Consider the following 144,179-nt stretch of genomic DNA (forward strand, 5'->3'; position numbering starts at 1 on the left):
ATATCTTGTCGATCAACATGGGTATATACAAGATATATTCGCACATCGCTGAAAACTGATTGTAAAGAAATCAAGTAATTCCAATTCTGGCTTAGTTTCAACTTTTCAAAAATGGCAATATTTACGAATGTAAATGGTCTAAACTTTTTAAAAGTCGATAGAAATGTTGAGTTTAAGTTCAAGGTGGAATTCACTTCACAAATCGTCACTTTTTCACAAAAATACCAGAGGGGTTTAACTTCGAACAATTCTGCGTGAATTCTGTTGTTGTTTGATTTCTCGGCTAGCCGGCATATCTGTATGGGGTGGAATGCAACGTACCTAGGATTTAGCTCACAAATATTTTACAGTCATCCAAAAATATTAAATATTTCACCGGACCGTTTTTCATACAAAATACAGGCAAAATAAATATTTTATGATCATTTAAGAATTCATTGCGAGGTGATTTAGGATTTTTAGAAGTTTTGTTATGTATTTTTGAAAAATACATTTTAATGTCGCTCACAAATATATGATTTAGGAAAGGAAGAAAAGAAGCCAAACGAATTTATTCAATTATTAAATTTTTATATCATTACAAAAGTTATTTAGTTTAAAACAAAAGTTGTGATATTTTTCATTTCTTGACTAAAATTCACCTTATATTTGTATTCTTTTTTATCATTTATCTACATATCTTCGATCTTCTATCTTTTCATCTGTCTATCTATCTATCTATTTGTCTAAGATGAAAAGCAGAGAAAATATTCCGCGAAGCTCAAGAAAATACAGCTGACATAGATCTTACTGCAATATATTGTAAAAGTAAACTCTTCTCTCCTCTCTCAATTCTGTCAAAAACTATCCTTAATCATTCTTTTAAATTTGATAAAGTGAATTTTAAGTGTGTTTAATATAAATTAATCAAATTATAAATATCAAGGTTTTAATTAATTGGTAAAATATTATTCTGCCTAATTTATCCTTTTTGTCTTTTATTGTTATATTTTTCAGAATAAATTTCGGATTGTTTAAGATTATCATAGTGTTAAATCTGAACCTTGATAATAAGTTACCAATGGTGACCTGAACCCTGAACCTTAATCTTTTTCTAAGTATGGGATCTAGTACAGACGACCTCAAGGCGAGGATGAAACAGCTGAAATTTCCGTCGGCCGACGAATCTGGAGCATTCAGTCCTACTCCAAGTCCAGGGGGCTCCCTCTCTGCCCGTCCTGTTCGTCCCCGTCCTTCACTAGTCGGACTACCATCCAATATAGGACTAACATCTCCTCTTACTAGGAGACAAAATCCTACCTCAGTTAATCTAAACGAACCACTGTCGAGAGCAAGATTAAAATTTGACAGTTTCCCGCAACAATCCCGGGACGAATATGAACGAAAACTCGAGGATATCATGAAACTCACTGGAGTACTAACAATAGACGGGAAGAAATACAAAACTCCGATTACAGACTTAGAACCTAAAGGAGATCTTGGGAACGGAACGTGTGGAAATGTCGTCATGATGAAACATAAAGAGACGGGGAAGATAATTGCATGTAAGCAAATGCGCCGAACGGGAAACTCCGAGGAGACGAAGAGAATCGTCATGGACATGGACGTGGTACTTAAATCCCATGACTGTAAAGAGATTGTTGTCTGCCTAGGCTGTTTTATAACGATCAGTGATGTATGGATCTGTATGGAGTTGATGGCAACCTGCTTTGATAAGTTGCTAAAGCAGATAAAGACGGGGGTACCTGAACATATTTGCGGGAAGGTGGCTGTTTCAACGCTCAATGCATTAAATTATCTCAAGGAATGCGCAAATTAAAATTTATAAAATACTAAATTTAACAAGAAGTTTTGTCAACGACTGGAATTTAACCGGTCACGTTTAAGATGTTTTTAAATTTCTAATTATTTTGATTTTAAAATTCTTATTTTCAAATTTTTGATTTGCTTTTGCACCAGGATTCCCATGGTGTGATCCATAGAGACGTTAAACCTTCCAATATTCTTCTCGATTACGAGGGAAATGTGAAACTCTGTGATTTTGGAATTTCAGGTAAATTTTGATGAGTTTGCAATCTCTTAATTGTGTACAGGATTTCACGTTTTTAGTTTCCAGGTCCCTTACCCCCTTTTATTTTCTTCCCTAAACTCCACAACCTATGAGACATCATTTCTAGAGATTTATTTTTAATATATTCAAAGATCCCGAAAGATGTGTGCACAATAAAAGTAGCCGCAACTAATAATTTTGCTTACAATTTTGAGTGGCAAAAATGGATTCCTTTTTCAGTCCAGGGGTATATATTTGGTTACTATCTTTATGTAAATATAGATTTTTGTTGGGAGGTTATTATAGAGAAAGAGATTTAAAGCTTCCATTGCCTTGCTCTCCCAACCCAACTAATCAAACTATTCCCTCTTCCCTAATTTATTCTTTTTATGAACTATTTTTTTGTTGATTTGAACTATTTCAGCATAAAGGTTCAAATGACCCTTAAAAATAGTACAAATGAACACAAAAATAGTTCAAGTGAACAAAAAATAGTTCAAATCAACCCCAAAAAATAGTTCCAATGAACATAAAAAAGGTTATATGAACAAAAAAAATTGTGCAAAGGAACAAAAAAAATTGTTCAATCAAAGGAACAAAAAAAAGTTCAAGTGAACAGAAAATAGTTCTAATAAACGAAATAACGGTTTAAATGAACATAAAATAGTTCAAATGAACAAACAAATTTAATTCAAATGAAAATAATTTTTTTTAAAAATTCAAATAAACATGAGATATAGTTTTATACAGGAACTAAAACAAATTTATGTCATTTAACCTCATAGCCACGGCTCGGCCCAGAAATTGTCTTAACCTAACCTAACCCCACATATCGGCAATCACTTTATCAACTTGATAAATGTGGCCGCAGCGCTCGGACCCCTAGCCTCAGTGCTCGGCCCAGAAGATGTCTTAACCTAACCTTTCCCCACATTTGATCTATTTTAAAGTTTTTCCACAATTTCATCTGAACTATTTTTTGTTCATTTGAACTATTTTTTATGTTCATTTGATCTAATTTTTTATTTCCATTTTGAATATTTCTTTGTTTTTTAAAACTATCTTTAATTGTTTGACCTATAAACTTCATGAAATCCCTAAATAAAACCTACTGTATACTAAGAAAACAGTTCAAATGACCAAGTATCGTTTTGATTTGAACTACTGGATATGACGTCATATCAGTAGTTTAAATGAACAATAGTTCAAACGGACAATAGTTCAGACAGCGGTAGTTCAAACAGGTACCCACACACGATTGGGGGAGGGGGGGGGGGTTATGGGCAGGGTGGATGACGATCAAACAGCTGGTCGGTGTTTAGCACTTTTTGATTTAAGTATAGATATAAAATTGACTAGAAAAATGTACGTAATAACATGTGTCGCACATTTTAATATTTGTCATAGGTAAAAATAAATATTTTTCAACATTTTTCAATCATACTATGTGAATTTATTTAAAAACCTCCCTTCCATAATAATTTTTTATGACCTGGTCTTGAAAAGTTAGACTAGTCTTACATAGAACACAAACCTAGACATAGACAGGTTAATCCTAGTTTAACATAGAACACAAGATACATAGATAAGTTAATTCTAGTCTAACATAGAACACAAACATAGACATAGATAGGTTAATCCTAGTCCAACATAGAACACAAGACACATAGATAGGTTAATCCTAGTCTTACATAGAACACAAACCTAGACATAGACAGGTTAATCCTAGTTTAACATAGAACACAAGATACATAGATAAGTTAATTCTAGTCCAACATAAAACACAAGATACATAGATAGGTTAATCCTAGTTTAACATAGAACACAAGATACATAGATAAGTTAATCCTAGTCTAACATAGAACACAAACATAGACATAGATAGGTTAATCCTAGTCCAACATAGAACACAAGATACATAGATAGGTTAATCCTAGTCCAACATAAAACACAGATGGGTGGTTTTTTGGTAATGTCAATTTGGTAATGACAATTTGGTAATGACAATTTGGTAATGACAATTTGGTAAGGTGACAATTTGGTAACGACAATTTGGTAAGGACAATTTGGTAAGCCCACAAAAGTGACAATTTGGTAATGATAAATTGGTAACAACAAAAAAGTGACAATTTGGTAATAAAAGTTTGGTAACGTCATTAAAGTGACAATTTGGTAAACGAAATAAAAGTGACATTATGTAAAATTGTTTAATTTTTAGTTTTATATTCAATTGAAGATAATTCATTCTAGGAATCTTTTATTTCTGCATTAAAAGAAATGCGCCAAAAATAATTGTAAAATTCGCAACATTTTCTAAAAACCACGTTTCAACCTGCACTTGTGTCATATACTGCAAGAAGAGGAGACTTGGATCATGAATTACTTATTCATCACCCCTTCTAGGGGTGGCAAAATGTTACAAAATTCAGAAGGATTTAAATACTACATCAAGAACGGACTTTATGTATGTCAATGTTAGGAAGTTACTAATGTTACTTTTTATATGTAGTTACCAAACTATCCCTTTTATAATCAACATTTAACATTTAAGAGGATGCAGTGCTTGGCCCCTAGCCCATCCTAGCCGCAGCGCTCGGCCCAGAAATTGTCTTAACCTAACCTAACCCAAAATAATGTGAGAAACAGCACATCATTTAACATTTAATAGCCCGCAGCGCTCGGCCCCCAAACCCATCCTAGCCGCAGCGCTCGGCCCAGAAATTGTCTTAACCTAACCTAACCCTAAATAATGTGCGAAACAGCAAATTATTAAACATTAAATTGAATTAAATTTAACTTTTATCAACAAATTGTCACTTTTTTGTAGTTACCAAACTGTTATTACCAAATTGTCAATTTTTTGTAGTTACCATATTGTCATTACCAAATTGTCACTTTTATGGCGTTACCAATTTGTTATTACCAAATTGTCACTTTTGTGAGCTTACCAAATTGTCATTACCAAATTGTCGTTACCAATTTTTCCTTACCAAATTGTCACTTTTGTGAGCTTACCAAATTGTCATTACCAAATTGTCGTTACCAAATTGTCACCTTACCAAATTGTCATTACCAAATTGTCATTACCAAATTTTCATTACCAAATTGTCATTACCAAATTGACATTACCAAATTGTCATTACCAAATTGTCATTACCAAATTTTCATTACCAAATTGACATTACCAAAAATCCGCCCGTCAAAACACAAGATACATAGATAGGTTAATCCTAGTCCAACATAGCTAGGTTTATCATAGCCTAAATAGATAGGTCAGATTTAGTCTGAGAAAGGACATAGAAAATACTGGGGGCGGGGCAAGGGGCGGGGCACCCTCAGATTAACCAGGGTGAGATGCATTTGCTTGGTTGTCGTCTATGGTTCTAGGCTCTATGCACAGTTGAGAGAAAACTCAAAGATCGGTTTTGATCATTAATATTTATCAATTAATAAAACTTTCATCGGAAAAAATAAAAGATCTTTGAGTACAAACATAGTAAATACCTGTGACGCTATTACACTCCCCTATCTGAACTCTAAGGGGAAAATTATATTTGACAAAAAAAAACAATCTGGATTTGAAAATTTTTTGCCCAGGAGGGTTAATTCTATTTTATAAATTTCAACGCAATCATTCTTTAACTTTCGTTTGAGCTTCAATTTTAAAAAAAATATTTGTTTTGAAGAAAAGAACAGTCCCAAAAATTGAATCCTTGATGATGATGTTACACTATTTTAAAATTTCTGCATTACAACGCAAACATTTCGTTAAACCTTCTCTTGGGTTTCAATTGATCAAAAATATTTCTTTTTCAATAGAAAACAGCCCAAAAACGCTGAGTTCCTAATTATTAAATCTAACTTTTTTTTATAATTTCAGGTCGTTTGGTTGACTCCAAGGCTAAGACCCGTAGCGCCGGGTGTGCCGCTTATATGGCGCCAGAGAGAATTAATCCGCCAAATCCTAGTAAACCGGATTACGACATCCGGGCCGATGTGTGGAGCTTAGGGATTACCTTAGTAGAGCTAGCAACTGGACATTTCCCGTATAAAGACTGTAAAACAGAATTCGAGGTTCTAACAAAAGTGATTCAAGACGATCCTCCCAGTCTACCGCTAGACTATTCACCAGAATTCCGACAATTTGTTCATGATTGCTTGCTCAAGAACCACAAGGATCGACCGAAGTACAAGAAGCTGCTGGAACATCCCTTCATCCTCAAGTACAGGGATAAGGATGTTGATGTTGGAGCCTGGTATTACAAGGTTGCCAATCATTCAGGAGATCCTAACAAGGCTGCGGAGCATCTCGCAATGAAAGCTGCGCTAGGAATACGAAAATCCTCCCTCGAACAGAGGCATGAGACACAAACCTTCAAACCTCAACCTAGTCCTAGGATGGTCAAGTCCTGGAGAATGCAGCAGAATCAGTTCACCAGCTCGGAGGAGCATAAACCCACATCTAACACCACCAGTCATGATTTCTCCAGGTTGAAGTTTTACACAACCAACCAAGATCCCCTCCCTTCAGAGCTAAATTTACAGAAACCAACTCTATCGCCTAGGAAGGAAGACTATGCGTCTAGGTACAATGAACCAACATCACCACGGTATGATAATCCCCGTCTCCAGGAGTTATCTATGAAATCCTACGAATATAGCAGTCCTGGAGGAGGAGGAAGTAGATACGAAACACGTTCTACCAACCTGGAGGGTGGAAGGTTGAACCTGAACGGTTCCTTGAGCAGAAACAGCCATACGTCCTCCTATCATGGATCCGCAGCCTCATCCTACCTCTCCCGGCCAACCTACTTGAACTCTAGATCTCATGACGACTATCCCTCACAGTTAAAATCACCAACTTCAAAACGCTACGACTCACACTTAGAGACTAATTCTCCGCGCGATTACTCCCATAGTTCACCACGCAAGTATTCATATGAGAATTACGAGTCTTCTCGCGAGTATACTCCTAAAGGAAGCAGAAAATACGATTACTCCGATTCATCTTCAAGTGCTCGAAAATTAGAAAGTTCTCGAAAAACCGATCTATCTCCCGAAACCCAACAATGGTCGGAGAGAGGTGAAGCCACGCGCACTGTAGACCGGAGCCGGGACTTGCAAAGCGCTCGTAAATATCCTCCGGTTCCGGAGCAAACAAGGGGTCGGGATACGTCCAGGGAGTCCCGAAACTTTCTTCCGTCCCTGAAATTTTCCTCCTGGACTCTTTCATCTCCGCTGAGTTTCCGAAAGTTTCGGACCTCTAGTAGTACGGATCGAACCTCGAACTTTGATGCTAGCAGGAGACAGCATCCGACCTACCGGAGTCTGAACGAACGGGACAAAACGTTTTATTCAAGCAGCGGAAAGAGTGATAATTTGTAGACCTTGACATCGTTGTAGTTCGTGATATAAACCAGTGTTGTTGTCAGGTCTAACTTACGCCTAAAAACTGCAGGATGCTTTTTCCCACAACTAATTGTTAAAGAAAAAAATCAAAGGTTGGGCGGAGTATTGAATTCACCTTGTGCCATCATCAAAAATTTAAGATTATTTCTTTTAATTTTGCCACAAAAAAGGGGGGGTTTTCGTTAGGAATGTTTAAGAAAAACTAAACAATAACAATGAATCAAAGTCTGTGCCATAGGATCCGTTCGGTTTTGATGCTTATCCGTCCTATGAAAAATGAATCCGGACTGCAATTAAAACAAATATTTTTTTGTTCTGAGCTTTTGGTCATATATTTTTAATTCTGATGTGGATCTAAATACATCCAGAGATTATCAGGAGGACTTGTCAAATTCAATGTTAAGTTTTTCTGATTATTTGGGTTGATTTTATGCCTTGGATCCGGATTCATGAAGAAGTCTAGATTTTAAGCACTGCAAAAAAGGGAAAGAGGCTCATGATTAGATTATAATTGTTTATAAATGTTTAAAGTGTTGTATAATCGTCAATATGTCCAGAAACACAGTCGGTTCTTTTTTTGGGTTCAAAATCAAAATCGACGAAACTCTTCAGTACAGGTTGATTAAGTATTAACCTCAATATAGTCAGTAACTGAGAATATAGCGACCCTATACACAGATTGTATTTGTATACATTTAATAGTAGACGATGTTAATGTAATTCATATCAACATTCTACCTTGGTTCTTATCTTAGAAGCATATTTTTTAAAATCCCCATCCCTCTGGAATTAGGAAAAATTCACATCAACTTAAAAATTATTTATGTCTTTATACAAAAGTATTTATGAAAACCCTCGAAAATATGCAATAAATTAGGTGTAATTTCAAGTAAGCCAATTTATAGAGTGGTATATCAGATTTACAACAATACTCAACACTTTGTCTGATCATGATCGAGGAGGAATGAGATAAACTTACTTTTTATCTGAAAATGGACTTTCTCAAAAAAGCTACTCGCGAGCTGTTACTGCAGAGACTGAGAAGGAAACTTTTAATATTAGAGGGTATCGTTGTGAATAGAACATGCCACTTATGTAAAGGAGGGTCACATGAAATTACATCTGAAGTCCTTAGAACTGAAATTAAACATCTCAATCAACCTCTAGCCAAGGTTACAATGCAAGGAAATTTAATTGCAACAGCGTATACTCTGCGTACATATCGAAACCAGTTCTCTCTGGGCGGAATTTGTAAACAAGTATAGATGCATGCATTAGTGCTCGTTGGGTATCCGAGGAGAATAAAAGCATTCAACTTTGAAAATTTGGATAATTCTCATAATAGTTTCCTATGACCAGATTATTTCATTGGTTTTTTTTATGTGAAAGATAGACCCCATGTCAGGCTGAGACATCCGTCTTGTGTTTACATTACCGCCCAGAGACAGTACACCTCTGAAATAACTTTCCTTGCATTATAGCCTAGCCTCTAGCTAGGGTTCTGAAGATATATACTTACTAAATGTATGGTATGATTCCATCTAGTATTAACTGATTGACATTAATATTGTTTTTGTTATAATTGTTAAAGTTATGTATGCAGACATCTTAACAAAGCATTCAAAAATAAATAGATAAAATATTTTTCATACTAGATGTTATGTATGTAAATGTGGAAATAACGGAATTGAGAAAACTGATTTTTATTGTATTTTTCACTTTTTATACGGAAACCCCAGGGTGCGTAAACGTCATGTATGTGTCTGTACTAAAAGAGTGTGTAAGGCGTTAAAGGTATATACAGTACATAAGAATCTAGGAGAGTACAATGGTTCATTGTTAATTGTTTACTTAAAAATGAGTTTAATATACATGCAATATATTATTTATATATTTAAGTCAACACTTAAAGCCAACTTTTTATGCAAAAGAATATAATTTGATTAAAGTTTACAATAAACTACTTGTTATTCAAGCTTAATTATAATTGACAACATTGTTCTGCAATTTCCTTGACTGTAGTCATATTGTGTGTCGGTACCAAAAGAGTTCTCATATTCCATGGGAAACCCCCTGAATATTGGACGTACATGTATTGCACTGCACCCAGAATAGCATATATATTTCATATTAAAATTGCACTTGCTGCACCCAGTATAGGATATATATTTCATATTAAAATTGCATTTGCTGCACCCAGAATAGGATATACATTTGATATTAAAATTGCACTTGCTGCACCTAGAATAGGATACATATTTCATATTAAAATTGCACTTTCTTCACCCAGAATAAGATACATGTTTGATATTAAAATTGCACTTGCTTAACCCAGAATAGGATATACATTTGATATTAAAATTGCACTTGCTGCACCTAGAATAAGATACATATTTGATATTAAAATTGCACTTTCTTCACCCAGAATAAGATACATATTTGATATTAAAATTGCACTTGCTTCACCCAGAATAGGATATACATTTGATATTAAAATTGCACTTGCTGCACCTAGAATAGGATACATATTTCATATTAAAATTGCACTTGCTTCACCCAGAATAGGATACATATTTGATATTAAAATTGCACTTGCTTCACCCAGAATAGGATATACATTTGATATTAAAATTGCACTTGCTGCACCTAGAATAGGATACATATTTCATATTAAAATTGCACTTGCTTCACCCAGAATAGGATATACATTTGATATTAAAATTGCACTTGCTGCACCTAGAATAAAATACATATTTCATATTAAAATTGCACTCTGCACCTAGAATAAGATACATATTTCATATTAAAATTGCACTTGCTGCACCTAGAATAGGATACATATCATATTAAAATCGCACTTTCTGTGCCCAGAATAGGATATATATTTGATATTAAAATTGCACTTGCTTCACCCAGAATAGTATAATATTTCATATTAAAATTGCACTTCCTGCACCCAGAATAGCATACATATATTAAAATCGCACTTTCTGTGCCCAGAATAGGATATACATTTGATATTAAAATTGCACTTGCTTCACCCAGAATAGTATAATATTTCATATTAAAATTGCACTTCCTGCACCCAGAATAGCATACATATTTGATATTAAAATTGCGCTTGCTGCACCCAGAATAGTATACATATTTGATATTAAAACGTTTTTTCTCACAACTTTTTTTTACTAATATTTTTTTTAATATATTTTTCTTTAAAGTCAAATTCGTTAAAATTGATTTTACAGAATTTTTTCTTTCTTTTTCTTAAAAGTTTTAAGCCCCATAAACAAATCCGGTTGAAGCAATCAGGTTTTCGAAATATTTTTTGAAAATCGACCTCCCTTAGTATCTATATAAATTTATTAAAGTTAAGAACAGATACAATGGCACCTAAAATCTAGATAGTAAGGGTGATCGATTTTTTGACTTCTTAGAATTGGACTACCATTGATGTCATGTGCCAATAAAAACTAAGAGTTAATGCCGAATTTCAGGCTTATATGTCTAAAAACCGTGACCGCAATTGACATTTAGCATTTTTTCCTTCAAAACATCAAAATTGTTATCAAAAGATGCGTCTGGAACCGGTGAATACTGTCCCGTTGTTTTTGTTTCAATATTTCCAAAATTGATTGACATATGGCCAAAAAACTCAGCTATTTTATTTATCTAAAACATCAGTTTTTTTGCCAATAACTTTTTAAATTATCAACGGAATTTTTTTTCGCTTGCATTAGGGAATTTCAACCTTAAATTTCATGAACACCGATTTCCGATTGGCAATTTCAAATTGCGAAAAAATCGCCTTTTCTAATGCACATAGAGGGGAGTGCAATGGCAAAAATCGATCACCCTTACTATACACTATACAGCCATGCATCAAAGTTATTGATCGCGTCGATTTTGAAGTATCGCAACCAAGGGCGTTTATAGGAATTTTGCAATTACAAATATATGAAACAAGACTAAACTAAATTCTGCACTGTCGTCTCTGAAATCTCATCCCCTGTGGGTAACCATATATGCTTACAGCTTTACTTGATTCATATTATGAACTATTTAAGACAAATGGCCATCAAGGAGAAATTTAAATATTTTTTTTTACAAAGGGTATGATATTGAAGCAACTATTGTATTTGATCAATTATAGCCGAAATTGTTCAAACGACCAATATTCTTGTAATTTCTAGATAGAAGATAGATAAAAGAAATACAGAAAATCTCAAGTAGTGCATCGATTATTTTCCCAGTTGTCCTGTTAGGGCGAGATAGATAGTCTTATATTAGTATTCACTATGCATATTTCTGAGACGAGTGAATTAATTTAAGAGTTACTTTAGTATGAAAACAGCTGAACACTAGCGTTGGACCTATTCGTCCTATTCTAGTCTTACCACTGTGACTGATAAAGTGAAATAAAATAATTAAAATAAAGATGTTCCTCTTTTAATTGTAAATTTTAAATATTTACAAGAATTTTGTTCCTTAAAGGGACTGTTAGCTTAATTTCAAAAGACCCTCCAACCAAAGATAGTAATGCCCGATTCACAACGCTACCCTTGAAACCTTAATCTGATAAACAATGTGGAGGATTACGTCGCCTTTTCTAAGTAGAAATGTGTTTGATTCGGATATTTACCCCATTGTTTCTTATAAGCAAGAATTGCGCAATTGACTTATGAAAATAAAAATAAACAGTAAATATACAACATGTAAAAACTAATTCATACTTTATCAAAGTTTTTAAGGGTACCTTAGTAAATCGGGTATTGCCATCTTTGTATGGAGGGTCACTTATATCGGCAGCTCCAGGCTTTTCACGGCTCAAAGCGGACTGATCAAAAATCTGTTTTTTTCTCTAAGATTTTCAAGAGGTCTCTGCCGTTTGCTTCCCATAATTATTGAGACACCCTGAACAACATTAAAATATATAAATACTTTTCGATGGTTGATATCTTTACATTCTTTTATTCATACAACGTTAAAAAATATATAAACAGAACACATTCATATGGAAGTCATACAGTCTTTCCTTAAACAACAGAAAAAAATTGGATAAAGTGAAGAGAACATTTTTTAAAGTTTTAGACATGATAAGATTTGTTACAAAATAACAACTGTTAACTGCTTTGACTATCACAGAAAGACTTCAGTTTTTGCAAACCCTCCCTACAGAGTTAGGTATTTCCAATATTCTGAGTGCAGACCCCCCGCTTCAAGTGCTGCTTCAGGTAATTCCTTGCTTTAAAGGTCTTGTCGCAGTTTGAGCAAGATATGGTTGCCAACAGGTGTGTCGACTCGACGTGAGAAATCAGAGTTTGCTTGTTTCTTAATTTAACGTTCTTCGGACACACTTTGCATTTCAGGATTGGTCCGTAAGGGGTCTCTTCTCTCTCTATATACTCTTCAATCTGTGCATCATACTCCTTGTCTAAAAATGAACCAGGAATGAAACTAGACGTGTTATAATTTTGGTTATATTCGGATCAGAAAATCAGGTTTTATTAATTTGAACTTTACGAATGATTTTGATGAATCTCTTGTTACCTTGACTGTCTTCCATCATTACGACCTGACCAGATGAGCCTGGGACGGATTGTGCTACATGTGGTTGTCCGATCTGAGCATGTACTCCATGTACACCTCCCAGCTGAGGATTCCTTCCGGATAAGCCATGAGCCCCCGGAGATTGCTGTAGGTTGCCTGCCTGACTGATTTCCCGACCAGGGTTGGATCTTTGAAGCTCCTGGCGCTGTAGGGCGGCAGCATGTCCTGCTAGGATCGAGGTAATGTTCTGAGTTAGCAGGTTGGAACTTACATAAGGTTCAGCTGGTCGAGCAGCAGGATGAGGACCATGGATCTGAAAAGGAATGGAGGAACTGTGTGACATACTGTTAGGTGAACTACTTTGCACACTATTATGTACACTTCGTGATGTACTGTTATGTACACTGTACTGAATATTATTAATTCTGTTAAAGTAATCACCACTCTGTAACCTGTTTTGTGCATTATTTAAGTCAATACTTTGTACATTACTTGGTATGCTATTAAGCAGACCGCTGAGAACATTATTTGATACACTGCTTTGTACATAATTCAGTACATTGGAATGTGAACTTCCATGTACAGCACCCTGAACACTGCTCTGTACAGAACTGGGTAAACTCCTAGGTTGAGAAGCCTGTTCAACCAATGTCTCTGGAATATGAAGCACAGGCGGACTAGCCACATTCCGTAAAAGCGGAATCGTTCTAGAATCTGGAATTTCTGAGTTTGATGGAGAATCCGGAATTACGGAGGGTTGTTGAGGAAATTGCGGAGGCTGCGACAATTCAGTATTGTTATGGATCTGCAAAAAACCAGGAGGAAGTGAAGACAACAGAGTTTGAGGCCGGTTTGAAACTGGAGACTGAGGAGGTATACCTGGAGATGTTATATCCGTTGGAGCGGATCTTTTCACCCCACCCGGAGTACTCGGAGGCCGTAGCGGAGTACTGGGTGGTGTTCGAACTCGATCTTTGCGGGGAAAGTGAGGAGATGAACGAAGTAGTTGAGTATGCTCGCTAGAGGTTGACCCTGCCGGAGAGTGGAGTAAGGTCTCTTGTAGACTAGCAACTGTGGAGTTAGATTCTTTCCGAGGATGAGAATTTGGTTCCTTCTTTACACTGACTGAAACTCCTGGACCAAAAGTGCTAAGAATCGCTTTCCGATACTTTGACTTCTCTTCGTTCTTGCTCAGCTCTGGGTCCCGTTTGATCCTTTTCTGATCCGGCTGTTCCAGATCACTTAGAATGTCATGAACGTCCTGGTTAACTGTAGAACTGGAACTGGTTGCATTACCGACCTGGCACAATCCTTGAACCTAAAACAAAATGCACTGAAACGATCATTTAACATAAACTAGGAAATAGAATCAATAAAAGAATGAATTAACTACATATTTACCTAGTCAAGGGTTGAGGTAGGATATTTTGAGACTTGGGCGGGATTTTATTTATCACGTGATATCGAAATTGGCCTACCTCACCCATTGACCAGGTATTCTAGCGACCGCTATAAGCCACGTCACCAAATAACCATCATTTTTAAACAAAAACAAAAAATCTTTTTCTTATAGACGATTTTACATATGGCCGGGAGTATTAACGCTTAAAGAGCAAGAACAAAAGTGTGGTCAGCCAACATAAAAAATGCTTTAATTTTTAAACTAACTTTGTTGTCTCAACTGAAAAGCAACTGGGACAAAAATTGGGGGGTTGAAAAAGTAATTGAGTTTCCTTAATTTTAGTTGACGAAACCATGATTAAAATACCCTGTAAAACTGGGTACCTGGAGTTCCTCGGCTATCTTCAGGAAAACCTCTAGCTCCGACTCCTCCAGGAGAACCTCCCCGTTGTACATGAAGTCAAGGATCCACTCCAAATCCTCCTGCCGGACACCCCGGAGGTAAAGAACAGGGTGGGGATGAGAGGAAATTCTAAAATTAAGATTATAAAATTTAAGAAAACCTTTAATTTGAAAAACTGTTAGCCTTACAAAATACTTTTTTTTTTTTNCTAAATTTGAACATCCTTTGTTAGAAAAAACAGCATTCACCTCTGTTTAATATCAGAATGCTATAAAATTTTTCTAACCTGAGCATATCTCTGAATACTGGACTGCATGAGGAAATGATCACTCTGAAATCAGGATTATTTTTTCATTTGCATATTTTTTATCTAAAATTCTAAAAATCTAAAAATCAAAATAACGGATTGTTCGGGGTACCTGTGTGCATTTATCTTAATCCCGTTGCATACTAGTGTACAATCATAAAAGTGATGATCTCCGCGGATTTTCTGAAAAACTTCAACAATAGTTTTCTCATAATTATCCCAGCGCAGAGCAAACTTATCCTTCTGTTCCATCTTAATCTGTAATATAAAAATACTTAGTTTTTAAGCTCAAAAATATCACATGTAAATATTTTTCGGTTGAATAACTTTTTTAAAATGCTTTTTCATTCTAGGTTAATGCTAAATTCTTATTCTAGGTTTGGATAGCATCTTCTCCAACTACGTATCCACAGCTGGTTTCGTCCTGGTAGTAGGGTAGTTCCTCTCTTCTCAACTCTATCCAGGACACGGAGTTTAATCTAAACATAGAAAACATAAATAGAACATTTAAACTTGGCATAGTTGTTTTTCCATGTTTTTATTTTTACCCTAGCTTCCCCTTCATCTTAAAGGGACTGCAAAGGAAAAATTAAATGGGGTATAGACTTAACCCTAAGCATTTTAGCAGTTAATCGAGACCCATTTGAGTTCTATCTGATGTTCCTGTCTCGAGAAATTGAGATAAAACTAAGTCAAAATACGAAAATTTATAATTTATATCTGTATATAAATTTAGCTTGTCTGTCTGTTTGTATCTAATAAACTTCAAAACGGTTAAACTGATCGGGCCTAAATTTTGTGTGACCCCAGGGAAGGATTATGAATGATCAAAATTTTAAAAACTTGTGTTTTTTATTTTTGTAAAATTTTCAAAATGCACGAAAAAAATATTATGAAATCCGCAATTTTTTTGTTTTTGTTTCATACTGTACAAAGAGAAAATGCTCACAGATAAAGCCACATTTTAAAGTTGAAATAGAAGATGGGCGCTTCAAAAGCCTAGTATATAAAATTTTGTTTTAAAATTGCAGGTTTAAGAAGATCATATTCAGCAAATACGCAACCGATCTGAAAACAACGATATACCAGAGGAGCCTGAAAAACTTAGGTTTCCTTCTATTATTAATTGAATTAAATAGTTTTTCATTTTTAGTAGATATAATTGATAACATAATTTCTACGTCCGTATCACGTGATCAGAACTCCCACCTTATGGCAGTGCAGTATCATTGTCACGTGATACAGACGGAGACACGATCTAGATAGATGGCAATGTCAACAAAATTGGACATATTCATTTTTAGTCCAGATGTATCATTGTATTCCCATCACGTATCCAAATACCTTTCAGTAAGATGTAAACGAATTCTTACCTTTTCAGCGCTTATCTCAATGTGTACAATTTTTTAATTTTTTTTGCCTCACCTTGATTGTATATTTTTGGAGGGGAAGTCAGAACTGCTGAACACAATCCTTCCACGCTGAACAAGTTTTGGCTCCGACATAACCTGGAGTATTGTATCCGTCTCAACCTTGGCTGCAGTTAGGTTTAGGACCCTGAGATGGTTTAAGGCGACGAGAAGCTGGGATGAGGTGATATCGGAGCAATCGTTCCCAGACAGGTTGAGTTCTTCATTACTGGATTCATACAAACTTAATATAATATTGGCTTGCAAAGATCTTGATTTAAAGGGACGTATATTGTATACTGTTTTAAATTTGTAAATGAATGGGGATGGGAGAAAAACTTGCTTGTTGAAGACCAATTAAAAAAATTTCTTCGCCAAAAATCATGCCCATTGACCACCCCCCCCCCCCCACGGAACGTTTTTTTCAAAATATTGACACTTGGTTTTTATACAAATTAGATTAAATAATTAAATAAATTACAGAGAAAAGTATATATTTTACATTTTTCAATGTTTATCAAACAGAAAAATTATACATCTACAATTGCAATACATTTTTTTAAATATAGGAAGAAAAGGATATATCTCACGGATTGAATTAATTACTCAAAAAAAGAAAAAAAAATATAATTAAATTATACCTATCCAATATTTCCCATATCTGAAGCATGGTTAACCAGCAGTTGCGTAAATGTATTCTGCGTATTTTACGCAATCCTTCACTCAATAAAACCGGATCCAGGCAGGATAAACTCATGCAGGATAAGTCTAATACAAGTTTACAATGTTTATAAATATAAAAGTAAAAATAAATGATAAAAATACGTTTAAATTGCATCATTTTAGTGAAAGATTAAACCAAAAACTGACGTAAAACAATTATTTAATTGTATGATTAAAAAAAATTACAAGAAAAAGAAATTAAAAATAAAGATTGAACAGCATAAGGGAATAGGCGAAAAAGGAGAACGAAATCTACCTAAAGTTTCTGTGAGGTTGGACTCGGAAGAACAAAGAGCAAAAAACAGAGTTTCTTTTCCTTCATCACTCAGAAGCGCATTACTAGAATCAAAAAGATTTTAAATGAAACTATGAAAGGGACTCTCGTAAAGTTCCGTTATAATGAAAATTCCAAGTGTATATTTTGTATATTGTGCATCTGGCCGACAAATTAAACGGCAATCCCAAGTACCATGTTTTTAGATAAGATATTTCTTAATTTTCTCTTTAGTCCTTTTTTGAAAAGAGCTCTGTAATTTTACCTCAGGTTTACTGATTTCAGACAAGTGATTGACTCAGAGATAAGAGTAGGGTTTATTGTCTCCAGATTAAGGTCGCTCAGCTCTAATTCCTCCGTTTCTCCGGGGTTAGACTGAACAGCACTAAAAATTTCTAGAACAAACACTGTCAGCTCAAAGAATTTGTTACATAAAAAGCACTAAAACACTTAAAACACTATGAACTGTTAAGAGACAGATAAGACAAAAAAATATAAGATCTTTTTTAATTCTATTTTTTTTATACGTCTTAGAATATTTCTACCTGAGAAGAGCGATACACTGCTCCGTGGTTAAATCACATCCCTGTAAAGAGAGAGAAGAGACGGAAACCAGAGCTTGGGAGAACGGAAATCCAGGAACAGAACTTAAATCCAAGTTGGAAAACCTAAAATAAAACTGGCATCTAAACAGTCAGCTTTTTTTTGTATCCAATAAACGTCAAAACGGCTGAACCTATTGGGCACACATTTTTTGCGGTAACTTTTATGTATAACCAAATTTGAAAAAATCCTAAAAATTAAATTTATCAATTTTAAAAAACATTGTTTCAACAGAAAATTAGCAAAATCTTTTTTCACAGCAGAGAACGATGAAAAATGGCGAATTGAAAAGCAACAGTTCAATAAAAATGGCGCTAGAAAAGGATGTTAAGACGTATGGGTCTATTGCCTCTTAAAATAAATATTTTGTATTTAGAAACGTGTCTACAAGTAACTTTTCTACTCTCTTCTAGGATAAAATTAAAGCTACCTGATAAACTGGATATTGGTATTTGCGGATAAATAGGAGAATAGAGTTGAGATATCTTCAGGTTTGAGAACTCTTCTTCTTAAGGCACTTAATCAAAATGTTATTGATCACTTTTCTTATTTGAATAGATTTGCTTGCTTTTTTACAAATATCAGAAATAAATATGTTACAAACTGGCACATGGTTAAAGGCGTACAGGGGGTAGATTTAGTATGAAAACAGATAAATTAGTCCTATTCGAGTGTTACCAACAGTGAATACTATTGTGAAATCAAATGAATAAATAAACAAGATGTTCCTCTTATAAAATCTTGTGAGACCCTGTTGGGGGGAGTACTATGAGACCCTGTTGGGGGGAGTATTAAGTACTTCTAAAATTACTATCATCCATATATTTTAGACAAGGAGTTTTTCTCTGAGTACTTTTATAAACTGAAAATAAAAGTACTCAGAGAACACGTCTTTTGTAAAAATAATCACAATGAAATTAAAATTGTATGAACGAAAAGAATTTATCCCTATAACCTGATATGATATGATATGCTCTATATGTTCTAGAGCTATTTATTGAGTATAGAATAAGCTTACATACAATAAGGCCATTATTAAGTTTTTAATTTTAGATAATAATTTCCCATCCATGGTTCACGTACCTTATCTCAAGCCTTCGAAGCTTCTTGAACCTGCGTATACTTGTAAACTCTTGAATATTAGACAGAATTCTATCAGAACTAACGGGGAACCTAAATCCACAAAACTTCAGGATAATTCATTAAATAGATTCAATCCGTACACAACACAATGTAGCTAATTCTTTTTAATATTAACAATAATTCTCTCAAATGTTGGGTCCACTTTCTCTCGTCTTTTGTTTAATTTTATTTTTTTCTTAGATAAAATCCGGCCCATCCCGTCCTAGTTAAATTGATGTTTTTTCTATTATTGTTGGAATTATTCATACATAATCTAATTCTGTCAATAGCAAATGGTTCCATGGTACGTGTTTTAACGACTACGGGGGGTCAGTAACTCAATTACAACATACCTACTCACGATATAAAAAGTGTTTCAAAAGAACAACAATTTGAATTGGTCAAAAAGTGCGTAGGAGTAGTGATGTGCATTCTTTTTTTTAATAGTTTCTTTTCCATATAATTTATAATTTTTGTGATGGTCACCATTTGTAATAGTGCAAGAAAGGCAAGTGTTTTCAAATTTGTTTAATTTAAACATTTACTTTTCTTACACTGAGTCAAATTATTTCCAGCTACAGAGGATGTGCAGAAAACGATACAAAAACGTGTTGTCACGATCGCTCTTAGATTGTTTATCCTTTTTATAGGACAATTATGAATTCAGAAGAAAAGAATAAAAGGTTGAACCTAATAAAACTAACTGACCTGGCCCAAAGTAATGGATCCAAGGATATCCTAGATAATCTGGAGTTAATCACTGAAACGATCCTCAAATCTTCAAACCTCAATTTCCCACAAATTCTAAATAAATGACGATTAATTTGCTGTGATTCAGTCTAAGAAAAGGATTTTTGGACCAGAAAGCGTTCTATAAAGAAAATCACCAAATTTATTTTTGAATATAAAAATTAGGGTCTCTCCAAGTGAACGATTTTTGGACCCCCCCCCTCCTATCAATTTTGTACATGACCATTTATTTCTTAGCAAATTTATTATTATTTATTTTTTTGTTATTTAGGGTTAGGTTAGGTTAAGACACTTTCTGGGCCGAGCGCTGCGGCTAGGATTGGCTAGGGGGCCGAGCGCTGCGGCCACGGGTTAGGTAAGTTAAGACACTTCTTGTCAGACCCGTACAAAATTGAGAGGAGGGGGGAGGGGGGGGGGGTCCAAAAATCGTTCTCTAGGAAATTACCAAAAATTATTAGGACCAAGTAATTGCACATGAAAAGCAAAATTTAACCTATTGCTAAATTGAACTTACTTTAAAAGTAGATGGTCCGGTAGAACTTCCATTGTGAGAAAAATTGAAAAATATCATATCTGAACTTTCACAAATTTAAAGTGACTTGAAACGTAAGCATTTTTTTTTTTAAAAATCATGTTTTCACTTTTGACTGAAGAGTAAAAATGAATTGAAATTGTCACATAACTAATATAATTGTAAATATTAATATTGTCAGAATTGTTGCATTCTACCCCTGGTCCTATACGTAAGTAAGCAGAGCGGAATAGATGCCGTCAGAGCTCTACCAAAACAATCAATCCCTTGGGACCTCAGAGAGAGAGAGAGAGAGAGAGAGAGAGAGAGAGAGAGAGAGAGGATGGCCTCCAATTGAATCCCACAGCTCTTGTAATTAGTATTGTTCCAGCCGTATGTTAAAGGCTGGAATACTTTCTACAGACCAACATAAAATGGTATTTTTTTTAAGTGTTGGTAATATATTTAACATAATTTTTTGTTGTTGTCAAAAGTGAAGTTTTGTTTGCGGTTCAAAGGATGTTATTGTTTACAATTTGATTGAATCAAAGGCATTATTTTTATTATTTGCAGTTCAACATCTTTTTGGTGATAAATGCAAGGTACATCATGGAAACATAAAATTCCAAATTAACAAAGCTCTTCCCAAAATATTCCATCATTATTCTAGTTTAAATCCATAAAATGTGAAAGGATCAGCTGGTTAATGTTATATACACAACACGCGTCGGCACTCGGCAGGCAGGTCCGGCAGGTTGTAACTTTAAATCAATAATGCACAGTTTGTAACTTTTAACATCATTTGCAGATTAAAATACTCTTTCTATGCTGTTTCAAAATGTAGAATAATGTAAGAATTCCATTAAACTGTGGAATATGGAAACTCGACTTTTATGATTCAAGTTATGACTTTTTAAATTGTTCAATAAACATGCATTCGAGACAGAGCAGTTGTGCAGTGTAAACTGCAGACCCCATCTTAGAAAGTGATTTAATTAAGTTATTAGTATAACTGTTTGCTTTGTAACAACATCAAATACTCTTAATATTACTTTAATTTCTGGTTCTGCTGTATATGCATATCTAAAAAAATTTGGGATTGATATGTTTGCATGCAGCCAATTAACTTCACTGATTTATATGTTGGTAATTTCCTAGTATACGATTTTTGGACCCCCCCCCATCAATAGAAATCAATCTTTTTGGGAAAAAACTTTGTTTATTGGATAATAAACCATGCTCTTATCTTTAGTTGGTAAACGTTGTCTCTGGATAAAAAATGATGGGCTATGGAGTAAAAAACCTAGATTAGGGAGTAGAAACTCTGGTTTTCAGAGTAGAAAACCTGGTTTAGGGAGTAGAATCTCTGGTTTTGGGAGTAGAAAACCTGGTTTAGGAAGTAGAAAACCTGGTTTAGGGAGTACAAAACCTTGTTTAGTAAGTAGATAATCTGTAATAGGGAGTAGAAAGCCTGGTTTAGGGAGTAGAGAAAACTCGTTTAGGGAGTAGAAAATCTGGTTTAGGAAGTAAAAAACCTGGTATAGGGAGTAAAAAACCTGGATTCTGATGTAGAAAATCTGGTTTAGGGAGTAGACAACCTAGTGTAGGGAGTAGAAACTCTGGATTAGGAAGTAGAAATCCTGGATTGGGGAGTAGAAAACCTGCATTAGAAAATCCATTATTATTTTAGAAACAATGTTGATGATTTGAGAACCCTGTTCTGCTGGAATGAATTTGAATCTAATCTCGGATACATTGGAAGACAACAGGTTTGTACAACGTAAAATGTCCGATATTGTCTTTTCAAGCTCTGCAGTCCATCTATAAACTTGACATAAACTTTAACTAATCTCTACATAAACTTTATTTAAGCTTTACTTAAACGTTACCTAAGTTCTACATAAACTTTACTCAAACTCTACATAAACTTTACTTATGCTCTTCAGAAACTTCATCTAAGCTTAAAAACTTGATACTTAAACTATACAGAAACTCAACCTAAGCTTTATATATAACCTCTATACATAAACTGTAGATAAACTTTACTTAAATTCTACATAAATTTCACCTAAGCTTTGCATAAACTCCTCACAAACGTTACCTAAGCATTACATAAACGTTACCTAAGCTTTACATAAACTCTACTTAAACTTTACATAAGCTTTACATAAACTCCTACAGTCTACATAAACTTCACTTTAACTCTACCTACCACTGTAAATAAATGGTACATTTCACTGTTTATACATTGTACATTTCAATGTACATAAATTGTACTTTTCACTGTACATAAATTGTACGTTTCACTGTACATAAATTGAACATGTCACTGTACATAAATTGTACATGTCACTGTACAAAACTAAACATATTACAAAACACAAAATATATAGAAAATATACATATCTTCTTAAAATAAGTCTAGAACATTTTCTATTGTTTATTAAGATAGGTTATAGCTGGACATAAATATACATAAACTTTTGCACAAACGGAAAAGAAATAAGACTGAAACGGTAGGAGGTGGAGGTTGGGGGGGGGGGGCAAAGTTTTGAAAACTTGACTTTAAAGTGAACAATATCTGATTATGAACTTATTTAGAAGTTTTCTTCAAAATCACTCCTTTTCAATACTTAAAGAAAGTAAAAAAGGGCACAAAAAAGTGTTTTTGAAGGGGGTGCACCAAAAAGGGATAGGTTCCCCTCATAACTTAGTCATCTCTGGCACCTGAAATTAAGCATATCTATCTTTTAAAGGTGTTTTTAAGGAGGGGGGGGGGGGGGTCATAATATCTGCTGAAAGGGTGCACAAAATGTTTGTTCACCCTCTTGACTTATCCTTCGTTAACCTTGAAAGTAAACAACATACTTTTCTTTATTTTTCTCTTGTTATTTCCAGCTTATACACTAGTACACTCATCAACACTAATGCAACACTAATGTTAACCAATTTTGAGAAGAAACACTATTTTCCTTGATTTTTGTGAAAACATTGTGTGGCAAGTAATATAATGTACGTTGTTTAATGTACATTGTACATGTACATACAGGGTTTACCACAAAGGATAAGACTTTATAGACGACTGTACAGAAATCGTTTTGCCTTTATTCTTTCATTTATGGCTTCCTGCACTGCAATGCAATTGTAAACTTGTTATGTTCTTTGCCAAATAATTTTTTATATCATAATTTACTATTTTAAAGGCACAAAGTCAAGTTCAACCTTCAAGATCACCATAGTTAAAGTCGTCTTTTAAGGGTCATCCTTTGTGGGTAACCCTGTATGTATGAAGACCAACTAATAACATCTCATGAAAACCTAAAAAACTAGAAGTGTCCGAATAAATGGATTAGATTAAAATTTACCAACCCTGAAACTAAGTGAAAAGGACCTCCGATATTCTTTTATAAAAACGTTAGCGCAACTAAAAATGATAAAAGGAAAAATTCAAATATCCTGGAGGTGTAATTATGTAATATTTAATAATATTTTTTTGTTATTCTTCGAATCAACATTTACTAATTTTGCAGTCATCGTGACACATCAAACTTACGTCAATTAACAAATGATTTAGATTTTATTGCTTACAAACAGTGAGATAACATAATGTTTACTCTACTTCTTCTGCATGTACAGTGTATTGTACATTATACAGGGTACATGTATGGTAGCGCAATCCAAACTAAAGTAATGCGCGTATTATTAAAATCTTATATGTTTTCAATCAAATCTTCTCTTGTTGAAATGGTTTGAAATTCTTTTATGTAACCAAATATAATTGCTTGTCTCTTGTAAAATCAAAACTATAGGAGCTACGAGATGAGAAAGTCGTACAAGTAATATCGGAAAAGCATTACCTTCATCTTCTGTCTAGTTTTCAGTGCACAGCGGAAATAAATTTATTGTCCAATTACAAAAATAATCGCATTCTGCTTAAAGTTATTCAGATCAATATCCACACTCCTTTGCCGCTTTAGTAATTGTAAATTGGCGGTACATTCCAAAGTAGGACTGCAAAGGTTGGCCCAGCTCGGATATTCAAACGTACACTGGTGGGGCGAGGTACAGTCCAAAGTAGGACTGCAAAGGTTGGCCCAGCTCGGATATTCAATGTACTTTGGTGGGGCGTTTATCACATTTGCTTCTAGGAAAAGTTTTAAAAATGCACAATTCTAAAAAAAAATTTGATTGAGTGACATTTGATTGTTTCACACTTATAACAAAAAAAGATAAGAAATATTGTTCTTAACTGCTTAAGCGTTTTAATAAATTCATTCTAATTTTACGTTGTTGGAGAGGAGATAAATATCAAACACTAATAATGGAAAATTACAAATATGAGTTTTTTTTGACACGAATACAGATGTGTTCATATTTCTTCCTAGAAACTTTGCCATTGCTTCACAAAGGTTAATTGACCCATGGGTCAGCATGCTTAACAGATACTCAACATAAAAGGATTTAATATATCTTCTTTGAAAGGGACTGTATGCGTAATCTCAACTAAGAAATGCGAAAGTTACGTTAGTAATTGAAAATAATTAGTTTTCAAAATTATGAACATGGATATCTAATTAATACTTGATTAGATGCTAGTTTAAAGCTGGAAGGTCACTTAAAACTACGTCTGCAGTTCTTTTCACGAAAATAATATATAGTTTTACAAAAATATGCAAAATTATGCGAAAATAGGCGATAATTACTCATTACATAACATATCTATCATTTCTGTAATTTATTCATTTTCAAATTCTTCAACAAATTAATGGTTCATTATTCATTATTATTTTTTCATTTTGGTTTAAATACTAATCAATGGAAAATAATGATAATACACTGTTTTTTTAATTTTTCTTCATACGTCTTGATTTTTATTTGTTTGAACCCTTTTCTGTTTAACATTGAAAGATAAATAGAACTAGTTTTGGAACCAGCGTTGCCCAGGGTATTATAGTTACTCATGCCGTTTACCTGCACTTGGTCTTAAATTACGATATTCAACCCACTCAACTTAGAATCTCAAAACCAAGCGTGAGTTATGGTCGGACGTACAAACAAAAAACAGATATTAGATACTTCTTTTTATTGCTTTTATGTTCACAAAATTCTTAGCTTTAAATGACAATATACGAAGTGTAATGATGAAAAAAAAACAATTCATGAAATGAAATAAGTTCTATTGTAATAAATGCTGTTTGAACATACCTATCTAAAATGTGTTGTACATTGTCTGAGGATTTAACTGTATTAATCATTAACTATGTAAAACTTGTAATGCGACTAAAATAGCTTCGTATCGAGATTAGATTATATACCTGCGTAATATTGTGAATGCATATTGGAACTTAATATGTTACTAATATATTTTTAAATAGAATAGTTAGTATCAGAACTCCGCTTTGATTACTGTGTAGAGTAATTGTACCTCGTTGAGTATATTGGTTGAGATCATACCTCGTTTAGGGTAGAGATCGATTAAGGGCTTTATAGATAGCCAATACTTGTGTCCCTGTGTGACATTAGGGCCGAAGTAATAGCTTGTTGATAGCTACTCTTGTGTCCCTGTGTGGCATTTAGAGCCAAAGTAATAGCTTGTTTGATAGCTAACCTTGTGTCCCTGTGTGGCATTTAGAGCCAAAGTAATAGCTCGTTTGATAGCTAACCTTGTGTCCCTGTGTGGCATTTAGAGCCGAAGTAATAGCTTGTTTTATAGCTACACTTTTGTCCCTGTGTCCTGTGTGGCATTTAGTGCCGGAGTAATAGCTTGTTTTATAGCTACACTTGTGTCCCTGTGTGGCATTTAGTGCCGGAGTACAGCTAGATTGGTAAACTACGCTTGTGGCCCTTTGTGGTATATTTAGAGCCAGGTGGGCTGTGTCCTAGTTGACTGGGATGGCAAACTGGTTGTGCCCAGACTGATACAGTTTGTGAAATGAACATTTAAGAGTATGACATTTACTATTGGGAGATGAACATTTAAGAGTATGGCATTTACTACAATATTACACGGGTCTGGACCCTTCCAGGAAATATTCAGCTAGCTCCCTTTTAGGGGACTTTATTGCATATCATATTACACTTAAGGAGAGTTAATATTGTAGATTCTAGAATAATTTTAGTCCTAAGGTTTAGAATATCATTTATAGGAGAGTAGACAGGAAGTATATCTTTAGTTTTAGGGGGGGGGGGGGGAGTAAAAAAAAAATTTCGTCCCTGACCCTAAGATTATTTACATTTAATGAGAAGCTTACTAATTAGATTTCTTAAAAATTTTAAGACATTCCTTATATATATACTAAATATATGAGGTAATTTAGAGAATTCATTTTATTACAAAGAAGAGTGAAGGATAGAAAAAGAGAGAGAGAGATAACAAAATGGCAATAAATAATTAAACTTATCTTAAAATCGGTGTTGAACTATAATACAGTTAATGTTTTGCTACTGCAGTTGCAACTTCAGGGAGTACCTTTCGGAGCAGGTTACCTTCATCTTCTGTCTAGTTTTCAGTGCACAGCGGAAATAAATTTATTGTCCAATTACAAAAATAATCGCATTCTGCTTAAAGTTATTCAGAACTATGACTGTTTATTGTATAAAGAATACATTAATACTATGAAGTGAAGTGTGTGTGTGGGGTTGAATTGTATGAATTATATGCCTGTATACTAAAAAGTGAGAGTGGGGGGGGAGGGTTTGTATTGTTTGTGAATTATATGTCTGTTTAAACATACTTGAACAATATGAAAGGCTTCCTTGAACATTTATATATTACGTTTATTTCAGATCATTTTCTAGTACCAATTCTAATATATAATGAAAAAAATAGGGAAAGAACTCTAGGATAAAATGAAAAATTTAAATTAAAAAAAAAAATTTTCCAGGATTAAGACAACGGTTCAGAATTTTGAGAAGATGTCTACCCCGCCATCCTTTACTGTTTCTCCAGAACTTCAGGTATATATAGTATACAGTACACAGTATAAAGTACACAGTATACATTACACAGTATATAGTGCACACTGCACAGTATACAGAACACAGAATACAGTACACAGTATACAGTTCACAGTATACAGTACACTGTACACAGAGTACACTGTACACAGAGTGCACTGTACACAGAGTACACTGTACACAGAGTACACTGTACACAGAGTACACTGTACGCAGAGTACACTGCACACAGAGTACACTGTACACAGATTACACTGTACACTGCACAGAGTGCACTGTACACAGTATACTGTACACAGTACACTGTACAGATTGCACTGTACACAGGACACTGTACACTGTATAGAGTACACTGTACACTGTATACAGTACACAGTACACAGTAAACTGTACACAATACACAGTACACTGTACACAGTATACAGTACACAATACACAAACAGAGCTTGAGGACATGATTAAAAATCTGTTGGTGCGTTGTTTTTAATATGAAATTTGACAATTTGTTTAATCTCGTTTTTAATATTTTTTGTTGATTTCTAAGAATTTTAATAAACTTTTTTAATGAAAAACTGTTGAGGCTCGAACAACCTTATATATTTTTCAATTTTCATTTATAACTAAAATTTAAAGATGATAAACAAAAGTACTAAACTCCCACTAGGGAGGGAACCCCCGGACGCCATGAGCCTCTGCTATGCAGACATCGAGCCTCCCAGATTCGCTAGACAGACCGAGCCTCCACTATGCAGACAAAACCTATGCTATGCAGACCGTGCCTCCGCTATGCAGTAAACGAGCCTCCACCATACATCACAGCTTTTTTAAATCTTGGTTTTTATGAGGGATGAAAACTTTTAACAATTTTTTTTGACTTGGCATAAGAATTTTACTAAAGATTAGAGTTGTTCATTGATTGTCATGATTAGAAACATGTATGGACTCATGAAGTGGTTTATAAGATTTATATTAAACTTTAAACATTTCTTACGCAGAAAGGAAGATATTTGGAGAAATATTTCTGATTTAAACCATACCTTTTTTTGAAAAATGTTAAGATTTACATAATAAATACAAATTTTTTAGATTTAATTTGAACTTCAAAAAAAGGAATCGCTAAAATCAAAGATTATAAAAGATAAAATAAAATTCAATTGAAATTTTTATCTAAATATTTTCCTTTTCGTGTAAAAAAATGTTTAAAGTTTTAGATACCACTTTATTAGTCATAATTATTTATATATAACTATTTATGATAATTAATAAATACTTCTAATCTTTGAGAAGCCTCTCATGCCACTAAGTCTAAAAATTTCAAAAAAAATCTTTTTTTTAAACTTAAAACACAAGTTTAAAAAAAACCTCCTGTATTACACAGGCACATTTTGATGTGTTGCGCATGCTCATTTCTGCAAAGCGGAGGCTTGGTCTGCCTAACAACTCTGGGAGGCTCGTGTCTGCATAGCGGAGGCTCATGGCGTCCGGGGTTCCCTCCCTCCTCCCACCTTCTCGGAAATAAAAAATAAGAAAAAAGAACCTTGTAGGATACAAAGGTAACCAGAAATCAGTAAAATAATTTTCATCTTTGTTATTTCTCCAAATTACAAAATATAGAAAGAACCAAGACAACAATCGTTCCACCGTTTTTCACGGTTGCCACTATCCTAAATTAAGAATAACCGTACTCCTTTATGAAAAACTACACTACTTAAAATCATAACTACAAATGCAAACTGTCATACGCCTAAATGAAAACTACTTTAGTGCTGAATAAAACTACTCTACTCCTAAATGAAAACTACCTTATGCCTAAATGAAAACAACTCTACTAATTTAAAATAATAACTACCTTGGTCCTAAATGAAAACTATCCTACCCCCAAATGAAAGCTACTCTACTCCTAAATGAAAACTATCTTACGCCTAGATGAAAATTATCCTAATCCTAAATGTAAACTACTTTTCTTCTTAATAAAAAATACTCTACTCCCAAATGAAAACTGCTTTACTCCTAAATAAAAATTACTCTACTCCTAAATTGAAACTATCCTACGGCCAAATGAAAACTACCCCGCTCCTTAATGAAAAATTATCTTCTCCTTAAAGAAAACTATTTTACTCTTAAATAAAAACTACTCTATGCCTAAATCAAAACTATCCTACTCCCAAATGAAAACTAATCTACTCCGAAACAAAATGTACTCCTTGTACCCTATGTATGTATGAAAAATAACCTTGCTAAAAAATGAAAACTTCCCTATGCCCAAATGAAAACTATCCTACGCCCAAATGAAAACTACCCTACTCCTAAATGAAAACTACTCTAACCCAAAATGAAAACTAATCTACTCCGAAAAAAATGTACCCTTTGTACCCTATGTATGATGAAAAATAACCTTGCTAAAAAATGAAAACTTCCCTATGCCCAAATGAAAACTATCCTACGCCCAAATGAAAATTAACCTACCCCTAAATGAAATTTCCCTATGCTCAAATGAAAACTATCCTACCCCTAAATGAAAAATGCTCTACTCCTAAATTAAATGTACCCTTTGTACCCTATTATGTACGAAAAATAACCCTGCTCCTTTTTATTACTAGCCTACTCACGTCCTTAGTTTTTAATTAATTCCCTACCCTAACCCTCTATGAAAACTAACCTATTCCTAACTCAATACACTACACCTAATCTTTTAGCTGAAAAAGAATTAGTAAATCGGTGACATGCGTGAAATTTAATATGATATGGATCACCAGGTAATTCTGCTTATCCTTGACTTGTATACTGTATACTGTAAAGCATCAATCAGAAATCAACAGAGAAAAAAAAATATTAAATTGAGAAAAAAAATGAATAACTATTAAATATTGTAATTCTTGATTTTTGTGAAAGAAATAAAGAACTGATTGAATATTACAATAGTTTTCTGAAAATGAACGTTTTAATCATCAATTAAAAATTAAAGTTCTATTTTTAAAACAGTTTTTAAAAAAGGTTTTTTTTCTTGGGACCTCTGACCGAGATTTGTGTAATTCAATATTAGGACGTTAACAGTATTTCTCCAGGGCACTGCAGGCCAACGTTGCAATTATATACCTTTGTGAACACAGAATTCTTACTTTTCATACAGTTTACATATTTCTTCATTGTTGAAGATTTCAGAAAATTTCACGTTTCAGAGAATTCTAAAGTTTATAGTGAAAAAAAAGAATGTTTTTCAGGGAATATTGAGTTTAAGTATTTTTAAAGACTTTATAAACTTTCAATCCCAAATTTCGATAAAGGTTTGAAATTTCATTCAATAAGGTTTAACAGATATTTAGAATTTTTTCAGATTTTAAAAAATATATTGATAAGTTTGGAATTTTTACTTCTAGAAATCTGGATTCATCTAAAATATCATAGAATCTTCCTGCGTACAAAAAGCCAGTTTAAAATTGAATCCTGGGGGGGGGNGGCTTGTTCAAGATTCAAACCATTAAGGGTAATTCATTTTAGTTTTTTAAAGTTAAAATTAAACTATTGGGAAAAATAATGGTTAACATAATGTAATGGTTAACATAAAAAAAATTAAATTTCTTATTCTAAAGAATTTAAATACCTGTATATTCTAGTGTACGATAATGGAATTTTCCAATCAATTAATATTTTATGATTAATTAAGTTGGCATAATCTTGTATTTCTGTCTGCTAGGTCTAAAAACCACAATCCCTACTAATCTGCACCAATGTTTCAGTAGTTTTTATTTTTTACATTACAAACCAAATCTATACGTTAAAATAGTAAGGACTTATAATGTATTTATGTATGAAAACCCTTCCAAAAATTCTCTGTATTACTTTTAAGTCGATTTTTTGAAAATTAGAGGACATTTATTTTTAGGAGCTTCTGCTAGACTTTACAGTCCACTACCTCGTGTCTCAGCCACCGGACTTGTTGGACTTCGCCGTGGAGTACTTCAGGTACTAGACCTTTTAGCAGAGATTGGGTTCTTCATTAGAGTAACTTATACTTTCAGAGCTGACAATTTGTTAATTGAAATTGGTTTAAGTTATTGGTAAAACATTCAAACTATTGACCAACAGTTTTAAAAATCCTCTTCAATTTTTCTTCTGGAGCATTTCATACTTCTTTATATATATTTTGCTTGGGTGTCTGTTTGTCTGTCTGTATCCAATAAACGTAAAAACTGCTGAACTGATCGGGCCCAAATTTTGTGTTGGATCTCACATGACCCCAGGGAAGGTTCAAGGATGCTCAAAATTACAAAAATTTGTGTTAAAAGTTTTTGATTTTTGTTAAATTTTAAAAATGCGCGAAACAATATTAGTAAATCCACGAACTTTTTTGTTATTGATTTAAAATGTACAAAGATGCTTACAGATAGATCCACTATTAAAAGTTGAAATGTAAGAACCCTAGTTTTTTACAACTGATTACATTTGTTACAAATTGCAAATTTTTCCTTTACTAGATATTACACATTGATTTCAGAGACACACTTATTCTGAATACATAATTGCTCATTTTTCAATTTAACGAAAATTAGACCCCCNAATCATGAAATAGGTAAATGGTTTCCTAAAAATCAAAACATTTATAACATGAAATCATGAAATAGGTAAATGGTTTCCTAAAAATCAAAACATTTATAACATGAAATCATGAAATAGGTAAATGGTTTCCTAAAAATCAAAACATTTATAACATGAAATCATGAAATAGGTAAATGGTTTCCTAAAAATCAAAACATTTATAACATGAAATCATGAAATAGGTAAATGGTTTCCTAAAAATCAAAAGTTATTTCTTAATACTGTTTTATTTTATTAAGAAAAGCATACTTTTTTCTCCTTTGTTCATATATTTTTCTATTTCTTATATTATGCAGTTTTATTTGGGAAATAATATTATTTGAAAACAATGTTCGCGGAATCTTTCTTCCAACTTTTCTGTAAACCATTATTGGATCTTGCAAAACCAGGGATATTCAATTTCACTTTAAATATTATTACCTTCCTCCGTGCCTCCTGCCTTCCTCCGCCTCACCCCGCCTTTCTTTAAAGCATGTCTACTCCAGGGAATAAGAATAAAGGGAAGGGAAATGGCGCTGGTCAGGCATGAGAAAGCCAGTCGCACTGCTTTGCAGACGAGTTCGTTATCACACACGCACACTCTTTTGATACAGACACACAACATGACATGAAAATTTGGCTTAAATATAAATAAAATATTACATGTATATTAAACTTTATATTAAAGTTTTAAGCAAACAATTAACAATTATAAACAAATGTACTCTCCTAGACTGTACACCTAGATTCTTATGTACTGTATGTATATACCTACAGTACACGCCTTTGGTTCGTTATCACTTACACACACTCTTTTTATGGTACAGACACACATACATGACGTTTCCACCCCCTGCTCTACCCTCGATTTTAGATAAATTAAATTAAATCGAACAAGAATTAAAAAATGGGTTTTATGATAAATATAAAGATTCAGATAAAATCATTATTAATTAACTTTAAAATTATAGATTGGAATTTTTCGCATTTCTCATTTTTCTTTAAAGCCTTGAAAATTCTATTTAAGGAATTGAGTTTTAGCCACAAATTCAAATTTTCTAATCCCTATATTTATTCAACCTGATGGCATAACACTTTGATATTTCAAACTTTGAGTGTTTGATCTAACAGAATTTTAGTTTGAAATATCAAAGGTCTACGACATCTGGTTGTAAAGAAATAGGGATGAGAAAATCTGAGTTTGTGGCAAAAACTTTGACAAATATTTAACAATGACCTTTATTTGTTTGCCATTAAAATAGACCAATTTACAATTAGTTTAAATAACCTTTTGTTTTCTTGGAACCTCTGAAATTATTGTAAATACTAAAGTATTTTGATTATGTGATCAGGAGCGGTTATTCAGGATTTAAGTGAGGGGGGTGCTAGATTTATTTCGGAACAAAAACATCCAGGTTTAGGAACAAATTCTTTTTTAAGATAGATATTTTTCCTGTTTTGCACTAGGTTTTCATTCCTTTAATTGCTATTGAGGAGCTATTCTGAAATCTCGAAAAAGAAGGTCCTTCCGCCCCCCCCCCCCCGTATGTGATAATATGATCATTGTAAACATTTTGAATTTTTCATAAGTTGATGAGTTCTAGTCTTGTAAATGTAATCACAATTATTCAATGTAAAGGGTTATCCAATAATTACAGAACCTATAAACCACAATATACTTTAGTTTTGTCTTAATCAGAACTGTATCAGTGGATAATGACATTATCATAGTTTCTGAAGTTTTGTGTTTTGTTGATAACTCAGTACAAAGATGCCGCCGACCTAAAACCAACCTAAAACCCTGAACTGCAAATAAGAAAAACTTTTTTTTTCTGGTTTTGAAATTGACAAAATTACAAGATAAATGCATTAAGTCAACTAGGTTAAAATATTTCAGATGTCAAAATTTGACGAATATTTTTACAAATTTTTATTAGATTATTTGCAGTTAATCGATTTAGATTTCATGAAAGGATGAAATTCTGGATGAATTAAAGAAAGTATATGAAAGAATGAAAGAAAGGAAAGGATGAACGGTAGAAAGTAATGAAAGAATGAAAACTGAAATTAATGTATGACTGAAAAGAAGGAATGAATAAATGAAAAGAGGCATGAATTCATTGAATATTTAATCAACTGATAATTTGAAATATAAAAAATAATGAAACGTATAAAATTATTAAAATAAATAAATGAAAAAATCTCGTCATCGTTTTCATTAGGCACTAGTCACTAGTCATATTGAATAAGTAAATTAAAAGAGAAGAATGAAAAAGTATAAAAGAATAAAACCTCGTTAAAATATGAGTTTATGAATTTTATGTTTCTAAAGAATAATGAATTGATTGTGTTGCATAATATCGATAAAAACTGAAAACTGAAAAACAATGATCAAATTTTTTAAAATTTATATCAATATAAAAATGTTTTTGTCTTGTCTGGTTGGCCAAACCGAATGAGTCCATGTTTTGGGGGTTCTGCCATTTTTTTAAATAGGGAGGCCTGTTTTCTGACACAAAATTCTTAATCACTCACTCACTTAAAACTTTAATTTTCTTATCCCTATATCTTCGCAACCTTGTGTCGTAGACCTTTAATATTTAAAACTTTGAGGCCGGCTTTAAATTAAATACTTAAAGGTTGAAATATTAAAGGTTTACGTCATCAGATTGCTAGGGTTTGTGTGGGCATGAGAAATTAGAGTGTGAGGCAATTTATTAGTTCCCTAATAGTTAATAAGTGTGTTTCAGATGAAAATAGAAACCGGGCTGTGTTAGAATGTCAAAGGAACGGAGTTCTTGCCACAAACTCTGATATCTTTGCAAACAGATGTCATAGACCTTTTCTTTTTCAAACAAAGATTTTTGTTAGAACATAGAATTCCATAAAATCTTTATGGACTAGCATTGGAACCCAGCTTTGCCTGGAGTTTTCACTATATAAGCCCTCCCCCGCAACTTGGATGAGCTTTCCTATAGTTCTACCCGATTCCTCCAATTAATATTGGAGACAAATCGGTCCGGGGGTTCATGATTTATGATCTGACATCCAAACAATCAAAGATACAAAAAGAGATTACTACTTCATATATATTTATATAGATGAGTTTAACTCCAAAGATGTGAATTGTATTCTAGTGGTCTCCAGCAGAGGAGGGACGGAGCTAAGGGGAACTCAGAGGATGAGGATATGGATAGTGAAGAAGAGGAGGATATGGGTGAGTAAATAAACCTCCCCCCCCCCCTTCTTTTAGATTTGAGTTTGAAGCGAGTAATCTGTTCTAATATCTAGTGAAGTTTTGAACATATAATAATATTTTACTATTCAAATTGTGGATAATAACTAAAATTGATGAAATTAGTGAGAATACTAAAAAACAAGTATCTATTTAGACAAGCATGGGGATAAGGTTTAATACAAATATTTCAAAGGATTCTAAAATTTACTAAATTCTCCAAATCACAAAAAGAACAATTCGTCGCCAAAATTGTCTTGGGTTGATTTACAGGATTAATTTCAATCGAATGACTGAGTCTGAAATAATCGATTACAATGATTTCTACCTGAATGAAGGAAAATGTCTGTTTGCAAATTGGTTCTAAATAACTCCCATCTTTCCCACCTCCCTCTTTCCCATGTTGTGTGGTGGAATTGTATCTCTAATTTAATGTGTGCAAGATCTAAAGAAAATTGGATTTTCTATTTACCTTTGCAAATTAAATTCTTTTCAAATTTTTATAAACTCTTTCACATGAAAGACAATACTGGGTATTTGACTTTGGGAGAGACCGGCTAGAAATATATAAGTTCAACTGAGAGTGAAGTATTGTGGATGAAATTTTTCAGGAGAAATTTGAGACCTATTTACGGTGTAATTGTTCAACAAAAGCGTAATTTCAATCTTTAAAATCATCCTGGATTGTCCATTTTGGAGAGATGATTTTGAGAACAGGTTTTTCGCTTTTGCTGAACAATTATGCACCGTAACAATGTCTGAAATGAATCCTGAAAATTTGTTCTACAATACTGCACTCTCATCTCAATAACCATGTCTAGGAGTTTTCTCCTTTTAAGAGTAAGTCAAGTGATCTTTTTTTTCAACATTGAAAAAACCATTTCGATCGAAAGACAAGCCCAACTTTCGAATTTGGACTCTCCCATAGTTGTTAAGTTTTTTTATCTTGTTTTTTTAATCCGTTTCCTCCTAGTTACCAGTTGCACATACTTAAACTCTAATCTTTGGGTTGCATCAGCGCTGTTGATAATGAACTAAACTGCATGGTCATCCAGGGTTAATGGTTCTTATCATGGAATTAAGATTTCTTGTCTGTCGATCGAAAACAAATTCTGAAACGAATAAACCAAAATTTAATATAGTGGCAATATATTCATGAAATATATTCAATATAAAAATTCTAAGCTTTGATTAAGAAAATAAAAGTTAAACATATTACTGTTGTACTGATACTTTTTAAGAACAGTAATTTTTACTGAAAACTAATTTGAAGAAGAATATAAAACCATATCTATATATATAAAGTTTTAATCTCTTCTTGTCCGATCATAACTCAGGAACCCCTAAACCGATTTGCCTTAAATTCTGGTTGGGGAACTCGGGAGACCCACGTGAATGTTCTTAGCTTGGTTCTGAGGGTAAACGGCGGGAGTAACTTTTAGTAACTTTGGCAGTGCTGGGTTCCCAAGCTATTATAAATATAAAGTTGTTTTGTCTATTTGTTTGTCTGTATTAAATAAACGTCTGAACTAATCGGGTTCAAACTTTTTGTGGCAACTCAAATGATCCCAAGGAAAGTTTAGGAAGCTGGTCGAAATTTAAATTGTTGACTGGAAAAAAATTTCGACTTTTTTTCTTTATAGAGTATCAATGTTTACAGAAAAATCCCCGACATTTTTGGTTCTAAAATGTTGAAGAAAAAATGTCAGCTTGAAAAGCAACATTTAAATATTAAAATTGTTACTAGTTAATACTAGGGAAGGGAGGGGTCATTCTAGAAAACATATATATCAGATATCTGATAAAATCCATGCAAAGTTTTAAAACATTTATTAACATCCTCTCATGGATATTAGTCTTGTTCAGAGAATCCCGAATATTAATGTATTAGAAACTTGTGAAAGAAACTAAGAGAGGAGAAGATAATAAGAAGCATTAACTTCCTTTATTAGATATATATTTCTAGAAGGTTTTCTTAGTCTTGTAGAAAGTAGAACAAAAGATGTGATTTACTTGAAATATAAAAACATTTCAGATTTTGTAAAAAATAAAAATAAGATCTCTATAAGTATCTAAATAGATATAAATGACATTTTTTTGCAAACGTTTCTTATATGGTTATTCATGTAACTCCATTTTTTTTAATGATTTTGGATATTTTAAAACTGCATGACCTTGTTTTTGCATTAAAGAAGAGTTGTTCTGGATTTTGGCAAGGATAATTGGCAAAAGTATTTGCAAAGAAAGGTCATTGGAGATAAATTGTGAAAGGAAGATTTTTCTAAGATGTTGAGGGGGGGGGGGGAGAAGTTCATCATTTATTGAACGATACATAACACTTCTAGGAGATCATTTTTTATCTTTCTGCAAACCCTTTGTATCTAGCAGCGGCGATTTAAAATATTTTCTCGTTTTCATTGACATTGACATCAGACACAAACACGAAGATACTCACACGCCAAATATACAAAGATATAAACAAGTATCAATATCTCCTTATAACTTAAAGGGACTGTAAGGGGAAATTGAAAGGGGGTATAGGCTGAAAGCTAATCACTTTAGCTCTTGATCGCGACCCATGAAAGTTATATCTGATGTTCCTGTCTCGAGAAATTGATGTAAAACTGTGTCAAATGTATACGAAAATTCATATATATACAATTTAGTATAAAATGGTAGGTTTAAACAGATCATATTCAGCAAATATGCAACCAATCTGAAAACAAAGATCACTAAGGTTTTCTCCAGTTATTATTTATATATTTTTTTTTTATAGATATAATTGATAATATTATTTTTAGTACGTATGCCGTCATCAGAACTCCCACCATTGGTAGTGCAGTATACTGGTCACGTGATACAGACAGAGACACGTGACCAGTATACTGCACTCTCATTTGTGGGAGTTCTGCTGCATATATATGAATTTTTGTATGAATTTGACCCAGTTTTATATCAATTTCTCGAGACAGGAACATCAGATATAACTTTCATGGGTCGCGATCAAGAGCTAAAATTAATATCTTTCAGCCTATACCCCCTTTCATTTTTCCTTTACAGTCCCTTTAAACCTTATTATTTAACTATATGTAGGATGGGCAAATTAATATAAATCATAGTAATATTAGTATCCTCCATTTTGCTAACAATAAATAAAGCTAAACCAAAATAAAACCGTTAAAAAAATGTCAATTTTTCTCAAAAGATTAAAATAAAATCTTTTATTCAGATTTAACTTTACAAATTAATTTTAATTAACTGTTCTCTAGAAATTGTAAAGTTAACGAATGGAAAGTTTTAAGCTCAACAACTTCTAACCACTCAATCTAATAATTTTATTTTATTTTAAAAGTAGTTTTAGAGTGAAATTTTTTGTCGGTTTGTTTAAGAGTTTTGATAGCTTTTTTACTTTAATATTTTATTTTGATTAAATTTTTACAATATTCTTAAATATTGTTGGGATACCTTTTAAAAAATCCATTAAACTTTAAAATCCTCCCTCTCCTGCTCCCACTATTCGGGGCCAAGGGAAGAGGGTATGGATGACGGGGGGGGGGGGGGGTAAAACGTTGTATTTTTAATCTAGAGACATGACTGCATACTTGTTTAACCAGAATAGGACTGTACCATTGCTGGTTTCATTTTTTCAAAGAGGAATAAGAAGAACTTGAATTCATGTTCAGGATCAAACTCAGGGGGATTCATCGTATTTTGCATATTATATATATCAAATAACATTAATTTGATTATATCATCCTCCCCCTTCTCTCTTTTTAGTAGTCCTAAAACCCGGGGGACGAGGGGGGGGGGGTATAATTCTATGTTTGAGCCTTTAATTAGATTTTGTTTAACCATCCATTCCACTACGTGTACGTAAGTATCCTTTCAATCTTATTTTCTTGTACGTCCTGGGCCTCCGGTTGTAAAGTGTTGTCATGATTAGAAAATGTTAGAGATTCGCAATATCCTTTCTTAGTCTGAGTTTTCAGTCTCAACCAAGACATTGATTAAATACTTCTTATCAAGCTGGCTTGGTATTCTATTCACTGCTTAGTGTAGACACAGTTTCAACACTTTTGCTTCGTTTTAAAAAGATTTGTGAGAGGTTTTCTATACTGGTCTGAGTCTGGGTGGTCTTTTAAAACAAACCATAATAGAGTAGATTGATCTGGTGCTTGGCTTGGTTTGGTATGTTCGGTCTGATATTGTTAGCGTAGTGTAGTCTGGTATGGAGTAGATTGATCTAGTGCTTGGCTTGGTTTGGTATATTCGGTCTGATATTGTTAGCGTAGTGTAGTCTGGTATGGAGTAGATTGATCTGGTGCTTGACTTGGTTTGGTATGTTCGGTCTGGTATTGTTAGCGTAGTGTAGTCTGGTATAGAGTAGATTGATCTAGTGCTTGGCTTGTTTTGGTATGTTTGGTCTGATATTGTTAGCGTAGTGTAGTCTTGTATGGAGTAGATTGGTTCTTGGCTTGGTTTGGTATGTTCGGTTTGATATTGTTTGCACAGTGTAGTCTGGTATAGAGTAGATTGATCTGGTGTTTGGCTTGGTTTGGTATGTTTGGTCTGATATTGTTAACACAGTGTAGTCTGGTATAAAGTAGTTTGATCTGTTAGAATGTTTGTTATTTGGTTAGAATGTTTGTTATTGGGTTAGAATGTTTGTTATTGGGTTAGAATGTTTGTTATTGGATTAGAATGTTTGTTATTGGGTTAGAATGTTTGTTATTGGGTTAGAATGTTTTTATTGGGTTAGAATATTTGTTATTTGGTTAGGGATGGTTAGAATGTTTGTTATTTCGTTAGGTTTGGTTAGAATGTTTGTTATTTCGCTAGGTTTGGTTTGGATGTTTGTTATTTGGTTAGGGTTGGTTAGAATGTTTGTTATTTTGTTTTGGTTGGTTAGAATGTTTGTTATTTGGTTTGGGTTGGTTAGAATGTTTGTTATTTGGTTAGGGTTGGTTAGAATGTTTTTTATTTGGTTAGGGTTGGTTAGAATGTTTGTTATTTGGTTAGGGTTGGTTAGAATGTTTGTTATTTGGTTAGGGATGGTTAGAATGTTTGCTATTTGGTTAGGGTTGGTTAGTATGTTTGGGATGTTTTTTATTCCGTTTGGATTGTTATGATTATGTTTGTTTTTATTTGGTTGGGCATGGCTAAGCAAGACGGTTGTTTTAAAACAATTACGTCAGAGGAACTAACTTTCCTTTTTCTTCCCTAAACTGCTCTCTACTCTCCAGTCTCTCTCACGGTTTCAGCTTCCATTCATTTAAACTAGATTTTATCCAAGATATATTTTCATTAAATATACTTAAATATATTTTTCCATTTACTAGGAATTCTTTTTAATCATCTCAGGTCTTGTTACATAGGAAACAATTTCATTGTTATAAAATGTGTTTATTTAGTAAACAATGTTTCTCTCTCTCACAGATGTTAAATAATTAAAAACTAAAAGTCTTCTAAGATTAAGGTTTATCAAAACTAGGATTTATCTTAAAACTAAACAAGCCAGAGCTTTGATAATCATTTTATTATGTAGTAGGGAGTACAGAACACATTAATATGTATGTTTGTGTCCAATAAGCGTTAAAACGGCTGAACCAATCGGGTCCAATTTTTTATGGCAACTCACATGGCCCCAGGGAAAATTTATGAACCGTCAAAATAGATAATTTTGACGTAAAAAAAGTCGACATTTATTATTCTTAAAAATGCGCCAATTTAAACAGGGGGCGCGAGGCGCTCTAAAAGCCTTCTCGATTAAAAGTTTCTAAATCCTTTCATGCATATATCTAAGCAAGTTTACTTTCTTCTGAATGTAAAATAAAAATTCGAGGACTTAGGAGATCGTAATGTCGCAGGAGTAATTACGTCTAAAGGAACTGAGTTTTTGTCACAAACTCTACTTTTCTAATCTCTATTTCTTTGCTACCCAATGTCGTAGATCTTTCATATTTCAAACTATGAATTCTGTTAGACCAAATAATCTAAGTTTGAAATATCAAAGGTTTACATAATCAGATTGTAAAGATAAAGGGATTAAACAATTTGAGTTTGTGACAAAAACCCAGTTCCTTTTACCCAGTTCATTATGCCTCAATAAAAATAAGAGAGAATAATTTCCTCCCTTTGTACTTGAATATCTATAACCTGAGACCTGGATGTATGGTGTCCCCTGAGGGCCCTGCAACTACCCTATGAATATCTTCTATTGTATGTAAATCTTCAACCCTCCCTTTAACAAGTCATTGTGTTATATTGTGTTGAGCTTGCAGGCTTTTGTAATTGCCGTACAAACACTTTTCTATGTCTTGCAACTTACTCATCTTTTATTCAGTCTCTGTTAATATCTTTGCTGTGTGCGGCATTATCTTTATCAAGTTTACCCCTTCAGACATAGATTTTTCCACATTCATCATTTTTTCTCTGATTTGCTTTTCTCACGTTCCCTTCTCTGCATATTTGACCTTTTAAACGTATTTTCTTCCTTTTATCTCTTTCTAAACAACGTTATGTGTTTGTATTGAAGTTGAAGTTTGTTTATTTTTTCTCTTTTTGAAAGATACTTTGTTTATATCTCAGAATTTGCTTACACTTATTCTAGTGCTGGGATTTCAAGTTTTCAAAAGAATATCTTGAAGTTTTAACTCATACTTTATAATAATACAATAAAATTAAATTCTATTTTTTTCTTTTTTTATTTTTATCCTCTTTAGAAAGATTTATGTAAAGTATATAGCCTAACAAGGAAACTCTACTAAGTAGAAACCAATCGAAACTTTTTATCTAATTGGTATCAAATCTAAAGGAAAGTAGCAACATAAAAATAAATGTTTATTTACTATTTCTTATTGGGAAGGATTTACAATACAGATGAGAAAAAGAGAGATGTCAATTTTCAGGGAATTTACTTTTCCAGTTGTTTCTTGTGAAAACTATTATTTATGTTGATAATTTTGAAATTATGATTTGAAATATACGAATTCAAAATTATTTAATTTTTAAGTGTTTTGTTGTTGTACTTTTCACCATGTGTATAGTTTTTAACCTAACCAGAGGGCCTGGGGATCTTATTCTCCTTAGGCTTTCTCAAACTAAAGATTGGAATTTCTTAGTCTTGTTGAAAATAAATCTGGGGAGACACAAAAGCCCTTATCGCGACATTTTTTCAAGGTTTAAATGGTAGATTTTCATAAATCGTAAATGTCGACACTTTTTTGGCAAAATTTTTCAATTTCGACCAGCCATAAACCTTTTCTGGGGTCATGTGAGTGGCCTCAAAAAATTGGCCTCGATTGGCTCAGTAGACGGTCATTGGATACTAACAAACATCAAACAAGCAAAAATTACATGTATATTGTATATAGAGGGAGTTTAAAAATGGGTTGAATAGTGCAAAGGATTTAAGTCTTTGCCACAAACTTGAATATTCCATTCTCTTTATCTTTGCAACCTGGTGGTGTAAATCTTTGATATTTCAAACTTAGATTACATGATCTAACAGAGTTTTTAGTTTGAAATATCTTAGGTCTACGACATTGGGTTGCAAAGATAGAGGTATTAAAACATTAGAGTTTGTGGGGAAAACTCAATTCCTTTGCTACGATTAGATCTGAAACTGGGCCAGAATGCAGGCTGTTTACAATTAATGTCAGACATGCATATAATTGCAATGTAAAATATATCAGGGAGAACAAAGATCAGTTTGAATGGAATCTTGATTTTCAACTTGATGACTAAAATCTGAATTCTCTCTCTCTCCCCTCCGGCTAGTTCATTACAGGACTGCTTAATGCAGAGGAGCGAGTTTCAAGTTAGTTTACAGTTCAGGACGGTGAATACAAGAGTTCAGTGCTGTTTAGATAAAGGAGCACTTAGTTTAGATACAGGGGCACTTAGTTTAGTTTATTTACAGGAGCACTTAGTTTAGTTTAGATACAGGAGCACTAAGTTTAGATTATTTATAGGAGAACATAGTTTAGTTTAGATATAGGAGCACTTAGTTTAGTTCAGATACAGTAGCACTTAGTTTAGATTTAGGAGCACTTAGTTTAGTTTAGTTACAGGAGAACTTAGTTTAGTTAAGATACAGGAGCACTTAGTTTAGTTTAGATACAGGAAAACTTAGTTTAGTTTAGATACAGGAGAACTTAGTATAGTTTAGATACAGGAAAACTTAGTTTAGTTTAGATACAGGAGAACTTAGTATAGTTTAGATACAGAAGCACTTAGTTTAGTGTGGATACAGGAGCACTTAGTTTAGTTTAGATACAGGAGCACTTAGTTTAGTTTAGATACAGGAGCACTTAGTTTAGTGTGGATACAGGAGCAATTAGATTAGTGTAGATACAGGAGCACTTAGTTTAGTGTAGATACAGGAGCATTTAGTTTAATGTGGATACAGGAGCTTTAATTCACGCAGATGTATTAAAATACAGCTTTTATTTATTTACATACATACATACGGCTGCACTATAAACACATTACATATTTCTGCAATAATGAATGATCGTTAAAATATAATATTTCATTTATTTATATGTGTATATTTGGATTCACATAGAATGAAAAAATCGATGGAATTAAAATATTTGTGCTCTAAAGTTTTATCGATCTGAGTTGATTAATACAGATGAAAATAGACTTTATATGAATAATTGATTAATTCGTGGTATCTAGCCTGCACGAAGATTTTATAATTAACTCCTAGGATCATTTAAATTATGTAATTGGTTGAGATCATGTTTTAGCTCTTCATACTTACTTAGGGTTCAGATTACAGTCCTAGCAGAACTAGTGTTAAGACATTGTTCCGGTGTGGCGTTTCTTTTAGGTCATCGTTAAAAATTGTCATAGTCTCTACGCGTACGCAACAGAATTTCCGAGGCAACCACGCTAATTTTTCGAAATTTACATCTTTCAAGAGCTTTTTGACATTTAAAAATCTTCATTTTTTATTCTGAAATGGTTACAATTGGATTTGAAGAGTATTTTTTCTCCTCTAGCTAATATAAAGCTAGTATTGTATTTACTAAACCATGAAAGTGGAGTATTTGATAATTGAAGTCATGATTAAAAATTGTTATTGAAGCTCTGTAGAATACTGTATTATTTCGAAGGTATTGCAGAACTATCCAGGAATATTTGGAACAGAGAAATTGTTTAGATTTTTCAAGGTTTTCCGGTGAACAGATTCTCTGGGTAGGACAGAAATTAGAAATTCTATTGCTCCGGGTATAAGAGGAATCGTAATAGTATAGTAATTCTCCAGGTAGAACATGAACAGGAAAATTAATCTACTCCTCTGGGTAGAACAGAATTAGTATAAGATTGTTTATTTCTCCAGGTAGAACATGAACAGGAGGATCAATCTAGTTATCCGGGTAGAACAGAATTAGTATAAGATTGTTTATTTCTCCAGGTAGAACATGAACAGGAGAATTAATCTAGTTCTCCGGGTAGAACAGAATTAGTATAAGATTGTTTATTTCTCCAGGTAGAACATGAAAAGGAGGATCAATCTAGTTATCCGGGTAGAACAGAATTAGTATAAGATTGTTTATTTCTCCAGGTAGAACATGAACAGGAGGATCAATCTAGTTCTCCAGGTAGAACATGAACAGGAGGATCAATCTAGTTCTCCGGGTAGAATAGAATTAGTATAAGATTGTTTATTTCTTCAGGTAGAACATGAACAGGAGGATAAATCTAGTTCTCCGGGTAGAACAGAATTAGTATAAGATTGTTTATTTCTCCAGGTAGAACATGAACAGGAGGATCAATCTAGTTCTCCGGGTAGAACAGGAACTAGAGGATTGTTTGATACCTCCAAGAAGATCGAACAAGAATGAGAGAAGTGATTTATTACTGTGGGTTCACACTTACAGAAGATTTGTTTTAATGTTTTTCTATGTAGAACAATAACAGGAGGATTGTTTTAAATCTTCAGGTAGAATATGAGCAGGAGAAGTGTTCTATATTTCCGAGTAGAAGAGAACAGGAGGATTGTTCTATTTCTCCAGGAAAAGCGTACAGGAATAGGAAGATTGATAGATTTCTCTGGGTTTACACTAATAGAAGAATAATTCTGTTTCTCTGGGTAAAATAGAAACAGAAGTAGGAGGTTTAAAGTTATTTCTCCAGGTAGAACAGGAATAGGAAGATTGATAGATTTCTCTGGGTTTACACTAATAGAAGAATAATTCTGTTTCTCTGGGCAAAATAGAAATAGAAGTAGGAGGTTTAAAGTTATTTCTCCAGGTAGAACATAGGAAGATTGATAGATTTCTCATGGTTTACACTAATAGAAGAATAATTCTGTTTCTCCGGGTAAAACAGAAACAGAAGTAGGAGGTTTAGTTATTTCTCCCGGTAGAACAGGAATAGGAAGATTGATAGATTTCTCATGGTTTACACTAATAGAAGAATAATTCTGTTTCTCCGGGTAAAACAGAAACAGAAGTAGGAGGTTTAGTTATTTCTCCCGGTAGAACAGGAATAGGAGGATTGATAGATTTCTCTGGGTTTACACTAGTAGAAGAATAATTCTGTTTCTCTGGGTAAAATAGAAACAGAAGTAGGAGGTTTAAAGTTATTTCTCCAGGTAGAACAGGAATAGGAGGATTGATAGATTTCTCTGGATTTACACCAATAGGAGAATTATTCTATTTATCCGGGTAAAATAGAAACAGAAGTAGGAGGTTTAAAGTTATTTCTCCAGGAAAAGCGTACAGGAATAGGAAGATTGATAGATTTCTCTGGATTTACACCAAAAGGAGAGTTATTCTGTTTCTCTGGGTTTACACTAATAGAAGAATTATTCTGTTTATCCGGGTAAAACAGAAGTAAGAGGCGTATTTATTTCTCCAGGTAGAACAGGAGAATTTCTTTGGGTAGAACAGGAACAGTAGGATTGAAACCTTACTCCGGGTATGAAACGAATTGGAGGAGTATATCAACAGGGAGAACAGAAACTGAATATTATTTTATTCAAAGTAGAACAGATATTGGAGAATTTTTTCTCTGGGTAGAACAGAAATATTTTTGGATTGATTTGAGACATAATTTCTCCAGGTATAGTGCTTGATAGGAGAGTATTGGATTACATCAATACTTGACGTTTAACAGTAAACAAAATCCAAGTTTGCGTCATTTCCCTTCAGATGAGATTAGATCCAGAGAAACTATTTCGTTAGAACATCAAAGAAAGATTAGTAAAGAGTCATATCACAGTTTGGAAAAGAGGGATCAGTTAAATAGAAAAAAGGTTGAAACATGCTTTTTTACTTATAGACAATGTTAAAATCAGAAGAGATATTAAAACTTTTGTAAATATGCTAAAATAAAATCTCAACTTTTTTTAAAGATCTAACTGAATGGATGTCAAATTTATTATTTTGTATAGCACAGATACAACAACAAAATCTCTTGCAAGAAAGTTTAATTTTCTAAACCCTGTATCTTTGAAACTGATCGTGTAAACCTTTGATATTTCAAACTTTTACTTTTTGATTAAAAAGATTAGAGTTTTGGTTTTCTAAGATATTTAAATTAGAACATAAGATTTCGTGACGAGTGTTTCCTTTATTCTTGAGAATTATACAATTTCAGATTTTTTCATTGGAGCCCTTTGCAGACATACCGTAGATAACTATAGTGCAAAGCGAGGAGGTTTTTTTAATTTTCAAAAATTCTAATTATGTATGACAGCAACTTAAAGATATGCAACGTAGGTAGAAAATTAACATTCTTTTTAAAATTCAGGAAAATGCAATAAAATATCACCGACCCCCCCCCCCCCCCCGCCTGTCCTAAATAGGGGCCTAGGATGACTTTAATGTTTTAGTTTTATTTGAAAACAAAAGTAAATTATCATAATTCTTACTTTAAAAATTATCTAAGCAAAAGACAATGTTATTTAAAAACTTGCAAAAGAAAACAATTTTATCGTCTACTCCCAAACCTCTAATAATCCTTTTATATTTCTAAGTTTGGCAAGTGAATCTAGCAGATTTCAGGTTGCAAAAATATATGAATCAGAAATCAGTTTCTCAAAAAAGTCTAAGTTTGAATTATCAAAGGTTTACACCACCAGGTAGAAAAGTTAGAGGGACTAGAAGATTTGAGTTTGTGGCAAAAACTCAGTTCCTTTTTAAGAAACAATGAAACAATGGTAAAAAAGTAACAAATACTCCATCCCTTGACCAAAACTTTCAAAACTTTAGTTGTGAAATGTAAACTGTACAATCTGAAGGTTTAAAATATATATTTATATCTAATGATTTGTGTTTATTTCTATTTTTAATACGTAGAAGTAGGGGTGAGGGGGGGGACTTTGTTTGGTAGCAAATTCTTATTATTCAAAGTCATGCGCCCTGCTCAGGCGGCGGCGGCGAGTTTGTTTTTGAGGCGGCGGGAACTCCTGGTAAATGTGGTTATTCAGTTCTAACTAGTCACACTAATTCAGGTTTCATGGTATTATTAAATTCTACATGGTTGAGATTAGAACTAGGCAGAAGTAATTTATTCATAGATTCATCAAGTTATTAATATACCGATTCATGGTTTCATTGATTCATTGATTTACTGATTTTTCGATTCATATACTCGATTCATTTAGTTATTGATTCATTGGTAACCGATTATCGAGTTATCCATTAACCGAGTTATCGGTTTATCGAGTAATCGATTTATTTAGTAATTCATTTATCGAATAATCGATTTATCGATTTATCGAGTAATCGATTTATCGAGTAATCGATTTATCGAGTAATCGATTTATCGAGTAATCGATTTATCGAGAAATCGATTTATCCAGTAATCGATTTATCGAATAATCGATTTATCCAGTAATCGATTTATCCAGTAATCGATTCAGAAAGTAACTGATTTATCAAGTAATCAATGGATAGAGTAATTGATTTATTGATTTATCAAACCATTGATTCATCAAATCATTGAAATACTGAATTATTGAAATATTAAATGGTGATGCTGATTTTTAAATGTCTGAAGGTTTTAACAAGAACCTGAGTCCTTAGTTTTCTAGTTTAGCCAAGCTTAATAAAACTTGAATTCTTCCTTATCATCTGATAGTTGATAAATATTACAGGGTTGTTAAATGTTCTACCACCACCCTCCACTTAGCTAAATCTGAATCTGATTACTAGAAAACTGAACTCCTTATACACCCCTGGTGACTATTTTAAAAACTCGTTTCTAGAAAGAATTTTTCCATTCGTGTGTCTCTCTCTCTCTCTCTCTCTCTCTCTCTCTCTCTCTCTCTCTCTCTACTTTTCAAAGAGTTAGACATTTAGAGCAAAGAATTAAAGTGTTAGTTATTTCGAATTTTATAATGGAGGTTCGGTAGCTAGGTTTCCTAAAAGATGGTTGGATAGTAAGATTTCTAAAATGGAGATCAGATAGTGATGTTTTCTAAAGGGAGTTTGATAAGTTTAAGGTTTTAAAAAGGAGGTGTTTTTTTGTTGGTTTAAAAAAGAAATTTGGTTAGCTAGGTTCGTTAAAAGTAGTTTGGTTTTTAAAAAGTAGGTTTGTTTAAAGCAGGTTTGTAAAAAGTAGGTTTCCAAAAAGGAGATGACTTTTTAAGTTTTTTTTTAGAGGAAGTTGGTTAGTAAGTTTGTTAAAGTAGAGTTAGCTATATAATTGTGACGTTAGATTGCTCCATGTTCTCTATTTTACGATATTAAAATTAACTTTTCTACTATTTTCCAAATATTTACGAAAATGAATTATTTTCTATTTTTTCTGTATTAAAGTATTATTTTAACAAAATTAAAGATTATTTTTAATTCTTTTGTGTACAAAAGTGTATGCCTAAAATGTTCATGATCAAACTTTCGTATAACAAATCATTTTAAAAAAATTAAACAATTCTCTTTTAAAAAAATTAGATGTTTGAAAAAAAAACAATTCTCCTGTATTCTGAACCGGGAACTTTTGAATTAACGAAATGAGTATTGTTGTTACTCTTTCATCCTGTATTGTACATAATTTTCAATACCATGAATCAACTAATATATAAATATAAATATCAAAGTATTATGAATTATGTTGTCCGTTTACTCCAGATGCTTTATGTACTATTAATATCAATTATGTACTAAATTTAGAATTTTTTTTACAGATAAAATAAAGTGAACAGAAAGTGTGAAAAAGCATATTTAACGCTTTTAATAAAATGAATTTATTTTTCGAGCTCTATGCAGTTAGAACCTTTGTTATCTCTCATGTGAACATTTTAAAAAAGATAAGCTAGGGTTCAGTTGAAAGAGAGCAGTCTAGTTCTTGTGAAATCAGTTTACTCAGCTCAGGGTTATAATCCAATCCATCCCTAAATCTTTGCAAACCGATGCCGTAGACTTGATATGTTGATTTATGAATTCTGAGATAAAAAAGTTTGAACTATCATTGGTTACAAACTTAAAGTGATTACAGAATATTAGTTTGTTGCAAGAACTCAATTCCTTTAAACAAGAAGAAATAGCTTCTTATTATATTAATTTATTTTTGTACGTATTCTTCAATTGTTTTTGTGATTTTTTTATTAATCAAAAATCTCTATTATTTTTTTAAATACTCTTTCTCTTGCTCGTCCTCCTTTTTCCCAATTCTCTTCAAAAATCTCCCGTCTCACTCGATCCTTAATCTCCTGAATCTTTCCTAAATCTCAAAACCTCTTAAAGATCTCCAAACAGGCTGACTCTCTTCTAAATCTCCTGACTCTCCAATATCCCTTGCCTCTCCTAAATCTCCTATTTATCTCCTAAATCACCTGACTCTCCTTTATCTTTTATCTCTCTCCTAAATGTCCAAATTATCTCCTATATCTCTTGTCTCTCTCCAAAATCTGCCAGTTATCTCCTAAACTCCTGAATAATTGGAATATCCTACCCAGTACCAGTATGGGTGGAAAACTAAGTAAAAACACATATATTGTCTCCTGCGCTGCGGAGGAAGCAAAAGGTTCGACATTTATTTTGAAATTATCTCAAACTTCAGGAAAATATGTTTTTCTGATAAAATTTAATATTCCCCTTATTTTATACAGGGTTTACGTCATCAACTTCAAAATACAGCACTTTCTTTTACATTAGAATAACTAACATTTTTATTAAGTTAGGCTATTCACATGAAAAGGACAAATTGATAAGATAAAGATATCTTTTGATATGTATGACTCTTCAGAGTTTGCAAATGTCATAAATATTTTTTTAACATTAAGTCAACATCTTTATCTCTTTCTCATGACATTTTCTAGATCAGACATTTTAATATACGTTTATCTTTTTCATAAATACTTTAAGAGTTGATTCTAATGAATTCCACTAAATGATATTTCGAGAAGATCATTTTTATTTGATTTGTATTTGATCTTTATTCTGTATTCTGATCTTTTGTAAAAAATAATTGCCTATAATTATGTTTAAACTTCATACGTATGTTTATGTCTGTATTTTTAAAGCAAATAAACACGAAATGATTATCTATCATCTTTTTTTAGAAATTATTTTGGCAACTTCTGTATCTAATTGAGCCCACTGCATGAATTAACATATAAATAACCTTCTATTGGAAGAATTGGAAACGGTCTAGCTTCTAACATTTAAAATTCAAGATTTAATTTTAAATCATATAAAATTGAACGTGAGCTTACATATAGTAAGAGCCCTGAAATCATAACTAGTAAACTTAGCTAGTCTCCGAAACAACATTTATATTAACTTTAGTATATTTAAGAAAAGCTAAAAAAAAACTCAAAATATATTAAAAAAATATCATGTTGCTGTGATATTATCAATTTTTCATAAAATCATGAGATAACTTCAGTTTCATAATCTTATTTTTTTAACCTGTGAACATATTGACATGGAAAGTTAAAAAATTGAGCTTTGTCCGGAAAAATATAGTTCTTTGTTTCATTTTTCATGATAAATTAATTAATTAGTCACGTGTTTAGAAGAACCAGTATACAACGCTACCCGGAGAAAATCTGTATTTGCCGAGGCTTACAATCCAGAAGATGACGAGGGGACAGAGGAATCTAAGGTAGGACGTTTTAGAGACTGTGATAGAACGCTTTAGAGGCTCAAAGAGGATCTTTTATAAACTCTGACAGGACGGTTTTAGAGACTTTGATAGGACTTTTCCAGCGATAAAACGATTTGGATGTTTTGACAGAACGTTTTAAGAGGACGTTTCGGAGACTTTAAAGGACGTTTTAAGAGACTTTGATAGATCGCTTTAGAGGCTTAAATAGGATCTTTTATAAACTTTGACAGGAAGGTTTTAGAGACTTTGTTAGGACTTTTCCAGCGATAAAACGATTTGGATGTTTTGACAGAACGTTTTAAGAGGACGTTTCGGAGACTTTAAAGGACGTTTTAAGAGACTTTGATAGATCGCTTTAGAGGCTTAAATAGGATCTTTTAGAAACTTTAACAGGACTTTTTAGAGACTTTGATGAAACGTAGAAAGGACTAGAGTCTCTTATGAAGTCTTTAGGTCTTTTTATAAGACACGATATGGAAATGAGAACCGAAGATATATAGAAATAAGCGTATTTGATTGAATATCGCAAATATGTTTATTAGAATTATTAAATCTAAGGTTAAGGCAACGGAAGTAGAAGCTTCAGGAAGGTTTAGAGTATGGTTATAAGTAACTAAGAAAAGAAAAGAGAAAATAGGGAAGGATAAAGAAAACTATATAGAGAGGATTTCGGAAAGGTTAACATAACGCAGAAATAAGAATAAGAAGGTTAGGATCGGAAAGGCTGCAAGTATAAGTCTTGTAGTCTTAACTCTAAAGGACTTGAGTATTTGCCACAAACTTAAATTTTCTCATCCTTATATTTTTGCAACTTAATAATGTAAACCTTTAAAGTTTCAAACTTAAATTATTTGATCTGACAGAATTAACAGTTTGAATTATCTAAGGTCTACGACATTTGGTTGCAAAGTTATCGGGATTATAAATCAGATTTGTGGCAAAGACTCAATTCCTTAGACTCATCTCTAAAGAAAATAGTCCCAACACATCTCAAGGTTTAAGGATTAATCCATAATCTATTTAAATGACGACTTATATAGTCTTGAGACTTATTTCACACAGAATTATTTAAATCGGTGCCTGTGGAAAAGTAAAGAAGGAAGGCAGGTTTAAACAGATAATGTCGATGAGAGGGAAGACAGAGAAAGTTGTAAGAAGGAAGAAAAAGATGTCATAAATCAAGAATTACAAGAAAGATGGAAAGATGACAAAAACGAAAAGCAAAAAAAGAATAAAATGGTGCAGGTTGGAAAAAGAAAATTGGAGATAAATTTAAGAAAATAGTTTGGGATTGATCAAAGGAATACATTTTTGCTATAAGATTTAGGTTTAGGTTTACCCTCAAAATAGTTGAACTTTTTAAAGAAAAAAGGGTGATTCATAGAAAAACAACGGAAGAAAGAGAAAAAGAATGAAAGAAAAGAATAATTGTATAGTTAAGTTTAAAGGGAATACAATGGAAAGGGAGTAATTATTAATTTCTTAGAACTTTCTTTCTTGGATTTATTTGATTAATTTGATTAATTGGAATTTATTTTAATTATTATCAAGGTGGTTCACCCTAAAACAGATGATCAAAGATTGAGATTGGCGGAAGCTGTAAAGGACTGTCTTCTGTTCAGGTAATGAAACATAACTGTACACTGCACACTGTACACTGTACACTGTACACTGTACACTGTATACTGTACTGCACACTGTACACTGTACACTGTACACTGTTCAAAGTACACTGACACTGTACACTGTACACTGTACACTGTACACTGTACACTGTACACTGCACACTGTACACTGTACACTGTACACTGTTCAAAGTACACTGACACTGTTCAAAGTACACTGACACTGTACACTGCACACTGCACACTGCACACTGCAAGCTGTACAGTGTCCACTGTTCACTGTAAACTGTCCACTGATACTTATTTTCATTTCTTTTTTTCTATTTCTATGAAAATTTTAATCATGCAAAGTTAACGATTTGTCTAGTATTTTTTCTTTTTGTTTCTTAAAATTTTAAAGTTGTGAGACGTAGTTTAAAAGGACTTTTTATTTAGGAATCCATACAAGTGGTTTTTTGAAATTTACAATGTTTACGATATGATTTCTGACGTTCCTTGTATTCTAAGAATGATAAGAGATATGAGATTTTATAGCAGTTTATGAGATAAAGCATTAAAAATGCATTCCTGAATTGCCTTTTCCTATTTGTGACGACATGTTGTTTATTTTTCTAAAAAAAGAAATGTAAAATATTATACAAAGGAAATGAGTCTTTGTCACAAACTCAAATTTTCTAATCCTTATATCTTAGCAACTTGATGGTGCAAACCTTTGATATTTCAAACTTAGATTATTTGGTCTACCAGAATTCGTAGTTTGAAATATCTAAGGTCTACGGATATGGGTTGCAAAAATATAGGGATTAGAAATTCTGAGTTTGTGGCAAAGACTTAAATCCTTTCTTTCATTTATTTAATTTACCATTTTTAGATCTCTTGATATGGATCAGCTGAATGAGATTTTAGACGCCATGTTTGAAAGGAAAGCTGTGCCCGGAGAAACTATTATTACTCAGGTAGGAAAATAAAGCTAAAAAAAAAAATATACAAATACCCCCCCCCCCACATTTTCTACCTCGTCTTTGTTTATTGGAACATAAACAAAACACAACTTGTGATGTGCAATAAGTTGATTAGTTTTTGTTTCGTTTTCGGTTAATTTTTGGTTCGTTTTTGGTTAATTTTTGGTTCGTTTTTTGGTTAATTTTTGGTTCGTTTTTGGTTGATTTTTGGTTCGTTTTTGGTTAATTTTTGGTTCGTTTTTGGTTAATTTTTGGTTAATTTTTGGTTCGTTTTTGGTTAACTTTTGGTTAATTTTTGGTTAACTTTTGGTTCGTTTTTGGATTTTTAAAAGGTTCCTTAAAAATCTGAGAAGTTTTACAAATATAGAAATTGTTCATTCTAAACATTTGCTTTTCTTACACTTGTCTTCCTTTTCCACGGTTTTATTGGATCCCACTGTACACTACAGGGTGTTCTACATCATATATTGAATCCCACTGTACACAACAGGGTGTTCTACATCATATATTGAATCCCTCTGTACACAACAGGGTGTTCTACATTATATATTGAATCCCTCTGTACACTACAGGGTGTTCTACATCATATATTGAATCGTGCATTTAGCTCAAGATTGGGAAATCATGATAAAATAAGCTTGAATCATTTAAAGCAAATCCAAAAGTTTGCATTCGGAAAATATACGATTTTTGAGCACTCTATTCGTAAGACAATCAAGTTTGATATGGGACACTCTGTACAAAATCTATTAATAAAGCTGGGGGAAAAATCAATATATGAGCGTGGATTATGATTAAAAAAGAGAATCCAATAAAAGATAATAACCAATAGATTTTTATAATTTTATTTCTTTTGAATTCAAGGGAGCAGATGGGGATAATTTCTACGTAGTGGAGAGCGGACTCTACGGAGTTTATGTTAAGACAGGTATAGTTTTAATTTAAAAGTTTCATCATACGCCCCTGCAGATCTTCATCAAAGTTATTGTTAAAACATTGAATGATAGTTAAAAAATGTACATGAGAAATTCAGAGGTAACCATGTACACTATACACTGTACATATTGTACAAGATCTAGGCAATGACGGCATTTCTTTAAAAGTTAAAAGTCTATATTTCAAATAACTCAGATTTAAGATACAAAAACGATAAGTCACATTTTGGAAAGTTCAGGCGTCTCGCGTACAATTTTATTTTCGTAGAAACATTTAATATTGTCCTTAATTTATTTTCAAAAATCAAACACGATTTTCTTTTCGTATTCATTGGACAACATTTTTGAAAAAATTTAATTTAAAAGTTTTATTTTAATCTTCTACAAATACAATTCTTTAGAAGCCAAATAAATCTTCCCCCACAAAATTATTCTCCTTTGAGAGAAAAATGAAATTTAATAATCTAATAACTTGGAAGTTTTTAGAGAGAAAAAGTTGGTAATCAAATTTTCTTTAACATGGACTTTCTGTGAAAAAAGTTTTTTGAAATTAAATTGATTTTTATTTTTATTTTTGATATTTTTTATCAAAGATATAAAAAAGTATAAAAAAGATGGGAATCTAAAGGCATATCAAGTTTTACGATGCTATAAATTATCATTTGATGCAAATTCAGAAGGTTATTCAATTATGATATAAATCAAGTTTCAATTATTCAATTATGATATAAATCAAGTTACAATTATTCAATTATGATATAAATCAAGTTTCAATTATTCAATTATNTGTTCATAGATAATCTTATGAATTGTTGTATCACGTGTCAGTTGTCACAAACTTTAATTTCCAGATTCTTGTGTCTTTTTTACTCGATTTCACGGACTTTTACTTTCATATTAAAATCTATAAATTAGTTGTAGTTTGAAATATTTAATGTTTTATCGTTAGGTCGCAAAGATATAGGGATTTTGCTTAAAAATCTGTTAGGATTTCATTTGTGCATAGCTCTTTATTGGGATTATGATTGCAAGCCAATACATTGGGCCTTTTTCGTAAAGTTTTTTTGTTACTTTGTAAGGAATAAACAAATATTTGTGGTAACATACGATAGATTGCGTTGTACATACCAAAATCTCAATTATTTTTTATTAAATTCCGTAAATTTCTGGAATAATACATTAAAACAAATATCACGTCGGGATTGGAGATTAAGGTTGCAGGGATTAGGTAGAGATTATATTTGGGATTAGGATTATATATGAGTTGGGATTAAGAAGAGATTAGAATCGGGATTAACATTAAATAGATTAGAATTGGGATTAAGAAGAGGTTAGTGTTGGAATTAATATTAGATTAGACTTAGGATTAATATTTTATTAGAATTGGGATTAATATTATACTAGAATTGGGATTAATATTATATTAGAGTTGGGATTAATATTATATTAGAATTGGGATTAATATTAGATTATAATTGGGTTTAATATTAGACTAGAATTGGGATTAATATTAGATTATAATTGGGTTTAATATTAGACTAGAATTGGGATTAATATTAGACTAGAATTGATGTTAAGATAAGATTCTGAGAATATGTAGATACATTAGGATTAGTTATCTTGTTCTTGTAATATCGAGATCATTATTGTACAATGTACACCCTGTATATGTTTCTAGACGCTGGTCCTAAGAAGGTGATGACGTATGAGGGGAAGGGAAGTTTTGGAGAGCTTGCACTACTGTACAACATGCCTAGAGCTGCAACTGTACAGGTAAATGGTCTTCTTGCATAATCTCTATAGTTTAGAAATTGTGATTTGTACATCCATTTAGGTGAAGCTGCAATGTAGGTATATGTGTGACCTATTATTAGTGCGTCCTCATTCGTGCAACCTATTAAGTGTGTCCACATAAATAATAGATAATGTTGTCATGCTAATATGAGGAGCACATTTAGTATCCTATTACTAGTATTATTGAAAGTAATAAAAAGACCCCTAATATAGAATTGTTTAAAGCTATTCCAATACTTATTTTTTTGACGGAGGAAATTATTTTTTCAGATTTTCTTTTTCTTCATAACTTGAATGAAAATGTAAATTTTGAGTCTATGACATAATTCTTTCTATGTCTAAGAATAATAATATATCTACCGATACTTGATATTCAAGGAAGATGATTCTATTGCGTGTTCATTAGTCATACATATACTCTAAAACAACTTAATACTGTAGAGTGTAGATATATTAATTTTAAATAGTTTTGGGAATTTTTTTATCACACATTGCATATGAGCTTTGAATAGCACTGTTTTCAATAAAAATAGCCTCAATCTTTATATAGGGACACTGCCCCCCGCCCNTTATTATTATTATTATTATTATTATTATTATTATTATTATTATTATTATTATTATTATTATTATCATTATTATTATTATTATTATTATTATTATCCTTGTATGAATTCAGGGTGATCCCGCCAACGGAATGTACTTTGTCGAAAATGGTACTGTTTCTGTACTCAAGAAAAATAATACAACAGATGAAGAACTTGAGGTAAAAATAGAGTCAAACAAAAATGGTTTTTTGTATTTTATTTTATTTATTTTATTTATTTAAATTTTCTCTTTTGTTACTAAAACAGAAAAATGAATATCCACTCCACATATAGTGAGAAAATATTAAGATAAAGGTGAAAATATAAATCTTTTATTCATGGAGGAAAATTATATTCATTCTTTGCTGTTATTTTCTGGGAAATTTCCTTGCCTCTCGTTTTAAGTTATGTAATGGATTTAAATATGGTTCATTTTTGTAATTTAAGACCGGCTTCATCTTGGAGAATTTTTCGGAAATGTCGTTTTCAAGTTAAAACCCGATTTTTAAATCTAAATATTTTTGCGTTTTAATATTTGTCGTTTGCGTTTTATAATCTTTAATTAACAAGTGAAATTATTTAAAAGCAAACTATCTCTGAACATTAACAAAGTTTAATAGGTTTAAATGGCCGCGGTCTAGAACTTTGAATTCACGTGCATTAAACTTTTTGTCAAAGGAATAGAGCCTTTGTCATAAATATCAAAGGTTTACACTATCAGGTTGCTAAGAAAAAGGTGGTTAGAATATTTTAGTTTCTGGCAAAAACTCAGTTTAACTTATTGTTAACTATGCTACAGGTGAACCAAGTGAAGGAAGGAGGATATTTTGGTGAGATTGGACTTATAACTCATCAACCCAGAGCTACTTCCATCCTTGCAGTAGGAGATGTCAGAGTAGCATGTTAGTATTTTCAATTTCTCAACTACAGGGTTACCCACAAAGAATGAGACTGTAAAGACGACCTGAAACTCATAAAATATGACGACTACAAGGTTAAAGTATGTTTTTTGACTTGAATATTGTCTAATTTTTTAATATTTATTGACATGGCAACGATAGAAACCAGTGTTACAGAGAATCCTATATATAAGGAAATAGACAATATAAACTATAAGTTCTGTATAGTTGTCTCTAAAGTCTCATGCTTTGTAGGTAACCCTGTACAATCAACTTAAAGGAAGTATTACCTATTAAAGGGAATTACCTAATTTGTAATACATAATAACCCCTTAATTTTGGAATGAGAAGCAGAGAGAGGCCTTTCTCAATATAATTATAAATTTTGTATATCACATGGGAAAATTCCAGGGGATATTAGTTCTAAAACTAACACTTTTTAACACTAAATGTTTAAAATGGGCCAAGTCTGCAAAGTTATCTTTTTCAAGCGTATATATCTTTAAATCCAAGTCGAGTTGAACAAAACTACACCATGCAGTTATAAAAAATAGCTAACACAATAAATCGAAACAAAAAATGTCAACTTTAAACTAACAATAAGGTGATACGTAAAAAACGCGACAATGATTCAAATTCAGGATATGTTCGAAAATGGAAAACCTGACATTGTCATAAAAAACAGTCAAGGGTTTTAATATAAAGAAGTCCTTTTATAGTTTTATTTCAGAAAAAAAGTTAGAAAAATTGGGATTGTTGTACTCGTCATGTTTAATAAAATGTTGGTTATAGTTTTTATAATCGACTTTTACTCTTAATATGGGCCGAGATCCCAAAAACCCAGTCTTTCAATTTGTGCCTATTTCTAACACTCAGTGTTAAAGTGTTATTTTTGGAACTAGTTTCCCCTGAATTCCAGAAACATGAACTTGATTACGGTTTGTATATCACAATTTTAAACAATCATCAATTTTCTTTAAATATATGTTTTTTAATGTGCCAAGCCCTGAATTACTTTGTACTGCATTTTAAGAAGTATAATTAATTCATCAGATTCGTATTACATTAATATTTTACTCCTAGTTCTCCTTGACTTGACTTGACTTGACTTGACTTGACTTGACTTGACTTGACTTGACTTGACTTGACTTGACTTGACTTGACTTGACTTGACTTGACTTGACTTGACTTGACTTGACTTGACTTGACTTGACTTGACTTGACTTGGCGGATTTAGAATTTTAAGTAAATTTTAACTCAAGTATTGGAGGCTAATCAATAGCTTGCTCATTTATTCAAAAGAATTTCACAAAATTAAAACTTTATTGAGCAATTTATTTCTCTTCTGGATGATTTGAGAACTTCATGAGATGATTGTATTGTAAATCAGAGTTTTTTCATGTTTTCTTTCATTTTTAAACCCAAAAAATCGAACCGTTTTCTTCTAAAGATCTAAATTTTTGAAGAAAGTTGATTTTCCAGTATCGTTATTTCTGGCATTTGTATCTGCAGCCTTAACTTTTGGTTTTACAATGCTTGCTGAATAACTGACTCTGATCTATTTAGGTTGAGATAGTTTCCGATTTCTAGTATTTGATATAAATCCAGATATTAAAAAAAACAATATCTACTTAAAAATGATAAAATTAATTTGTCCAAATGTTTAGTTCTGGACGTGTCAGCTTTTGAACGATTGCTGGGTCCCTGTATGGATATTATGAAGAGTAGGATGCCAGAGTACGAGGAACAGCTTGCTATTGCATTTGGTTCAAAGGTAAGTTTATATACAAAAGTTTGAGTGTAAATATGAAAAGGAATTGAGCCTTTGCCAGAAACTCAAATTTTCTTATCCCTATATATTTACAACCTGATGGTATTAACCATTGAAACGTCAAACTTTGATTTTATGATCCAACAGAATTCATAGTTTTAAATATCTAAAGTCTTCTTCATTGGGTTTCAAAGATATAAGGATTAAAAAATCAGAGTTTGTGGCAAAGACTCATTTTCGTTGCATATTTGATTTAGTTGGGAAAAACTGGGGGTTCAAAATTCTTAGTTGAACAGAAGCTGAAGCGTAACCTTATATATGCTGCCTGGCGCTTCGAGATTGCTCAAAATTCGTAAATATCATTTGCTTTATAACAGTCAAGTTAGGCATTTGGGAGCTTCATAGGCTAGAGAGCTAGAGGACCAAGCTCTGCTATGATATGGTAGGGGGTTTGATTTGATGCAGAGCTGATAACATATTAAGTCATTGCGCAAATGCAAAATGGTCCTTGGAGGAAATGAAGTGATATGGCAAATGGGCAGAGAGCAGATGTCAACGTCAACGATTAATTGAACATAGCATATTTGTGATTAAAAAGTCTAAAATATATATCGCCCCTGGTAGAGAAAAATGAATGGAAAATCTATTCATTCAAATTTGTTCTTCAACTAAAATTTTATTATAAACATATTTTTTACATTTTTTAAAGACTAAAATGATTTTTCTTTACAAAACTTTTATTTTAGGTTAAAATATAAAAATAAGCAGCTTCTCCTCCCCAACCCCTCCCACTCCCCCTCGTGTTAACTGCCCAGTCAGATGCCAACCTAGTCAACCACATCCACATCACCATCTACTCGTCGAACTCGTCCAAACAGGAGATTATTCTTAATCTCAATGCAAATCCAGGAAACTCAAGTTTACTCTGTGCAGTGTACACTCAACAGAAAAAAAATTGCAGATTTTCAGATATATCACATTTAGCGGATTCTATTGCAAGGGTAGCAAACTATTCATTATCCAATACATTATGAGTATTTGTAAACAATGAATTTCATAAACAAACAAACATCTAGTTGTTGCTTTAGTGAGACAGAGGTGAAACAAAAATGCAAAAATTTCTAGTTTTAAATTTTTAAAGAATCTTACATTTAGAGGGTTGGATAGGTCATTGTGAGACTTAATCAACCAATTTATGGTTGTTTTAAGATGGTGTGGTATTATTTGAAAATGTAAGAGTAGACAAGACCATTGGAGATTGAAAAAAAATTTTGAGTTTATAAAATACAAAAAGTAAGGCAATTTTTAAAAAAATTTAAACATATTTGTTATTTTTTCTTATGAATCATGTTTATAAAGTCAACCTACTATTCTTTCTCCTGCTTTTCCTACTTTTAAATCATTAATAATCCAACTGGGAAGAAATTAGCTTTTTAATAAAATATATAACTGTTGATAACGTCAAAATATGTCATTTGCGATATATCCTAAACAGCAAATTTTTTGTTAACGTGAGCAACAGCGAGAAATGAGATAACCATAAATTAAAATTGTTGATGTACATTTTGTAGATTTAAAACAGTTTGGCAAATGTGTGAACATTATTTATTGCATGTACAATATGTTAATTATATTAGTATATTGTGGATAGTTCATATATCCTTATTGTTGTTCTAACAGTATATATATATGATGTGTACGCTTAGATGTTAAAATTAAACCTCCTCCATTGTATTAACCCCCCTCCCCCATCCCTCTTCCACAAATATTTGGTAGCTTTTATTTACAATATGTTATACTTCATGTTTTTAAGATAAGAAATTTACTTGAATGTCCCCCTTCCCTTTTGATAACAAGAGCTTGAAATGAAATTTAAAATTGTAATTAGAAATTTATTATTTATTATGTTGTCAAATTTTCCAATTGTTATCTGATTTAATCTGACTTTATGCTATAATGCGGGCATTTTTGCAAACACGATTCTTAAAATACCTCACAATTAAAAAGCATTTCCATTTTTAAACTGTTGTGTGGTTTTTCTTAAATTCCCGCGCTATAAGTTAAAGATGTTTCTTTAGTTTCTAAAAAAAATGAGCTTAGTTTTTTAATTTTTAATTTATGTATGAAATATATCATGTATACGTACTGCGAAAACTTTCTGTGAGAGAAACTTTGTGTTGATTTTATAACAGGGTCAGAATTTTTTTTTTACATTTATCCAGTTCTAGGAATGGTTTCTATTTTTAAATAATTTGACATTACATTTCTTCGTGAAAGAAGTTGTTTTTCATTGGAAGGATTATATTTATACATTCCAAAGAATGTATAGACACAGAATTACTTCTGGATACATTAACAGCTCCATCTTTCAGTCCATGTGTGTCTCAGAGCTATCTGAGGAATACCAACATTCTCCATCTCCCGCGAAAACCAAATAGCAAAATTGCATTTTTTAAACCGTGTACGTACTATCTTTTCTAATTTAAATCCTTTTATTTTCGCTTTTATCTTTTTAGATTTCTTCCCTCTTGATTTTAACTCGTATACATAAGTACCTAGAATAGCCATCCTGAAGTTTGATGAGTCAGTAATTTACTTGTTTTCAATGAAAAATTAACATCTTTTAATTTAATCTTTAATAAAGTATTTGGTTTCCTTGTGGTGTTCTGAACTCTTTCTTCCCAAACAAAAAAGGTAAAGGAAAAAATTTCTAAAATAAATTTATAAAATGAAATAAAACGCTTAACAAAAATTATAGAACAGAAAACAGATTGTTTCATTTACATACATATTTAAAACATGGAGGTCGGAACAAATTAGCATTTTCTGATTCCAGACAAAAGAGCACCGGTTCCATTTATTTACTCAGCAGGGTTTTACAGGGTGTCCCAAAAAATATGGGAATTCAGTGACGAATTCGATATCGTCTTTGTTATGAATTAGCATTGTAATACCTGATTTTAAAAGTCATAATATTATTATGTCTGCTAAAGTTTATTTATGAAAACCGTAAATGGTTGTAAAGATGTGTCTATAATGTCTCCGCAAGATGAACAGTAAAGACGCGAAGATTGTGAAGATTGCGCATAAGACGACATTTTTCATCTTGAAAGATATAAATGTACAGAGATGTTTTAAAGATATTCCTATTATATAGATTAACTAGGTCGGTTGTGAACATTGGCTGTTCTTATGTCATTGAGTACGTGTGGTGTACATGAGTTCTATAGAGAGAAATTTAAGTTAGTTTAGTCCTTCTCATGTCCTTCTTCAGTTCACGTGAATATGATATATTGCTCAGTGAAATAAAATTCGTTCCTGGTTGGTTTAATAATAATGAAATCCATTAAAACACCAAACCAAAGTACACTTTGACCCCTAGAAGTATGAGTTCGCGGACTGAACAATTCTTGGTGATTTTGCGTAAATAAGCTATCTATGTTTATTTATTTATCTATGAGACGGACAAGCTTACTCTGCTTGTATACTGCAATTTTCTTGTTTTACTAAGTACAACCGTATGCAGTCAAAACGTAAACAAACAAAATGTGAACATAGCAGACGAAACTCTTACAGATTACAGCTTTCTCAGTAGGTATCGCTATACTAAATCAAAGAATTATTTGAAAAGACGATATCGAACTCGTCACTGAATTCCCATGTTTATTGGGACACCATGTATATCCTGCTGAGTATGACGTGGATCCGGATATTATCAAATTTAAACAAAATTTTAACTTTTTGTCCACCCTGTATTAACTAGTTGCAAGAAGGTAATATTTATCCCTCAGACAGCTGGGCTGAAGTATGCATATTGCATAACCCCTCTTCAGTGAACTTCATTACCCAAGATTGCAAATTTTTACAAAAACATCGATGAGAATTTTATCAATTACTTGTCAAAAACTAAAATTGAAAACAGTGGTATAGAGTTTCTAATATCAAGGGATATAATTGCATAAGTATGTAAGGTAAAATCGTAGGTCAGCGAGTTGCGACGCTTCAAAGTCGACCGACAGTCTTGAAAGTTGAAACTTATACAGGGTGTCCCACGAAACATGGCAGTAGAATGAGCCTTAGAGTTTTATATAATTTTTTGCATGTATTTGTCAACCTTATTTTAGAATTCTAAAATTCTAGAGTTAATAATCACTTAATACCCCTAGTCCTGGAATTTCCAAAATGTGGTTTGCCTTTTTTGGGGCTTTCAATTTTGTTTAGATTTCGGCAATTTTGGTTTTATTTAACAAAATTGACATCTGAACGAAATTCTTAATATTTCGGGTAACATTGAATACACAAAAAAGCAGACCATATTTTGTGAGTATTACAATAATTATAAATGTTAAAGTAGGTTGACGACTGAATGTCACAAATAAATTCAAAGGTCGTCTTGCTGCTGTCATATTCCGTGTTACACCCTGTATTATATCTCTCTAGCTGGATCTATGTGACAATCTCGTGTTGGTTCTAAAATGTATACTTCTCCAGGGCTACAAATGAGACCTCAAAGTTATACGGATCCTTAACCCATATAAACTCCATATTTTCATAGATCTCTGGATATCTCGAATACGCCCTTGAAATCAAGAATAAATTCTTTTAGAGGTCGTCATAGATTTGAAGTTTATTCTTCCTTCATATGAATATGAAAAATATCGTCTTCTTAGTACCATGTTCATTGTCGAAATCAGTCTTTATCTTTCTATAATATAATAGAGAATTTTAATGTAGGAATTGAAAGAAAAAGGCCTAAGATCAAAGATATATTATTTATATATACCAGAAACGTATTATCAAAATAAAGAGCCCCTTAAAACCGTAAGCAAATGTATAGATTAAATTATAGTGAAAAGATGAATCGATATCAAAAATATAGAAAGCCACATTCCCTCCCTCCCTCCAGGTAGAATTGGTAGATAATCAACCATTCTCATGGGAGCTTTCTACTCCTAGTTATACCAAGGAACCAGGTACCTAGAGAACATTTCTACTCCTAGCTAAACCAGGTAACTAGAGAACCTTTCTCACTCCTCCAGGGAGCTAGGCATGGAAGGTTACATCAACTCAGCCTTCTCAAGCTCAACATCAACCCTCTCTCGTCTCTGGGGTCGACAAAAGAAAGAGGAGAAGGATCCTGCCACACCGGAGAAAGTTTACGTGGTTGATCCAGATACGGATTTAGACATGGACAGTTTTCTCTCCAATCTTGAGAAGGATTCAGAGAGAAGAGATACAGACTCGTTCTACGACATAGATTTGAACTTCACAGATGGACAACTCAGGTTTAAATATGCGGATGAACCTAGTAACCTGGATTCTTATAGAAGTGGAGGGACCCTGAGTAGTAGATCTGGTACTGCAGCTAGAGATGGATTAAATATGATTGAACAATCAGCAACAGGAGAAATACCCCAGCCAGCTAGGAAGACAGGAGATTCAACCTATACCTCTGGGCGACCAATATCCAGAGCAAGTATGCGTGGAGTTCGTAGATTTACACCTCGTTCCGCCCTTCCGCCCTGTATACCAGAGGAGGCGGAGGATCCTGTGTTTACACGCCAAGATGACGGACGAATATCACTAAGGCTGGCACAGAATGAAGATATAACCATAAGTCAGGTAGAGTCTAGACCGAAAACGGCATTGGAGAAACCTGCTCCAAGTCCTGGAAACCTGTTTGGTCTGATTGATCAGAATAAACTCGCATCTCTCTTAAGAACTATTTACAGCCCTAGTTCTAGTACGGACACTTCACCTCGGGAAGGGATTGTTTGCTGTCCAGGTAAAATCATTATATTCACAAATTGAAAACATTTTTTACAACATTATGATTCTTGAATTATACAGGACTGTTCTCTTCTATTGACATCTCTTGTCTCTTGGGAGTTTGCTCTCTTGTTCTCCTCATCATGGCTATGGCTTCTCCCTACTGGATATCATCATATCATGAGACGCAATCCCCATTTATCCGACTAGGTCCGTGGGAGGCCTGCTTTAACCGGTTCCGTTATCCACGTTACCAGTTCGACCGGGTGTTTAACGGTTGCCACGCCGTCTGGGGCTGGGAGTACCGCCTTATCCGCGAATGGTTGCTACCGCCCTGGTTTCTGGTGGTTCAAGGTTTCCTTCTATTATCATTTATTCTCTGTGTTCTCTCAAGGCAGGGTTCAAATGTCAAACAGTATGAGTTCATTTTTAGTTAGAACCTCCATATGATAAAGGAATTGAGTCTTTGCCATAAACTCAAAATTTTGAATCCCTAGTCATTTTCAACCTGATGGTGTAAGCCTTTGAAATTTAAACTTTAGCATTGGATCTATTAGAATTTATAGTTATCTTGGGTCTTTGCCAATTTTTTGCATTTAATTACAAGACAAATGGTCTGCAAAGTAGTAGACTTTTTAAAAACAATTATCTGACTGTTAACATTAATCTTCTGTTTTAATAGTCTGCTGCTAATAGTTATTTTGTAAATGAGGATTGAGAATCAAGTAGAAGATAAGAATTGAGCTGCTGAGAACTTTCGATTCTAAATCTTTGACGCCGTCTCTGAAGTCTCTTTCTTTGTGGGTAAACCTAAATATTTCTTTCAAAACATCAATTTTACGTATTTTGCTTTCTTTCAAATAATTGGATTTTTAACCTCATGTATAATCTTTTCAAGCTAGATCAATATTGAACCCTCTGACTCTAGATGTCTCTCTGTCGTGATATTGGTTCGGTATCCTCTCCCTGTCCTGCTCAGGTTTGGATACCAACTTGTCCTCCTTGTATCCGTCCTAGATTTCATCATAGGATTCGTCCTTGCTCTTACCACAACCATATTTGGTATTTGCTGTTGGGGCAGGGAGTGGTTAATGTATCCGAACTATAATCATCTATCCTGGGGTTGGGTTGCAGTTCTTCTCTCCTCCTTCTTTCATCTCCTCAGCAGTATCATGTTCTTCAAGGAGTCCGGGTTGGAGAGGAGAAGGAAAGAGTTAAATGATCATCTCCTGGCACAGCTTGAGCCTCCTCCAATACTATCCCAATTAGAGGCACTGCCTGGAATGTATATTTGAAGATTACACGAACCTTTTGTTTCCTGTGAAAATAAATCCGATAACATTAAGAGCCTGATATGTTTATGAAGATCATACTGTTCCTGTTTTTGGTTCAGTCAACCTGAAGACTATAGTGTGCTTTGTCAAAACTTCTAAGAGAATATATGGTTCTCCAACCAAATCCAGGAACAGGGGGAAATGTTCAGATATTGCGAATGAACAATCATCATGGGAGGCTCCAGCATATCAGAAAAGTTTCGCAAGTTTATGTTACCTGAATTCAGTACTATTGTGTTGTAAATCTTGGGATCAAGCAGACCTACGGACCAATTTAATTATTTTTCGGTATTTCGTGGTGCTCATACACTGCAGGAATAACCTCTTCTTTAAACGTGCCCATATTGAATATCTAGATCAAGCATTCTAGATCAAGATACTCAAGAAAAAACTACGAACTTCCCAGAAAACTGCTGGACAATATAGGCACAAGTATGGACATCAGATGAAACCAAGACTATACTGTAAAAAAATGCTCAGTCGAAACCAAGGGGAATATTTAAATTCTCCCTTTGAAAAGGTTTAGATTTTTCAGATCATGGAATAAATCTTATCTTATCAGATCCATCCGTCCTACAAGTTAGCTCAAGATGAATATTTTTATACTAGATCTGCCTGAGATCAAGAACAATTGTTTCATTTGAAGAACTTATCAAATAATGTTTGATATTTAAATATATTTTCCTGTGTTTTTGTAAATTGTTTGTATTTTTATAACGAGATAATTTAAAATCATCTTTATTCAATATAACAGGATAGGAAGCGTTAATTCAAATAACCCTCCATTTACTCTCTTCAATCCTTACTCTCTCCAATACTTACTTCTTCAATCCTTAGTCTCTTCAATACTTACTTCTTCAATCCTTACTCTCTTCAATACTTACTCTCTTCAATCCTTACTCTCTTCAATCAATTCTCTCTTCAATCCTTTCTCTCTTCAATCCTGACTCTCCCCTATCTCTACTCTCTCTCTCTACTGTCTTCAATCTTTACTATCTTCAATCCTTACTCTCTTCAAATCTTACTCTTTTCAATCCTTACTCTCTTTAATCCTTACTTCTTCAATATTTACTCCCTATAATCCTTACTCTCCTATGTAATGTCCAATGTTCTTTTTTTTCTTGATTATCAAAAATATTTTGTTCACATGTATGTAAGTTTTTTTGCGCGAAGCGCCATAAAAATTTTCAGGGTTTTACTTGCTGAATTTTCGTTTAAAAAGTATTAAAAAAAGGATAAATTATATAAGTTTCCTTTTAATATCATATTTTTAATTTTTTCCCTCGTATATGATTGAAGTGATTTTATTTGAACTACTGTTCATTTTAACTATTAACCTTACAAATAACCTTTAAAAATAGTTCAAATGAACAAAAAAAAAGTTCAAATGAACAAAAAAAATAGTTCAAATGAACATAAAAATAGTTCAAATGAACCAAAAAATAGTTCAAATATACCAAAAAATAGTTTAAATGAACCAAACAATAGTGCATTAATGGACAAAAAAGTAGTTCAGATGAACAAAAAATAGTTCCAAGGAACAAAAAAAAGTTCAAATGTACAAAAAAGTTCAAATTAACAAAAAAAATATTTCAAGTGAACAAAAATGGTTCAAATAAATAAAAAAGAGCTCCCGGCCCAATAGCCTACGCCCTTGCCCTAGCCGTATAGCTCTCAGCCCCTGTGTCTGTACGTCCTATAGCCGCACTGCTCGGTACAGAAGGTTTCATAACCTAACTAACCATAAATATATATACAAATTTTTATGTTTGCATCAAATTTTAAACTCTAAAAAAAATACAAATTTTAAAGTAAAGATAAAACCTAAAAAATACGTAAAAATACGTAAAATAAAAACCTAAAAACTTTGAAACATTTCTTGGTATGAAATTTACGAAAACATACGTATTTTTAGGTTTGCATCAAACTTTTAAACTCTAAAAAAATACAATTTTTAAGTAAAGAAAAAACCTAAAAAATACGTAAAATAAAAACCTAAAAACTTTGACACATTTCTATGGTATGAAATTTACGAAAATATACGTATTTTTAGGTTTGCATCAAACTTTTAAACTCTAAAAAAAATACAATTTTTTAAGTAAAAAAACTAAAAAAATACGTAAAAATACGTAAAATAAAAACTAAAAATTAAAAAAATTACTTGGTAAAAAGTATAAGTAATTTTTCGTATAAATTGCGTTTTTGGAAAACCAAAGCATTTAAAAAAAAATGGTTGGTATGATAAATGCGTAAAAATACGTAAATATACGTAAGTTCTACCCAAAAGTTGAGCATAAGTATTTATACGTAAAAATACCTATTAATACGTAAACCTATATAGAGACTTTGGTATTTTTAGGTTTTCGGGTTAGTAGGGAACTTGACCATGAACCCATGATAAAATAAATTTAATAAACTATTTTTTGTTCATTTGATTTTTTTTCATTTGAACTATTTTATTTGAAATATTTTTTTGTTCCTTGATCAATCTTTTTTTTTGTTCATGTATATACTCCGAAAAAGGAAAGCATATAGTAACTATTTTTGGGTTCATTTGATCTATTTTTTGGTTCGTTTGAACTTTTTGTAATTATATTTGAACTGTCATTGAAATATTTCTTTGCGTGTATAAACTCGAAATTTAAATGCATGACCAAACTTCATGAATTCTCTGAATTAGAAAATAGCTCAAATGAACAATTGTACATAATTGTGATGATTTCAATTCCAAAGGATATGGCGTCGACATGTCAGTAGTTCAAAAATGAACAATAAATAGTTCAAACGAAAAATAGTTCGAATGAACAATTAGTTCAAGCAGGTATCCACCAAAAATTTTGCATTATTTTTAATCTCAATCCTATCATTAAATTATAATTTTAAACTTTTAGATTGTTAAAGATTAAAACTGCATCCTCCGGCCCAGCTAGCCTGTACCCTCAAGTGTAGGGTACAGGTAGAAACTGTATGGGCGGACTACCTACAACCCTTACCCATCTGTGCTAGACGAAAATGGCGATACACTGCGTTCACAATTGTCATTTTCATGTTTGGGAGTTCTATTAATAATTTCATGATTATAATTATGTAAACTCGTATTTTAACATTACGAATGATTGAATCTTTCATGAGTTAGAAAACTTTTCTTCCTTAAATTCACATTAAAGTGAAATATAAAGATGTTTTAGAATAATGCATAATATCTGCATTTAAAGGGTTTGTACGCAAAATTGTTTGAATTATAGACATATAATCTAAATTATAGTGTAAATGCGTAGTGTGAATGTTAATATATAAAATTTTATAAATAAATTAATAATAAGTGATTACGGAAATTGAAATAAAAAGTGTTAGTAATTTGAATTTTTTTCTATATTTTGATATTTCCACCAGGTTGAGAAATTTCACCAACAGAAAACGATTATTTCAGCAGCTGTTTCTAACACTGTAATTACTTCTTAGCTGAATTCATGGAAATGAATGAATTTTGGTTTAAAAGAGTGAGAAATTCTCTTCCAAATAATCTTGAGATATTACGTAGAGTATGATTATTATAGTCGATCAAATAAATCTACTTTTAAACAATAATTTACAACAAGCCTAAAAAAACATAAGTTATGGGGGGGGAACATGGATCTCATATGTAACACATGAATATAATTGGTCATGTGGCCGCAGTGCCCGGCCCCTTAGCCTGTCCTAGCCGCAGCCGTCGGCCCAGAAAGTGTGCTTACCTAACCTAACCCTAACTACTAATTTTGTTGAAAATTGCTGAAATTGATGGCCTGTTTTGGCCGTAGCGCTCGATCCCCCAGCATGTCCTAGCCGCAGCGCTCGGCCCAGAAATTGTCTTAACCTGACCTAACCCTAAAATAATAATAAATAAATAAATAATAATTTGCTGTAAAATAAGTGTTCATGTACAAAATTGATAGGAGGGGGTCCAATAATCTTTCTCTAGGAAAGACCAATTTCCGATATACTTACTTTTTATTCGTAGATCTCATAATATTTTTTTCAATTAACGCCAAAATGCGTTCAGAAAACTAATAACCTTTATTTTATTCATACTAATTTTATTTAATTGGTGTGTTAACATTTTAATACATTATATAACCATGAAAAATTTCCATTATGTCTCTAAACTCCTAATCTATGCACAATTATCCAGTGCCATCTGGGACATGCATTGAGATTATTCAATAGCAATTTTTACCATCAATTTATTGGATTACTGGAATATATTTCGCTGGGAGATCACTTGTGACATTTTCAGCGAGTCGATAGATCTTTTTTGTTTCTATTGATAGTGGATTAAGTTAAACCCTGACACCTTCACACCAGGGATCTCGGTGCCCCTGACACCTTCACCAGGGATCTCGGCGCCCCTGACACCCATCACATTGTTTGTCATACATATTCTTAAAACTTATCAATGAGGTGGCATTTTTAATAACTACTGGCAAACTGTTCCATCTTTTAATAACTCTCAAGCTAAATAAGTTTTCCTAACATCTAGATAGATTTGAATGCATTGTCTTGCTTTCTGACAATTAATAGTTTTTTGTTTCAGAAAATGTCTACAATGTAACTGAACTTCCTCCTGCACTGCACCCTAGTATGCTCGCCCCTGGGAACTATTCAACCCCATCACCAGGATAATAGAAGAATCAGCGGGTTTTTAAAGAAATCGTCGATTTTACTTTACTAATAGTTGAACATTAGACGGTTGGTCCGACCGAAAGCTCCATTATTGTATGCTTCCAAATAAAGGCTAGTGAAACGTTGTGATAAATCGGTTATTAAAAGTCTTAAGTGTGTTTAAAACTGTTAAACACGATTAAAAACCTTGAAACACGCGGTCTAAATCTAGAACCACGTAGAAAACTCGAGCAACACGTGAGGAACCTTTTGAAGCACGTTATAAAACTCTTGAGCACGTGATTGAACAGGATTTTCTTGTGGATCGTTAAAGTCAACCTGTGTGAATGGTTGGAATGAGAAAAGACATGGATCTAGAGCGTATAGGTGAGATATTAATGTTTGTCTTAAGGATCTCGACAGAGAGATAAAACCCAAGTTTTTGCCGAGGAGTCGGAAGCTTTAGATCAAATTGCAAAAGAGGTAATTATAATTTAACTATTATTTCTATTATTATTTACTTCGATTATAGTTGCCAGTTATAATCCTAGTAAATTATTTAACGGAAAGGACGTGTTATTACTTATTTTGTTTTTACATTGAGATGTTCAATATTCGATTTTACTAAGATGATTAATAATCGTTAATTCACATTTACTTTCTGGTTATGGCCTTTATTTAGCACATCTCACCTCTAAACTGCTTAACCCTCAAACCACCCCCCATTCCCTTCCTCTCTCGATCAATACCAACAAAGTATATTTATTAAGCCGAGAGTTTGTGTTTTTTTTTCGACTCCTTCTGAAGAAAACAGAAACCTATCGTTTGTTAGATTTTTATGTAATTTTGTTTTCTGCCAAGTCATGTTTATGAGATCATGCAGTTGATGGGAAAATTCTTTCTCAAATCTCATTCATTCATTTAATACTTATAGCACAGTTACTCTTCACTTTTATCCTCAATTAACAAAATTTTTCTTTCGATTTTTTTTATTTCAATTTTAAACCTTATTTTTATCTCGTATTCTTGTATTTTGTATATTAATTGGATTTGTCACTTCTCTTCTTCACGGTCCCGTTTTTGATATTTCCAAACTTCTTTCCTCTTCCCTGTCATCTTCAGTTATTCAATCTCCTCTTTCACCCTCCTCTCGTTCTTTCATCTTCCCTTTTTCCTTCCTTTTTCTTCCATCTCCCTTTTTCCTTCCTCTTCCTTATTTCCTTCCGCTTTCTTCCGTTTCCATCTCCCCTAATCTATCTCCAATTCCTCCATTGTCCATTCTTCCATCTTCCTTTCGTTCATCTCCCTTCATCCATCTCCCTTCATCCATCTCACTTCATCCATCTCCCTTTCGTTCATCTCCCTTCATCCATCTCCCTTCATCCATCTCCCTTCATCCATATCCCTTCATCCATCTCCCTTCATCCATCTTCCCTTCATCCATCTCTCTTCATCCATATCCCTTCATTCATATCCCTTCATCCATCTCCCTTCATCCATATCCCTTCATCCATCTCCCTTCATCCATCTCCCTTCATCCATCTCTCTTCATCCATATCCCTTCATCCATCTCCCTTCATCCATCTCCCTTCATCCATCTCCCCTTCATATATCTATAGTTCTTCCATTTTCTCTTCTTTCATCTCCCCTTCATTCATCTTATTTTCTCCATCTCCCGACCCTTCTTCCAACTCATATTTTTCCGTTCTATTTCTTCCATCTCCCCCTCCTCCATCTCCCCTTCCTCCATCTTCCCTTGATCCATCTTCCCTTCATCCATCTCCCCTTCATCCAACTCCTCTACATTCATCTCTAGTTCTTCCATTTTCCCTGCTTTTATCTCTCCATCTCCCGCCCCTTCTTCCATCTCCCCTTTTAACATCCCGTTTTTTCTTTCTCTCCTTATTCCATTTCTCTTCTTCTGTTACTGCTTAAAAATGTCAAGTTCAATTTATTTCCATCTCACGGATCATATTTTATCTTTGTCCTGTAGCAGCTCTTTCTTCCATTTTATCTTTGTCCTGTAGCAGCTCTTCTTCCATTTTATTTTTGTCCGGTAGCAGCTCTTTTCTCCATTTTATTTTTGTCCGGTAGCAGTTCTTTCCTCCATTTTATCTTTGTCTGGTAGCAGTCCTTTTCTCCATTTTATCTTTGTCTGGTATCAGTTCTTTCCTCCATTTTATCTTTGTCCGGTAGCAGCTCTTTCCTCCATTTTATCTTTGTCCGGTAGCAGCTCTTTCCTCCATTTAATCGAGCTTGCTGAACATAGAAAGAAAAAAACATAGAATCGTTAATAGCGATGTAATTGTTTTTAAGCTACTAAAATCAATTTTGGGAAATTGTGGGAAATTTATATGGCAGTTGTTCTTCTTTAAGAATTCCATGTCCTCCCTCCCACTTCTATAAAAAGATCTTTTATTTCCCCCTTAGTCGATTTTTCTCCATTAAGAAGAATTCCCTAAAAACAGTCACACAACTTTCCCCCCCCCCCCATTCTCCCTATTCTCTCCCCACCCTTTAATTGCCTATTAGCATTTACATTTAGAATTGTAGTAGGTTAACCCTATCCTAGAAGTGCAATTCAGGGATAATATTACTTTTTTTATTTTTACAATAAAAAAAGAACAAAAATATAAAATGTTTTTGAATCTTTAAAAATATTTGTTCATAAAACTTTTTTGCTGTCATTAAACATGCAGGCTTGCATCGTGCAGTCTTAGTGTGTGTTCTTCGTCAAGCAGAGTTAGAACTCTTAAACCTAAACTTGAGGTTTAAGAGAGGATTTAAAGAGCTCCTGGAATAGAATGAAGACATCATAAGGCTTTTGCCAGGGTTAAAACTAACCTAGAAGCTCTAAGAAACTGTATCTTCTTGATGAAACTCTCAATATAATCCAGAAAACAAAATTTAAAGCAAGTGCTTCAAAAACTACCAATGTCCAACACAACTCATTGAAGATATTATTGATTTCATAGACCGAACTCTCGCAAATAATTCTCTAACCAGAACTTCTGAATAATTTCCCGCAACTTTTGGATAACTTTTTATCTCCTCAAAGCTCCTGAACTCTTGAAGCATGGGTTTTGTGGATACGTTGACCCGACGCGACCTTATGGCCGAAGTTTACGGTCATAAATACACCTTGGGTCGATACTTGTACTTGGATCAATTCTCTGGACTTAGTTCTACATCCGCTGTACATGAATCTAACATGGTACAATATACTTCAAAGATGTTAATCACTCTTTCTTTATTAAAAAGAATTGCAATTAGTTCTCTAAATTATAAACATTGAATTAATACTTGATCAGACAAAGTTTAAGGATACGTACCGTAGTAAATCGGACATTGTCATCTTTGCAAAGAAGGTCACTTGAAATTTCGCTTTCAGTCCTCTTAAATCGTATGGATGCAAAAATGTGCAAGATTTAATTATATCATATCTGAATTGATTACTATAATTATGTATTGTGTAATGTGTATATATGTATACAGCTAGTTAATGAAAAACTAATCTGCAAATAAAAAAACTGAATTTTATATTAATTTAAAATGCAAAGTTAGTTGTAAAACATTTTATCAAATATTAACTTATCCATGTATTCAATATATACACTTAAATAAACAAAAAGTATCAAAGAAAAGAAAACAATAAAACAAACTGTTGAAACATTTTACCAAATATTCAAAATATTGATTTTGATTTATAAACTTTTTTTAAAAAAAGAATGATTTTTTTACCATTTTTCATCATTCTTTATAATATAAATGGTACGAAACAAAATGATTTTATTTCTTTCTTTTCTACCTATCCTCGCGTCTGAGGATTCTCCATTTTCGCGCTGTTTTGTAAGAATTATAACGAGGTCGATGTATTTGCGCCATAAAAATTATCATAATAAATTATGATTTTTTGTAGGCTGAGGCCCGGCTGGCTGCCCGACGGCAAGCGCGTTGTGAAGCGCGTAATATTCGTATGCGCGAGCTAGAGAAGAAAGCGCGAGATGACGAGGAGACGGGTCATGTCACTCCGGTCAATAATATTCATTCAGGTAGGAATTCCGCCATATCTCGTTTTATAAAAGAAATTGGCTAGTTTTTTTATAGGAAAGACTTTTATTTGTTTCTAAAATTGACGAGGTTTTCCCTTCAATTAAACTTCAAGAGTTGGCCCTTGTAGAAATGCACCTTATTCGCATAAATCTCATAAATTTTGTAAATATGGGGGGCGGAGGTAGTTGTAAATATGGGGAGGGGTAGTTGGGAATTTAGGAGGAACTAAGGTTGAGATCATATTTTTGCTAATGTCATTCATTTATTAATTATTATAAATATATTATTTCCATAACAAGAACAGATTAAACAGATGTTAAAATATAAATAATATCAGTAAATGAATACACTGGTTCAAAAAGTTTACTGTTACCTTGCAAAGTTGCAATTCTTGCAATAATTGTTAAATTTTGATGGTATAAAACTATAGTGAATCTTTATTGAAATGTGGCAGATTTGGGTAATTTGAAGCCTTAAAAAATACCTCATTGGTGCCAGGAGTAGACAAATTTTCCCAATCTAAGAAAGTACAACCTTTATTCAAAAGTTTGCACCGTGGATATCGAGATTAGTTGCTGAAGCTGAGCGCTGCCTCGCACAAAAGTTTTGGTGTCAAGAAGTATAATAAGATAAATGCAGATAGGATTGCATGTTAATCGTTTTGTTTTGTTCTTAAATCTTTTTATAAAACTTTTAATATGTCAAAACTGTATTCTGATAAAGTTTGCTATTATCAAACGTTGCTATGCGTTTTTTCTTTGGGTTTCTTTTTGTATATATTTTTTCTCAGGGTCAAAATTTTGCATAGTATAAATGTTAACAATAAACACTTTAAAAAAATTGTAAAACTTCTTAGATTTTTTTGTAGAACCTTTTAAAATGTCTACAAACTGTCAAAAACGAAGTAAAAACTAACCAACTAATTTCAAATCACTAAATACTCAAACTAAGATTTTGATAATTACGACCAGATAAAATCTTATTCTTTTTATAACTGTGTATTTCAAAATCCAGGCCTACAAAATTATGAAATTATGTAATTCCAAGTCAACCTAATCTTACCGTTTTTATGCATTTTTCATGCAAACCCACGAACAGAATATATTTATCAACTTAGTTCCTCTATTGTTTAGTATTCAGTGTTGATTGTATATTTTACTTGTAAAAAGACTCAAGATGATGTAATGTTAAATACGTAAAGTAAACTATGGTTAGAAGTGTGTAATGATTTCACTCTCAACTAAGCTTTCTGTGCGTTTTTTACAGTACAGTGACCGAAGATATAATAGTGTTTGGTAGACAGTGATTTATTAAACTACTACAGCAATATCTAGCAACCACTGAAATAGGAAGACGACTTTTAGAACAAAGTTATAAATTTTAAAAGTCCAATAAGCATGAGACTGCAATTGTACAGTGTAAATAGACCCATTTTACTAAAATAGTGATTTAATAAGTGTCTTATAAAACTATTAGCTTTATAACAACATCCAATACGCTTAAGTATTGATACATTGTAGTCTTCCTATTCCATTGTTTTCTGATTATCACTGTAATTTAGCTTCATATGTTTTTGATGGACATATAATTGGCAGGATGTTTCATAGACAAGACATTTCTAATATAGGACATATTTCATACATAGGGTATTTCATAATCAGAACATTTCAGAGACAGGACATTTCATAGACATGACATTTCAAGGACAAAACATTGAATGGACAGGACATTTCATAGAAAAGACTTTGCATAGACACGACGTAGCCTAAGAAATACAGGATAGGAAATTTTACGGGTATGACATTTCATAGATATCCCATTTCATATGAAAGGTGTAATTTTAATAATAAGTAAATACTTCTCTACTGAAATAGCTTATCAATCCCTTTAACTTTTGAAATTAGTGTTAATTTTTCTACCCAAATTGTCCTTTGAACTATTTATACTGCAGACACGCTCTAAACAATAACAGTTGTATTTGGTGTAAGTTAGGTTTACATTAGGTCTAGACACAATGCTATCATTAACCTTTATGATATCAATACTTTTAGGGGTTGTAGGGTTTCAATATTTGGTGTAAATATTATATCTTTATTTATCTAAAGTGACAGCTGTATCCTTAAATTATATAGATGGATAGGAAAAAAGATAAGTGATATATAGTAGATAGACGAGAAGTTAGATTTGTTAATAGATGGATAGTTAGAAATTAGTTAGTTTGAAGTTAGATAGTTAGAAGTTAGATTGTTAGAAGTTAGATAGTTAGAAGTTAGATAGTTAGAAGTTAGATAGTTAGAAGTTAGATAGTTAGAAGTTAGATAGTTAGAAGTTAGATTGTTAGAAGTTAGATAGAAATAAGTTAGATAGTTAGGAAGTTAGATAGTTAGAAGTTAGATAGTTTGAAGTTAGTTGGTTTGAAGTTAGTTAGTTTGAAGTTAGATATTTTGGAGTTAGTTAGAAGTTAGTTAGTTAGAAGTTAGATAGTTAGAAGTTAGATAGTTAGAAGTTAGAAGTTAGAAGTTAGATAGTTTGAAGTTAGATAGTTTGAAGTTAGTTAGTTTGAAGTTAGTTAGTTTGAAGTTAGTTATAAGTTAGATAGTTAGAAGTTAGATAGTTAGAAGTTAGATAGTTAGAAGTTAGATGAGGTGGACTATAATATGCCAACTATTGCTTGAATAGAAGAATCCTGGCTGTCTGCCAACTCTAGGTCAAATCTCTGGGACAGTTTAAATCCAGCAGTTGCATATCTTAAATAGTTACGGAGCTCAACTCTGCTCCAGGGGGATACAACAGCAGGCTCATTCTAAACCCAGGGAACATTGAGCTAAACCGAACCCTGCTAAAGGGGGAATATAGAACAATGTTTAAAATCTCGAAAAGAAAGAAGATATATTCCTGAACCTGATCCTTCTCCTTTGGGTGCTCTGCTCCGAGTTCTTATAGCTGTGGAGACGATTTTTAAAGAAAAACTGTTAAATCTTTTGTTTCATTCCGGATAGAGTTCAATCTTGCCTATAGGTTTTAAACTGAACACTCAACTTGCTCTTCAAATGCAAAACCAAGACTGATTTTTGTTTTAAAAGGCTAAACCCAATATGCTCCCAGCTCTGAAGTCCCCCTGGAGAAAACAATCCCCTGCAAATCCTAAACAGTTCACTGCCTAGTATCTGAAAACTACACTTCCCGGAGAAAGCTTTGAAGAAGGAGAGAAGAGCAAGTAATAAAAATGTGTTCAGTTGCCGTGACGGAGATAAAACAATCAGCTGTTGCTTCTGCCAGGTTGAGGTTAGCTTGTTCAGACCGGAATGTCAAACTGATTCCAGCTCTCCACAAACCCTGGATTCTACAGTATGCCACGAAAAAAATCTGGGAAATCAAAAAATAAAGGTTCCCCCGGAGTATTTATTTCTAACCTTATCTCCTCTGATAAACCTATCCCGGAGAAAGTTAAAGTTAAACCTGAACCAAGTGCTGGGGTATCCAACGACCTAGAGATATATCAAGAAGCTGTGATTTTAAGAACTGTTGTGGAACTTGCGCTTGCAAACTTACTGGTTGGAAACAAAGCTCCTGGTCTTAGACCTACCCAGAGTAAAATGGCTCTTCCGAATGAACCCTCCGGGTCTGGTTTTTCCAAGTTTATAAGTCCTGTTCAAGATCTAGGCAGATCCCTTCTTGGTTTCCTCATAGGATCCAACCAGGAACCTTCTACTCAAACTCCAGGACGGAGAACTAACCAACAGAGTAATTCTAAGCGTGATTCAATTATATCCAGCAACTCTGTGACCTTGGGCAGGCAGAGGCCTGTCGGTCATCCTGCTAATCCGTCCACACATTCAACCCCTGTGGTCGTGAGACGGATCAGAACTTCTAATTCGTTCTCTAAATCTTGTGAGTTAGATCCTGTGAAAGAGCGCAAATATGCTTCAGACAGCCATGATACTTCTGATCCCAATCCTACCAAACCTTTTGCTGCTCAGAGGAGAAAGAAGAAAAGTAGGACGGAGGATGATAAGGTTTCTCCGATAGGTTCAGTAGATATTACAACTTCGCCAGTTCAAATCCCGCCAATGAATAAACTGGTATCCAAACAAACCCCTGCACCTATTAAATCAATTTCCCCCAATCCCCCAAGTTCGACTTCCGCTAAACCCCCGATGCAAGGAGGAAATAAGAAGCGAAACAGAAGTTCCTCGAATCGGCGGAAAAAACAGGCTGCCAAGAAAAACAGAGATAAAATAAATCTAAACACTGTCGAAAATGTCTCCGGACATACTGATCCAGTTGATGCTGCAACTCTCCAGGTGTCCTTAGAAACAGAGGTTGTGCTTAGGAGAAAAGATATAAGGATGGATAATCGTGAATCTGGTATATCCCTGTTTGATCCGGCCGAGGTGTATAGTACGCCCCGGACTAGCTTATTAATCCCAGAAACTTTGCAAATTAAATCCAACCCGATAAATAATGAAGATCAGGAACATAAACCGTCGCACGTTGATGAAACTTCTCCAGAAGACTGTACCGTCTGTGTTACAGTCGGAGAACCCTGTATGGAAAACCCTGCGACAGATAGTTCAAGTAATGAAAAATCCTCTTGTGAAAATTCTGACAGCTGTAAAATCGTTTCAGAGAACTTGGATTCTCTTGTCAGTCGCTGTGAGGGTGAAGATAATTATGCATCTGTTGACAACTGTTCTAACCCTGAAATATTTGACAGCATTGCTCCTGACAACAGCTGTCTACCACCGGATAGCAAACTTGTTCTCCAGTCTGTAACGGAATCTGTGACAGCTGTCAATGACAGCTTTTCACCCGACGACAGTGGTTTTGATTGTAAAAGTCGCATAATCCCTGACATTGGCAGCTGTGAGGCCCCTGACAGCTGTGAATCCTGTGTATCGGATATCAGGCAAATAGTGGATGCAGGGCTTCCGGAGTTTCAGGACACAAATCTGCCTGTTCAGGAAACTACCAGGAGTTTCGTAACTGCTCAAACCTCATTAATCCAATCCCATCCCGGGAATGAAGGGGCCCCGGGTCAAGAGGGGGTCACACCAGGTAGTTTTGGGGACTATCAGGACACCCAGTTTGAGACAGTGTGTGTTCAACCCTACCCAGAGAAAGAAGAATCCGTCCCGCCAGAAAATACAGAATTTGAACCCGGAGCGGAAGTGTTGGATAATGAAGCATGCTGTATAGGTTTTATATCAGGGTCTGATAAGGAATCAGTTGATATTAAACCCCGGAGTAGGAATATTGAATCAGAGACTATAAAAGAAAATAGTCCTGTTGTTACTGAACTCACGTGTGTTCCTTTTTCTATATTTACTCCCCCCGCCCCTCCACCTCCACCCCCACCTGGGTTTCTTACTGAAAATATAAAGATTCCAAAGATAGTTTCAAGAGCAGAGAGAATAAAGGAACAGGAGGGTCAGCCTAGAAAGAAGAAAAGTGTCTCCAGAGAACAAGCTCTTCTTGATGAATTGTCATCTTTAGACGAATCCTTCGCTTGTTTTCTTAAAACTCAGCTTAATATTAAAACCTTCTCCAGGGAGAGAGATTCAGAGTCCGAATTAGGATCAACTTTAGATCGGAGAAAGGTTCGAAGAAAAAAGGCTGAAAGTGAGAGCTCTGAAGGAAGACCTGGATCATCCTTGGACATCAAACCCAACTCGGAGATACATCAATCTCAAGCTGAGCCCTCAGATTTATCTGTTTCAGTTCAGCCAATACTTGAAAGCGAGAAAGAGGAAAAGAATTGTTCGGTGTTAAACCAAGGTCCTTTCGAAGCAGTTGAGACAGTACCGGTAGATTCTACGGAGCTGAGTCCGGATCCCCTGTCAGGGACGGAGAGTCCTACTTCTCCTGCTCCGGCAGAAGACCTGAAACCTATGTCCGAGACAGATCCTGAGAATGATAATAAAAGTGAACCTTGTACAGATAACGATGATGTGACAAATAATAATGTAGTTGAGGAATTTCAGTGTGATGAAAGTGAGATATTGAGTAAACCTGAAAGGACGAATTCTCCGGGTTTAGTGATTGACTGTTGTCAGGACGATATGGGAGGAACACATAGTTCGGAAGAGCAAACATTATCCGATGTAACATCAGACTTTACTCCAGACTCCAAAAAGGTTCCGATCCTTTCCAAGTCTGACTCCGGCTATTCTGGTTCTAGTCCTAAATCTGCTCGAAAAAAGGACCTTTCAATTGACGACGCTTTGCGCCAGTATAATCGAAGGATTGGAGAAACAGTCCCTGTTGAACAGCTTAAGCGTCAAAGAATTCAGTCCGTTGGGACGGAATATAGTGATTATACGGATACAGATACAGAACTTTCAGATACAGAGGGTAAGACTTAGATAGGATTCAATCCAAGTACAGATTAAAAGGACCCTAAAACTAGTTCAGATGAATTCTGAAAGTTTAAATGTCATGATTTCCTAAGAAAATACTTTTATTTGACAGTTCACCTTTTCACGTATTGAAAATATCTTTGTTTTTTCATATAAACTTGTTTGCAGCTGACAAAAAGTTGGCTTATTTTGTATAGATACTAATGTATAGTTTTAATTCTATAACTCCGGGTCCTATTTCAAACCTTTACAAGGGTTCAGCTGATTTTATTTTCATCCTGCACCTGCTATTTACAGTTACACAATACATATAAAAACACATTCATACGTACATATTGATAGTATCATAAATTAAGTAGTTTTTTAATACTATCCCATTAAGTTCCCTTGCAACAATTTAATAAGTGGATTTTTTTGGTGGGGGGTTGAATGTTAAAACAGTTGAGATTAAAATACGGCGGCTTGGACATATTAGAAATAATTGCTCCATCAGACTTTTTAGTTTTTATGTTCCTTACTTTTTAATTAAATGTGTCTGAATAATCTTTCTATTAATTTCATACAGTACCATGCTTACGAAAAATGTAGTTTGTCATCTATATTCATGATTTGCGTTTTGTATTTGTTCTAGGAATTTTTTTTATGACTTCTGTCACTTTTTTGCACGAGGAAACTCGCTGATATTAATTGCAGTTGGCAACATAACTTAATTTTATTTAAGAACTCTGAAATATTCTTTTAACATCTGGACCCAACATCATTAGAAAGATTTATCATTTTTCCATTGGTATATTTCAAATGCTAAAAATTACCATTTAAATTGTCTTTCATTTTAATTAAATGTGACCCCCCCCCCCCCCCTATTGACAGAGTAGCATGACCGATTCATAGCAATACCCCTTAATCCTTTATCTGAGACAGATATTCTAGTGTTTCCATCTTTAAAAATATTCTTTATTCGGTATCCTTCTGTCTCTGCTGCATTTCTCCGCAAGTCACTTCAGAGTAATCGCAAAGAAAAATGATCAATATTTAGGTAGAAAAACATAATTAATCATAATTATTAAAACTAAATTTTTATCACTGATAAGAAAAATTAACTGAAGGTTACTTTGTTGACGGATTTTTTGTTTTAAAAATGTGGCTTTTATAGATAAGAAATATTAGTTGTACACATACCCTCATATACACAGGTGCTATTCTAATAATACTTGGCGGATAAAATATCTAAAAATATCCGTCTTGAAGTGGATTAAAACACTAAGTACTAATAGAATGTTTATGATTTTTCACAGAAACAACTCAAGAAAAAATTAACATTTTTGTATAAATTCTAGCTTACTTTCATATTTTTAGCAACAATAAGTATAAATTTTATTTAACAAGCGTTAAAAAGATAAGCGTTATCAGAAAAAGTTCGAGGGAAGATAATAACCCCCCCCCCTCACAAACCTTATTGCCTGCATAGTTGAAAGATCTAATATCCCGGAGTCAGGATATCTTTGAAGAGCAAGGTTAAAGGAAACCAATTAAAAGAACTGAAGAATTTTTCATCCTTTTAGTGAATGTATTTTAATGGAGGGGGAGGAAGTCATTTTGATATATGGTGGGTTGTATTTTTATATATAGTGGGTTGTATTTTTATATATGGTGGGTTGTATTTTAAAAAGATGTTATTTTAATACTGTTTTATTTTCTTTGTGTGAGTAATCAGTTAGATTTCAATGCAGGGGTCTGTGCATGGAGTATATTTGCAATTAGATCAATTAGTCATAAATCTTAAATTGATAAAAGCCAATCCCAATGTAGAGTTTTAGATGCAATAAGTTTTTTCTTAATGTACGGAAAGCTTTAGAGACTTTTGAAAGTGACGTATTTTTTTATCCAGTAGAACAATTTTCAGATATATCTTTTTGAAGTTAATATTATCTATTAATTTTTTTTTGAATTTCATCGAATGCTGTTAAGAATTGTTAAAAAATTCATTAAATTCATTAAATTCATTAAATTCATTAAATTCATTAAATTCATTTAATTCATTTAATTCATTTAATTCATTTAATTCATTTAATTCATTTAATTCATTTAATTCATTTAATTCATTTAATTCATTTAATTCATTTAATTCATTTAATTCATTTAATTCATTTAATTCATTTAATTCATTTAATTCATTTAATTCATTTAATTCATTAAATTCATTTACCTTTTTTCTTGCAGATGTTGCCAACAGACGGGGAGTTCGAGAAGGAAGAAGTTTTAACAGTCGACGTAGCAGTACAGACAGTTCAGAGGACGGTGCCGGCCTCAGGGATCTCCGAGGGGAGTTGAAGGAGCTGGAGGACAAGTTCAAGAAGGCCATGGTGGCCAACGCCAGCCTGGACAATGAGAAATGTCAGCTAATGTTTCAGGTGGGCAGAAATTGACTTATTCTGTGTTCAGACACAAAATGTTAAATCCAAAAAGAAAAAGAAAAGATCTGCCTTTTGAGCTAGACCCCATATATATTTTTCCGCAATTTTATTTTAGCATCTACGGTTTGTTTTACTGGGGAGTTTAAACTGTTAAAAATTAACAATTTGGGTAATTGGTTAGATAACGTAATAAATAAGAAAAATTAAAAAAAAATTACGATTCATACGAAAACGATTTTGTTTTAAAATTGTACATACTCCTCCTCCTCCAATTCCCCCCCCCCCCCCTATTAATTACCCCGGTTCTTTCATCAAAATTCGGAAAAGGTTACGATGAACTTTTGAATGACTTTTCCTTATAAACTGTTATGCTATGATTGTAAAGTTTTGAGTTCAGTTTTAAGTGTCGGATCGTTGAGTTTGAGGAAAACATATTTATGTTTAAGTTTGTTTATGCTAAAACATTTGTAAATCTAAAGCATATAACGGGGGGGGGGGGGGGTTAAAAATAACGGGGGTTTGGATGTTCACTTGACGCTTTGCCGGGAAGGCTGTTTTTGCGTAGTGTCCCAGGAATTTGGGTAGAAAGTCTATTCATGAACTGTTCAAAATGTTGTTTTGCAGTTTATTTTCAAAAAAGATTAAGTTGTTTAATGATGTTCTTAAACATTTCTTGTGTTTTGATTAAATTTGAATGATAATTGATTTCATAACATTTGATATGTGAGTTGTAACTAGAGGGTTTATGCTTAGTTTTCAGTTTACAACTATACTTTCTCATAAATGCATACAAAATTCTGTATACCCTTTTTTCTTATTTTCTACCTTATGATATCTTACTAATATATATATTTAAAAGCTTAATGGCTGGTTTTGGTCTCCTTAACTATGATGGGTTTTAGATCAAATACCATTGCATATATTTTAGCTTGATATTTGTAATTTTGTATTCATAGTAATTTGGGTTGATATTATTGGTTCATATTAAGTGTTGATATATTTCAGGTTGATCTACTAAAAGACCAGGTTGAGGAAGTAGAAGAACAAAGTTCTCTAATTTTAAAAGAACTCCGCGCTAAAACCCACGATTACGAACTATTAAAACGCGACCATGCAGAGAGCCAGCGCGCCGTCCAGCTTCTCCAGGCAGCTATGGAGGCACAGCAGAATATGCTGCAGGAGCGGGGACTGGTTCTCCTGGGTGGAGAGGAGGAAGAAGAGGAGGAGGTGGTGGGAGAGGACGAGCAAGAGAAGAGAACTAGAGCCATAGTTAGTCAGGATACAGCTAATATTCTCGCGGGGTTAGGTAAATATCAAACAGCATCTTTGTTTCATTCTCCCTCTCCCCTTCCCGTACACTGTACTGTATATAAAGTAATAATTGATGTTTGTCTGTCAGGTTTTTAGGCAAAGCTGGGTTTCCAAGCTAGTTTCTTGTTGGCTATTTATCTGAAAGCTTCTATATATAAACTTTGCATGTCTGTCTGTCTGTTTGTTTGTCTGTATCCAATAAACCTCAAAAAGGCCTAACCGAAATTTTGTGTGGTACCTCACATGACCAAAGGGAAGGTTTATGGATGATCAAAATTTTTAAAAACTAGCCTCCGACAAATTCGATTTTCATTAAATTTTGGAAAACAAAAGTTTATAAAATCCGCGAACTTTTTTGTTTTTGTTTTAAATTGAATACAAAGAGAAAATGTTCACAATTAGAATAGAAGATGGGCGCGAAGCGCCCTAAAAGTCTAGTATATTAAATACAAAAAAAAGTTATTTTTCAGAGTGTCATTCTCTTGTGAGTAACCCAGTAATACATAAAATACATTTCACACATCTATTTATTTAAACTCTTAACACTTAGTAAATCGACCTGAAACCTGAAATGTTGTGAATATTTAATATTTTTATAGGTCCAGGTCCTCTGGATGTAAGAATAAAACGGTTAGCGCGGCAGAGAGACGATGCTCAAGATTTGAATCGTCGTCTTCGTCTTGATCTGGAGGAGGAACAAAACCTGTCCTACTCTGCCAGGGGAGCAAACACACAGGAGGAGATAGAGAGGTAAATTCACAAATCAGAAAAATATTTTGGGTCCGAAAATATTTTTTTGAAATTATTGCAAAAATTAACATTAAAGAATTTTCTCTTTTCAAATTTGAAAATCTAAAATATTTAAAGATTAAAACAAAATCGGTACTGGCTGTGTCTCTTGCAATACATAATGATTTCTTGAGAGAATGTCATTTCTTATTATAAAGATAAATTGTAATAGTCATTTTGAACCTAATGTTACATGTATATATTAACGAAACATTGATTATATACTACAATTTAGACAACTTGGTTTGCCCTTCACAAGCTTTTAAATTACTGGAAAAACTTTTAAAAATTAAAATTGATCAGACAGGACTAAAAATGTCTTAATATTCAATATCTTCAGATTTTAAAGAAACGGTAAAACGATAAATGTAAACCAGATTTTAAAAACTTCTTATCTTCTTTTTCCATTTATTGTGGGACAACTGTACCTGACAGATGTTATTGTCAATTTGTGATGTGAAATAAAGTTCAAGGGGAAAAATATCAACTAAAAACTGCAAAAAAAAAATATTTTTTACTCCTAAAACCAAAATCTGAACTTTTGAAAAAAAGAAAGATTATAAAAATTTCCTCATTTCTGAATGGTTCATCAAGTTTTACTTTTAGGATAAAAATATGCGAAAAAAAATAAAACAACAAATTTGAAAATTATTTTTTGTTAAAAAGATTCAGTATAGAAATGCTGGATCCGGATCTATTTTTTTCCAGTGCGGATCCAGGATCCGGATCCGGATCCGCATCAAAATTAAATGGATCCTATGCACTGATACGTACAATACATTCATTCTTCTTAAATATTTATATTAATACAACCGTGGGAGTTTTTAACAAAGTGTAGACACTAGACAACATTTTAATTTTAAGTTTTATAATTTCAGGGAAACGAAGAAACTCTTGGACGAATATAAATTTAAAATATCTAAATGTGAGCAAGAAACTGCTACGCTTACCGCCACCGTTGCCCGCCTTGAATCACAGGTCATCCGATACAAAACCGCCTCGGAAACCGCCGAGCTATCGGAAGAAAGTTTGAAGGTTGAACGACGGAAAACTCTGCGTGAGCTGCGCGATGCGCAAATGAAGAACGAAGAACTCGAAACCGCGAATAAACACCTGGAGAAGCGTCTTGAAAAACTGAAGACTGCGAAATCAAATTTGCTTCAGCAACTCTGAAACTCGACTTACTTAGCAACACTTGTTATAAATATTATTAAGTGCCTACTTATAATTCTAACCCTGGAACAAGGGATGTTATTCTTCACACTAAACCCCTAACCAAACCATATTAAACCATTGTCTTTAGTCGGATATATATAGCCTTGTGATATAGTTTCCAGCACGTGTTACAAACACGTTTATGGGAGATTTCATGGATTTATGTCGAAATCTACAATTCTTAAAAAATCCTGTTGCGGTTAAAAAATATAATTTTAGGATTTATCTGAACATTAAGAATGTCAATTTTCTTCCAAGTTTGTGAGTTTATCTTCACTTTTAATCTATTAAAAGATTGAACCCTGTAAGTCTGGTGTATACTACTATAATGTTTAGACCAAATAGTTTCACAGGAAAAAATATGTACTTTGTATTTATGATGTAACTTGAAAAAATGCAAAAAACAAAACAAATATTTTATTACTTTTTATTTTGTGTAAATATAGGCATATATTTGTGAGCTGTAGATTGTTTAAAGGTTCAAAAATTGTTGAATTTAAATCAATAAATGTTATACAATATTCAATTTTAGGCTTCGTTTTGGGAGTGGGGGGGGGGATCTCGGGATTTTTTTAATATTTTTTAATATTTTTTGATATTAATTAGATAAAGATGGGAATTAAATGACCATTCTAAAACAATATTATTTCTTTGAACATTTTTGAAAATATTAGCGCTATAATTTGTATAATTTCATAGTTGGAAGGGAAGGAATATTGGAAGGGATACTTAATATTTATTAAATCAAAAAGTTCAAAGGAATGGTTTGTTGGCTTACAAATGTTGAAATGTTTAAAGCGAGGCAAGTTTAGTTTGATTTTATGAAGTTTTGCATAAGTTTGAAATTTTGTAGATTCTCTCATTTGACCTGCTAAGAACTTAAATGAACCTTTTATTTTAAATGTCCGCATCCGCGACAGAACTAGTTTGTAAAGTAAAATAAAATTATGACCGTAAACGACATTGCAAACTTGCACCAGTGCTTCCAATTTACAACGGTTTCCTTTAAACCTTTGACGAATCTTTGAGAAATCTGTTTGTTTATCTTTCAAATAGTGTTTGAATTGCGGTAATAATAGTAGGCAGGTACATTTAGAAAATCCTTTGACGAGGCGTTTTCGAAAGTAATTGTTTAAATAGGAAATTATGAACACTTCTAAAATTGTGATCATGTAAAAATTAGTAAATAAGATTTAAGCTCTGGAAGATCTGGAATGGACAAGATTGGATTAAACAATATATCCCCAATCAGACGGGTAATGTTACTTTGGTCCTACGGCATCTCCGTCCTACGATACTTCGGACCTACTGCAACATCAAACGGTCACGGATATGGTCGGCAGCTTCCTAGTCCTGCAGCTTATCATGGCTCACAGCTGGCTATCCAAAAATGTACAAAGCATACCTTTGGCCCTATATCAGACTAAAAATGGCCGAGCCAAAGTCATTTTTTCTGTCTTAAAATATAGATTCTTCTTTTTTACGATCGTATTTTCTCTAGCAAAAATCCGCAAGTCCCGTTTACAGAGAACCTCATTTGAAAATAATCAATTGAGAAAAAAGTGTTACACTTTTTTCTCACTTCAGTCAAAAGTTTAAAGGATTGTTATATGATGGTAAATAAGACTTTGTAATGCTTTAGACAGAGGTTTACTTAAAAATTACGTTTAAAGGACTGTATATGCTATATTTGATTCTCGTTCTTAAATTGTTATGTCAAAAAACTAACATTTACAATAATATAATATATTTAATAACTAGTCGTTCACAATTTAGGTCAAAAAAATTTAACATATTCACATCAAAATTTAGAATTTCCAACTATTAGTTGTTGTAGTCGAGATCTTAGTGATTGTAGGAGAAGGTTTATTTGATTCTCCTGGGACGGATTAACTCCAAAACTCTCGACTGATCCAGGTTGAAGATCTGTAGATCCTGCTCCACCAACAGTAGGTCCCTTGATGTTGTTATATGTGACGTATATAGGCTGAGGACCTATTATCTGAACCGATGGACTAACTAAACCTTGTGGAGGACGAGTTATACAATGGACAGGACGAGGTGTGGTTTGGGTAACCGGACGAACACATCTAACATAGGAAGTAGAAGAGCAGGTAGATTGAACTCCGAACTTTTCGAAATGAATAGATTTAGTACCGAATATCTCTTGACATAAAGAGATTGGAAGACATGGTAGTTCAATGTGATTTGTATGTGGGGGATGTGTTGAGGTTAGAGTAGGACGGGTTGGAGCTGGAGTAGGACGGGTTGGAGCTGGAGTAGGACGGGTTGGAGCTGGAGTAGGACGGGTAGGGGCTGGAGTAGGGAGGGTAGTAGTTGGAGTAGGGTGTATAGGGGCTGGAGTAGGACGGGTAGGACCTGGAGTAGGACGGGTAGGACCTGGAGTAGGGCGGGTAGGACCTGGAGTAGGACGTGTAGGAGCCAAAGTAGGACGTGTCGGAGAAGGAGTGGGTGTGGTTTGAATATTTGAACGAATGCACCTTACTGACGATACAGATGGACAGGGAGCTTGAAATCCATAAAGGATAAAATGTATCCCTTGAGTTCCAAATACTTCGGCACATTGAGATGATGGAACACATGGCAGTTCTACATAATTTGCAGGTGGAGCAGGACGAGTTGGTGCTTCAGTAGGACGTGTAGTAGTAGGCGTCGGACGAGTAGGAGATGGTGAGGGAGTAGTAAGTGATGCATCCACAATATCTGATAGAACGGGACGGTAAGAGATGCATCGAACCAGGTTAGGTTTGGAACAGGGTGGCTGAACTCCAAAATCAGAAAAATGGGATTCTTTGGTTCCAAATATTTCAGAGCAAGAGGAGAAGGGAAGACATGGAAGGATGAAGCTAGAACCAGGGGGTGAAGCTTGTGTAGTTGGTTGAGGGGCAGGAGGACGGAAAAATGGAGGAAGGGTTGGGGGACGAATGACCGGCACAGAGGTGGGAGGACGAATTACAGGAGAGGGTGTTGGCGGACGAATAACAGGAGAAGTAGGACTAGTTGATGGAGGACGGGTTGGAAAAGGAACCGGGATGAATGTAACAGGAGCTGATGGAGTTTGAGTAGTTTGCTCCGAGGTGCTTCTAACAATACACAGAACATTTCCTAAATATTTAAAGTATACTGTTAACCTTATGTTTAAAGGAATTTTCTATGGTACCCTTTAAACTGCTTTAAACTCTTGTCCGATAAAGGATGAATAAAATGCTAAATTTATGGTTTTCAATTGTGGTATCTTTGTAAAAGTGACATGTGGAAATCAAGGAATCTAGGAAATTGTAAGAATTCCACACTTTCTAAGATAAAAACAATGATATCTTCCACAGAGTTACTCAGTTAAAAGGTACAGTTGTTAATAGGACATGGAGAGTAACTTGAAATTTCATTTCAGTCCTTAAGTCGTTCATATGTGTGTGTGTGTGTGTGTGTGTGTGTGTGTGTGTGTATATATATATATACACACACACACACATATGAACGACTTAAGGACTGAAATTAAATATATATATATATATATACTTGTCTGTTTTTTGTAACCGATAAACGTCAGAACAGATCGAGCGCCCAAATTTGTGTGGGACCTCAAATGATCCCGGGAAAGGTTTATGGTTGGTAAGACATGAAAAAATTTGCCTTAAAAATTCGTTTTATTATAATCCACGAAAAAAAAGACAACAGAGCAACAAATAAAAGTTAAAGATTGGCGCTGGAAGCCTAGAGCGTTAAATATTTTTCCAATATTAACCTACCGGAGCTTGCAAAGCATTTTGCCTCTGAAGGACTTATGAAACCATACTTGATGAAATGAGAAGGATCCGTCCCGTAGATATCATCCAAGGGACATGAGCTGGCAGGTACACACTTAACCAGGTTTCCTCCTGGAATAATATATTAAATATAATGCAGAGCGTATTTATTTAGCACTTAAAGAGATTTAACTTCAATATAATGTTTCATCTGAAACCCTAGGTAGCTTATCCCTTAGAATAACTGTAAAAGTTTGATTTAAAACCGGCCCTAGGAGGCTGATCCCTCAGAATATCTGTTGACTCAGAATGAGTCTTCCATCGAATGACAAGGTTACGGGGCACAGAAATCGCACAAATTGACTAATGGGCGCGGGCAACGCCGGGTACTTTTGTTAGTTCTTCATTAAATGACGTTAAAAGAATACAGATTAAAATAAATTTTAGCGTGGGATTTCAGTGAAACCCAAGTTATTAAATAAACTATTCGCATCTTTGTCGGTATTTCCGCACAGTTCTTCCCACACAAAATATCGCACTACAGGAGAACTTGTGCAAATATAATCAGGAAACTATTAAACTAGATTTTATGTTGTTATTAAATAAAATTTAACTGATCAAATTTATAGAATTTTACAATTAAATAAGTTAATTAAATAAATTCATAATATTATTTTTTTCTAGTGGTTTTAATTGTTGTTTCTTGAAAATGGGATTTGGAAAATGGATTGTATCTTTAAGATGAGTTTGGGAGAATGAGGATTGTATCTTGAAGATGGTATTTGAAAACTCAATAGTATATATCTCTAAGATGAGTTTGGGAGAATGAGGATTGTATCTTGAAGATGGGATTTGTAAACTCAATTGTATCTTTAAGATGAGTTTGGGAGAATGAGGATTGTATCTTGAAGATGGGATTTGAAAACTCAATTGTATCTTTAAGATGAGTTTGGGAGAATGAGGATTGTATCTTGAAGATGGGATTGAGGAGGTAAATTGTATCTTGAAGATGGGATTAGTAAAGGATTGCACTTTTAAGATGGGATTGAGGAAACGAATTGTATCTTGAGGGTGGGATTTGGATGAGGATCGTACCTCAAAGCGGGATTGGAATTAAGAAGTGGATTCTAGAAATAAAACCTTAACTTGGATTAATGGTACAGTAGCTTCTGTAGTTTGAGCTGAGGCGGGTTCAGTTCCAAAATTTCCTTTCACAACACACAGTACATTTCCTAAAATTCATTCAAATCGAAGATTAATATCAAAAATATTTATTTAATATTCTAGACAAATCCTAGAGAAAGGAAGGAAAAAATACAGTTCCGAGATATCTCAAAAAACTGTTTAATAAGCCTTTCACATGAAAAAATAAAGATAATCTCTTTTTATATTTTATCTCCCAAAGATTATATTTAAAAGGATATATCAATATCATTATATGCGATTCACATCGCTATAAACCTAGAACGCGCCCTTTCTAGAAAGATGCTTAAAAAACATTCGATTAAAATCCCGTACGTTCTTTCAATTTCATAAACCTTGTGTTTTGTATAATTACCGGAACTCGTAAAACATTTCCTCTGAGAAGGACTGATGAAACCATATTTAACAAAATGAGAAGGATTCGTCCCGTAGATATCTTCTTGTGGACAGGAGCTCACCGGAACACACTTCACTTCATTTACTGGAACAAATATAACATGTACAGGCTTGTTTATCGATTTACAAATTATATGGTTAAACTTTAAACATTTTTCTTGTATTTAGGACTATGAATATCACAAGATATGATAGCCAAAGTTTGAAATATCAAAGGTTTACAAATCAAATATAGGTGGAGAAAGTAAAAGGACCAGAAAACTAGAATTTGAGATAAGTGTTTAGTCTCATTAAAAGAAAAGACTTAGATAGACTCCTCCGATCTTTTGGATCGATCCACTTCACCCCCACCNCTCCACTGTTATACTAATCCAGACTAGATTAGTTTAGATTAGATAGAAAAATACAAGGCACCATCACTCTCTACTAAAGACTACTATATATCTTCTATCAGTGTACTGCAGAACGCGCCGAAAGCTTATAGTTGAGAGTGCCATTGATTAGAAATGTCCAACCTTTCTGTTCCTGAGCTCCAGGTGGTGGTAGAAGCAGATGCCTTCCTTCCTCTACCCTTGAGTCAAACCGTCCCGACCTGGCTCTATCTGCGGCTAGGATCAGCATTATCGCATGAAACATTGAGTCCTTCGAACAACATCGAACCCTGTATTGCGGACAGACAGGAAGAGCCTAAACACAAAATACGTCCTAATTAGAAAAAATCAAATTAACTTAACCACATATTTAAAACCTGATGTTTAATGAAAGATCCCAAAGAACTTGAATTCTATTTTTTAAAAGTGACTTCAGAATTTTCAGCTTTGTATTTTCATCTTTTATTTTAGTTTTAAAATGTACAGCTATTTAAATATATTTTATCAAGATTATAATTGCAAATTCAAGAAAAGATGGTCTTTATAATTGCTGTTCCCTAAGCTAATGGTAAAAACTGTACCCTGAGTATAGAAGTGTATTCCGATGGGCCCCCGTCATCTCCAAATATCTCCGAGCATTGAGATCTCTGTGTACAGGGACAATACAAGTCCAGGATACCCTCAACAGTCTGACAATTTGTTCTACCAGCAAATTCTTTATTTTTAAATAAAGAAATATTAATTAAATATATAAAAACTCAAGAAATTTTCAATTTTTAGTTCTTATATGATTTTATAAGATTGTTATAAGATTTTGATAAAAAAGTTCGAGTTTAACTCAAATCGGTTTAAAAATCCTGGCTTGTTGAATTGCTAATGAATCAAATGAAAGAAAGAATTTAATTCCTGTAGCAATAAATTAGAATTATTGTGAGAGCAATCTTTAACGATCTTGTCATGGTCAATAATAACTTAAACTGATTGCAAGGAATCTTATGTACATGCGTACTGCACGGTACGGTACATGTGTACACAGAAGTACAATAGGGGTTAAACATATGGAGTTATGAAGGAGAATTCAGCAAAGGAAGGAATCACATACTAGACATTTCTGGAAGGGATCACATACTAGATATTTCTGGAAGGGATCATACTGCAGAGAACAGTAATAATTTATAACACTGACACAAAAAAGAAATGTAAAAATATGCAGGAATCTGGCCTTTGGATTATTTCTTTGGGATTAGCCTTAGGTTCCAGCATAAATACACAGAGAGCTGCTGAGAATCTTTTCGGACGATTTTCACAAATTCTCGAATCGATTCGAATTAAAACGGATGTATCTATATTCCTCGAATTGCAGTTAGTCAAACACCCTCCAAAACTTAAAAAGGAAAAAAATAGTATTTAAAATAACTGTGATTACAATTTAAGTGAACAATGTTCTCCAAAACGGAAATTGCTGAGAAAAATGTAATTTCAGACATTGCGCGTTTTATGTTAACCGGCCTTTTCCTTCAGAATATCCCAATAAATCATGGGACGTTTATGAGACGCATTTGTTGTTTTTCACTTTCTAACTGAGCTTGACCTTGATTTTACATTAGAAGGTTGTCCTCTTTAACATCTTGTCGTACCTTCCTTTTATCGGAAAAAGTTATTTAAAATCGCCTTCATTAAGTCTAAAGAAGACTAGAATTTTCGAAAATAAACCTTTTTTACTGGATTACAGCAAAACCTGTGTTAAAGAAAAGGACGTGTAGTCTGCGTGTAGATGCACGACGTTTTAAAAATGTCACTTATTTTCCATATATTTTGGGCCACCCTTTGATACATGTACGTAAGATTAACTGCTGCTGAAAACTTAAAATTTTACTTAAAGAGTGAGTGCAATGTTCAGAGGCCGAATTTAAAGAATTTGAGTCGCTGCTTAAATTTAAGTCGCGGCTCAAATATGGTTGGTTCCCCATTTTAAATCGTATTCATTATTTCAAGATTTAAGCCGGCGCTCAATTGAAACCGGTTTTGGCGGATTTCTGACACGGCTCAAATTCATTAAATTCGAACACAGGACTTTTGAATATATTCTTATAAAAGCTGAACTACGATGTTTATTAAAACAGTTTATTGGTATAAGATTATATATATGTACTACTTTGGTTTAAGTTTCATCAATATCAAACTTTGTTTTGATAGTCTGTTTTGTAAACTTGTTCTCCTCCCTTGGCGCCTAGGGGATTGCCTCAATCATTTTTCTACAAAAAACCTTGTCCCAGTCCTAATATGTGCCAATAGAAAACATTTGGACAATCAAAATTCATCAAGCAGAGGTTGGATGAGAAGGAGATCACAAACCTCAACTCCCTGAAGCTTAACATCAAGCAGAGGTTGGATGAGAAGGAGATCACAATTTAACTCGATCATTTTTCTACACAATACGCCTTGTCACTGTCAAGTTTCCACTATAAGTCCTGAAAAATTTTTACTCACCCTTCAGCTACGTTTTTCCTTTTTAATAACAATTTTATTTAATTAATAAGATAAATATCAACAGTTTCAGGTCATCATTATATAGACGCATTAATTTAGGTTAACTTTGGCACATGCAAGTAGTGAAGGGTAATAACTTGAATTAATTGATCGTTTTTTTAACTAAAATTTTTTTACTTTTAATTTTCCAAAACAATCTGAGAAGTTTGCAAATCATAAAACTGTTTTAATTGTCGAGTTAAATATTATTCTACATCTATATAAATGATTTGATAAAACAGTTAAGATTATCCACGATTATTCTAAATAGTGTCCCATTACCATATGTAGATGAATTTAAACATCTTTGGAGATCTATTTTAATCTGATAATTCGGTGTTAGGTACTTTCCCAAAGGCATTGTCCTAAGGGCGACTTCCCAAGTGCAATTTTCCAAGTGGAAACTTCCCAAATGTGCAATTTCCCAAGCGGCAACTTCCCAAAGGTTGGGTTAGGCCCTCTATGTCCTATGTATATAAATTGTCCTTGAACAAGTCTCTCTATTTAAGTCAAACATGATTTATGCGAATCCGCATAAAAATGCGTGGAAAATTCCACTGTTTAAAAATTTTATTATTAATCCGGTCAAATCGAAATGTTTTAGACGGATTTCATTATGATGAAATAGCTGAAATTATTGACGTTATATATAACAACTAACTATGTTTTTATTGTTTTCGACTATATATTAATTCTATATTAATTCATATAATAAAACAAGACATTCATATATATGTTGCCTATAGCTGGCCAGACGGCAGGACCGAATGAGCTAACAAAATATTTTTTTTTCCACGGGCAACGTCGGGCCCTTCAGCTAGTTATTGTTATATAGCTCAATTCTCGTTGCTTTTAAACTGTAACATTATAATTGTGTACGAATAAATAGATTAACAATATACAGAGTGTTCCACTTAATATGACAGTAGCAAGACGACTTGAGCGTCGTCTTTGATTTTTGATGTAATTGTGAACATATTTTCATTTTCTCCGTTATAACAGTTAACATCGAAGATTATACACTCCTCTCCAGGACCAGAGACATGTTAAAAAAACTCATTAAAAAGTAACTAAACGATCTTGGAAGGCGAACTATTGAGCTTTCAAAACCATTTAAAAAGGTGTGTCAGAAATTAATATTACTGGAGTGTGATCAAAATTAGAAGAAAGTCTTTGCAAATATTCAATGTTAGAAAAGTATTTAATAAGGCTGGGGGAACATAAGAACATATGATTCGCGATCTACCGTGAAATGCAGAGTTGTACGAAATATGACTATATTTTACGAAATATGACCATAAAAATTTAGATAAGAAATTTAGATCCGTCTAAGAGAACCCAGTTTAGTATTCAGGTGAAACTCTAAGATTTAAATAAAAAACTCTATGGTTAGGATAGTAAGTTTCATAGTTTAGAGGAAAAACTCCGTGGTTAAATTGAAAAGCTCAATGGTTTACATGAAAACCTCCATGGTTATAATGATAAATACCATAGTTTAGAGGAAAAACTCCGTGGTTAAATTGAAAATCTCAATGGTTTACATGAAAACCTCCATGGTTATGATGATAAATTCCATGGTTTAGATGAAAAACTCTGTGATTGAATGAAAAGCTTAATGGTTTACATGAAAACCTCCATGGTTATGATGATAAATACCAAGGTTCAGATGAAAAAATTCAGTGTTAGAACGAAATACTCCATGTTTTAAATGAAAACTGTATGTTATGAAAGACAAACACTATAAGTTTGATTGAAAAACTCCATGGTTTAAATGCAAACACCATGGTTTGAATGACATCTTCATGTTTTGTCTAAAAACTCCTTGGTTAAACGCAAACCTTTCAGGTTTAAATGAAAATTTTCAACAGTTTAAATAAAAAAAATGCCATGGTTCGGATATAAACTCTAAGGTTAAGTGATAAACTCAGGGTTAAATGAAAAAAATCTCGATGTTTCAGGAGATAAATTCCAAGGTTTAGCTGATGAACCCCATAGTTCAGGTTAGGTTAGGAATTTAAACTCAAAGGTTCAGGCAATAAAGTCCAATGTTTAGATTAATAACTCCATGGTTTAGATTATAACCTCCAAGGTTCATGAGCTAAACTGCTATGGTTTAGGTGAAGCAAAACTCTAAGGTTGAGATAATAAACTTCATTGTTTAAGTGCAATAGGTTTGAGATAATAAACTTCATTGTTTAAGTGCAATAGGTTTGAGATAATAAACTTCATTGTTTAAGTGCAATAGGTTTGAGATAATAAACTTCATTGTTTAAGTGCAATGGGTTTGAGATAATAAACTTCATGATTTGAATGAAAATCTCCATAGTTCAAGGGATAAACTCTAATAAAATCTTTAGTTTAGTTGACATCAAATCCATCTTTAGGTTTCTTGTTACGTATTTACTGAATAAGGTGTTCTCTTTTTACACATTTATTTTTAAATTTTAACATTGTGCAGTGAATTGTTTTTCTGGCTGTTATACAGTGAAACCCTTAATAAAGAATACATCGAAAGAATTCATCAAATGTCGTATTCTTCATTTTCTGATAATGGAATGTTGCAGATATTTAGTTTTTTAATTAAATGATTATATGGAACTCTTTAAAACTGTTCTCGTATATTCATGGCTTTTTATTTATTTTCGCAATTACTAAGATGTACGTAATATAGTATAAAACTCATTGAAAAATTTTCAAGACGACATTTGATAAATTCTTCCGATGTATTCGTTATTAAGGGTTTCACTGCATATTCTAAATAATTGATAATACATCTCTGTTCTCTAAATTCGTCTTGATGTAGTTAATCACTTGAACTATGGATTTTATTATCCAAACCTAGAAGTTTTACAATCTTAACCATGGAGCTTTTCATCCAAACACTATAACTTAAAGACGAAACCACGTAAGGTTGGGATACATCATCCTGGATATCTGGATAGTGATACTGCCTCTACTCATAAAGCATCAGCCACTTCTGAGATATCATTACTAATAATTCTGAATTAAAAAAGATAATTAAAGTGTCGTAATTCTCTTGTTAATTGAAACACCCGGCGTAGAAAACCCTCTTTTTATAGTTTCAGCTTTTAAATGTTGCTTTCCATGCCACCATATTTTCATAGCACATCATAAATCCCGTTTAAAAGTGGATTTCCTATTTTATAAATTGAACTTTTTAGATACAATTTTTTAAGCGTTGTGAGGCCCTACAAACAAACCAACTGACGCAAGCCAAATATATGTGGAATATGGATGCTATGAACAGATTTCTTTATATTTCTTTTAATGTATTTACAAACCAATAACATATAATATATAATTAAAAATTACAATTCTTATATTTGATGCTTTTTTCATTTATTTTCTATTTTGGCGAGAATGTAATTCGAAGGAGGTTTTAACATGTCTTTCATCATACCGGTACAAGCTTGGCCTGAAGAGATGGTTTTGTTTGGAGGTGAGAACCCTCCCGACTCCTCCCCTTGGCTCTGTGTTTTGTTCCGATGATACCGATATCTAAACAAGAAACAATATTTATATTAAGAATTTCGTTCAGATTTCAATTTTATTAAATTAAACCAAAATTGTCGAAATCCTAAGAAAATTCTTCAGATCTTCGGTATAATTGACAGCACAAAAAAAGCAGACCACATTTTGGAAATCCCTAGACTCGGGGGTCATTTGTGATTATTTATTCTAGAATTCTACCTTTAAAATTAGGTTTACGAATAAATTCAAATTATTTCAAAAATCAAAGATCACTTTCAAGTCGTCTTGATACTTTCATATTTCGTTGGACACCCTTTCGGTTAAAGTTTGCTTATGGAGATTGGAGAATAGTTAATAAAAAAAACTTCTCAAATTTTTGTAGCCTATTAACTTCAACCCCTTTGGTAGAAAAAATGTGATGAACATTTTAATATCTAATTCCCTAGTCAAGTTTAATGTCGAAGTTAGATCAGGGACGGTCATTCTTAAGGTTGTACCAGAAAACAGTGGAATTCTCGTCTTCTTATCTATCTTTATATTATAAATATGGCCAAGATTTTGTTGCTTAGGATTTTGTGATTTGCAACTTAACTATTTCTAAAATAATACTCGGAAAAATTGTCTAAATTTACAATTTATAAAACCTTTAAATAGGAAAAAAGACGACATTCATTAACAGTTTTCTGGTTCTCAGTGGATGAACTATAGAATACTTTGTATCAAAACTTTGGAAAGACAAAGAAATGGTACAGCTCATATCAACTCTTAACTTATGTATGTATTGTTTACTCTTATCCTTTAAAGATTAATAATAAGTAAAATTCAGTTAAACATTCCAAATTGAAATATTGTACCTGTGGCAGAACAGCGAATTTCTAGTTTTGCAAACTTTTTGGCAAATTTGGCAGTAGTACTGAACAGAAACATGATTCAGCTCAACATGCTGGTAAACCTTCCTGATGGTTCCGGAGAACACACAGGCGGAGCAGGCCCAACCGTCTCCCGTCTCCATCATCTTGGATCGAACCATTAGATCAACTTTTGCGTTGTGCTCGTCGTACATATCTAACAAACAAAAACATAATTTCAAAATCATATTTTATTACGACTAATGTTTAACTGATGGACTGTACGCGCAATTTCAAGTGATCAGGCTCCATGCAAAGATTTCAATTTCCAATTCACAACGGTACCCTTTAAAGCTTTGCCTGATCAAGTATGACTTAGATATCAATGTATATAATTTTGAAACTGATTATTTTCAATTTGAGGCTTCTCTACAAAAGTGACTTACGCATTACTACTGCAGGAAAGCATATCAGAATATCAAAGATAAAACTTTTTAAACTTAGGAAAAGCCAAAATCTTCCAAATGATTGATCAAACAAAGTTTTCAATGGTACCATTGTGAATCAGACATTATCCTATTTTCAAGGAGGGTCACTTGAATTTACAAATACAGCCCCTTTTAGATAGATGGAATCAATTCCATGGAGTTCGTTTTGATCTTAAAATAAAAACCAATTTTCATGCAGAGTTTCTTTAAATAGTAAAATAGACTCCACCGAAGTCTTCTAATCTTTTTTGATAATTAAAAGCCGATGCATATAATTAATCTTTGTGTGGTAGACAAATCTGTACAACTCATGAACACTTTTTAAAGCGCACTTCTGAGACCGAATTTAAAGAATTTGAGCCGCGGCTAAAATATGGTTGATTCCACTAAAAATTGTATTCATTTTTTCAAGATTTAAGCAGACGCTCAATTAAAACCGGTGTTTGGCAGATTTAAGCCGCGGCTCAAATTCATTAAATTCGGACACTGTTATTTAATCTTATTATACCAAAACACATTTAAACGAAATAATATTCCTCTCTAGATGTTTATCGGAGTGAGGTTATTTTTAAACTAAGCTATGTCTTTTTTTTATTTATGAAGGAAAAGATTGAACATCTTGAGTACCGTAAAAAAAATTTAAATTTGTTTTGTATTTTATTATCGAATTTCAAAAATCTTTGTATATTACAAAAAGTATTTTAATGCTGTATGGTAACTAACCTGCTGGGGTATTCTGGTCAAACTTGAAATCGTCGGCCGCGACGAATCTCGAGAAATCGTTTTCTTCGTCCATATTTGAATCATTAAAAGGCAATTCTGTATCATCACACGGTTCTAACTGCTCCTCAAATCCGAAGGTCTACAATATCAAATATATATTCAAATGATTTGACAAACATTAAACAAAATAACCATCAACTAAAACTTTTTTTGTTGTTGTATTACGTTTTTTAATGTTTAAAAATGTATTAGATATAAAAATAATAGAGAAGATTTTTGGACCCCCCCCCCCCCCCCACACACACACACAAAATTTAGGCCTAATTGGTTCAGCCGTTTTGACGTTTATTGNGGCTAGGATGGGCTAGGGGGCCGAGCGCTGCGGCCACGGGTTAGGTTAAGTTAAGACACTTCCTGTCAGACCCATGTACAAAATTGATAGGAGGGGGGGGGCCTGGGGGGGTCCAAAAATCGTTCTCTAGGAATATACCGAAGTGAATGTGATTTGACTGGTACACTTCCAAACATTGAAATTATGTGAATACATCCAAAAAAGCAATTTATGATGAGTAAAAAATATTTAAAAATAGACAATGGACAATATAAAAATCAAGAAAACATATTATGAAGGTTAAAATCTAACAGACCTTTTCTGTTTTGACAACAGTACCATCACTCTCCTCTTTCTCTGATGTTGATTGTCCAAGATCATGTCGGACTACCAAGCTAGGAGATACTTTCCTTCGCTTAGCAGTGGGTGACGAGGGCGGTGGTTCGCTCAGTTCTACAGGAGGAGTTCCCGCCGCTTCTTTATCCACAACGTCGCCGTCGGGAGTAAGGCCCTTCACCTCCAGATCTCCAGATACAGCCAGAAATTCGGTTAGATCACTTTGTCCCATGTTTACTTCACCATTGTACATAAAATCTAGCAGAGAGGTCAGCTGACATAGCTTTATCCCCCTGAGATAGAGAAGGGGGTGAGGGTGGGGATTGTTTTTGAAAATATCTTTGAAAAAGTTACTGCAAGCTGACAAAACTACTTTGTGGGCCTCGACCTGTGTATTTTCACAGGCTAGTGTTACGTCAAACAAGATTTTTTCTGTTCTCAGGTCCCGGAAAGATTTCTCTAGGTTGGAACTGTAATCGTTCCATTTTAAGCAAAACTTTTCCTCCCTTTCCATTGTTGTTCAGGGCTTGGAACAGAAACAGTGCGCAAATGCCCAGGGTTGTTTTCTAAAAGGTCGTCTTCAAAGAGAGTGGAAAGCTGGGATGTTGCAACAATTATTACCGCTAGGAGGAACAGGAGAGATTTAGATAAGAAAAGGATAATAGGAGGAACAAGAGAGGTTTAGACGAGAAGAGGATAGGAGGAACAGGAGAGGTTTAGATGAGAAGAGGATAGGAGGAACAGGAGAGGTTTAGATGAGAAGAGGATAACAGGAGGAACAGGAGAGGTTTAGATAAGAAAAGGATAATAGGAGGAACAAGAGAGGTTTAGATGAGAAGAGGATAATTGGAGGAACAGGAGGGGTTTAGGTGAGAAGAGGATAACAGGAGGAACAGGAGAGGTTTAGATGAGAAGAGGATAACAGGAGGAACAGGAGAGGTTTAGATGAGAAGAGGATAACAGGAGGAACAGGAGAGGTTTAGATGAGAAGAGGATTACAGGAGGAACAAGAGAGGTTTAAATGAGAAGAGGATAATTGGAGGAACAGGAGAGGTTTAGATGAGAAGAGGATAATAGGAGAAACAGGAGAGGTTTAGCTGAGAAGAGGATGGTAAGTGAGGTAAAGAGGAGAAGAGAAGTTAAGAACAATAAGAGAGGTTTAGAGGAGATAAGGGGAGAAAAGGAGAAAAGGTATTCATATACCTTGTATCCATTGTAATAAAACATGACATTCGTATATTTATATGTTGCCTATAGCCGGCCAAACAGCTGGACCGATTGGGCTGAAATTTTTTGTGTACACTCATGGGTGACCATTTTCTCAAATTGTGAAATTCGAATATTAATTTTTGGTGTCGATGAAAGTCCAATATCAGTTACTAACCAGATATTAGATAATATAACATATATCTGGTGTTTACCGAAAAAAAACGAAAGAAAAATTTAGAAAAATGACCATTTTATGACGATTTTTATATCAAAATGAAAACTCTGAAATCTATAGTGAATTTTAGCCCACATACAACCTGCATATAACAGGCTCACGACAAGAGTAAAAATATGCAAAATCATATAAAAATGACTTTACCTTGTTCTTTATGCTTGTACCAGTCAAGAAAAAGGTAAAAAACATAAAAAAAATAAAGAAATAAAGTTTTTTTCCTTGTTCTGAGGTACATTGCGCCGGGCCCTTCAACTAGTAATGAATAAATCTGTTTGTATATTATTTAAAATGAAAAGTATATTCAATAACAAGTTTTCAATTTCTTTTCAATAGTTTCTTTTAATTCGTCTTTTTTATAATGTAGATACATTGTAAATTGCATAATGTATAATCAGGACAATTGTATAGGGTTTGGGTGGGGCATTTTTGGTGCCCCCCTTGGCAACATTGTGCCCCCCCATAAATTATGAATAAAGATATCAAATATATATTAACACTGAAGGCAGTATTGATTAAAGCTTTCTTAATGAAACTTTTTTAGTTAAGGGCAAAAGTGAGACTTTAATGTATTTTTTATTATGTGATGTAATTATACTTAAATGGAATACATTCGTAATTTCAATTGACCCTCCATTTATAAAGTGGTATGTCCGATGTGCCTTTGAAACCAATTCTTTTCTCCATCGTTTCTGAAGCAAGAAATGCATGAGTCACTTTTGTAGAGAAACCACAAATAAAAATAATAAGTTTTCAAAATGGAAAACATGGATGTTTAATTTAATACTTGATCAGACAAAGCTTTGTTAAGGATATTGTTATGAATCAGAATATAATTTGTTTCTTTTCTTAATCTTCAAGTTTGTGGGAGTGCAATGCAATGCAATGTAGAATATAGATTGACTGAGGAAGGGAAATGCAAGCAGATGTAATATTAAATGAGCCCCCCCCNTTACTTTTTATATATTTGTAATGTTAAAGAATTTTTTTTTGAAACGCTTTATGGGTTGTGAAAAAGATATAGGTTCTACGCAAAACGGGCATATTTAAGCATCTTTTAAATTCGCGCCGATATTTGACATCCTTTATGCTTGATTATATCTTTTACTCTTGTTAATCTTTTTAGTCTTTGCTTTCTTCGATTCTTTTGCAAGTGTTCGAATTAAAACATTTGTTCTGCTGATAAAACTCTTCAATTAAAACCTGTTTAAAATTCGAAAAAAGATTGATATTAGAAAGCTTTGAAAAGTGCTGTTTATTTCCATACCATATTTTAGGGTAATTGTGAGGAGGAAGCAGTCCAATTTTAACAGATTTTACTCTAGGAATTTAAAAATCATTTCTGTTTCTAAGATTTCCGTTTTTGATATTTTTTGATAATACGAAATCTTTTTTAAAAGTAGGGGGTAATTGATCTCCTTTAAATTGAAATAAAAATTTTATAACATTAAAAATTGCTAATTTTCTGAAGAGGAGTATGTTCAAAGCCCAAAACGCTTCCGCTGTGTGACTTTTTCAAGGTAACCCCAACAATATACAAATAGCTTTCTTTTGCAATGATTCTATCTTATCAATATTTGTGTTTGAAGTTAGCATTAAAAATGGTGAACTAATTTCTAAATGAGAGTGAAAAAAGGAGAAATATAAAGCTATTTCATGGTAAGCTTAAGAAGTTTTAATTTTTTTCATAGCATTAAGTAAAAAAAGTTAATTAATCGCCTGTATATCTTTTTTAAATAGCCATAAAAGTTCAATTTTAGTATCCAGCCATATTTCCAAGAAACTAACTGAATCTGTTTCTTTTATGCGTTAAATTTTTCGTGTAGTTTCTCCTAGAAAACATCAGGACAGTCGTTTTGTGCATTTAAAGAATTTGAAAATAAAATTGCATTAGTTTTCTCAAAGTTAATAGTAAGTTTATTAGACATGTACCAACAAGCTATTTTTTCTAATTCTTTATTTACTGTGTCTGCTAGAGTATTCAAGTTTTTACATTTTGATGCCACATTTGTGTCGTCGGCAAAGGCTACACTGAAAAGTGTATTAGATTAGAAGAAGTCAAAGAAATTTTGAAAAATCTTTTAACCTACTTTAGGAATAGCTTCTGTAAAGATTGGGCAATAGATGAAAAATATTTATTGAACTCATTAGCAATCATAACTTGATCTGAGATATATTTTATATTACATATTGCATATTGTATATTGTATGTTGTATATTATATATTGTATATTGTATATTGTATATTGTATATTGTATAAAGTATATTGTATATTGTATATTGCATATTGTATATTGTATATTGTATGTTGTATATTGTATATTGTATATTGTATATTGTATATTGCTAATTGCATATTGCATATTGTATATTGTATATTGTATATTGTATATTGTATATTGTATATAGTATATTGTATATTGTATATTGCATATTGCATATTGTATATTGCTAATTGCATATTGCATATTGTATATTGTATATTGTATATTGTATATTGTATATTGTATATTGTATATTGTATATTGTATATTGCATATTGCATATTGTATATTGTATATTGTATATTGTATATTGTATAAAGTATATTGTATATTGTATATTGCATATTGTATATTGTATATATTGCTTATTCTATATTGTACATTGAATATTCCAAATTGCATATTGTATATTGTATTATATTGTATATTGTATATTATATATTGTATATTGTATGTTGTTTATTGCATATTGTATATTGCATATTGTAACTTGTATATTGTATATATTGCATATTCTATATTGTACATTGAATATTCCATATTGCATATTGTATATTGTATTATATTGCATATTGTATATTGTATATTGTATATTGCACATTGTACATTGTATATTGTATAATGTATATATTGTACATTGTATATCGTATATAGTATATTTTATATTGTATACTGTATTATTGTACATATTGTATATAGTATATTTTATGTTGTATACTGTATTATTGTATATTGTATATTGTATATAGTATATTGTATATTGTATGTTGTATTATTGTATATTGTATACTGTATATTGTATATTGTATATTGTATACTGTAAATAGTATATTGTATATTGTATACTGCATATTTTATACTGTATACTCCATATTGTATATTGTATATTGTATATTGTATATTGTATATTGTACATTGTACATTGTATATTGTATAATGTATATATTGTACATTGTAGATCGTATATAGTATATTTTATATTGTATACTGTATTATTGTACATATTGTATATAGTATATTTTATATTGTATACTGTATTGTATATTGTATATTGTATATTGTATATTGTATATTGTATACTGTATATTGTATATTGTATTATTGTATATTCTATATTGTATATTGTATTGTATTGTTTTAGTATATTTTATGTTCAGTATTTTATATATACTGTTTCCCCCACTTTATGCTTATTTCCCCATCCTCTAATTCCCCCTCGGTTGCCTCTTACTACGCTTCTGTAAAATTCGCAATAAATGTTGGCTGAAAATTTTTGCAAAATCGATAAACTTTCTGTGAAATGAATTTTAAGAAGCTGGGGGGGAAGGGGGAATAAATGTCATTTTATCATGAATATTGAAGCTTTTACAAATGTGTAAAAAAGCTGAAAAGTTTTGATAACATTGAGATTTTTAGAAATCAGGCATTGATAATAACATGAAATCGCAACAAAATTACTATCAATAATTAGTGTATTATTATTATTTAGAAAACTATTTAACCTTTCACCTTAACCTTTCTAAGATGCAGGGTTACCCACAAATCTTTGAATAGACATTAGACATCAACTGAAGGTTTACTTTGTTCACTTTCTTTTCACTTGTGAACAGAAAGGTCCAAATAACCAGAGAGATACAAATAAAAGAAGATACAAATAAACAGAAAAATGCAAATAAACAAAAATTTACAAAAAAAACCAGAAAAACTCATTTGAACAGAGAGATGCATATGAACAAAGAAATACAATAAAACCAGAAAGATACAAATGATGAAAATTAACGAAAAGGTCAAAATAAACAGTAAGACACAAATTAACAATAAGGCACAAAAAACAGAAAGATAATTAAACAGATACAAGTGAACGGAAAGGTACAATTAAACAGATACAATTGAACGGAAAGGTGCAATTAAACAGATACAAGTGAACGGAAAGGTGCAATTAAAAAGATACAAGTGAACGGAAAGGTACAATTAAACAGATACAAGTGAACGGAGAGGTACAATTAAACAGATACAAGTGAACTGAAAGGTACAATTAAACAGATACAAGTGAACGGAAAGGTACAATTGAACAGAAAAAATGAACATAAAGGCACAACCAGTATAGTGCACAAACATGGACCTAGATAAAAAACTGAAACTGATAAAAACAGTTAATCATATCAAAAATACAAAATCAAGTACCCACATATAATAAATGCATATAACAATAAAATAATGGCAAATGTAAAAAATATAATATATGATATCACAGCATGAATTTAGAAATACAAAAATAAGATAACATAATTTAGATAAAACTGATTTTAGCTCAAACAAGAAAATAAATATTTATCTTTTCTGAAAAAAGGGATTAATTTTGACAATGCTTACAAAGGAATTGATTTTTTAATCCCTATATCTTTGCAGCCCATGACTTTCGATCAAAAAACTAAGCTTAAAATATCAACGTTTTACATCATAATATTGCAAAGATATGGGGATTAGTAAATTTGAGTTTGCGGCAATGACTTAATTCCTTTAAAGTCCCCAAATCAAATAAAAACGAGAAAAAAATCTAACTGATCATCGTTTTAAACTCAATTTGTAAAATGAATGTTTTCTATGGTTAAATATGACAAAATAAATATTGACTCGGACTCCTCGGACAGGCAGAAAATAAACATGGCCACTCATTTAACCCCACAGTCATCCAGTCCAATATTTGTCTTTACGATATTTGAGTGTCTGCTTAAAAATGGGCTGTAGACTGAGTAGACTAGGGAGTAGGGTTGGGTTGTGGATGGATACTCCAGGCTCCGAAAATGACTGCTGCTGCTGTTGCAAGCTGTGATACCGGGCGCAGCTGTATTTGTACCGGGGGGGAGAAGGAGAAGAAGGAGGAGGAGGAGGATAGGGGGACAGCTTCAAGCAGAGCTACTTTAGTCTATGCCTGCCCATGCCCGGCTAAACACATGTGGTTTCAGTGAACTTGACAAAATAACCTAATTATTATTAATTGATTAATAATAATCGTGATATAAAATGTTGGTTCAGCGCGGACCAGTTCTTCTTAACTCCGGGTCCACGCTTCAACAGGAAGAAGAGGAAGCGCCCGAAATATCCCGTATTGTGGATAATCTTCTAGGAAAGAGAAAAAACTCAGTAAAATGTTTAGTTGGAGCCAAAAAAAGGAGCCATTGATAATTATCTCCTGTTGAAGTGTTTTAAACTGTAAATGTCGTCATAAAATGAAACCATGGATCAATAAAGTTAAAGTGTATCAAGTTGATAGAATATATATTCTTTAATCCCGGATAATATCAGGCAAGCTTGTACATACGATAAATTCAAAATAATGTCCAGGCTTAGGTTTCAAAGAGAAAATATTTAAATAGGTCGAAGTCATTGAAATAGATTTCATATTTTCAAAGTTATAAAGTTTTAAATAATTTCAAGAATTTAAACTATATTTCCACCTCCTATGTCTAGAATGCATTCCATATGTTTATCTATGAAAGCAAGCCCTGTTGACACTTAAGTTTCCCTCCTAAATGGAATTTTAAATATTGCAACTCTTGCTCCTTATTCATGAATTGCTCACTGCTCACTGCTTATATTGGTTATTTTGTATTCATAATTCCCCGGAAAGGAATTGAGTCTTTGCCACAAACTCTGAATTTATAATCCCTATATCTCTGGAACCCAATGTTGTAAATCTTTGATATCTAAAACTTAGTAATTTCTCAGTTTGAGTAAGATCATTTTTCTAATTTTTTTAATTTATCAGCTTTTAATAGTGTAATATTGCAACAACTACAAAAATTTATTTATATCAGAATTAATTTTTTTTCTCAGAGTTCGCCTCATAGCCACAAAAACAACATTCTCTTAATAATTTTTTTCCTACGATAACGTTTACAGTCCCTTTAAACAGTCATTTCCATGTTCATGATTCTCAAAAACACAGTGAAAAATAAATATTACACAAATAAATGTATACATATACATATATATATATAGTCACTAATAACTTTTTCTATAAATTGATTATGCATGTATAGAATTACTGTTTTTTATTAGATGTCTTGAGCTTCTGAAAAGTAATGATTAAATATTGATAAAATTATTGATAAAAAAAAACACCATAACCAATACATATGACATAAATATGTAAATATACTACATTTCTATTTTAAACAGAAATACCAAAAAATGTTTTTAAAAGTTATGATATATTAAACATTTTTTAAATGGGTTAAAAGGAATTGAATTAAAAGGTTGGATTTCCCCAAAAATATAATTTTCTAATTCAACAGCAAAAAATATAATTTTCTAATTCAAATAGCCAAAAATATAATTTTCTAATTCAAATAGCCAAAAATATAATTTTCTAATTTCAAATAGCCAAAAATATAATTTTCTAATTCAAATAGCCAAAAATATAATTTTTCAATTCAACAGCAAAAAATATAATTTTCTAATTCAAATAGCCAAAAATATAATTTTCTAATTTCAAATAGCCAAAAATATAATTTTCTAATTCAAATAGCCAAAAATATAATTTTCTAATCCAAATAGCTTTGAAACCTGACTTCGTAGAGATTTTTAATTTTGCCCGATCAAAAAGTAAAATTTTGAGGTCTAAAAGGTTTACACAATCAGGTTAAACGATATATGGATGTTAATCTGATCTCTAAAGGTTCAATAAACAATCCTTTAAAGAGACTAAGCATAATTTCAAGTGACCCTCCAGGCAAAGATGGCAATGCCTGATTTATAACGGTATCCTTGAAAGTTTCAGCTGATCAAGTATGAATTAGATATTCATTTTGAACTATTTACTTTCATGTGTGGTTTCCCTGCAAAAGCATTTCTAGCTTATAAGATCGAAAAATTAATCAATGGAAATATTCACAAAAATAAACACTTTTCGAGTAAAAAAAAACAGCGATATCTCCAACATCAGATTAAGGTTTCAAGGGTACTGTTAGAAATCGGACATTGCTCTCGTTCCCATGGAGGGTCATTTAAATTTACACTTACAGTCCCTTTAATTAAAATTTAGTAGCGAAGAAAAGTTACCCAAACTAACTATAGTCACTACTGACTAATACTACAACATTCCTATAAGGGAAATTACCCGAACTAACTATAGTCACTATTGACTGATACAGTATTTCTATAAGAAAAGTTACCCAAACTAACTATAGTCACTACTGACTAATACTACAATATTCCTATAAGGGAATTTACCCAAACTAACTATAGTCACTACTGTCTAATACTACAATATTCCTATAAGGGAAGAATGAATAGAATTAATGCTAGAAAAAGCCATTAACTACCTCTAAATGACCATAAATATAGATGAACAAATAACAGAGTAAAATGCTTAATTTCAGTCGTAAACAATCATTCTTAAATTAGAACAAAAAGGTTGGCTAAAGAAATGAATTGAAGTTAAAGATTTTACACTGTTTTTAATCATAAAAAGATCTCGAAACATTCCGATCATTTTCATACTTCAATTCAGAATTCATAACACTTTAACAAAACAAAAACACAGTAATAAAATATAGGAATTGCAACACAAAATTTTAAACTTTTCTTCTGCAATTTCTTTTTTCTGATGAAATATATTCTTATATTAAGTATTTTTATTCTAATCTGAATTAATGATGTCAGATAAAAGAAATGGTATTTAAGAACTGAATATTTCATCTCTATAAGCTTAGTGAAAGAAAGTTGTTTTGTATTTCACATTGAATATATTTCCTCGTAATCCTGTATTTTATGTCTGTTTAAACCAGTATTATGCAGTTGCGGATTTGTTTTCAAAAATAGTTTCATTTTCTTGAATTATAATTTAATTTCCCACGACATTCTGGTTTTCATCATTTCTTAGAATTCGAGCATTCCGTCAAATTAAAGACTTTTTAGTGGTTAACTTAATTCTTTTTCTTGTAAACTAGTTGCTTTCTGCCTTTAGATTGAAGGGGCGTATACACGGGGGGGGGGGCTATTCGGGTTGTGCCGCCCCCTTGGATCAGTGAAAATATGGTTTCAATGGGGGAGCAACCCCCCCCCCTCTCTGGAGGTTGCAAACAAAAGTGATGATTATCTGAGTTTGTTGCACCAAAGACTCAATTCCTTTTCAGTTTTTAAATGCAAGCTTTCATCAGGATCGATTAGGATTAAAATTTAAGTTTAAGATAATTTCTAGATTACAGATATTTTGCTTTCACTTGTAATATGATTTAAAGAGTTTCTCGTAAAACTAAAAAATGTATTTGTGTGATTAACATTTCGAGTCTAATGCAGATTAAAGAAGAAGGGGAGGGGGGGGGGTTAATAGTGGGAGTATGATTCAAACTATTTAAACTAGTTCCAATAAATGTTGAAACACTGGAATTTTAATCGGCCAATTAACGCCATTTGTTCAATTGGCGTCACTTTGTCGCACAAGCGAAGCGTCAAAATACGCTAGATATCCCAGGCGTAGATACTTCTCATACATTTTTGGTAAAACTTCAATATAAATGATTTTATGCTGGTTATTAATGGGATATCAATATCTGAAAAAAGCCATATAATATAAAAGTACCAGCCTTGAAATGATGCAAAAGAAAATAATTGAAGGAAATTGAGTTTTAAGGCATTCTTCTTGGGGCGTTTTAAGACGGTCTGGTTTAACACTTAGATCGTTTCAAAGCCTTATTTGGAGACTTAGAACCAAATCTGGAGAATTTAAACCTGATAATTTGATCTGATTTTTCATCTCTTCTCAGAGATATCGTTAGTTCAGAACCAGGAGGCAAGGGTGGAGACCCGGGGCAGGGTTGAGACGAGGAACAAGGTCGACGCTGACGAGTTCAACGGGAACGGGTTGGTCGAGGATGGATACGGAACACAGGACGGAACAGAGACGAGTTCGAGCCGGAATAGTTCGATAATCAGCGAGACCTCGGACGATCCGGTGAACACTAGTGACGATCTTATTGTTGAAGTCGAGTTATGGAGGTCGGAGGTTAGGGACGAGGATGTTGAGTTGAGGATACAAAATATAAATTTACAGCTGGAAAATTTAAAGAACGAACGTAAATCTGCGGAGCAAGATTTTTCTTGTGTTGAGATAGACCTGGAGCAAACCAAACCTTCTGAAGCGAAGATTGATGAGAATACACATGCAGAGCAAGATGAAGATCATTCAGACCAAGGAGCCATTCAGACAAAACATCAAGAAAAAGAAGATGAAAATACATTTAGTGAAGATCAGAATGAAAAAAAATCTACAGAAGAGGAAAATAAAAACAAGTTAAATGATGAAACAAAGATCGAGAGCAAATTTACAGAAGAAAATGAGAAAAATCAGGAAGGGGAATTTGATATTGAAAATACATTTGAAGAGAAAACAGAAATAGCAGAAGATGTCATTAAACTAACAAAAGATGAAGAACATCTGAACAAAACAATAGAAAGTTCAACTATTATTGAACAAAACGAAAGTTTGGTTCAATTTGGTTCATTGGAGTTATTTAGTTCAACTTCAAATGTTGAAGAAGGGCAGTTTGACGCTCCGCTAAACGTTGAGGAAGAAACGATTGTTTCTCCGCCACTTAAAGAAGAAGGGCAGCTACTATCTCAGCCATTGGTTGAAGAAGGGCAGCTAGTATCTCCGCCATTTGTTAAAGATGACACTCCGCCACTGAATGGAGAAGGAAAGTTTGTAGTATCTTCGCCAATTATTAAAGAAGAGATAATGTCTCCTCCACTGAATAAAGAAGGGCAACTAGTTTCTCCGCCGCTGGTTGAAGAAGGGCAAATTGTTTCTCCGCCGTCTAATAAAGATGAAACTGAGTGCACTAGGATGGATTGTTATGAGATCCAGCTGGAAAACAAGTAAGTTTAATTTAACGTTTTCTTGATTCTATTATTGCAAAAACTCCAGAATTGCGCATCTTTGTGTGTAATAAAAATATGTCTTCGACAGGTTTAATTTTTTTTTCTAAATAATATTTCCAGGTCTCTTTTGTAAAACTTTGTAATAAAATTTGAAAAGAAAATTGAATAGTTAAGTTTGAAACTTAGTCCACAGTTTACAAAAAGTTCAAAAAATAACTCGTTGACTAGCTTTCCTAATTAACCAAAAAATTCCATCGTTTTGAATCATTTTTATTCAAGGCGCTAGTTCACAATTTACACTCTGAACAGATGGTAGTCAGGGGGGGGCTATGGGGGCTAAGCCCCCACCCTGGACCAGTGAAATCTATAGATTAAAGTGCTGAGCCCCCCCCCTGGACAAATTCCTGACTAAACCCCTGACTCTGAAGCCATTATTTTGTCATGTTTATTTACAACATTTTGTTTATGAGATATTTATGAATAATTCGAATGCTTTTCCACGACTAAACATAATAATAGACTTCACATTGTCCCCAAAAATCTTGAAAGACCTAGAATTTTGTTCGTAATTTTTTGAAGTCAGGTTTTGGTTAGTGCATGCTTTAGTACCTACTTTAAATGTTAACAGTTTCTTAAACTTCCAGACTAGAATATTTATTTAGAAACCTACAAACTGTAGACTTTAAAGAACAGATTGTAGACTCTAGAGTACAGACTGTAGACTCTAGAGTACAGACTGTAGACTCTAGATACAGACTGTAGACTCTAGAGTACAGACTGTAGACTCTAGAGTACAGACTGTAGACTCTAGAGTACAGACTGTAGACTCTAAGAGTACAGACTGTAGACTCTAAGAGTACAGATTGTATAATGTAGACTCTAGAATACAATATAGAGTGTATACAAAAGAGTGTAGAATGTAAATGTAATGTAAAACAAATGCATTATTGTACACTGAAGATACATACATAGTACGCACAATATAAAAAAATCACTTAACTCACATTCTTTTGGGTTTTTTTCTGCTTATTTCTTCGTAAATTCTCATTTTCTCGTCACCTTTTCCCCCCATTAATTATTATTTAAGATTTATGTTGACCTGCCAAAACTTTTTCTTCCTCAACCCTCAACTCAACAATATTAATCGAACTGGTGAAATGGAACCAAAACACAACTTTATTAAAGTTTTGTATAAAGTTATTGCAGTTGCATGTTTCATGTTGCCTGACAAATCACATCTCCACGGCTAAAAATCCGCCAAAGTATTCTATTGTGTACAGTGTAAACTAAGAACACTAAACATTGCTTCCTGCTTATTATTAGCGCTAATTAAAGGTTTATTGTGTGCGAATAATTATGTTAATGTTATTTTTATATATTTATTGTTTATTTTTTATTTGCAAATTATTATTTAATGTTTCAGGCACACAATTTTTTATACTTTTTAGATTTTTCTTCTAAGCACAAATTATGCTTAATGCCCCTGAGTTCATAGAGAATTGAATAATTCAGACAGGGTGTGGTGCAATTAATGTAATTATGTCTGTGTAATCTTATCCAGGGTGTGACATAACTAATGTTATTATGTTGTATCCCTGGGTGGGGCATGAAAGTCATAAGCTTGATAAATTATCTTGCCTCGGAAAAATTCAAATCTTAAAATCCTCCTACTCCTCCCCCTCCCCCTCCTCACCTTCTATAAAACCCTCCATCTGTTTAGTTGAAAAATGACTCTTTCTAAAATATTAAAGTGATGAATTGCTTTTTTCTTTTGTTTACTCTTTCTTCACAATTTATCCGCCAACTGCTTCTAGGATAGGTTTTAAAGGTTTTGTTTCAGGTTTATTTTAAGAATTAGGTTTGGTTACGCTTTTCTTAAGGTTTATGTTCAGGGCTAGGTTTATGTGCAGATTTAGATTTGGTTACGCTTTGTTAAGGTATAGGTTCAGGTTTAGGTTTAGGCTCATGTTGTATATTTTGTAGATTTCCTGTGAGAAACTTAGAAATAATTCAAGCGAAACCCCGGCACGTCTATAATCATGCCTTCAGTTTACCAGATGTACATTTACTTGATAGATAGATATACAGTTAGAAATATGCTTAGATAGATAGACAGATACCTTTAATGATAACAGAATTTAAGACTGCAACTTCACACATACTTTAAAAAAAATGGTTAAATGCTTAGCCTTCAGCTTTAAACTGTTCATATTGCTTTTTTAACTGTTTATATTCTAAGCTTACTACTTTAAACTGCTTGTATTCTAAGCTTACTGCTTTAAACTGTTTGTATTCTAGGCTTACGGCTTTAAACTGTTTATATTCTAGTTTTTCTGTTAGTATTCTAGGCTTACTGCTTTTAACTATTTGTATTCTAAACTTTCTGCTTTACACTGTTTGTATTCTAGGCTTACTGCTTTAAACTGTTTATATTCTAAGCTTACTGCTTTAAACTGTTAGTATGCAAGGCTTACTGCTTTAAACTGTTTATATTCAAGGCTTACTGCTTTTAACTGTTTGTATTCTAAGCTTACTGCTTTAATCTGTATATTCAAGGCTTACTGCTTGAAACTGTTAGTATTCAAGGCTTACTGCATTAAACTGTTTATATTCAAGGCTTACTGCTTTATACTGTTTATATTCTAGTCTTACTGCTTTAAACTGTTTGTATTCTAAGCTTACTGCTTTAAACTGTTTATATTCTAAGCTTACTGCTTTAAACTGTTTATATTCAAGGCTTACTGCTTTAAACTGTTTTTATTCTAGGCTTACTGCTTTAAACTGTTTGTATTCTAAGCTTACTGCTTTAAACTGTTTATATTCAAGGCTTACTGCTTTAAACTGTTTTTATTCTGGGCTTACTGCTTAAACTGTTTGTATTCTAAGCTTACTGCTTTAAACTGTTAGTATTCCAGACTTACTGCTTTAAACTGTTTTTATTCTAGGCTTACTGCTTTAAATTGTTTGTATTCTAAGCTTACTGCTTTAAACTGTTTGTATTCTAGGCTTACTGCTTTAAACTGTTTGTAATCAATTCTTACCGATAATACTTACATTTTGAATTTTAAGATTTCTGCTTTTTAAATGATCTATGCTTTCTGTTTTAAATCTGAGTTTACTGAAATCAAGGCCTAATGTTTTAAACTGCTTATATTGAAACTATACTGCCCAATCCTGAGGCCTACTTGGATTAAATTGTTTCCTCTGTACTCCTCTGAGTCTGCTCCCATCAATGTCAATGAACTATTTCCGTTCCGACTAAAAGCTATTTCTCTCTCTATAATCTATATATGTCAAACATAAACTTTAGTCAAGATGTCTAAGATATATTCGCATTTAAAAAAATATTTAACTAAAACCTGTAATTCTGCAAAACATATATATACATGTTGCTTTTATGTTTGATTTGAATTTAATTGAAAAAATGCATTTTTTTAGAATTTGCCCGTTCATTAAATACCTCATTGTAGGTTTTGATCTACAAGTAAATTCAGGTTCTCGTTGTAGGTTCAGGTTCTTAAAGGAGGTTCAAGTTCTTAAAGTAGGTTTGGGTTCTTCAAGTAGGTTCAGGTTCATACAGAAGGTTCAGGTTCTTAAAGTCGGTTTGGGGTTCTTGAAGTATGTTCAGGTTCATAAAGTAGGTTTGGGTTCTTAAATTAGGTCCAGGTTCTTAAAGTAGATGCAGGTTCTTGAAGTAGGTTTTAATTTATAAAGTAGGTTTTGGTTCTTAAGTGTAGGTTTAGAGGAGAAGGGTTGATTTCTTAAGAAGGATTAGGTTCAGTTGAGTTAAGGTTTAAAGTATCTAATAAGCTGAGGCTTAAGTTTGACTGAGTATGAATGTTTAATATTTCTAATGATGACAGTAAAACAGTAAAACATGATTTTTTGCAGACAAGCTTTAAAGCTTTTTTTTAACATCTGCGACAATCAAATTATGTGAAAAGATTCTATAACCACGTGACAAGATCCTAAAGACACATGACAAGATCCTATGGAAATGTGACATGATCCTATAAATACGTGACAAGATCCTTTAAACACGTGACACGATCCTATAAACACGTGACAAGATTCTTTAAACACGTCATAAGATCCTATAAACACGTGACAAGATCCAATAAACACGTGACAAGATCCTATAATTAGGTGACAAGGTCCTTTCATTGCGTCACAAGATCCTTTCATTACGGGAAAGACCCTTTTATTACGTAACAAGATCCTTTTATCACGTTACAAATCCAACAGTTACGTAACAAGGTCTTATAATTACTTGACAAGATCTTGAAGTGTAATCTAAAAAACACATTATAACGACAAGATCATATATTCAAGTGACAAGATCATATATTCAAGTGACAAGATCATATATTCAAGATCATATATTCAAGGGACAAGATCATATATTCAAGTGATAAGATCATATATTCAAGTGATAAGGTTATATATTCAAGTGATAAGATCATATATTCAAGTGCAAGTGACAAGATCATATATTCAAGGGACAAGATCATATATTCAAGTGATAAGATCATATATTCAAGTGATAAGATCATATATTCAAGTGACAAGATAATATATTCAATTGATAAGATCATATATTCAAGTAACAAGGTCATATATTCAAGTGATAAGATCATATATTCAAGTGAAAATATTCAAATGACAAGATCATATATTCAAGTGACAAGATCATATATTCAAATGACAAGATCATATATTCAAGTGATAAGATCATATATTCAAGTGACAAGATCACATATTCAAGTGACAAGATCATATATTCAAGTGATAAGATCATATATTCAAGTGACAAGATAATATATTCAAGTGACAAGATCATATATTGAAGTGACAAGATCATATATTCAAGTGACAAGATCATATATATTCAAGTGACAAGATTCTATATTCAAGTGACAAGATCATATATTCAAGTGACAAGATCTTATATTCAAGTAACAAGATAATATATTCATGTGACAAGATCAGATAATTAAGTCACAAGATCATATATTCAAGTGACAAGATCATATATTCATGTGACAAGATCAGATAATTAAGTCACAACAAGTGACAAGATCATATATTCAAGTGACAAGATCATATATCAAGTGACAAGATCATATATCAAGTGACTATATTCAAGTGACAAGATCATATATCAAGTGACAAGATCATATATTCAAGTGAAAATATTCAAATGACAAGATCCTTTAATCCCGTGATTACAAGAAAACTCCTGAAGTTTAGTTTGTTTAAAACTTTTTACCGTGTTAAGTCAGGGTTTGTTAGTGTTTCCAGGTTAACTGTTTAACAGGCGTGTAGTATGTTGAGGCAGGGTGAGAAGGATTGATTCAATTTTAAAAATTCTTTAGAAACTGACTCATGCAGCGTAGAGTTAGACAAATACGGGTAGGAGGGTTCAAGAGAAAGTGAATTATAAATTGAGTTGATTGTCTGGATATTATTTAAGGGACATATGGTTAATAAAAGTATAGTCTTCCTGTTATCAAACCATTAATCAATCTTAAACTAGTAGTATTTGCTTTTGCAACCCCGGAAACTAAATATCAGTATATTGTATAAATTGAAAAAAAAATTATTTTAACCAAAGCTGTCACATTGAACGAAGCATAGATTACCGATCTAATCCTATCATCTTCTCCCGGCCTTTCTAATATAGTGCCTAATGTTAATATTAAATGAGTTAAAAATCCAGTCTTCCGTCGGAAGATGGAGTGAGGGCGGAAAGATTTGAAGTAGATGATGGATTGGAACCATCGAGATATTAGTAATAGAGGGGGCATCTGGAATTTTAGACTTCTTGTTGTACAGCCACTGTACACAATGACCCGCTCAGAAATTCTACCTGGGGGGATCATAATTCGTAGATCAGTTTTGAAAGTTATTGTTTGAAAGTGAAGACTACAATATTCAAGCAAAGAAAACAAATCCATATGATTTTTGTATAAAAATGAGACATGACAAATAGAGAAAAAAATAAAATCCTTCTCCTTAACCCTTTGGAAAAAAGTTTCCGGCAAAAAAGTCCTAAAATTTCACACTGTAAAAGTCCTGTGGAAAAAAGTCCTTTTATTAAAAAGTCTCCGGAAATAAAGTCCTACCAATTCGAGACTTTATTTTCTAGGACTTTTTTCTGGCTCCAGTATGATTTTATACAAAAAAGTCCTCTAACAAGTGAAAATGAATGATTCACAATTCTAGGTTTTCTTTTCCTCGGATTTATTTTCTTCAGGACTTTTTTTCCTGGTATCTTATTTTCTGAGACTTTATTGGCAGGCTGGCAGCCCCCCACACTATTTTAGGAAAAAAAGTCCCAGGAATCCAAAACACCGGACTTTATTTCCACTGACAATTTTTCCAAGGACTTGATAAAATTCGGACTTTTTTTCTAAAGTTTTTATTTCCAGCTGTTTTTTTCCAGAAACTTTTTTCCAGGGACTTTCCTACATAGATTCAATTTGACCCCCCCCCCCCCTAAATCCCCTTTTTGATGTATAAATATAACAAATGATACATCGTTGTTTACACAAATTTTGACACTACAATATCTCATTGTTGAAAAATATTAAAATTAACTGTCCACTCAATACCGTACAAATAGATGTACTTAGGATTAAACCCACTGTACTCTATGATACCAACTCAGTCATAAGGAAACATTTTTCGACAAATTTCACTGTACAGTTTAAACCTAGCCAGGCAAAATTAGGAGAGTTATGCCCGCCCCCTGATTGGAACAAATTTTAAATTCCAACCAACAATCTCCAGCCGGGGTACAAAACGAATTTTTCATCTCATGTCTAATATTCATGTTTTACTCTATCTTTAAACACAACCTAGATCTAGAGGAATCCTGAAAATATAATAAACCCTAACTAAACTTAGTGTAAGACATATTTGTTTGGTTGTACGAAGGAGGAATTAAATTAGACTTAGGAATCAAAAGCCAAAAAATAGCGAGAAGAGTTCAACTACTTTTTTGGTTAAAAGTTTTAAAAAAAGTTTCGGCATCCCTTTAGGTCGGTTTCCATGTCATGAATTTAACAGAGCAAGCATATTTTTGGTTTGAAAATTCGACCCTATGTGCCCGTAGGTTTAACTTTTCTTGTTTAAAAAAACAAGATTAACAACGATATTTCTTAAAAGATATTTCTATAAATCCGTCCTAACTAGTTGGAGGTTTGTGTATCATGCGACCTGGTTAATATTCTATCTATATCCTGGAGAAATCTCTTCATAGAAAATATCAACCTGAAGGTTTCCATTCGAGGGATACAATTGTATTAGAGATAGTTTCATATCAAACCAAAAATAAAATATATTCAATTAAAAAACAATAATTATTGTTTTTCTCTGAATGGAAATTAAATCTTGAATTATTTTAGTTTGGAGCTGACAAGAGGGGACGGAGGAAGATTAGATACTCCGGTCCGCCAATCCATCCACAGGGTCACGTTTAACACCAGGAACGAGGTTGCCTCCGAGGATAAGGACGGGAGTCTCCTGGTCACCTACTGTCCTCTTGAGGAGAAAATTAAACGAAGAGAACGGTCTCCGCTCCCGGGCAGAGAACCAATCAAGGAAATCATTTTTAAATCAATATTCTGCATTTAAAAGAGAATTAAAATATTTATTTTTTCATTTCTTCTAGATACATTTTTATTTTTTTCCATAGTTTGGTGTCTTTGTATCTCCATACTTTATCTATCTTCAGTTTTCTTTTCTTTTTCGCGCTTCTCTTTACTGTATTTTTTCTTAGTCATCTCGGCTGAGCCCTTTCCCCTGATCATCCTGTTAACTCTTTGATCTGAACTAAGTCCCTGTTTTAGCCTTCTCTTCCTATTTATTCTTTCATCTAAAATAAGATTCTTTAATTCTTTATTCCTTTTCCTTATACTAACTCTTTCAATTAAACTAAGCGCTTTCCAGTCCCCTTCTCTTATCCATACAGAAACTCTTTTATCCAAAGCTGGTAATCCTTCTACTTCTACTTTTTTTCTTTTATACTTTCCTCTTCTCAAATATAAAGTCTTTTATCTGAACTAAGCCAATCCTTCTCCTTTCTCCTTGATACAAAAATTCTTACATTTAAGCAAAGTCAATCCTCTCTCCTTCTTCAATACAAACTCTTTTATCTGAACTGAACCATTCTTTCCTCTTCTCCAATATAAACTCTTTTATCTGAGCCATTCATTTTCTCTTCATAACTTCATCGTTACCATCCCTCTAGTTGATTTCCTAACTCTGTTCCCTCCCGCTCCCTTTCTACATAATTATCCCTCCTTTTCATTATAATTGCCTCCTCCCCCCCCCCCACCTCCCAACACCTGATTATCTGAGTCTCATTAGTGCTCCCTTGTTAAGCTTCTACTCAGCACTTCATTTTCCTACCCAGATCTACTGACCTGCAGATATAGACGAGAAACTTTAAACATTTTCAGAAAAAACTAAACTGAGCTTCGTAAACCTGGTCATTTTTCCAGGGTTCAGACAAAGGAACTGATAAATTGCCTCAAACTCGAATTTTCTAAATCCTGAAACCTTTTATCTTGATGTTACAGCCCTTTGATATGTCAAATCATGAACTTTTTTAGTTCTAAAAGCCAAAGGATACAATACAAATATAGGGATTACAAAATCAGAGTTTGAGGCAAGTCTTCAGTACCTTTAATTGCAGACAACTTTACTCTACAATCTGTATCTAAATCGTAAATTCCCTACTCCATAACAGTTTCTCGAACTAGTATCTATCCAGGTACAATTAATTGGTCAATGTCTCATCAAGAACACAATCTACACGGCTACAATCCCGCCACTACCACTGGGCGCGATCTCGTTAGCTGTATTTGCTACATATATACTTTGCTTGTCATTTTTTTGTCTGTTTGTATCTAATAAACGTCAAAACGGCTGAATCGGTCTATGGGAAGGTTTATGAATGCTCATATTTTAAAAATTTGTCTCTAAATTTTTTGATTTCTATAAAATTTTAAAAATCCACGAAAAAAATTTAAAATCCGCTAGATTTTTTTTTTTATATTTTACAAAGAGAAGATGCTTACAGAAAGAGCCACAACTAAAAGTTGAAAAAGAAGATGGGTGCGAAGCGCCATAAAAGCCTAGTGATCCTAAACTTGATTAATCTAACTTTGTTATAATAAGTTTTAGAACCTCAAACCAACCTGACACGTGACCAGGTATTGGGAGAATGCAAGGTGTTGATAAATCCATGATTAATGTTGAATAGAATACAGATAAGATGAGCAGGGATGGGTTTAACCTAGAGATATATTCAATACATGCAGTCACGATCAAGAACTTGTTATTAACATTTAGCATTTACCTTTATACATAATCAATGATCCGTTGCCAAATCTTGTGACTCGTGCCAAATCTTGTGTCTTGTGATATTGATATTGTGTCTTGTGACACGATCTTGTGTCTTGTGAATAGATATTGTGTCTTGTGACTAGATCTTGTGTCTTGTGACTAGGTCTTGTGTCTTGTGACTAGATATTGTGTCTTGTGACTAGATATTGTGTCTTGTGACTAGATATTGTGTCTTGTGACTAGATCTTGTGTCTTGTGACACGATCTTGTGTTTCGTGAAAAAACCTGTGTCTCGTGATCAAATCTTTTGTCTCGGAACTATACCTTGAGCCTCATGGCCATTTCTAGTGTCTCACGACTATTTTTCATGTCTCTTGACCAGGTCAGTTGTCACTTGATCAGACGTTGTTTCTAGGGACCAGGACTTGTATCTGGGTACCAGTTATTATGTCTCGTGATTAGGTCTCTAATCTCTTGAATAGGTCTTTTGTTCTGTGATTAGGTCACTTATTTCGTGATTAATTCTCTTGTCTCTTGATTATAGTTCTCTTGTCTCTTGCTTATAGTTCTCTTGTCTCGTGACCAAGCCTGGTGTCCCGAGATCAAGTCACGTGATAGTATGATGATGACATGACAACAACTCTGTAGGTTAATTATCCAACCTCGGGCAGGGTTCGTTACCAGATAATGTAAAATGTCGGAAGAGAATGATTTCTAATCTGTCATGCTTCGTGAATATGTCATTGTTGGTAAACTAACCCAGAGTAACGGGGTTTAAACCTTCAAGGAGAAAGGAAAATGAGCCGTGTATCCTAGAGCTTAAGATTTTGAGCCTAACCTTAGTAATCAGAAACCGGTATTCATGGTTTCTAACTCTTCCCGGAGAAATTAATCTCTAGTAGATTATACTAACGGATAAGATTAACTTGAACCTACTCCAGCTTTAAAACTCGAAATTTTCAATTAAATTCCATAATGCTTATATCTCCAGAAATTTCACAAAACCTTACAATTGTTTCGCAACTATAATTCTAGATTTAATAAAGAGCAAATTGTTAAATGTTTTATGTCCCAAGATTGTATCAAAGTTTTCCATTAAGATCTTGGATAAGCATATTGTCAACAACAAAAAAGCATGAGGTGGTGGGTATTTTACTTTTAAACGATACCAGGGGGTGGAAAAGGGGGTGGGTTACTCTGGGTAAACTTTTTCAGCAAATATACATGCACAAAACGTTTGGATATATAGTTTAAGATATTTTCGGCTTGGAGTTCTAGTATTAAATCTGAAATCTTGTTTTTTTGCAAACCCTGCAGAATCCAGATATTTGAAATCATTGGAGTGGAAAACATTCTTCGCCCTTCCCTTGAAAAATAGAAATTTAATCAAATATATTTAAATATTTCTCAAGAATTTTCAAATATCCTCATAAACTCACAAAATGGCGTCCGGCTTTGATTTAAAATCTACGAGTTTATTTCTTGTTGCCAGACACCACAAGCACATCAGATTCTATTGTTGATTTGTTCATCTTGATTAAGAACAGAAAAGAGAGGCGTGCCTGAGTATGTCTGGAAATGTATGCCCCTCCCCCCTCTAATCCCTTGACTAAAAGTTGAAGGAAAAATGAAAAGAAAACACTACTTGAATAAGTATGAAAGTATGTCTTCCATTTTCGTTCTTTTTGTCAAAAATATGGATTTATTTTGCTGATTCTCTGGTTTAAATGATATGTCCGAGTAGGTCAAGTATGTGGAGCGGACTGCTGCTCTCTCTACAGCTCCCAGGATAATAGATTTCAATGATTCGTCCCTGCTGGAGCAATCAAACCAAGACTTAAACGATTCAAGGTAAGATAGGATTAAGATAATCTTCTTTATCAAGGTTGTTTATAATTGTTTCAAATATACAGGTTGTCCTAATAAACATGATTCAAAGAAGGCCTAATAGTATTTTTACTTTTTGTTTCTCGTTAGAAACCAGGAAAAATACTATCTAAAACAATAAACAGATTTTATTTTAAATAATGCTTTCTTCATAAATTTATCTTTACGGTGTGCCATATTGTGCAAAGGACCGTATTTAAATCCTCATATTTATTTGGCGTAACTGTACATTGAAATGTATTATACACGTTAACTATTTATAACACTGTTATTTTTGTTCGCAGTGTTATAAAGTTTTTGGGCAGAAATTTTCTCTTTATCGAGAAGGTTCAAGCCTTTTTAGATTTAATAATGTCCCGAGCTTTAGTGAGGGACAAAATATAAACTAAAAAGGCGAGAACCTTCGAGATATTGAGAAAATTTAAGTCCAAAAACTTTATAGCACGTCGTGCCAAAATAATAGAGTTGTAGGTAATTTTATGAAACGTTTTTGTAGTTTTCAATGGCTCTTTTAAAGGGACTGTAAAGGAAAAATGAAAGGGGGTATAGGCTGAAAGCTAATCACTTTAGCTCTTGATCGCGACCCATGAAAGTTTGATCTGATGTTCCTGTCTCGAGAAATTGATATAAAACTGTGTTAAAATCAAACGAAAGTTCATATATGTAAAATTTAGAAAATCTTAAACTTAAATCACGTGACCAGAACTATCACCAATGGCAGAGCAGTATACTGGTCATGTGTCTCCGCCTTTATCACGTGACCACTTTACTGCACTGCCATTGGTGGAATTTCTGGTCAAGTAATACGGACGTATAAATAATATTATGAATTAAATCTATTAAAAATAGAAATAAAAAATTTAAAATTACAATTGGAGTAAACCTAAGTTACATTTAGCTTTCTCTGGGATATCATCGTTTTCAGATTGGTTGCATATTTGCTGAATTTGAGCTATTTAAAGCCACTACTTTTATACAAAATTGTATATATATATTAATTTTCGTATAAATTTGACAAAGTTGTATATCAATTTCTCGAGATAGGAACATCAGATATAACTTTCATGGGTCGTGATCGAGAGCTAAAGTGATTAGCTTTCAGCCTATACCCCCTTTCATTTTTCCTTTACAGTCCCTTTAAATCAAATTAGCTTTGAAACAAATCAGAAGTCAAAATATTAAGTTGATTTCAATTTTATTTTCATTTCAACTGAAAAAAATATTTTGGAAATATCCTAAATTTTTTGGAGAAAATCCTAGGAACCAATCAAAACTTTATAGCACACGTGCTATAATGTACAGCGAATTTAACTTTATAGCACGTTAATAGCGTGTTCAGTATGAAATTCACGATGAAGTGAGTAAGAATGATGAAGTACACATTAGTTTCATAAAATTACAAATACATTGGTATGAGAAAATAGCCAATATCCAAATGGCCTAAATCACCAAAAATATTTTTTATTATTTGTAATATTTTGTAAATGAACCATCCAATTTTTTTTTCGAAAACTTGTTATTGTGCACTCGAACTCGAAATTATGCTCCTATGTATGGATTCGTTGATCGATGAGGTGGAAAATAGTAGATTTAAATTTAGAAATGCTAAACACTCCATAGAAAAAGTTTACAAGGGAAAAGGAAAAATATTTACAAAAACTGAAAATATTTCACAATGTATCTACACACACATGCCGACTAAACTATTTCATGCAGATAGACAATTGTAATAAAATAAAAGTCTGCAATTGCATTAGTTTTTCAATTTAGTCAACATGGGATCAAACAGACAACTTTTCTGCATTGTTAAAAAGTAGTATTAAGCTCTGAAATGCAACCCGAAAATTATATTTTGACACGGTATTCAGGGTAAACTTGCTTTACATGCATTAAGTAAAATACATTCACCTTGAACGATTTAGACATTTTTAAAAGGAAAAAACCTGAAAATTATTAAATTGTAGACAATAGAGATAGATACAGTGAGGGCCATAAAAGTATGAAATTGGACTTTTCAGCCATCTGAGTTCTGACGTGTATTCAAAATAGTTTCAAATTCGGTGATGGTGATGGACCAAACCTCTGTAGAGTAAAAAAGTAGATGTTAGTTCCTCATTTATTGAAAATATATTTTGGTCTGGGTTGACCCTCGTCTGCAGTTCTAACGATATAATAACCATCAAAATCGATAAAAAAAAAGCTCCTTAGCTCCAGGGGATTCAGAGAAATACAGAGGCTCAGGTTTAACAGAGAGAATGATGAGTTAGTTAGTTAGTCAGATGGTTAGTTAATTGGTTATTAGTTAGTTAGTTAAAGAGATATTTACTTATTTCGTTGGTTAAATATTCAGATTTGTAATTTTTTACGGTCAATGTTTCTCTTGCTAACATGAATTTTCTTTAATATTCTTCATATCTAAATCATTACGCCTTTTTCTCAAACTGAGATTTTGTAGCATCATTTTTAACTAGGAACGTTCAATGTTCCATGTTACGATGCTAACAATAATCTTCTTTAATATAAACTCGCTTCCGTGCATGTTTATGTGAAAGCACGCACACTGTTAACTGTAGGATTTTCCAATAAGAGATAACACTGTGTTTGTAGTATCTCCCTGTCTTATCGCCCAAAAGTATGCTATCCTCTAATATATAATGTAGTTTTTTCTCTTGAACTGCTGCTCTGTCAGTACTTGAATATAAATTTACCAGCAATCAAGACATGAAAAAACGAAAAAAATGTATCTGTAAATTTCTGGATTTTGACCTTACCAATTTATAATTGTATGTACACGAAAATATCGCAAAAAATTTTTATCCATAATAACAATTTTGTAAACCTGTAATAACCTCCATACATAAATAAATATCTAGATCTTAAAAAAATTTTTTTTACTAGTTTGTAGTTAGATAGTAAGGCTCGTTGGAAAGATAGGATTAGAAGAAAATAGGATAGATAGAGGGATAGGAGAGGATTAGAAGAAAATAGGATAAATAGAGGGATAGGAGAGGATTAGAAGAAAATAGGATAGATAGAGAGATAGGAAAGGATTAGAAGAAAATAGGATAGATAGAGGGATAGGAAAGGATTAGAAGAAAATAGGATAGATAGAGGGATAGGAGATGGATTAGAAGAAAATAGGATAGATAGAGGGATAGGAGAGGATTAGAAGAAAATAGAATAGATAGATAGATAGGAGAGGAAAGAAGCAGTAGAACAGGGTTGCAAAGTAAATAGAGGAGAAAAGAAAAATGACGAGGAAATTTTGAATAAATGATTAATTGAATTATATTAAAAAGTGTTATATGAAATATGTTCTATTAATCGGTATGATGTTCTCCATTTATTTTAACTTTTTATTTAAAGATTAAATACTTGATGTCAATATAATCTTCCCTAGGTTCCTTTCTAATTTAATTAAATCTAATTAATGACCATTGTTCGATCCACATTCGAGGTTAATTAAAAAATTGCAGATTAAATTCTCTTTAAATCAAACCCTGGAGTTAATTGACCAGAAATGCTTTGTTTAATTAGAAACCTGGAATAAAATGAGTTAACCCAGAGTATGCTTGAATGTGCGGAATGCGAGGTTCATGATGTCAGCAGATTGGGTTTCAATTGAGAAGCATGCTTCGGGTTGTATTATTTTCTCTTCTCTCTCTACTCCACTCCACACCCTGAGAAATGTGAACCTAAATCTAAGCAGAGTCAGAGCTTGATTAAATATTAGATTTCAAGTTGTTATTCTAAAAGCTGATTATATTTAACCCCCCCNAGCTCGGTATCCCAACTTAGTCTAAACATATCTCAACCTATTCTGGATTCATTTCAACCTATTCTATAGCTCGGTATCCCAACTTAGTCTAAACATATCTCAACCTATTCTGGATTCATTTCAACCTATTCTATAGCTCGGTATCCCAACTTAGTCTAAACATATCTCAACCTATTCTGGATTCATTTCAACCTATTCTATAGCTCGGTATCCCAACTTAGTCTAAACATATCTCAACCTATTCTGGATTCATTTCAACCTATTCTATAGCTCGGTATCCCAACTTAGTCTAAACATATCTCAACCTATTCTGGATATATCTTATATCTAGATTCATTTCAATCTATTCTAATTAGATATATCAACTTAGTCTAGATATTTATCACAACCTATTCTAGAGATATGTCAATCTATTCTACTTAGATATATCAACTTAGTCTAAATATTTCTCATACTATTCTAGATTCATTTCAACCTATTCTAGAGGTATCTCAATTTAGTCTAGATATTTATCACAACCTATTCTAGAGGTATCTCAACTTAGTCTAGATATTTATCACAACCTATTCTTGAGATATTTCAACCCAGTCTTCCCGCTCCTTTCATACCTTCTATTCTCAACCTCCAACTACTTCAATCCTTCTATTCTCAACCTCCAACTACTTCAATCCTTCTATTCTCAACCTCCAACTACTTCAATCCTTCTATTCTCAACCTCCAACTACTTCAATCCTTCTATTCTCAACCTCCAACTACTTCAATCCTTCTATTCTCAACCTCCAACTACTTCAATCCTTCTATTCTCAACCTCCAACTACTTCAATCCTTCTATTCTCAACCTCCAACTACTTCAATCCTTCTATTCTCAACCTCCAACTACTTCAATCCTTCTATTCTCAACCTCCAACTACTTCAATCCTTCTATTCTCAACCTCCAACTACTTCAATCCTTCTATTCTCAACCTCCAACTACTTCAATCCTTCTATTCTCAACCTCCAACTACTTCAATCCTTCTATTCTCAACCTCCAACTACTTCAATCCTTCTATTCTCAACCTCCAACTACTTCAATCCTTCTATTCTCAACCTCCAACTACTTCAATCCTTCTATTCTCAACCTCCAACTACTTCAATCCTTCTATTCTCAACCTCCAACTACTTCAATCCTTCTATTCTCAACCTCCAACTACTTCAATCCTTCTATTCTCAACCTCCAACTACTTCAATCCTTCTATTCTCAACCTCCAACTACTTCAATCCTTCTATTCTCAACCTCCAACTACTTCAATCCTTCTATTCTCAACCTTCAACTTCTTCAATCCTTCTATTCTCAACCTTCAACTTCTTCAATCCTTCTATTCTCAACCTTCAACTTCTTCAATCCTTCTATTCTCAACCTTCAACTTCTTCAATCCTTCTATTCTCAACCTTCAACTTCTTCAATCCTTCTATTATCAACCTTCAACTTCTTCAATCCTTCTATTATCAACCTTCAACTTCTTCACTCCTTCTATTCCCAACCTCCAACTTCTTCACTCCTTCTATTCTCAACCTTAAACTTCTTTCACTCCAACCTTTACCCCTGCCCTCTCTTCTTCCTTTTCTGGACTAAACTCTCTAAACCCAATTAATGCTCCCTCTGTCATCTCTTGAAAGAAGAAAGGCTCTTCATCCAATAATCCTGTGTAATCTTTCTTTATCCTGTCTAATAGAACAGTAGAATAGTAGAGTAGTATTAACGTGGTTTATGTAGAGGAGTAGATAGGACGCAGGGTAGTAAAAGGTTTAGTAGATAAGTACAGCTAGAGCAGTAGTTGTTCAGTTGTTGATAAGCATTGACTCTGATTTCTTTCAAGTTGAAGAGTATTGACGCAAACTTCTGCTAGAGAGAAATGATAAAGGAGAGTAGCACTTATTACACTATCTTTTAGTGTAAACAATGATAAATATTTAATGCAACCTCCTATCTATATTTATCTATCTATCTACTATCCTTATCGATTGATAATTAATCTATCCATCAGCGATATAACCATCCATTCATCATATATAATATTATCTATCAAATCTATAATCTAAACAATACTAATATTATCTCTTAAATCCATAATCTAAACAGCACAAATATTATCTATCAAATCTAAATATGATAAGAATGTCCATATATGGGCTGCAAATTTGTTTTCGTTGATCCGATAGGTTTATAATGAAACTTGAAACCTATATTTATTGATTAAAGATCTAATTATCATAATTATTCATGCGGGGGGGGGGGAAGGTTGATATTATTATGAAATATAAGTCTAAAGTAAGGAAGGTGCAAGGACTCACACAGTTCGAAGTTCCTGAATAAATAAACAACATGTTGTAAATATATTTTTCTATTCTAGTGAGGGAGAGGAGGGATGGGAGAATCCGTTCCAACCTGAAGGAGAGGTCAGCCAGGATGCAGATATCATCCTTCAGCTCTGGAAGGGAGGAAACCTAAACCAGGACCTGGAGTCAGCCTTTAACCAGGTTCAGGCGGAGAAACTACGGGTTCCGGAACCAGAGGTTTCCGTCCCAGCTCCGGAACCTGCTCCGGAGGAACCAGAAGAGGAAACTAAGTCTCCGGTTGTGGAAACAAGATTAGTTCTTGTAGAGAAACCAAAACATAAAAGTCTTCTGAAGAAGAAACATTGCAGTCTGATGTAGACTCTCCAGGGTACTTCAGGATACTTCATGGTTCTCCAGGGTTCTCCAGAGTACTCCAGGGTACGTCAGGGTACTCCAGGGTACTCCAGGGTACTCCAGGGTGCTTCATGGTACTTCAGGGTACTCCAGGGTACTCCAGGGTACTCCAGGGTACTCCAGATTACTCCAGGGTACTCCAGGGTACTCCATAGTACTCCAGAGTACTCCAGAGTTCTCCTGATTGCTCCAGGGCTCCCTAGGATTCTCCAGGGCTCTCCAGGATACTCCAGGATACTCTAGGGTTCTCCAGGGTTCTCCAGGGTACTCCAGGGGTTTTTAATGGTTAAAAGAGAGGAGAAGATGCCCAGTGAAAATATATATTCTTCCCTCCAAAACTTTTATAATAATCTGTATCTGTACATCACCATCGTTCTTCAAACAAATTTAATCCATTTCTCAATTATTCTCCGATATTTCTAATCCAAGAACGATAAAATGTCTATTTATACATATATACCGCAAAATCCTTAAAGTATACAAGGATTTATCAGTTTAAAGTGCTGGAAAGAAAGTAAAAGTGCTGATATAAAAGTGACAGTCGATTAATTTGTGTGATATTTGGAAATTATGACAAAATCAAGATAAGTCCTAATATAAACAGAAAGACTGATTGAAAAGAAGAAAATGTTGACGAAAATATCGTTAAATCAAAAATTTAGCTTAGACCTGGCAACCCCAAAAATTTAAATAATTTCCAGATTAAACAACTTTTGGGGGGAAATTTTTCTTCTTAACTTTTTCCCAAAAAACGGGTTGCCCACTCTTCAGTTAGTTTTGGTTTACTTAACAGAGGTTTTTTTTGGTTTAGTCTGGTTTCTAATGTTATGAAAAGATTTCTGGGATGACATCGTGTTTTCCAAGGTAAAAGTTTGCACAGTTTTTGCAAAAATCAGAAACATGAATTGAACTCATGCAATGCTTGGGTGGAGACGTCATCATTTGCAACCCATTTAGGTTGTTTTGTAATCGGAAACGGGGAAAGGAAAAGTAATTGTTTCGGGATAATTGATCAAAAATGTTTTTTCTTCTAGAAAAAAAGTGTTGGTTAACCCCGGTTTGACGCAGAAATTCTGCCTTGGCGTTGATTTCTTAATTATTGGATTTTTATAAATTTGCACAAATAGTGGAGGGTTAACTTTAACTTTCGTAAACCAAATATTTTCTTTTTTCTTTTTCTCTTGTTTATAACATTTATAACAACCCCTGAACACTAAACAGCCATGACAGATTAAATGTGTCAAGATGTCAAAATGTTTAAGTGGAAACGATTAAAATCGGGAGTTTGATGAATTTCTCCCACAAACGTTTCTATAATTTTCCCTCCAATATTTGACCGGACTATTTCCTTACTTCTTGTCAGTGCATAATACTATCTTAATAATGCTACTCATACATTTTTACTTTTATTTTAATTGTTTAATTTTACTTTATTTAAAGTGCCATTTATCATCATTAATGTAATAATGACAGTTTATCAAAAACATTAATTGTATTAATGTATCAATGTAAAAATATTTGAATTTGAAATGATTTACCTCTTGGCCTCACCATCAGACAAAGGCCGAATTATAACTCATTAAAAAAATGATTTTCAAAAAGTTTATGTTCAAGTTGAGTTGATGTTAATGTTGATGTTTTAAATTGAAAATTTTGTATTCGAACCGGCTGTGATAATATATAGGAACACTGTACTGTTAATTCAGAAATCAGTTAAAATAAATATTCAAAAAATACAATTTTTTTACTCTCATCTTTCATCTGCGTGCATAGTTTTTTTTTCCATTTTCCTTTCATAATCTTTATTATGTAGAACAAATATTTTTTATTTTAAAACTTTTTTCTCTTTTCGTTCATTTAGTTTTCCCCTCATTTTTGTTCTTTTATCACTGGATCATTATTCATCCTTGTTATTTATTAATTTGATGGGTACTGTGTCCTGTCCTGACAGGACAGAGGGGTTCTATAAACATAAGAATAAAAATAATGATTTAAATTTTCTAGTTCTGACGGCTATGGACCCGGGTGCTCAATGAGCTGAGATGTAAACAACTCTGAAAGTTATTCATCAAATGTTTCAACAGCCACGACTTTAAAGTGTCGCAAAGTCTTACCCTTTGGTTTTATCTCCCCAAGCCACTTATACTTTTTTGTAGGCCTGGACATATACATTTTAAAAATGCTAAGCGCTCGTTTTTCTCTTAAGTTTAAACGAAGTAATCGGCAAATAACATTTTTGTGTGAGAACAGTGCTGCAGCTTCCGCGCCGCCCAGGCTGTTCCTAAAAATATCAAGTAGTTTTAAACTTAAAGATTTGAATCCCATTACTACAGCTTGCCGCAAATTACTGTCACACACTAGTGAAGTAAAAGAAATAATCATTAAATTTATGTTTGGTGAAGCTGCCTGTATTTTTATCAAGTTATTTTTTATCTATTATTTGTTTTTTATTAATAGCTGTCATCATGATAAGTTTTTATTGTACTTCACAGAAAAAAATAATAATTATTTCTTTTCAATTATTCCAGAGCCTTGTTTGTCCATGATTAGTCGAGTCAGTCGATATAAAAATTAATTTAGTTTGCTATAACAGTTGAGAGCTCATGAAATATAAAAGTTCAATTGTTCAGTTATGTTCAGTTTAGTCTTATAATTAAATTTCACGTCAAACGTTTCGACAAAACTGAGTTTGCAAGCTAGTGTACAATTTATATATAAAAACTGTAATTTTAGTAGATTTTCGATTTCAATTTTATTCCCATTTAGATAGAAATATTTTCAGAACTTTCTTTCAGAAATTGTTACGACATATTGAAAAGATATATACTATTAAAACTTGTTAAAAGAAATTCATAACATTAGTTTTAAAATTTGAAACAAAAGTAATATTTACATATTCAATTCAAGCAGTATATCACAAAATTAATATTTACAAATTCAACCCATGCAGTCTATGATAAAAAATGGAAGATATAATTTTTTTTTAGAAAAGTATGAAAAGAGCCATTAGTTATTTTTACCCAAATATCTTTCTGGTGTATTGTTCCTGAGGTGTACTCTTCTGTAAGTGGGCCACTTTATCCCCTTTCAGTGTTCTGTATGGGTAATTTATAGAGCTGGGCATTGTTGTTTTAAACGAACAAAAGTGCCCTTCAGAAAAAAACGAACGATGGACGAACGAAATGGATCGTTCAGATAAATAATAGTTTTTTACAAAAGAAAATGAACGAATTAAAATCGTTCGAACGAACTTGAAAAAACGATAGTTTTTTACTGAATAAATATTTTCAACGGATTTGGAAACAAAACTATCGGGGTTTTACTAGACAAACAATTTTTCGGAACAAACTTTTTAAACTACAATTTTTTACTGCACTAACGACATTTTTCGAACAAATTTTAGAAAAAAACTATCGTTATTTTACTGAACGAACGATTTTACTGAATAAAAAATTTTACTGAACGATCGTTCAGTGAGATAAAGAACAAAATTGATGGAAAACAAACGATAATTTTGAGAACGATTAAAATAAACGAACGAAATGGGTCGTTCACGAACGATGAACGAACGAAATGAAAAAGGTCAAAATAAGAGCAGGACACCTATTTGTTGTTTCTAAATATATGTACAAGAAAATAAGAAGACAAATTTGAATACTTTTTAACACCAGCAATAGTCCCTTTTATAGCAGCTGCGCGACAGCTGTTTTATAATTCTTTCCATCAAAATATCTATCTATCGTTTCTTTTTTATGAAAGCTTTCTAGTTTAAAAGCTCTCTGCATATCTATCTATCTCGGAGGTTTCACTGCCAAGGCCAACCCATTGGCCTCCAGACTGTTTTAACAACAGCTTGACATGGGATCCATCTTTCACATAAAAAATCAATGAAATATTCTGGTCATTGGAAACTATTATGTGAATTATCAAAATTATCAAAATTAAATGCTATTAACCTTCTCTGATACTAAACGAACACTATTGCCTCTCACTTTTACCATTCCCAGTCTAGTTTGTTTGTGCCCAATTAATCAACCCAAACGATAACTCAAGTTTTTACAAAAACAAAATCAAACCATGAAATATAATCATATTTCAGACCATAAATATTTGTTTTATCATCCTAAAATTTGATTTAAATAGAAAACAGAACTTCTTTAACAAGAACAAACCTAACTTTGAACATAACTTTGTTTTTTAGTCGCACTTTTACATTTTGTTTATTATAACAGCTTAAAACTCAAATTATATTACTACAAAACTACCATATAATTATAAAATCGACCAACATGAGTTTGTAGGGTACAAAAATACCATATAATTATAAAATCGACCAACATGAGTTTGTAGGGTACAAAAATTAGCTTTCTGTCTTAATAAATCTAATAATCTTAATAAATGTTTTCTTTTAATATTTAACCAAACTATATTCTAAGCTTAAATTAAATGAAATCTACTCTAATAACTCGACATTTATAATTTATAGTTACCAAACCAAATTTAACAAAAATAAAACCAAATTGAACTGTCATGCTCATGCTTTCAACAATGATTTATTAAACTAAACTAAACTAAACTAAACTAAACTAAACTAAACTAAACTAAACTAAACTAAACTAAACTAAACTAAACTAAACTAAACTAAACTAAACCAGACCAAACCTCAAAAACAATTACCTTATCAACAAAAAACAAAATGTCGGCTAGACGATCACTAAACCCCGCCAGATCCAAACCAACAAAACAATGTCTACTCTCTTCACAGGCCAAATTACTCCACTCAAACAGGGCTAATTTCCTCCGAGGAAAGATAAAGTGGTAGATAGCAATCTCCTATTTCATGAATATTGATCTTTTTCAGGGACACTACCCCTTTAGTGAAATAAATGATGTATAGAATGCATAGCATTTACTGAATGCACTGATGCAAATGGTATAATGTGCACATAAAGTTTGTACACTGCATTAACAAAATGAAACTCTGGTTCACTGCAATTGCAATAATGAAATCAGCTAAATTTAATATTTTCCAACGCACCTTTAGTGTCAATATAAACATAAATACCTGAATTTACCTCGGTAAAAGATTCCCAGGTTTGTTAAATATAACTTTAAAGAATGGGAGAAATAAACCTTTTACGGAGTATAGAGAGGATAACTTCAGATGTTTTCCTATTTTTAATCAACATAGTAAGAGATATTACAAATAATGAACATAATTTACTTTAAAGTTTGGACCCGACTAACCAGGGTTGGTTGTTTTGATTTGTTTGCCCAAAGTTAGTCTATCAACGGCACATAGAGATAATTTGATGAGCCAATCAAATTCATATTTGAGTTTTTATTTTAGAGAGACAAGGAGTTGGTTTTAATGTTGGAGAATGTCAGATATCTGCAAACATCACTAGTAAGACTTTTTGGACCTTGTAGCTCCAATATATGTGATTACAATAAAGAAATTCAGAACATTTTTGGTCTTTTCAACAACCATTTCTATAAGAGGAGTTATGATTGGAAACAAATAATTGTTCCATTTGACGTGAAATAATGTGTAGCAGGGTAAGGAAGATGAAGCAAACCTCTAAATCATTCCAACTGGGTGAAGTGGTGCTAGAGAGAGGGGGGTGACATTACAGCTTCGTGAATAAAAAGTTTTTATAAGTTTTCCAACAAGGACGGATCAAGCATTCCTGTGGTTAGACTTTGTTCCCCCCTGATATATACACTATACAGTCCATCAACTAAATAATAAAAACTTACATTTATTATTTTTCAAAATTTTGTGTATGTTTGTTTTTTTCTTAGTCCTGGCGCACTTTAAACTCAAACAAGATGGTCAAACTCAAAAATAACCGATAGATCTTAGCAACATGGTTCTAAAATACAATTTGATGAAGAAAAATTAGAGAAAAAAAACACCTCAATATATTTTAGAACTATAAATAATATGCGTGTGATTATGAAGGCTGTGATGGAGTATGTATTTCTCATTAAACTGCTTCATACATTAAAAACATTTGTATTAGAGCAATTGTTTAAGAAACGGGTATGAAAAGAAAATACGGATGGCACATAAAACTAACATACAATTCGTAGCATTTCCTGCCTATATCAAAATATTTTAAATCATATTTTGATCTCAAATTCGAAGTCCGTCATAAATAGCGAAAAGGATTAATATTCTTTATTATTTAAAACATATATATTCAAAGAATCAAAGAATTAGATTTTCCCCTCAAGAAATTAAAGTTATGTTCTTGTTTTCTGTGTCCTAAGTCGCTCTCTAGCCCTGAACTGTAGGAAAAATTGATTGATTGGGAATATTTATCAAGGTACTAATGCAAGGAAAGTTATTTCAGAGGTGTACGCATTTTTTGTACTGCAGTGTACTGTCTTTGAACGGAAAAGTAAACACAAGACGGATGTCAGGTCAATGGAAACTATTATGTGAATTTTCAAAATTATCAAAATTAAATGCTATTAACCTTCTCTGATACTAAACGAACACTATTGCATCTATTCTTATTTACAAATTCCGCCCAGAGAGAACTGGTTTCAATATGTACGCAGAGTATTCGCGACCGCATATTTATGATGTTTCAGGGTTATAACCGTAGATAGGGGGCGTTTCCTCAGATCACCGTTTAGTTGTAGGAAGTCGTTTTCTGCAGAGTGTTGGACGATTTTTTGAGATTCCACGGGCAACGCCGAAAAATTCAGCTAATAATGTTTAATTTATTCCCCTGTTTGTGTATATTAGATGATTTACCACTACGCAACGGAAATACAAATTTTCTGCAGATATAATCATTTTTATTTTTCTTATCATGTTTTCTCTAATGTTGATACTTTTGTTGTAAAACTTTTACCTAACTATTTACTATCACTATCATTATTATCATTATTATTATCATTATAATTATCATAATTAAATCTTTTTTAAAAGTTCTTCGATGAAAAGATAAGTCGTTGAAAAGTTTTTTGTTAGTTTTTACCATGTCAGAAAATGTTATTCATTATTTTGATTCTAAACCACTTCAATTTAAACATAAATAAAAAGTCAAATTAATGCCGGATTAATGTGAAGACTTTGGAACCAAATATTTTCTATTTTTTTTATCATAAACACTCAAGAGTGAGAAAAGTAAACTTGTTTGGTTGCACCCAAGGATTTCAAAACTATTTGTTCTTCAGAAAATAAAATTTTCTAATCTAAAGTAATCTAAATTTCAAATTTACTCTAGGTAACCGAGTCGAAAGCTTCTCATGTCAAAAATTGAGAATTTTGTCAATGGAAACTAAACTGAAACGTAACAAGTTCTCTAAAGTTTTGAAATATATATTTTTAGGTAAAAAAATAAAATGTTGCACTAATTTAAAATTGAGGCAAATGTACAAAATTGTCTGGATCTCATGTGCAGGGCAGATTTTTGTTTCATGTCAGTTCAGAAAATGTTATTCTTTATCCCACATGGACTGGACATTCAGAGCGCCCTCGGGTATATTTTTATTAAAAAAGGCTTATCAAAATAAAAATGTCTTATTCTACCAATTTCATTTTATGTGGGACCAAAATAGATATTTTTTCTGTGACACGCTGTAAATGCATTTCTCTGTTAACCTACTTTTTATAGTTTTCTGACACGATTTGTTCCTTGTTTATTACCCGTATCTATACATATATAAAACTGCAGGTAATCAAGGATATTAAAAATAAGGATAAAAAATAATTAGAATTTTCGAGGAAAAAATCGTTTGATGCTATTTTTACGTAAGTTAACGTTTTATGATATTTTTTACAAGTAAATGCCAAAAAATTTTAGAATTTTTAGATAGAAAAGCAATTATATCTCTTTATCATTGTAACATAGAATAGATAAAAGGTTTAAATTATATCTTTCTATCTATCTATCTATCTATCTATCTATCTATCTTATAGATGTTTTATTAGATATAATTAAGATAAGCTAGATGATTAACAAGATGCAAAGGAAGTTTGCTAGATAGGAAGATAGGATTAATAAAACTTTTACAAGCTTTTTATTCTAAAAAATTGCCAACAACAAACAAAGCTGGGAACTCTTGTACTGTGAATCAGGATTTCAAGATTAATGCTTGATCTCGATCTTTTGTTAATCTGCAGATTAATTTGATCTTTATTATGGTAATCCTGCCTTGGCCGGAGGAATATCTGAGATCAAGAGATTAGACATTAATCCTTAAATTGAAATTGCCCACTGTGGAAATCGAGATCAAGTGATCAGGATTATGAGAATCTAACACAAAAGTTCTCAGATAAGGGCAGATTGAAAATAATAGTAGAAATGTATGAATCCTTACAAGGGGTAAACTTCCCTTGAACCTAAATATTTGGACCCGATTGGTTCAGCCGTTTTTATGTTTATTGGGATCAAATAAACAGAAAAACAGAAAGGAAAAAATAAAGCTACTATCTTAGAAACCCAGATTTTTCTGGAATCTAAACTTTCCTTTAAAAGTTCATCTTCTCAACAAATAATCTTTAAAGCATTTATGTGGTTCTGTCGAGTTCCCCAATCTAAATCTGAGGCAAATCGGTCAAGGGGGTTCATGAGTTATGATCGGCCATACAAATAAACAAACAAACAGTGCAGACAAACAGAGATTATCACTTTCCAAAAGGAAGGTTTACTTAATTATAGACAATTTTGTTCATGGTACTTCTTTACTTGAAATGTAAAACAAACAGTGAAATAGACGGATAAAATATTTGAATAAATAAATATACTGACAAATATGTATTATTATTATTGTTGTTGTTATTGTTAAGCTGTAAGCTTGCATCAACATAAATCTAAAATCTGACACTAATCTATAAAAATAAAACCTTTATGTTGACGAATATATAATTACTGTAGATAGTTCTAACTTTACATTAAGGTTCAACTGTATGTAAGCATATATTTAGCCTTTCTGTTTGTAGGGTTGTATTCAATAAAACCCAAAATGGCCGAACCGATCGGGCCTAAACTTTTTGTGGTAACTCACATAACCCAAGAGAGTTGGTTTATGACCAGTCGAAATTAAAAAAAAATAATTGAAAAGCAACATTTTAATTTAAACTTTTTCTTAAATTTCTTTTGATTTGGACCCGTCTAACCAGAGTAGACTTGTATGAGTATATATGGATGTACACACACTTTTTTAGTGTCTAAGACTGCAGCAGATGTACAGAATGTTCACAGTTTTTTTGATCAACTCTTGAATTTCGATCAAGTGGGTTTCGGTGGCATTAATGTTATATTTGAAATCCTGTCACAAATTTATTTGTCTTCAATTGTTCATATATATATATATATATGAAACAATTTGTTTATGAATAAAATGTTATAAGAAGATTGTTGCGTTTCAACTGATATATATATATTTACATAAATATTTGATATATATATATATATATATATATATTTGGTATATATATATAATTTCGTGCTATTACATTTTTTTATACATTTACTTTTAAAGTAGATATTAGATCTACTTAGAAAATAAAAGTATAAAAAATTATTGTAAGCTGCTTATTTTTTATTGTTTTTTTTTATCAACGCAATTTACATATACCTTTTATTTCTTTATCTAAATATTAATATCTTCGTGTTAAAATTATAAGAATTCACATACCCCTCGTAACAACAGGTTTTCTTTAAAGCAACTGGTAGATTTCAACAGCAATACAAAAATAAAAAATACCAAAAAGAATTGAGTCTTTGCCATGCAAACTCAAATTTTCTAATCCCCATATCTTTTAAACCTGTTCGTGTATTATATTTATATATTAAACTTAGAGAATTGAATCTAAAATAATTTAAATAGCCCTTGGGATGCAAAGATATGCGGATTAGAAAATACGAGTTTGTGGCAAAGACTGAAGAAGTCAAGTTTGATTAGCCCTGTAAAATAACAATGTCTTAATCATAGAGTAATAAAACGAAGAGGTGAAGCTTAGCTCAGATGTACACAACCGACCTGTCTATTAATTAATTAATAGACAGGTCGGTTGTGTACATCACGATACGTTTACGTATCTAAGGAGTAGTTTAATGTAGATATTTGAATATTAGTATTGATAATTAGATAGATTAGGTCGAAAAAATGTAAAAAATAATTTTTTGTTTAAAACAAATATCAAAGTGTGACACACGTTTCTACATCCATTTTTCAAGGGCTTTTCAAAACTATAGTTTTCAGATCTGTAGCTTTAGCCATAAAAAAAGTTATGGGCTATTTAAGATTTTTTACATACTCTGGTTTTTTATCGCCCTGCACCCTACCTTAGGCATAAAAAATTACCAAAAAATCCTTCAAATTTCTATTTATGAAAAGTCAAAAGACGAGAGGGGGGAGACAAATGCCCCCCCGCCTGTGTTTAGGGTTAGGAGCTCCAGGTCGTCATCGTTGTTTCATTTTTGTGGGTAACCCTGCATACACTATCATGTTTATGATAAAGAGTTGAAGAGAAGAAACAATAAATAATGTTTGAAATAAGAATGTTTTCAGTTAAATTCATGTCCTAGAAAATTAATATTTTTGACAGAACTTTTAGCTAATAAATTGAAAACCTACAAATTTGAAAATTGTCAAATGTTTGCAGTCAACATCCTCGAATTCTCTTTAAATAAGGAAAGAAAATCTAAAAATTAGTCAATTCCATAAAATCCCCCTTTAGAAATACGATCGCTCTATGTACAAGTGTACAGCGTTAGATACGTAAACATATTGTGATGTACACAACCGACCTGTCTATTAATTAATTTATAGACAGGTCGGTTGTGTACATCTGAGCTAAGCTTCACCTCTTCGTTTTATTACTCTATGGTCTTAATTCTCACTGTTTGTTTTGTTTTGTTTTGTTCGACCAATCAGAATCTAGAAACAGTATATTCGGCCAATGAAAACTAGCGTTTGTCGAAGTGATCGATTGGTCGATTTGCCGATTTGTCTTTCGTCGATTTCGATGGATTGAATATTTTTTTCCTTACAATGCAGGTATATAAGTCCTTGATGGAACTAAAAACCCCGGGTCTAAAAATGAACCGGAGTTTAAAGTGCAATATTCATTTAAGGGGTTTAAAATATAAAATTACGTGTGTACGTTTAAGATTAGTCTGTGCCCCTGAATTCTGAAGTTGATGAATTGAATGTTAAATCTGACGTGTGTATAAATTGAGTAAATAGAGGTGATCAGGGGCATCAACTGTTAAGAAGATGGGGTGTGGGAGGAGGGGGGGGGGAAGGATTTCTTCTTTTTTACACTAACTTTCCGATCGCTATGAGATGGGGCAAAAATCATTATTTTTACAGATATTTTTTATTTTTCTGAAATTATTGTTTCATGAGATTTTGTATAGAAAGAAAGAAGAGGGGGGGGGGCAAAATATATTTTTATATTATATATATATACCCCCCCCCCCCAAGTACCCCTGTAGGCATGTGTAAATAGTGTAAATACTAAGGCGGACAAGTATAATACATCTGATAATGCCGACTGCCTAAATACGGTCTCAACAAGATAAGAAAATAAACTCAAAATAAAAACTAAAATATTAATATTTGTAATTTAAACATCGATTTGGAAGGAATATGATGATAGTAATCGATCCTTGGCGGGTCAAAAATTAGATGTAAAAACATATTCTTCGACTTTTACACTCAAGGGTTCTTTTCTGTTTGTTGTGCAACTTGTGCTGTTCGATTCGTAATCGTATCATTAAAAAAAAAATTCAGATGTGCTTCATTCATGTAGCGGCGCTACGACATTTATATATTTTTGCACAAACGCCTATAATACAAAGCGTAAATTTCGCTACACTATATTCTTGTTATATGAAAAACATCCCCTATCACATTTATTTATTTATTTATATAAAAAGTAATTATCTTTTATTATTTATATTATTATTCAATATCCTATAGTTATAAAAAGATCTTAGTCCTAAACTTGATTTAAATTTACCTTAAATCTATCTAAATATTTCCCAAGTGTGCCCTACGTTTATTTTTGACCTATTTGTCACAATTATTTTTTTAAATTTTCTAACACCTTAATTTAAATTATTAGAAATATTAAAAGTGTATTCTATCAAATAAAGATATGTGTACATGAGACCATGATTTTGATAGATTAATCCAGCTTATGTCTCAATTCTTAGAGCTTGAATTAGAACCGACTTAATGAGTTTTACGAAAGCATAGTCTTGAGACTTATGTTCCCCAATTTTTTAAAATCTCGGCTTGTGTGGAAATATCTTGAAACATTATTTTTGTCCATTCGGCACAGGGAGATAGTTAGCGGGACCCTGAACCACATTTTATAGCAAACTTTCTTTAAGAAACATATGATCGAAAAGTTTGATACAAATCAAAATGGAAATCGAAAGTCGTCTTCATTATATTGATATAATCGCCTACCACCGTAGAATTTTTCAGGTGGACACCTGGTGTGGATACGGTGTGTAATTGTTACAGTTTTTGTCACAGAGATGTCACTATTTAACCACAACACTACACAG

At 32.8% G+C, this 144,179-nt stretch overlaps 10 protein-coding genes across 21 annotated transcripts; 5 read left to right on the forward strand and 5 right to left on the reverse strand.

Annotated features, from left to right (window-relative positions):
* The first annotated feature begins 972 nt into the window (after window positions 1-972).
* LOC111704368 (dual specificity mitogen-activated protein kinase kinase hemipterous) lies at window positions 973-9,106 on the forward strand. 12 transcript variants are annotated; one of them, XR_002765806.1, is made up of 5 exons: window positions 973-1,804; window positions 1,960-2,053; window positions 5,931-8,336; window positions 8,588-8,631; window positions 8,941-9,106. XR_002765806.1 is itself a non-coding variant. In XM_023476594.1 (3 exons), the coding sequence occupies exons 1-3, from the start codon at window positions 1,100-1,102 to the stop codon at window positions 7,433-7,435; spliced, it is 2,304 nt and encodes a 767-aa protein (XP_023332362.1). In that variant the 5' UTR covers window positions 973-1,099; the 3' UTR covers window positions 7,436-9,106. The 12 variants fall into 12 exon arrangements, 1 of the variants encoding a protein (XP_023332362.1); XR_002765808.1 differs by having other exon boundaries at window positions 8,953-9,106; XR_002765810.1 differs by having other exon boundaries at window positions 8,957-9,106.
* A 3,301-nt stretch (window positions 9,107-12,407) lies between these two features.
* On the reverse strand, window positions 12,408-15,453 carry LOC111704351 (broad-complex core protein isoforms 1/2/3/4/5). The gene is made up of 5 exons (XM_023476573.1): window positions 15,230-15,453; window positions 15,097-15,141; window positions 14,792-14,939; window positions 13,007-14,324; window positions 12,408-12,890 (listed from the first exon to the last, which is right to left on the reverse strand). The coding sequence occupies exons 1-5, from the start codon at window positions 15,367-15,369 to the stop codon at window positions 12,637-12,639; spliced, it is 1,905 nt and encodes a 634-aa protein (XP_023332341.1). The 5' UTR covers window positions 15,370-15,453; the 3' UTR covers window positions 12,408-12,636.
* An 11-nt stretch (window positions 15,454-15,464) lies between these two features.
* On the reverse strand, window positions 15,465-17,958 carry LOC111704352 (uncharacterized). The gene is made up of 5 exons (XM_023476574.1): window positions 17,789-17,958; window positions 17,506-17,588; window positions 17,168-17,294; window positions 16,543-16,770; window positions 15,465-15,596 (listed from the first exon to the last, which is right to left on the reverse strand). Exons 3-5 carry the CDS (start codon window positions 17,281-17,283, stop codon window positions 15,491-15,493), a joined length of 450 nt encoding a protein of 149 aa, XP_023332342.1. The 5' UTR covers window positions 17,284-17,294; window positions 17,506-17,588; window positions 17,789-17,958; the 3' UTR covers window positions 15,465-15,490.
* A 94-nt stretch (window positions 17,959-18,052) lies between these two features.
* On the reverse strand, window positions 18,053-20,745 carry LOC111704353 (uncharacterized). Its single transcript, XM_023476576.1, has 5 exons — window positions 20,513-20,745; window positions 19,957-20,052; window positions 19,210-19,299; window positions 18,557-18,643; window positions 18,053-18,191 (listed from the first exon to the last, which is right to left on the reverse strand). Exons 1-5 carry the CDS (start codon window positions 20,542-20,544, stop codon window positions 18,065-18,067), a joined length of 432 nt encoding a protein of 143 aa, XP_023332344.1. The 5' UTR covers window positions 20,545-20,745; the 3' UTR covers window positions 18,053-18,064.
* Window positions 20,746-22,199: 1,454 nt separating this feature from the next.
* On the forward strand, window positions 22,200-61,192 carry LOC111704356 (cAMP-dependent protein kinase type II regulatory subunit). Its single transcript, XM_023476579.1, has 13 exons — window positions 22,200-22,278; window positions 27,394-27,466; window positions 31,350-31,429; window positions 35,179-35,258; window positions 51,259-51,347; window positions 52,902-52,972; window positions 53,847-53,931; window positions 54,802-54,865; window positions 56,551-56,645; window positions 57,340-57,432; window positions 58,053-58,155; window positions 59,820-59,926; window positions 60,670-61,192. The coding sequence occupies exons 1-13, from the start codon at window positions 22,238-22,240 to the stop codon at window positions 60,679-60,681; spliced, it is 993 nt and encodes a 330-aa protein (XP_023332347.1). The 5' UTR covers window positions 22,200-22,237; the 3' UTR covers window positions 60,682-61,192.
* Window positions 61,193-64,731: 3,539 nt separating this feature from the next.
* LOC111704355 (uncharacterized) lies at window positions 64,732-67,725 on the forward strand. The gene is made up of 3 exons (XM_023476578.1): window positions 64,732-65,708; window positions 65,774-66,086; window positions 66,621-67,725. The coding sequence occupies exons 1-3, from the start codon at window positions 64,973-64,975 to the stop codon at window positions 66,985-66,987; spliced, it is 1,416 nt and encodes a 471-aa protein (XP_023332346.1). The 5' UTR covers window positions 64,732-64,972; the 3' UTR covers window positions 66,988-67,725.
* Window positions 67,726-78,466: 10,741 nt separating this feature from the next.
* Window positions 78,467-88,268, forward strand: LOC111704357 (uncharacterized). Its single transcript, XM_023476580.1, has 5 exons — window positions 78,467-82,074; window positions 84,300-84,490; window positions 85,499-85,799; window positions 86,404-86,554; window positions 87,472-88,268. The coding sequence occupies exons 1-5, from the start codon at window positions 79,071-79,073 to the stop codon at window positions 87,764-87,766; spliced, it is 3,942 nt and encodes a 1,313-aa protein (XP_023332348.1). The 5' UTR covers window positions 78,467-79,070; the 3' UTR covers window positions 87,767-88,268.
* Window positions 88,269-89,538: 1,270 nt separating this feature from the next.
* Window positions 89,539-94,554, reverse strand: LOC111704374 (DNA-directed RNA polymerase II subunit RPB1). Its single transcript, XM_023476602.1, has 7 exons — window positions 94,452-94,554; window positions 94,127-94,247; window positions 93,690-93,861; window positions 93,134-93,259; window positions 92,721-92,807; window positions 91,579-91,707; window positions 89,539-90,934 (listed from the first exon to the last, which is right to left on the reverse strand). Exons 1-7 carry the CDS (start codon window positions 94,502-94,504, stop codon window positions 89,610-89,612), a joined length of 2,013 nt encoding a protein of 670 aa, XP_023332370.1. The 5' UTR covers window positions 94,505-94,554; the 3' UTR covers window positions 89,539-89,609.
* Window positions 94,555-99,393: 4,839 nt separating this feature from the next.
* Window positions 99,394-102,853, reverse strand: LOC111704381 (zinc finger protein 131). The gene is made up of 4 exons (XM_023476609.1): window positions 102,273-102,853; window positions 101,626-101,764; window positions 100,421-100,631; window positions 99,394-99,593 (listed from the first exon to the last, which is right to left on the reverse strand). Exons 1-4 carry the CDS (start codon window positions 102,804-102,806, stop codon window positions 99,431-99,433), a joined length of 1,047 nt encoding a protein of 348 aa, XP_023332377.1. The 5' UTR covers window positions 102,807-102,853; the 3' UTR covers window positions 99,394-99,430.
* A 6,057-nt stretch (window positions 102,854-108,910) lies between these two features.
* LOC111704367 (uncharacterized) lies at window positions 108,911-133,367 on the forward strand. The gene is made up of 5 exons (XM_023476593.1): window positions 108,911-109,125; window positions 112,769-113,879; window positions 121,292-121,487; window positions 124,981-125,087; window positions 131,292-133,367. The coding sequence occupies exons 1-5, from the start codon at window positions 109,023-109,025 to the stop codon at window positions 131,593-131,595; spliced, it is 1,821 nt and encodes a 606-aa protein (XP_023332361.1). The 5' UTR covers window positions 108,911-109,022; the 3' UTR covers window positions 131,596-133,367.
* The last annotated feature ends 10,812 nt before the right edge of the window (window positions 133,368-144,179 follow it).

This window comes from Eurytemora carolleeae, unplaced genomic scaffold, assembly GCF_000591075.1.
Source record: "Eurytemora carolleeae unplaced genomic scaffold, Eaff_2.0 scaffold131, whole genome shotgun sequence".
In the NCBI taxonomy this organism is placed as follows: Eukaryota; Metazoa; Arthropoda; class Copepoda; order Calanoida; family Temoridae; genus Eurytemora; species Eurytemora carolleeae.

Bases quoted from the DNA above. Each gene is read 5' to 3' on its own strand.
- LOC111704368 (XM_023476594.1), top strand. From the start codon at position 1,100: ATGGGATCTAGTACAGACGACCTCAAGGCGAGGATGAAACAGCTGAAA. The intron at 1,805-1,959 runs GAATGCGCAAAT...CTTTTGCACCAG, and splicing joins ATGCATTAAATTATCTCAAG to GATTCCCATGGTGTGATCCA. The intron at 2,054-5,930 runs GTAAATTTTGAT...TTATAATTTCAG, and splicing joins CTGTGATTTTGGAATTTCAG to GTCGTTTGGTTGACTCCAAG.
- LOC111704357 (XM_023476580.1), top strand. From the start codon at position 79,071: ATGCCACGAAAAAAATCTGGGAAATCAAAAAATAAAGGTTCCCCCGGA. The intron at 85,800-86,403 runs GTAAATATCAAA...ATATTTTTATAG, and splicing joins TAATATTCTCGCGGGGTTAG to GTCCAGGTCCTCTGGATGTA. The intron at 86,555-87,471 runs GTAAATTCACAA...TTATAATTTCAG, and splicing joins ACACAGGAGGAGATAGAGAG to GGAAACGAAGAAACTCTTGG.
- LOC111704356 (XM_023476579.1), top strand. From the start codon at position 22,238: ATGAATTTGAATCTAATCTCGGATACATTGGAAGACAACAG. The intron at 22,279-27,393 runs GTTTGTACAACG...AAAATTTTCCAG, and splicing joins GATACATTGGAAGACAACAG to GATTAAGACAACGGTTCAGA. The intron at 57,433-58,052 runs GTAAAAATAGAG...ACTATGCTACAG, and splicing joins CAACAGATGAAGAACTTGAG to GTGAACCAAGTGAAGGAAGG.
- LOC111704381 (XM_023476609.1), bottom strand. From the start codon at position 102,806: ATGGAAAGGGAGGAAAAGTTTTGCTTAAAATGGAACGATTACAGTTCC. The intron at 101,765-102,272 runs GTCTGTTAGATT...TTGATATTGTAG, and splicing joins CTGTTGTCAAAACAGAAAAG to ACCTTCGGATTTGAGGAGCA. The intron at 99,594-100,420 runs GTACAATATTTC...TTTCTTGTTTAG, and splicing joins AATTCGCTGTTCTGCCACAG to ATATCGGTATCATCGGAACA.
- LOC111704367 (XM_023476593.1), top strand. From the start codon at position 109,023: ATGTTGGTTCAGCGCGGACCAGTTCTTCTTAACTCCGGGTCCACGCTT. The intron at 113,880-121,291 runs GTAAGTTTAATT...GAATTATTTTAG, and splicing joins GAGATCCAGCTGGAAAACAA to TTTGGAGCTGACAAGAGGGG. The intron at 125,088-131,291 runs GTAAGATAGGAT...TTTCTATTCTAG, and splicing joins CAAGACTTAAACGATTCAAG to TGAGGGAGAGGAGGGATGGG.
- LOC111704355 (XM_023476578.1), top strand. From the start codon at position 64,973: ATGGAAGGTTACATCAACTCAGCCTTCTCAAGCTCAACATCAACCCTC. The intron at 65,709-65,773 runs GTAAAATCATTA...TGAATTATACAG, and splicing joins AGGGATTGTTTGCTGTCCAG to GACTGTTCTCTTCTATTGAC. The intron at 66,087-66,620 runs GCAGGGTTCAAA...CTCTGACTCTAG, and splicing joins ATTCTCTGTGTTCTCTCAAG to ATGTCTCTCTGTCGTGATAT.
- LOC111704351 (XM_023476573.1), bottom strand. From the start codon at position 15,369: ATGGAACAGAAGGATAAGTTTGCTCTGCGCTGGGATAATTATGAGAAA. The intron at 15,142-15,229 runs GTACCCCGAACA...TCCTGATTTCAG, and splicing joins ATTAAGATAAATGCACACAG to AGTGATCATTTCCTCATGCA. The intron at 14,325-14,791 runs GTACCCAGTTTT...ATTTTGTTTTAG, and splicing joins AGATAGCCGAGGAACTCCAG to GTTCAAGGATTGTGCCAGGT.
- LOC111704374 (XM_023476602.1), bottom strand. From the start codon at position 94,504: ATGACAAGATCGTTAAAGATTGCTCTCACAATAATTCTAATTTATTGC. The intron at 94,248-94,451 runs GAATTAAATTCT...ATTTGCTGGTAG, and splicing joins ATTCTAATTTATTGCTACAG to AACAAATTGTCAGACTGTTG. The intron at 90,935-91,578 runs GTAGGTTAATAT...TTAAATATTTAG, and splicing joins AAAATGCTTTGCAAGCTCCG to GAAATGTTCTGTGTATTGTT.
- LOC111704353 (XM_023476576.1), bottom strand. From the start codon at position 20,544: ATGGAAGTTCTACCGGACCATCTACTTTTAAA. The intron at 20,053-20,512 runs GTAAGTTCAATT...TCATTTATTTAG, and splicing joins CCGGACCATCTACTTTTAAA to AATTTGTGGGAAATTGAGGT. The intron at 18,644-19,209 runs GTACGTGAACCA...ATTTTGATTAAG, and splicing joins CTTCGAAGGCTTGAGATAAG to TGCCTTAAGAAGAAGAGTTC.
- LOC111704352 (XM_023476574.1), bottom strand. From the start codon at position 17,283: ATGAGTTTATCCTGCCTGGATCCGGTTTTATTGAGTGAAGGATTGCGT. The intron at 16,771-17,167 runs GTATAATTTAAT...TATTATATTAAG, and splicing joins ATATGGGAAATATTGGATAG to TTTGTATGAATCCAGTAATG. The intron at 15,597-16,542 runs GTGAGGCAAAAA...TTCTATGTTTAG, and splicing joins TCCAAAAATATACAATCAAG to ATTAAACTCCGTGTCCTGGA.